The 144,179-nt window shown below is 37.3% G+C and overlaps 1 protein-coding gene across 2 annotated transcripts; it reads left to right on the forward strand.

Annotated features, from left to right (window-relative positions):
• Positions 1 to 11,164: 11,164 nt before the first annotated feature.
• LOC128222754 (neuronal calcium sensor 1-like) lies at positions 11,165 to 83,228 on the forward strand. 2 transcript variants are annotated; one of them, XM_052931866.1, is made up of 8 exons: positions 11,165 to 11,335; positions 70,943 to 70,967; positions 73,269 to 73,317; positions 73,951 to 74,040; positions 76,448 to 76,526; positions 80,140 to 80,228; positions 81,317 to 81,394; positions 82,280 to 83,228. In XM_052931866.1, the coding sequence occupies exons 1-8, from the start codon at positions 11,272 to 11,274 to the stop codon at positions 82,385 to 82,387; spliced, it is 582 nt and encodes a 193-aa protein (XP_052787826.1). In that variant the 5' UTR covers positions 11,165 to 11,271; the 3' UTR covers positions 82,388 to 83,228. The 2 variants fall into 2 exon arrangements, with proteins under 2 accessions (XP_052787826.1, XP_052787825.1); XM_052931865.1 differs by lacking the exon at positions 11,165 to 11,335 and adding an exon at positions 52,697 to 53,087.
• The last annotated feature ends 60,951 nt before the right edge of the window (positions 83,229 to 144,179 follow it).

Here is a 144,179-nt window from a genome sequence, read left to right on the forward strand (position 1 = left end):
AGAGGGGCGGGAATTGAATTAACCATTGCGGTGCATTTTAATTTCATACATGAAGTAATAATTTAAAGATAATCTCATTTCTTTTAATAACTATGCGTTTACGTCCCTGGTTTAATTATATAATTTATGTGTGTCTCACAAGACGACTTTGGTTCGATTATATGTGTGTCTCACACGGCTTTCTGGGTTCGATTATATGTGAGTCTCACACGGCGTCCTGGGTTCGATTATATGTGTGTCTAACATGGCGTCCTGTGTTCGATTATATGTGAGTCTCACACGGCGACTTTGGTTCGATTATATGTGTGTCTCACACAGCTTTCTGGGTTCGATTATATGTGATTCTCACACGGCGTCCTGGGTTCGATTATATGTGTGTTTCACATGGCGTCCTGTGTTCGATTATATGTGAGTCTCACACGACGTCCTGGGTTCGATTATATGTGTGTCTCACACGGCGTCCTGTGGTTGATTATATGTGAGTCTCACACGGCGTCCTGGGTTCGATTATATGTGTGTCTCACACGGCGTCCTCGGTTCGATTATATGTGAGTCTCACACGGCGACTTTGGTTCGATTATATGTGTGTCTCACACGGCTTTCTGAGTTCGATTATATGTGAGTCTCACACGGCGTCCTGGGTTCGATTATATGTGTGTCTAACATGGCGTCCTATGTTCGATTATATGTGAGTCTCACACGGCGACTTTGGTTCGATTATATGTGAGTCTCACACAGCTTTCTGGGTTCGATTATATGTGATTCTCACACGGCGTCCTGGGTTCGATTATGTGTGTGTTTCACATGGCATCCTGTGTTCGATTATATGTGAGTCTCACACGGCGTCCTGGGTTCGATTATATGTGTGTCTCACACGGCGTCCTGTGGTTGTTTATATGTGAGTCTCACATGGCGTCCTGGGTTCGATTATATGTGTGTCTCACACGGCGTCCTGGGTTCGATTATATGTGAGTTTCACACGGCGACTTTGGTTCGATTATATGTGTGTCTCACACGGCGACTTTGGTTCGATTATATGTGTGTCTCACACTGGGTTCGATTATATGTGTTTCACACGGCGTGCTGGGTTCAATTATATGTGTGTCTAACATGGCGTCCTGTGTTCGATTATATGTGTGTCTCACACGGCGTCCTGTGTTCGATTATATGTGAGTCTCACACGGCGTCCTGTGGTTGATTATATGTGAGTCTCACACGTCGTCCTGGGTTCGATTAAATGTGTGTCTCACACGGCGTCCTGGGTTCGATTATATGTGAGTCTCACACGGCGTCCTGGGTTCGAATATATGTGTGTCTCACACGGCGTCCTGGGTTCTAATATATGTGTGTCTCACACGGCGTCCTGTGTTTGATTATATGTGAGTCTCACACGGCGTCCTGGGTTCGATTATATGTGTGCCTCACACGGCGTACTGTGTTTGATTATATGTGAGTCTCACACGGCTTCCTGGGTTCGATTATAATTTAATGTGTGTCTCACACGGTGTCTTTGGTTCTCGGTCTCACACGGCGTCTGGTTCGATTATATATGTGACTAATACGGCGTCCTGGGTTCGATTTTATATGTGACTAATACGGCGTAATGGGTTCGATTATATATGTAACTCATACGGCGTAATGGGTTCCATTATATATGTGACTAATACGGCGTCTTGGGTTCGATTATATATGTAACTTATACGACGTAATGGGTTCGATTTTATACGATACGATTATATATATATATATATATATATATATATATATATATATATACACATGTATATATATATATATATATATATATATATATATATATATATATATATATATATATATATATATATATATATATATATATATATATATATATATATATATATATATATATATATATATATATATATATATATATATGTGACTCACAAGGCGTCCTGGGTTCGATAATATATGTGACTCACACGGCGTCCTGGGTTCGATTATATATGTGACTCACACGGCTTCCTTGTTTCGATTATATATGTGACTCACACAACTTTCTGGGTTCTATTATATATGTGACTCACAAGGCGTCCTGGGTTCTATTATATATGTGACTCACACTTTGTCCTGGGTTCGATTATATATGTGACTCACACGGCTTCCTGGGTTCGATTATATATGTGACTCACACGGCTTCCTGGGTTCGATTATATATGTGACTCACACGGCTTCCTGGGTTCGATTATATATGTGACTCACACGGCTTCCTGGGTTCTATTATATATGTGACTCACACGGCTTTCTGGGTTCTATTAAATATGTGACTCACACTTTGTCCTGGGTTCGATTATATATGTGACTCACACGGCTTCCTGGGTTCTATTATATATGTGACTCACACGGCTTCCTGGGTTCGATTATATATGTGACTCACACGGCTTCCTGGGTTCGATTATATATGTGACTCACACGGCTTCCTGGGTTCGATTATATATGTGACTCACACGGCTTCCTGGGTTCGATAATATATGTTATTCTCACACGGCTTCCTGGGTTCTATTATATGTGAGTCTCACACGGCATCCTGGGTTCTATTATATTTGTGTCTCACACGGCTACCTGGGTTCGATTATATGTGTGTTTCACACGGCTTCCTGGGTTCTATTATATGTGAGTCTCACACGGCTTCCTGGGTTCGATTATATTTGTGTTTCACACGGCGTCCTGGGTTCGACTATATGCACTTGTCTCTCAATGTATGGGTTTAATTATAAGTCTATGTCTCACAAGGCGCCCTGGGTTCGATATAATAAATGTGCGTGTCTCAAATACGTCAAGGGTTCTTTGATATGTGCGTGCCTCACGCGACGTCTTGGGTTCGATTTCATATGTGTGTTTCACGAGGCGTTCTAGGTTCAATTTTTGTGTGGGTCTCGGAATGCATCCGGGGTTCGACTATATAATTTTATTAAGTGAATCTCGCCGCGTCTTGAGTTCATTTATATTTGTGTGACATTTGTTTGACTCACAATGAATAGATTTTTTCGAGACAACAATGCGTACTCCCCATATCCGAGAATATAACAATGAGCATCGAAACTGAGTTGTTACGCAGGCAAATCTATGATATGATTGATATATTCTATGTGTGTTTGAAAGCAGGAAAAGCCAGTGTTATTTTAGATGGACAATTAATGACGAAATTGTTGAAGTGGTGGATAACTTTTGTTACTTAGGTATTAACTTTTCTTATACTGGGAATATGAATAATGCTGTAAAAATGCTGAATGAACAGGCTTTAAAGGCATACAACCATCTACTATCTGTCTTTAGTAGATTAACAGTAGATATTAAAACTAAACTATCGTTGTTTGATGCTCTAATTGTACCAATTATTTTATATGGATCGGAGATTTGGGGAGCATATGATCATAGCGAGCTAGATAAACTCCATTTAAAGTTTTGCAAACATATTCTTGGTGTTAAACAACAAACATCTAATGCCGCCGTTTTAGGCGAGCTAGGACGGTTTCCATTGTCAGTTATATGTAAAGAAAGGGCATTAAAATATTGGATAAAAATTGATATGAATCCGAATTCATTAATGCACCATGTGTTAACAAAACAATCCAATATTTATCATTATAATAACATACGTCCTGCTAGTAAAAATATATGGCACTCAGCTATGTCTGATTTGTTAAACAGAATGGGTTATGGTAACTTGTTAGTTGATTTTAATACAGATTGCAATTATTCTCCTTTGTTCACCCAAAGATTACGGGATCAATATATTCTAAAGTGGTATGATAACTTAACATCCCAACCAAAAATGGAATACTATTGTAGATTTAAAAAAAAATAAAAAATATTTGAAGAATATTTAACGTGTGTCAAAAATGATAAACACCGAAAAGAATAATCAAGATTTAGACTGTCATCTCATTCACTGGAAATAGAGACTGGTCGATATACAAATATTAACAGAGAAAACAGAAAATGTAAACTCTGTTCACATGACACTGTGGAGTCTGAATACCATTTTCTACTTTGTTGTACAGCCTATTCAGATCTTAGAAAAAAAATATCATATTAAATTAATTGGCCAAATATGGCTAAATTTTAAATATTTGATGTCAGTAAAGAGGGATTTATTTTTACAAAACTTAGATAAGTTTATATATAGTGCTTTGAAATTAAGACAAGAAAAGCTAGAAGTTTAGCTGCTTCTATTGGTTATATTTTCGTATATATTATTAGGATATTGCTTTTGTGAATATATATGTAATGTTATCACATAATTGCTTTATAAATCAATATACTTTTGTGTCTTGGCCATAATTAGATAGTTTGTAAATGGCCAAAGGCAAACATGCCGATTCGCCAATGAACTCTTGAAACTCTTGATATATTCTATAACAATATAACATCCTAGCTGTCTTGGGAAGCAGAGGTTATTACAAATCAATGTTACATGACATTGAATGGTGCAAACCGATTAACGAAGCTCACAGAGAATTCTAGGAATATTAACGTATCATTTATTGCATTGTGTAGGGGTTTAATGCTTTAGAAATCGGTGCTAAATCAACGTTATTCACAGCGATTACAGACATTAAAGTAGCATTTATTTCTTCTTGTGTTTTTTGTTAATTGATGTATTTTGCACTGTGTGAAAATGTCTTATCAAGTTTAGGTTTCGGCTTCAGTTTCACGAAATCCAAATGCTGTTGATGCTTCATTATCAGTGTTCTTCATTCCAAATTCCAAATGTGTGTCTATTAACTGTAACCCGAATGCTGAATTAAATGGGTTAACCATTCTAGATGTGTATCGATTAACTGTATCCCGAATGATTAGTGTTAACAATTCCAGATGTCTGTCAATGAGCTGTATCCCGAATGTTTCATGCAAACGGTTAACCATTCAAGATGTGTGCTAATTTGCTGTAACCCAGCTGCTTCACTTTAACGGTTAACTTATTCCAGATGCGTGCCAATTAAATCTAACCCGAATCATTCATTAATATGGTTACCTTTATCAGACGTGTGTCAATTTACATCAACTCGAATGCTTCATTAAAAACCATTTCAGATGGGTGTCGATTAACTGTAACCCGAATGCTTCATAAAAGGGTTAACCATTCCGGGTGCGTGTAAATTAACAGAAACCCGGATGCTTCATTAAAAGGGTCAACCATTTCACGTGTGTTTATTAACTTTAACCCGAATAGTTCATAAAAAGGATTAACCACTCCGGATGCGTGTCAATTAACTGTTACACGAATGCTTCATTAAAAGGGTTAACCATTCCAGATGTGTGTCAATTAACTGTTACCCGAATGCTTCATTAAAATGGTTAACCATTCCAGATGGGTGCCAATTAATTGTAACCCGAATGTTTCATTAAATTGCATTGAAAGATGCAGGCTTTGGTATAAGTTCATGAAGTTGGGAATCGACGTTAAAATGTTGTCCCTTGTTAGATCTTGTATAGCGAGGTGAAACTTTGTGTAAAACACTTGATAACATTGTCAGATTTTTTCAACAGTAACTTTGGCTTATTAAAAGGGGAGATAACTTCTCCGAGATTTTTCACTTTTCTTGAACGATATTGAAATGCATTTGAAAGATAATATTAATGTCGGTATTGACGATGCTGTTATTGTTTCAGAGACAAAGGATGGTTTGCAGAACTCTTTAAATAGTGTATATTCATATTGTCGTAAATGGAACCTCACGGTAAACATTGATAAAACTAAGGTCAGCGTGTTTAACAAAGTCTGGGTAATAATGAAAAATGGTTTTATAATAATCAGGAAGTAGAAATTGTTGGTTCTTTTAATTTTCTAGGTGTTTTATTTACCAGTGGCGGTTCATTTATTCAAGCTGCAAAAACCCTTGCAGGAAAGGGGTTGAGATCACTGCGCTCACTTATGGGGCTGGTTCGTAATATTAAAGTTCCAATTTATATCATGTTTAATCTCTTCGACTCCTATGTGTTATCTGATGTGTGGGGTTTTATGAATACGGAAGTCTCAGAGAGAGAGTGCAAATTTTGTAAATGGGTTTTAAATGTTAAACAATCCACTTACACTTTGGCCTTGTATGGAGAGTTGGGTAGATTCCCATTGTACATTGAACGCCATATTAGAATGGTGAAATACTGTTTAAAGCTACATTCCGTAAATGCTATATTACTTGATCAAATTTATAATGTAGATAACAACGTGTCCACCAAGATCTGAGTGTCAAGAGTTCGTGAGATCCTTCAATCATCTGGTCTCAATGAAGTATGGCTGTATCCTGGTTCTGTGAAAATTGAAAGTGTTTGTGCCTGTTCTATGGAGTAGACTTCGAGATATATATTTCTCCCACCTCAGATAAGAAGATCCAATAATCTAACCATGCTAGATATTCTTATCTGGCCCACGGGCGAAGATAAAATGCCCGTATGGAACTCCTTTTTAACGGTCACCACATTATAATAACCTCCCGTGTTAAAGACTGTCGTCAGTAGCATTAAGGAAACCTTGTCTTATGGTAATATTTAGAACGCTAGTTAATTATTTCTCGCTTCAAATGTCACCATAAAACAGTTTTCACGCACCATTCAAGAAATAATGCTTCGTTTTCCTTAGAACTATTTAAAAAGACCGATTTGACTATTAACATTAACTGGATCACTGCGCGCGTATCCATGACAACCACGTGCTATCGCATATCCATACGCAATTATTTTCACTAAGCACAAAATAGTTCCAGCAAAAAATACATTTTTAATTAATTTTGTTTAACTGAGGTGGGAGAAAAAGCATCTACCATAACCGCTCGTGTCAGATAGTTTCATCCCGACCCTCGCGCAGGGTGTTTTGTGGAAACTCGGTAAAGCTCGTTTCCGCAAAACACCCTACGCTCGGGTCGGAATGAACCTATCTTACACTCTCGGCCATGGAAGATACTTATAATCAGTAATTGGAGATCTTGGTCAGATATATCCTATACTCTAGATGTATTCAGTGAAATTAAAAAAAATAGTTTTGAACAATCAGCGTATCTCAGTCTGGTAGTTAATACAAAATATAGAAATGTTCTGTCTAAATTACGTTTGTCTACGCATAAATTAAATATAGAGATAGGTCGACATAATAAAATTCCTAGACATGAAAGAAAATGTACATTGTGTATTTTAAATGATATTGAGGACGAATTCCATTTTGTTCTAAATGCCATGTGTATGCAGACCTTAGACGCCTGTATATTCCTAAGTACTTTTATACTCACATTAGTTTGATGAAATATATTTTATTGATGCAAAGTAGTAATAAAATACTCATTAGAAAACTATATCTGATATAATTTACATGTCATGGATGTTTTCTATCTTATTTTGACAGGGTAGAAACTCATATTTTGTTGATTGTATGTTTTGTTATTTTTGTTCATGTTTGCATCATTTTCCTTGTCCTTACATGTATTCTAATGCACTTTTATTACCCATTATACTCAGTCATATGTGGTTACACACGTAACCAATACATGTTAACTGTTTGATCAATCTGAAATAACCTACGATTGTATGTAATATTCAATTAAAAATAACCTGGTTGGATGACGCATTGAATTAGGTCGTCATATTTTTGAGAATTTGTCGAACTTGTGGTTTCAACTAATGTCACGGGAAAAAACAACAGAAGACTGAAGCCAGATGACGTCGAAGATTTGAAGAATCGTTCACATTGTAAGTTAAGTACGGCGGATGATGACGTGCCTGTAGATGCAATAGGCTGTTAAGTCGTTTCTGTTCTTATATGTTCATATTTACCGGGGATTTAAATAATCAGTAAATAATGGGACGTATCGTTCGACTTAGCTCTCTATTTGATGTTTCAGCTAAGTTGGAATATCTATTTCGAAACTCATAGCTGTATCGGTCCGTGTATGCAAGGTTTACTGGATCTTGCAAGAAAAACTTCTGATTCGCATCATATTTAACATTCTATATTCGTTTCTTTTTGTTTATCTAAATGAAATATTGATACCAGACGGAAACACATGAAATGTTATTTCTGACTAGTGATAGCGCGATTATCGAATTTAATCAAATAATCGCCGACGGGCGCCAAACTTTGGGGACAATCGATTGTGATGATCCATAATCGATGTTCATCGAACTGCTGTATTTCACTTGAAAACATAATCTGCATAATATATTTTCAAGTTGGTAGTATGAATGTAGAAAAGAAGACAACGATTGTTTAGTTCATTCTTCTGTTTAAAAAAATATTCTGGGCAATTTATTATTTCATTCATTAGTCATTAAAGAAAATGTTGAACAACAATGATAGTTTTATACCAATATTAAATGTTCAATTCAGAAATACACTTTCATTTTTCTGTGATTCGATGTTCGATTATAGTATATTCCATTTCTATTCGAATTTGAAATGTGATTATCCAACACAACTGGTAACAGTAATATTATAATATACTACACAGTTGGTCACTAAAATAGATGTTAATTGACTTTTATACCCCCAAATGTACCGACTATGGATGTACAAGGTTTAACCAGTGTAATAGAATCAAATCATGCAATGCTTTGTCATGCAATGGTTAGAACGTTCAGAGAAATATATCACATGATAGGCACGACACATTCCATGTCTGGAAACACACATTCTTGGCACTAGAAGCTGTCGGTTCCGCCTGCTGTGTGTTTGCCATCACTCAGTGTGCACCCGTGCAATGCTGGGATTGTATGCTGTAGACAGTTGATCTGGTTAATGGAGGTGGCGGAGGGCAGACGTTCATGTTCTATAATCTGTGTACTTCATGTCGTTAAAAATTGTTGTCAGAGTTTTATGTCTCCCAAGATAAATCGGCGTCACACAATAATGTTTATTTTTAGAATCTACATAATTATTAAGTTAATCATGTAATTGTGAATATTTCAATTTAAATTCAACTTACTAATAGTGTAAATGTTTACGACATTTTTTTATCAAGAAACATGAAGAACTACCAATACTTACAACTGCAACAACAACAACAACAACAACAACAACAACAACAACAACAACAACAACAACAAAAACAACAACAACACCACCACCACCACCACCAACACCACCACCACCACCACCACCACCAACAACAACAACACAGCAACAACAATTACAACAACAAAAACAACAACAACATCAGCAGCAACAATAGCAACAACAACATTTTGACTTCCACGGAACATATCTGGATGTAATTATTGTTGGAAAGCCCTTACATTGTATGTACACACTTGAATGTTTTGTAATATACGGAAACAAAGGATTTAACGTCATTGCTGGCACTCCACGACAAAAACTGCCTTATAGCAGACGTTACTCCCCATTTGTTTATTGGTGCTTACAAAAAACACTTGTTGATGGTGACGTCGTCGCTATACGTTCAAAGCATGTTCCTGGGTTTGTTAACAGGTACAGTCCGTCAGGTCTGAAATTCCAAAACAAAACGCATCGCTGTGACGAAGCTTCCGAGTTCTGTTAAAACATTTTTAAGTGAACTCGTTTATCTTAAGTGCACGGAATGTGTTTTCGGTACACGTTGCGATACCAAAATACTTAGAACTTGACTTTAACCAGCCAAATTGCGTTCATATTCCCGCTAATGACATAAATCCCGCAATTTATCACTTATATTTACACAAATAGCGCATTAATTCATTCAAGAATTGTTAAAAAAATACTTTATTTCATTAAAGAAAATCTTTCAGTAATCCTTTCTTACCCATTCTGTAAATAGAATGACCCGACTGAAACCGGAAACGTTTTATCAAATGACGTCACAATAACGCGGGAAACGATCAATCACTTGAAATCACTTTTTAACGTAAAATTGAAACACTTATGGCAACGATACTTTTAACATATCATAATTTAACACTTCCTAAAATGTTTATTTATATTTTACGGCACCTGCTGACACAATACAAACAATAACAAGATGAAAAAAAATGTTCATGTATATTGTTATGCGATGAATTGCGATCCGAACATCTCCGAAGATGTTGCGTTCATCGAATGATAAACGCAATTGCCGAAAGGAAGTTCATTTAAGGAATGGAAGTTGAGGTGTAAATATTTAAGGAATGAATTGCGGGGTTGATGTCATTATCGGGGTATGAACGCAATTGGGCTGGTCTAAGTGTGTTGAGTCCGAAGGACTCCACGCGTACTTTGACCAGCCCAATTGCGTTCATATCCCCGATGATGACATCAATCCCTCAATTCATTCCTTATATTTACACCAATAGTTCATTATTTTTATTCAAGAAACGTTAAAAAATACTTCATTTAATTTCGGATTACCTTTCGGTAATCCTTTCTTACCCATTCTGTAAATAGGACGACCCGACTGTTACCGGAAACTTTTTTTCAAATGACGTCACAATAACGCGGGAAAAGATCAACCACTTGAAATCACTTTTAAAAGTAAAATTGAAACACTTTTGGCAACAAAGCGTTTAAAATATAATAACATAGCACTTTCTAAAATGTTGATTCATATTTAACCTGCTGACACAATACAAACAATAACAAGATCAATAGTTTTCATGTATATTGTTATGCGATGAATTGCGATCCGAACATCTCCGAAGATGTTGCGTTCATCGAACGCAATTGCCGAAATGAAGTTCATTTAAGGAATGGAAGTTGAGGTGTAAATATATGAATATGAACGTTTGGTTTACAGATACATGTATGATATATTCACATTTATTCTTATCTGTGCGTTGTTTCGAACGTTGTTAGATAACAATAGTGAATGATGGTATTCGAAATGAAAATTAGTTATTAAAGCAGCAAACTTGCATTATGTTGTAAGAAGTATTTCAGCGCCAACATACAGTCAATCACGTCAGCATGCGAATGTAACCAGTATCAGCACTACTGTGTGCAGGCACTGACATTTGCTGCAGAATTACAATAGCAAACCTCTTGCTGAACATTACTAAGCGTCTCCTAATACGCAGAGGCAGTTAACAGGAATGGTAGGATAAGCTATTTTTATTGATTCACATTGGAACACGTTTCGATACTAATTGCTTTAATATATCTGACTTTCGTACGCACATGCGTGGTGGTTTTATTCAGAACATTCTAGTCACTAAGCATATTTCACAGCAGAACGATGTCAGACAACTTGCTTATATAGACTCCCACGCTTCTGTAAATGTTAGAGCACAGTGGTTGGATTACAAGTTTTTAACTTTGCGAGTAATTCTGTTGACATGGGAAAACGGAACAGTAAGCTGAAAGCAGATGACGTCAAGGGTTTGAAGAATTCTACGTATTGTAAGTACAGGTAGTGGTGTGGTTTGTTTATGTCTCAAGTTATTTGCAATATTTCATTGAAACCACAGGGACAAGAAGATTTCAGCCCAACAGCGAGCTTTGTTAGAGTTAGGGTCATGTCATGTTTTTAATAAAATCGCCGGACATATTCACATCTTATCATTTAGAGGAGCTCTAACAACCAAAATAAATTTAGAAGATTACAAAACTGCCAACATTGCATTTAGTACGAAAATACCTGTTAGTTTTTTTTTAAATTAGTCATTGGAGTCATTAAGACGCTCGCGCATGCGCATACGCAAGTATCTGTAGCCGATTATAAAAAAACGTGGTTACAATTTTGGTTTGGTCAAAGTTAGCCAAAACTGTTATTGATTGGTCAATATGTATTCAATACTTACTTCTATTAATTTAAATGTGCAAACTAACCGAGATATAACATATAATTATATATAACTTAACCAGGTTTTATAAAAATAGTTGCTGAACACTAAGACAACATTTATTTTTGGTTTAGAAAAACGAAATAAGCACTTTAACTATCAAAAGAAATTTGATCGGTGAGTTATACTTGTCAATTGTACTATTTGAGGAAATTTCTTAAAGGCCTAGTTTAAGGAATGTTTGGCATGATAATTCCCTGCTGTGCATCTCTTGCTAATTGCATTGGTGTCACAGTAGGGGCCATTTCCCTGTGTATTCGTTTATTGGCTCAGGGCCATTTAGGGTCCAATTTTATAATAAAACATCCCAAACTGCACAACAGGATACTCAGATTGGAGATCTGATAAGACAATTAGGCAATAAGATTATGATTAATGGGTTCAAATGGAATCAAAGAGGTTGTGTACAAATACACGTTTTTTGGCGTGTGTGTGTGTGTGTGTGTGTGTTTTTTTGTTGTTGTTGTTGTTTTTTTTTTTTTTTTTTTTTGGGGGGGGGGCACTTATAGAAGGCTTAAAATAGGCCATATAAAGGTTTCTGCAAATAATATCTATCTTATTCAACTGTCACAGATAGCTACAGCGAGGGCATTTGAAGTCCTAGCGCTGTATTTCTATAGTATGTAACGTATTTCAAAGTCGGGTAGACAAAATATCAAACGCACAACCAGTAAATAATCCCTAAACTATTGGTATACCATTGAACGGGGAGATGTGCGTCTTACATTTGAAAATAAAAATAAAGATAAACGGATAAAGCTCTAATTCAGTTTGCAGGCGGTGTTTAATTGCAATGCTATTTCGAATTGTAATAAATTGGATGAACACTGTCTACATATCTGCTGAGATTTAACGATGTGCAGTGGGTGATATGTCCCATTATGTGGTAGGTTTTTAGTGTTCGTTATTATATACATGGGTCGATGCATATATTCTGTCTCGTATCAAGGTAAAAAAAAATACCTTAAATAAAAATAACATTTTTCTTCAATATTAGTACCATAAGCAGTTCGTTCTACAAGTTGAAAAGTATCATATTCATTCGCAAATAATTTTTTGTTGAGCCTTAATTTTCACAAACCGTATTATATGTCATATGTGTGATATATTCAAAAGTTTCCTATCTGTGAAAATTTCGGCCGTTCATATCACAAAAATAACGCAAATTTCCCAGCATATGTGACACACTCGTTCAATTAAGTTTTTTAAGGACAACCGCATTCATTGTAGTTTGTGTGTGCTGCTTTGCCCAATATAAAGGATAAAGGTATAGGGTCAGGGTTCATCCTGGTGCTTCGGGCGCGCGGTGCTAGTTGTTAATTTCTACTTATGCGTTTGTTTGTTTGTTCGTTCGTCCATCAATTAACAGAAACGCTGGTACCCTCAGGTTGTCAGGAGTCCTCGAACTTGCTACTCAACATGGCAGTTGAGGAAATAGCCGAGGATGGCCAAATGTGTATAAAATTAACCGTATTCAACCTACTCCAAAGTGCACGCGTAGCCCAATTGCATGGCTGTATCTTTAGCCATTTGTGCATGTTAATAGTTATCCACCACGAACCTGAAGCACCACTAGTTCGCAAAGCCCACATGGGTTAGAGTATAGAGAATATAGAGTTAGAGTACAACATATTCCATACCCTCAACCTTCGGACTTATGGGCATTCAGACCTGCAAGCCTTTGAACTCGCGAGCTATACAATGGAAATCCCAATCCACATTATGATTTAAAGAACACATGCACAACATGAACTTCGAAGTCAAGAATTAGGTGATGCTGCACGCCAAAATGAAGGCTCTGTAACTGATGGTTACCCGAGAAGCTACGCAGTGTGCCCGAGGGTCGGATTTTTATTTTTAACATGAATAATATTTCTTGCAAACCTATTATTATTATTAAGATATAGAAAAATGTAGAAAATGCATATTTGTACATTTCAACAAAATAGTGTGCGACGTTGTTGACTGACGTCATCAAGCGTAGTAAATTTTAATCCAGTGTTGACGTTAATTATTTATTTTCAATTGTAAATGATTAAAAGTCTTACATACTTATACATGTAGTTGCAATTTATTAAAATGACTTAATGAACTGTTTATAAATAAAACACATAAGAAGTGGCGCGTTGTCGCACGTGACACATCTGGCACTGCCAGGTGGAATTTTCTCCAGTACGGCTAAATTCACCGGAAATGTCTATCCGGTGTGCAAGAAAAACGTTTCATTTTTTAACCCAACACAGTGACCAAAGGGAATACGTCACTTTTCAAAATGAGACAGATACGTACAAATAATTCACACCAGTGTGACGTATACGATTTGTGAACAATAAGGCTCACCATGGATACATATATTCACAACAGCAAGGGAGAACGACCCAAGAACCCGGTGACAAAGTCAGTAAAGAGATTTTCTTACATTCGCATCGCAAATGTTCAAGCAATTAATATCGTCTCTTCCAGATGTATCTTACAGTATATTTCAATATCTTCTCTAACCAAGCTCATCTTCTTCGTAATTGTTTTAATATTTGTAATGATCCATTACACGTTTTATTACCAATTACACTAATTTTCCTTTAATTGACTCTCGTTTACTTGAACCCAGTACTAGTAATCTATGAAAACTTCAGTAAAATGTACTTTTTTTTTTTTTCACATACTTGAGTTGTTGAAATTAGATAACCTAGCTGACTCGATTCGAACCGATAATAGGACTCGTTGTAGTAGTTAATTTAGTTTTAATTTAACCTAACAATGTAAAGAAATGTGTGCGAGGATCGATCCCCATTAGGAGACTTAATCAAGCCATCTTAACAAACACGTGAGTACAAGTTTTTACCTAGAAACGGACTCGATAATGATTTATATCGGCTCCCAGCTGTATTCACAATCGACCAGGCCGAAATGTTCTAAAGCGGGCTAGCTGTCAGCTCGACATTTATGAAACAAAACAAAACATTGTCATCATGCCACTTGGGTTAATTAAACGCAAATTTTCTGTATATGTTGTAAAATATTTTGCGTGCCAGGTATACACTTTTATGTAAATGTACTGTGTGTTATAAGATATTTTGCGTGCCAGGTATACACTTTTATGTAAATGTACTGTGTGTTATAAGATATTGTGCGTGCCAGGTATACACTTTTATGTAAATGTACTGTGTGTTATAAGATATTGTGCGTGCCAGGTATACACTTTTATGTAAATGTACTGTGTGTTATAAGATATTTTGCGTGCCAGGTATACACTTTTATGTAAATGTACTGTGTGTTATAAGATATTTTGCGTGCCAGATATACACGTTTATGTAAATGTACTGTGTGTTATAAGATATTATGCGTGCCAGGTATACACTTTTATGTAAATGTACTGTGTGTTATAAGATATTTTGCGTGCCAGGTATACACTTTTATGTAAATGTACTGTGTGTTATAAGATATTTTGCGTGCCAGGTATACACGTTTATGTAAATGTACTGTGTGTTATAAGATATTGTGCGTGCCAGGTATACACGTTTATGTAAATGTACTGTGTGTTATAAGATATTATGCATGCCAGGTATACACGTTTATGTAAATGCACTGTGTTTTACAAGATATTATGCGTGCCAGGTATACACGTTTATGTAAATGTACTGTGTGTTATAAGATATTGTGCCAGGTATACAATTCTACGTACACACACTTTGTGTTGTAAGGTATTTCGTGTTCCAGGTATTCAATTGTATGTACATGTACTGGGTGTATTAAGATATTTCGGGTGTCAGGTGTACAATTTTATGTATATATGCAATGTGTAAAGTGATATACTTTGCGTGTCAGATATACGAATAACGTATATGTACTGTGTATGGTAAGATATTTGGCGTATTAGGTATACGAATAACTTTAATGTACTTTATATTTGGTATGTATTCTGTGAATGGTAAGATAGTTCACGTGTTAGGTATACGATTTAAGTATGCATTCTATGAATGGTAAGATATTTCGCGTGCTAGGTATACGATTTAGGTATGCATTCTGTGAATGGTAAGATATTTCGCGTGCTAGGTATACGATTTAGGTATGCATTCTGTGAATGGTAAGATATTTCGCGTGTTAGGTATACGATTTAGGTATGTTTTCTGTGAATGGTAAGATATTTCGCGTGCTAGGTATACGATTTAGGTATGTTTTCTGTGAATGGTAAGATATTTCGCGTGCTAGGTATACGATTTAGGTATGCATTCTGTGAATGGTAAGATATTTCGCGAGTTAGGTATCCGATTTAGGTATGCATTCTGTGAATGGTAAGATATTTCGCGTGTTAGGTATACGATTTAGGTATGCATTCTGTGAATGGTAAGATATTTCGCGTGCTAGGTATACGATTTAGGTATGTGCTATGTGAATGGTATGATATTTCGCGTGTTAGGTATACGATTTAGGTATGTTTTCTGTGAATGGTAAGATATTTCGCGTGTTAGGTATACGATTTAGGTATGTTTTCTGTGAATGGTAAGATATTTTGCGTGTTAGGTATACGATTTAGGTATGTGTTCTATGAATGGTAAGATATTTCGCGTGCTAGGTATACGATTTAGGTATGTTTTCTGTGAATGGTAAGATATTTCGCGTGTTAGGTATACGATTTAGGTATGTTTTCTGTGAATGGTAAGATATTTCGCGTGTTAGGTATACGATTTAGGTATGTGTTCTATGAATGGTAAGATATTTCGCGTGTTAGGTATACGATTTAGGTATGTTTTCTGTGAATGGTAAGATATTTCGCGTGTTAGGTATACGATTTAGGTATGTTTTCTGTGAATGGTAAGGTATTTCACCTGCTAGGTATACGATTTAGGTATGTTTTCTGTGAATGGTAAGATATTTCGCGTGCTAGGTATACGAATTAGGTATGTATTCTATGAATGGTAAGATATTTCGCGTGCTAGGTATACGAATTAGGTATGTATTCTATGAATGGTAAGATATTTCGCGTGCTAGGTATACGATTTAGGTATGTATTCGGTGAATGGTAAGATATTTCGCGTGCTAAGTATACGATTTAGGTATGTTTTCTGTGAATGGTAAGGTATTTCGCGTGCTATGTATACGATTTATGTATGTGCTATGTGAATGGTAAGGTATTTTGCGAGTTAGGTATACGATTGAGGTATGTATTCTGTGAATGGTAAGGTATTTCGCGTGCTAGGTATACGATTTAGGTATGTGCTATGTGAATGGTAAGGTATTTCGCGAGTTAGGTATACGATTGAGGTATGTATTCTGTGAATGGTAAGGTATTTTGCGTGCTAGGTATACGATTTAGGTATGTGCTATGTGAATGGTAAGATATTTCGCGTGTTAGGTATACGATTTAGGTATGTGCTATGTGAATGGTAAGGTATTTCGCGTGTTAGGTAAACGATTTAGGTATGTGCTATGTGAATGGTAAGGTATTTCGCGTGTTAGGTATACGATTTAGGTATGTGCTATGTGAATGGTAAGGTATTTCGCGTGTTAGGTATACGATTTAGGTATGTGCTATGTGAATGGTAAGGTATTTCGCGTGTTAGGTATACGATTTAGGTATGTGCTATGTGAATGGTAAGGTATTTCGCGTGCTAGGTATACCAATAGCGTATGTATTCTGTGAATGGTAAGCTATTTCGCGTGTAAGGTATACGATATAGGTATGTATTCTGTGAATGGTAAGCTATTTCGCGTGTTAGGTATACGATTTAGGTATGTGCTATGTGAATGGTGAGGTATTTCGCGTGTTAGGTCTACGATTTAGGTATGTGCTACGTGAATGGTGAGGTATTTCGCGTGCTAGGTATACGATTTAGGTATGTGTTCTGTGAATGGTAAGATATTTCGCGTGCTAGGTACACGATTTAGGTATGTGCTATGTGAATGGTAAGATATTTCGCGAGTTAGGTATACGATTTAGGTATGTGTTCTGTGAATAGTAAGATATTTCACGTGCTAGGTATACGATTTAGGTATGTTTTCTGTGAATGGTAAGATATTCCGCGTGCTAGGTATACGATTTAGGTATGTGTTCTGTGAATGGTAAGATATTTCGCGTGTTAGGTGTACGATTTAGGTATGTGTTCTGTGAATGGTAAGATATTCCGCGTGCTAGGTATACGATTTAGGTATGTTTTCTGTGAATGGTAAGATATTTCACCTGCTAGGTATACGATTTAGGTATGTGTTCTGTAAATGGTAAGATATTTCGCGTGTTAGGTATACGATTTAGGTATGTGTTCTGTGAATGGTAAGATATTTCGCGTGCTAGGTATACGATTTAGGTATGTGCTATGTGAATGGTAAGGTATTTCGCGTGCTAGGTATACGATTTAGGTATGTGCTATGTGAATGGTAAGGTATTTCGCGTGTTAGGTATACGATTTAAGTATGTTTTCTGTGAATGGTAAGATATTTTGCGTGCTAGGTATATTATTTAGGTATGTTTTCTGTGAATGGTAGGATATTTCGCGAGTTAGGTATACGATTTAGGTATGTTTTCTGTGAATGGTAGGATATTTCGCAAGTTAGGTATACGATTTAGTTATGTTTTCTGTGAATGGTAAGATATTTCGCGTGCTAGGTATACGATTCGGGTATGTGTTCGGTGTAAAGTCAGATATTTTGCGTGTTAGGTATACGATTTGGGTATGTGTTCGGTGTAAAGTCAGATATTTTGCGTGTTAGGTATACGATTTGGGTATGTGTTCGGTGTAAAGTCAGATATTTCGCGTACTAGGTATACGATTTGGGTATGTGTTCGGTGTAAAGTCAGATATTTTGCGTGTTAGGTATACGATTTACGTATATGTACTTTATAAAGTAAGATATTTCGTTTTCCTGATGTATTAAAGGTAAATAAATATTTTTAGTTGATACATTTTCAACACTTGCTAATAGGAACAGTTGATTTCCTTTCCTTCTTATGAAATATACAATTATTGTTGAAAATAAAAACAAAAACATATCATAAAACTAAACTATTCGGTACAAGTTCGTTGTAGATAAAACATCGGAACGAGATCTCTTCCTTTAGTAATGTTGCAACATCATGGTTATTGTAATAAACTATTAATTGTTTTACTCACTCACTACTTATATCATCACTTCTTCTCATATTCATAACCCATCAGAAACGCGAGACTGCATATCGTTTTTTTTTTCGACTGTACTAAGTCAACAGCAAAATAAAATATTTCGTCTTTTCCTACCAAAATGACATTGATTATTGCCTTGATGATAGTAAGCGGTTATAGTTAGTCCCAAGAAAGTACAGAAATCCTATAGTTTATATTCCAGAAGTATATTACACGTGTAGAAGTAAATCATATTAAAATGTAATTATTTTCGCTTTGCCGCAAAGGCGATTTTTGTTTTTTGTTTTGTTACTGGTACCTAAACTTTCATATTGTCAGCTGGAAGGGGAAAACATAATGAAACACTTTTTTGTTCGAATTTGTGCCAGTTAACATTTCGATTGTAGGTGAAATGTGAAAGTGTTTTTGTATATTAACATCAATCGGGAAACAATCTTCGGTCTGTATTTTAATGTTCTTCAATAAGTCCCCACTTACCGTAAAATGTTATTGAAAAAGCTGATTTTCATCGATAACGATTCTGTCTAGATCTAAGTTTCAGCTAAAGCTTTAATTCATAATAGCGAGCTGCAAATCGTGTCTGTGGGTTCGAGTAACTTATCAGATATTGCTATATTATTGTTCCCTAACATGGAAGTCATGTTGGTGAATTTGAACCGAAATGGTAGATTCATCAACATTGGATGCAGTACCATGTAATATTCTCTGGTTTTATTGTTTGCCACAGGAAAATGTGAATTGTTTTGTAATTATGGTAGCATATACATGTAGTGCTATATTCCTGAATACTGTGTGTAACTCTGAATATGCACACTGACTGATGTATCAACTCTTGCTAATTCGACATTACTCCTATAATATATGGAGAAAGGTGTCACGATATGCTTGCAAAACAATAACGTAGCACTGGCAATGCTGGTCTACTAGGTATATATATTTATATATATATATGCTTTAGCAACATCAGCAGGAGCTTGAAGCTGGTCATGTAGTTGCATATATGTATAAGTTTATTACTTAAGTATATGATATACGCAACATTCACTTGTGGTAGGTAAAAGTGACACGTTCTAACCGGATCTTAAACATGTTTTGTTCGGAAGGGCTCATATTCATTCAAGGCTTCCACCACTTACATTCTACCCAACTGATTAATCACTGGGCGTCGTTGTTAATGATGCAGAGTGACAGCTAGTGCACTGAAGACAAGTCTTCTAGACAGGTTATGTTAGATGAATACATCCACTGGTGTGCAAGGAAATGACGTCATATATATTCTTGAGCATGGCACGGTAATAAGTAAATGATGAATCATGAGTCTCAAATAAACAAAAGGAATACACGCGGCGGGTATCAAGGCTCATCTGTCTTTCGTTTATAAAAATGCGGCATAGCTGAATATTTTTTGCCGTAGTAATGAGACTACCCAGTAGACTCGTTTTCCAAGTCAACCCATGTTCGACTGACCTAAATGGTTATCCTATCGTTAGTCGGTTAAGCTATATTGATGCGCGTGTGGTCTGTTAGTGGTGTTTGTGTTTGTGTCTCTAGCTCATTGTCGCTTTGGAACTTCTATTGTGCTACTTAACACGGACTATTTATGAATTTTCGACTACTGTCCCTGAAGTTTTCATGTATTAGTGGTATTAGTGGTTAATATATGCGTATTGTCATTGTGAACAGCATAGCAGCCACAATGCTACAATGATCTCCAAAGATTATATCATTCTGTTATATTGAACAGTTTTCAAGACAATGACGTTATTGGAGACAACAACAATAACACTAATATACTATCCAGACATTTTCGAGCTTAAATACAGTTTGAAAATAAGTCAAAATGAAAGGCCACAAACCCAATGGCTAACAATAGAACACAAACCAAGTGGCCAACCATAAAACGCAAGCCGAGCGGCCAACCATAGAACGCAGGCCGAATGGCCAACCATAGAACACAAGCCCAATGGCCAAACTTAGAACACAACCAAGGGGCCAACTATAGAACGCAAGCCCAAATGGCCAACCATATAACACAAACCGAATGGTCAAACATATAACACAACCAAATCGCCAACCATATGACACAAACTAATTGGCCAACCATATAACACAACCCGATGCCCAACCATATGACACAATCAAATGGCCAGCCATATGACACAACCAAATGGCCAACTAATAACACGACTAAATGGCCAACCATATGACACAAACCCAATAGCCAACCATATAACACAACCAAATGGTCAACCATACAGCACAACACAATGGCCAAACATATAACTAGACTAAATGGCCAACCATATAACACGACTAAATGGCCAACCATATGACACAAACCCAATGACCAACCATATAACACGACCAAATGGACAACAATATAACACAACCTAATGGTCAAACATATAACACAACCAAATGGCCAACCATATGACAAAAACTAAATGGCCAACCATATTACACAACCCAATGGCCAACTAATAACACGACTAAATGGCCAACCGTATGACACAAACCCAATAGCCAACCATATAACACAACCAAATGGACAACCATATAACACAAAACAATGGCCAAACATATAACTAGACTAAATGGCCAACCATATAACACAAAACAATGGCCAAGCATATAACTAGACTAAATGGCCAACCATATAACACAACCAAATGGCCAACCTTATAACACAACCATATGGCCAACCATATAACTCAACCAAATGGATGCCATGAGACGTCGAAAGCCATGGGACGGCATAAGCCATTGGACAGCGAAAGCCATGGGACAGCGAAAGCCATGGGACGGCATAAGCCATTGGACGGCGAAAGCCATGGGACGGCATAAGCCATTGGACGGCGAAAACCATGGGACAGCGGAAGCCATAGGACGGCGAAAGCCATGGGACGGCGAAAGCCATGGGATGGCGGAAGCCATGGGACGGCGAAAGCCATGGGACGGTGGAAGCCATCGACGGCGGAAGCCATGGGACGGGAAAAGCCATGGGACGGCGAAAGCCAAGGGACGATGGACACAAATGACATATGACACAAACCCAATGGCCAACCATATCACACGACTAAATGGCCAACCATATAACACGACTAAATGGCCAACCATATGACACAAACCCAATGACCAACCATATAACACGACCAAATGGACAACAATATAACACAACCTAATGGTCAAACATATAACACAACCAAATGGCCAACCATATGACAAAAACTAAATGGCCAACCATATTACACAACCCAATGGCCAACTAATAACACGACTAAATGGCCAACCGTATGACACAAACCCAATAGCCAACCATATAACACAACCAAATGGACAACCATATAACACAAAACAATGGCCAAACATATAACTAGACTAAATGGCCAACCATATAACACAAAACAATGGCCAAGCATATAACTAGACTAAATGGCCAACCATATAACACAACCAAATGGCCAACCTTATAACACAACCATATGGCCAACCATATAACTCAACCAAATGGATGCCATGAGACGTCGAAAGCCATGGGACGGCATAAGCCATTGGACAGCGAAAGCCATGGGACAGCGAAAGCCATGGGACGGCATAAGCCATTGGACGGCGAAAGCCATGGGACGGCATAAGCCATTGGACGGCGAAAACCATGGGACAGCGGAAGCCATAGGACGGCGAAAGCCATGGGACGGCGAAAGCCATGGGATGGCGGAAGCCATGGGACGGCGAAAGCCATGGGACGGTGGAAGCCATCGACGGCGGAAGCCATGGGACGGGAAAAGCCATGGGACGGCGAAAGCCAAGGGACGATGGACACAAATGACATATGACACAAACCCAATGGCCAACCATATCACACGACTAAATGGCCAACCATATAACACGACTAAATGGCCAACCATATGACACAAACCCAATGACCAACCATATAACACGACCAAATGGACAACAATATAACACAACCTAATGGTCAAACATATAACACAACCAAATGGCCAACCATATGACAAAAACTAAATGGCCAACCATATTACACAACCCAATGGCCAACTAATAACACGACTAAATGGCCAACCGTATGACACAAACCCAATAGCCAACCATATAACACAACCAAATGGACAACCATATAACACAAAACAATGGCCAAACATATAACTAGACTAAATGGCCAACCATATAACACAAAACAATGGCCAAGCATATAACTAGACTAAATGGCCAACCATATAACACAACCAAATGGCCAACCTTATAACACAACCATATGGCCAACCATATAACTCAACCAAATGGATGCCATGAGACGTCGAAAGCCATGTGACGGCATAAGCCATTGGACAGCGAAAGCCATGGGACAGCGAAAGCCATGGGACGGCATAAGCCATTGGACGGCGAAAGCCATGGGACGGCATAAGCCATTGGACGGCGAAAACCATGGGACAGCGGAAGCCATAGGACGGCGAAAGCCATGGGACGGCGAAAGCCATGGGATAGCGGAAGCCATGGGACGGCGAAAGCCATGGGACGGTGGAAGCCATCGACGGCGGAAGCCATGGGACGGGAAAAGCCATGGGACGGCGAAAGCCAAGGGACGATGGACACAAATGACATATGACACAAACCCAATGGCCAACCATATCACACGACTAAATGGCCAACCATATAACACGACTAAATGGCCAATCATATGAGTCAAACCCAATGGCCAACCATATAACACGACCAAATGGCCAACAATATAACACAACCGAATGGTCAAACATATAACACAACCAAATGGCCAACCATATGACACAAACTAAATGGCCAAACATATTTCACAACCCAATGGCCAACTAATAACAAGACTAAATGGCCAACCGTATGACACAAACCCAATAGCCAACCATATAACACAACCAAATGGTCAACCATATAACACAAAACAATGGCCAAACATATAACTAGACTAAATGGCCAACCATATGACACAAACCCAATGGCCAACCATATGACAGAGCCAAATGACCAACCATATAGCATAACCCAATGGCCAAACATATAACACAACCCAATGGTCAAACATATAACATCACCCAATGTTCAAACATATAACACAACCCAATGGTCAAACATATAACACGACTAAATGGCCAACCATATGACACAAACCCAATAGCCAACCATATAACACGACCAAATGGCCAACAATATAACACAACCGAATGGTCAAACAAATAACACAACCAAATGGCCAACCATATGACACAAACTAAATGGCCAAACATATTTCACAACCCAATGGCCAACCATATAACAAGACTAAATGGCCAACCGTATGACACAAACCCAATAGCCAACCATATAACACAACCAAATGGTCAACCATATAACAAAAAAACAATGGCCAAACATATAACTAGACAAAATGGCCAACCGTATGACATAAACCCAATGGCCAACCATATGACACAGCCAAATGACCAACCATATAGCATAACCCAATGGCCAAACATATAACACAACCCAATGGTCAAACATATAACATCACCCAATGTTCAAACATATAACACAACCCAATGGTCAAACATAAAACACGACCAATGTTCATACATATACCACAACCCAATGGTCAAACATATAACACAACCCAATGGTCAAACATATAACACGACCCAATGGTCAACCATGTAACACGACCAAATGGCAAACCGTATGACACAAACCCAATGGCTTACCATATGACACAACCAAATGGCTAATTGTATGACACAAACCCAATGAATAACCTTCCATATAACACGACCAAATGGTCATCCATACAACACGACCAAAATGCCAACCATATAGCACAACCAAATGGCCAACCATATAACACGACCAAATGGCCAACCATATAACACAACCAAATGGCCAACCATATAACACAAACCCAGTTGCCAACCATATAACATAATCAAATGGCCAACCATATAACACGACCAAATGTTCAACCATATAACACAACCCAATGGCCAACCATATAACACAACAAAATGGCCAACCATAATTATAACACAACCCAATGGCCAACCATATAACACAACAAAATGGCCAACCATAATTATAACACAACCCAATGGCCAACCATATAACTCAATGGGACAATGGAAGCCATGGGACGATGGAAGCCATGGGACGGTGGAAGCCATGGGACGATGGAAGCCATGGGACAGTGGAAGCCATGGGTCGGTGGAAGCAATGGGACGGTGGAAGCCATGGGACGGTGGAAGCCATGTGAAGATGGAAGCCATGGGACGGTGGAAGCCATGGAACGATGGAAACCATGGGACGGTGTAAGCCATGGGACGATGGAAGCCATGGGACGGTGGAAGCCATGGTACGGTGGAAGCAATGGGACGGTGGAAGCCATGGGACTGTGGAAGCCATGTGAAGATGGAAGACATGGGACGGTGGAAGCCATGGGACGATGGAAACCATGGGACGGTGGAAGCCATGTGACGGTGGAAGCCATGGGACGATGGAAGCCATGGGACGGTGGAAGCCATGGGACGATGGAAGCCATGGGACGGCGGAAGCCATGGGACGATGGAAGCCATGGGACGGTGGAAACCATGGGAAGATGGAAGCCATGGGACGATGGAATACATTAGAGGATGGAAGCCATGGGACGGTGGAAGCCATGGGACGATGGAAGCAATGGGACAGTGGAAGCCATGGGACGGTGGAAGCCATGGGAAGATGGAAGCCATGGGACGGTGGAAGCCATGGGACGACGAGAGAAGCCATAAGACAGTGGAAGCCATGGGACGGTTGAAGCCATGGGGCGATGAAAGCCTTGGGACAGTTGAAGCCATGGGACGATGGAAACATGGGACGATTGAAGCCATGGGACAAGGGGTGGAAGCCATGGGACGATTGAAGCCGTGGGACGAGGGAAGCCATGGGACGAGGGAAGACATGGGACAATGGAAGTCATTGGAAGGCGGAAGCCATGTGACGAGGGAAACCATTGGACGAGGGAAGCCATGGGACGACGAGGGAAGCCATTGGACAGTGGAAGCCATGGGACGGTTGACGCCATGGGGCGATGGAAGCCATGGGACAGTTGAAGCCATGGGAAGATGGAACCATGGGACGATTGAAGCCATGGGACAAGGGGTGGAAGCCATGGGACGATGAAAGCCATGGGACAATGGAAGCCATTGGACGGTGGAAGCCATGCGGCAATGGAAGTCATGGGACGATGAAAGTAATGGGACGATGGAAGCCATGGGACGATGGAAGCCATGGGACGGTGGAAGCCATGGGACGGTGGAAGCCATGGGACGATGGAAGCCATGGGACTGTGGAAGCCATGGGACGATGGAAGCCATGGGACGATGGAAGCCATGGGACTGTGGAAGCCATGGGACGATGGAAGCCATGGGACGATGGAAGCCATGGGACGGTGGACTCCATGGGACGATGGAAGTCATGAGACGATGGAAGCCATGGGACGGTGGAAGCCATGGGACGATGGAAACCATGGGACGATGGAAGCTATGGGACGGTGGAAGCCATTGGGCGATGGAAGCCATGTGAAAATAGAAGCCATGGGACGGAGAAGCCGTGGGACGAGGGAAGCCATGGGACAGTGGAAGCCATGGGACGTTGAAGCCATTGGGCGATTAAAGCCATGTGACGAGGGAAGCCATTGGACGAGGGAAGCCATGGACAGTGAAAGCCATGGGACGGTGGAAGCCATTGGGCGGTGGAAGCCATGGGACGATGGAAGCCATGGGACGATGGAAGCCATGGGACTGTGGAAGCCACGGGACAATGGAAGCCATGGGACTGTGGAAGCCATGGGACGATGAAAACCATGGGACGGTGGAAGCCATTGGGCGATGGAAGCCATGTGATTAGAGAAGCCACTGGGCGATGGAAGCCATGAGGCAAGGGAAGCCATGGGACGGTGGAAGCCATGGGACAGTGGAAGCCAGGAGTCGAGGGATGGAAGCCATGGGACAGTGGAAGCCATGAGTCGAGGGGTGGAAACTATGGGGCGGTGGAAGCCATGGGACGGTGGAAGCCATGGGACGATGGAAGCCATGGGACGGTGGAAGCCATGGGACGGTGGAAACCATGGGAAGATGGAAGCCATGGGACGATGGACTGCATTAGAGGATGGAAGCCATGGGACGGTGGAAGCCATGGGACGATGGAAGCAATGGGACGGTGGAAGCCATGGGACGGTGGAAGCCATGGGAAGATGGAAGCCATGGGACGGTGGAAGCCATGGGACGACGAGGGAAGCCATAATACAGTGAAAGCCATGGGACGGTTGAAGCCATGGGGCGATGAAAGCCTTGGGACAGTTGAAGCCATGGGACGATGGAACCATGGGACGATTGAAGCCATGGGACAAGGGGTGGAAGCCATGGGACGATTGAAGCCGTGGGACAGTAGAAGCCATGGGACGAGGGAAGACATGGGACAATGGAAGTCATTGGATGGTGGAAGACATGTGACGAGGGAAGCCATTGGACGAGGGAAGCCATGGGACGACGAAGGAAGCCATGGGACAGTGGAAGCCATGGGACGGTTGACGCCATGGGGCGATGGAAGCAATGGGACAGTTGAAGCCATGGGACGATTGAACCATGGGACGATTGAAGCCATGGGACGAGGGGTGGAAGCCATGGGACGATGAAAGCCATGGGACAATGGAAGCCATTGGACGGTGGAAGCCATGCGGCAATGGAAGCCATGGGACGATGGAAGTCATGGGACGATGGAAGTCATGGGACGATGGAAGCCATTGGACGGTGGAAGCCATGAGAAGATGGAAGCCATGGGACGGTGGAAGCCATGGGACGATGGAAACCATGGGACGGTGGAAGCCATGGGACGATGGAAACCATGGGACGGTGGAAGCCATGAGAAGATGGAAGCCATGGGACGGTGGAAGCCATGGGACGATGGAAACCATGGGACAGTGGCAGCTATGGGACGGTGGAAGCCATGGGACGATGGAAGCCATGAGAAGATGGAAGCCATGGGACGGTGGAAGCCATTAGACGATGGAATCCATGGGACAGTGGCAGCTATGGGACGGTGGAAGCCATGGGACGATGGAAGCCATGAGAAGATGGAAGCCATGGGACGGTGGAAGCCATGGGACGATGGAAACCATGGGACGGTGGAAGCCATGGGACGATAGAAACCATGGGACGATGGAAGCCATGGGACAGTGGAAGCTATGGGACGGTGGAAGCCATGGGACAGTGGAAGCTATGGGACGGTGGAAGCCATGGGACGATGGAAGCCATGGGACGATGGAAGCCATGGGACAGTGGAAGCTATGGGACGGTGGAAGCCATGGGACAGTGGAAGCTATGGGACGGTGGAAGCCATGTGAAAATAGAAGCCATGGGACGGAGAAGCCGTGGGACGAGGGAAGCCATGGGCCAATGGAAGCCATGGGACGGTGGAAGCCATTGGGCGATTGAAGACATGTGACGAGGGAAGCCATTGGACGAGAGAAGCCATGGGACAGTGGAAGCCATGGGACGGTGCAAGCCATTAGGCGGTGGAAGCCATGGGACGGTGGAAGCCATGGGACGATGGAAGCCATGAGGCAAGGGAAGCCATGAGACAGTGGAAGCCATGAGTCGAGGGATGGAAGCCATGAGACAGTGGAAGCCATGAGTCGAGGGTTGGAAACCATGGGGCGATGGAAGCAAAGGGACGGTTGAAGCCATGAGTCGAAGCCATGGGACGATGGAAGCCAAAGGACGATGAAAGCCATTAGACGGTGAAGGCAAATGATACATTGGAATCCATGGGACAGTGGAAGCCATGAGTCGAGGGTTGGAAGCCATGGGACGGTGCAGCCATGAGACGGTGGAAGCCATGGGACGGTGGAAGCCATGGAACAGTGGAAGCCATGAGTCGAGGGTGGAAGCCATGGGACAATGGAAGCCATGGGATGATGAAAGCCATTAGACGGTGAAGGCAAATGACACATTGGAAACCATGGGACGGTGGAAGCCATGAGACGGTGGAAGCCATTGGACGGACGAAGCCATGGGACGGTGAAAGCCATGGGACGGTGGAAGCCATGAGACGATAGAAGCCATGGGATGGTGAAAGCCATCAGACGATGGAAGCCATGGGACGGTAGAAGCCATGGGACGGTGAAAGCCATGGGACGGTGGAAGCCATGAAATGGTGGAAGCCATGAGACGATGGAAGCCATGGGATGGTGGAAGCCATGAGACGATGGAAGCCATGGGATGGTGGAAGCCATGGGACGGTAAAATCCATGGGATGGTGGAAGCCATGAGACGATGGAAACCATGGGATGGTCAAAGTCATGAGACGATGGAAGCCATGGGTCGTAGGAAGCCATGAGATGGTGGAAGCCATGGGGTGGTGGAAGCTATGAGACGGTTGAAGCCATAAGACGGTGGAAGCCATGGTATGGTGGAAGCCATTAGACAATGGAAGCCATGGGACGGTGGAAGCCATGAAATTGTGGAAGCCATGAGACGATGGAAGCCATGGGATTGTGGAAGCCATGAGACGGTGGAAGCCATGGGACGGTGGAAGCCATGAGACGGTGGAAGCCGTTAGACAATGGAAGCCATGGGATGGTGGAAGCCATGAGACAGTGGAAGCCATTAGACAATGGAAGCCATGAGACGGTGGAAGCCTTGAGACGGTGGAAGCCATTAGACATTGGAAGCCATGGGATGGTGGAATCCATGAGACGGTGGAAGCCATGAGGCGATGGAAGCCATGGGATGGTTGAAGCCATGGGACGATGAAAGCCATGGGACGATGGAAGCCATGGGATGATGGAAGCCATTAGACAGTGAATGCAAATGACACATTGGAAGCCATGGGACGGTGGAAGCCATGAGACGATGGAAGCCATGGGATGGTGAAAGCCATGAGACGATGGAAGCCATGGGATGGTGGAAGCCATGAGACGGTGGAAGCCATTAGACAATGGAAGCCATGGGATGGTGGAAGCCATGGGATGGTTGAAGCCATGAGACGATTGAAGCCATGGGATGATGGAAGCCATGGGACGGTGGAAGTCATTAGACAATGGAAGCCATGGGATGGTGGAAGCCATGGTACGGTGGAAGCCATTAGACAATGGAAGCCATGGGATGGTGGAAGCCATGAGACGGTGGAAGCCATGAGGCGATGGAAGCCATGGGATGGTGGAAGCCATGGGACGGTGGAAGCCATGAGACGGTGGAAGCCATGAGACGGTGGAAGCCATCTGGCGGTTAGCGAAACAAGTTTATACTTGAGACATTTCCGGCACCAAGTATGTTTGACCACACCATTATACTGCATTACATGGCAATTAAATCATCAAAAATAAACCGCTGCTGACAATACAATTAGAATATTGAAATAGTGGGATGTTCAATTGTCTTTATACCCAAAATAAATCTATAACTTGAACTCTAACAATTCTTGACAACAAATTCGTTCATATACTGAACGTATAATTGAAAAAAAATCACAATAATAGGCACGACACATTCCATCTTAAGATACAAATTCTTTGGCACAGCTTTATAATTTGGTTAACTATGTTCTGTAGATGCAATTCCCCCTCACATTTAGAAACGACGTGAAGGGAATGTTTTGTATAGGTTTTTTTACTTCATAAAACACAGGATTGTAGCGCGTGTAAGTTGTCAGTCAAGTGTCACTTATACTATATCTAATATCAAAGATATGTACAGTCACTGAAGTATTAATACATTGTGTATTATGCAGTTGCACACTTATACGTAGTGCAACAGCAGTAACAACAACACCAGCGACTTGGTAAATGACACATCTTATAACCCTTTATTGAAGGGATCGACTTCTCCAGAACATTATGTAAAACTATCCCCATGGTCTTGTTAGATCACAGAATTGTCATTTCAGTCTCCTCTGTCTTCCACTATATGGCACATATGAGGCAAATCTGTTTAATATTGTACGTATTGGTACACTTTTGGGTAGGTTGCTATCAGGGGCTCGTTAACTGGTTCAAACCAGAGTGATTACCAACTTTGTGTCCCCTGAACATGCCCTAGTCCCCCCTGACCATACCCTATTTTCCTCTGACCATACCCTAGTTTCCGCTGAGCATACCCTAGGTTCCCACCTAGTTTATCCTGACCATACCCTAGTTTCCCCTAACCATACCCTGCTTTCCCCCTAGTTCCGCCTGACCATACCTTGTTTCCCCCCCCCCTAGTTTTGCCTGACCATACCCTAGTTTCCCCTGACCATACCAAGGCGGTTATCCCTATATTACTCATAACGATAGTTTGATGTTTGTGTGGTGCGTTTGTAGACTAAAGACGCTGTGCATATCTCGTGTTGGTTTGACCTCGATCATTATTACTTTTAACAGGATCATTGGGCAGTGCAAGGCTCCCCTGGTTATTCCTTTGTTCCGTTACAAGACACTCCCTTTCGCTCCAATATTATCGCAATTTTCAGTTTAATTATTCTTTGACTCCTACGGAACATTTACACGTATGTGTTATACTTTCATGAAAATACCTCAAATACTCTCCTAGTATGTATTTGACTTGACGACAAGCTCACCACGTCTTTGCTGACAATAGTTGTTGAATAATCTCTTTTAACAGACAGGTATATCTTCGTATAATCTTCGCTTCCGACAATACTATCTAGACAGTAACAAATTCCCCATTACGTGCAAAGTATTCAACAATCTGTGTTTACATGACCATTCTGTCAAGTCAGACATTTCAAACAAATTCCATTTCAGTGACGAAGATTCCATTTGTATAACTGTGACGACTTCTCTGTTTTGAGTGTGCTGGAAGTGTGTGTTTGGTGCACGCTGTGCCATACAAATCTTTAATTGTTTGATCGATAGCTTTTTTGACAGAAATTGTTGGGATGGAGACATTCTTTTCTCCTACCTCAGATAAGTATAGATCCTAAAATTTGGCCATGCTGGAAATCCTTATTTTGCCCAAGGGCAAAGATAAACTTATTTCTCGCTTCATATGGCATAAAAAAAGTTCTCACGCTCCATTCAAGAAATAATGCTGCACTCTCCTCAGAACTATTTAAAGACTGATTTGACTATCAACATTGTCTGAATTACTGTGCGCATATAAATGACAACCACGAATTATCACATATCTATAACCGCAAAACACCCTACGCTCGGGTCGGGATGAACCTACTTTACACTCTCGGCCATGGAAGATACTTATAATCTTGCGTTTTTTAACGTCATCATTGTCCAAATAAATATCAAGATTGAGAATTGTCCAAATAACATGATCTCCTTGGCTATGTTTAGAAAATCATTTTAGTTGTAATAATAATAGTTAACTTTATGTAATGATCGTAATTACAAAAACCTTATACATCTTAAGTATTGAGTGTGTTGGCAATGAAACCTTGACTAGTCGCCAGTTACCAACAGCATCATCAACAACAACAACTTTTTCTGCATAGACGAATATAAATCGTAATAGCAAACACGAGTTTCTATCAATAATAACTATCACACAAGGGGTTGAACAAACAAACATCCCTTACAACTCCTTCATAATATTGTAAAAAATGAAGCACATAATTTCTTTCGTGCTTTTCGATGAAATATGGAGTTGTATCAGTGGAATAACAACAGAGAGAATTATTATACGCAAACTGAGTAACTATTTCCAAAAATAATAAGTTGATGTTGAAAAAGGTTGCATTATGTCTAAATAAATAATTAATAAAGATAACTTTTTAAAACGTTTTTTTTCAAACTTGAAGCTGAATGTTCCAACATTTGCTTTTCGAACAAAACAAATTAAAGACAAAAATCACTGCTCGAACATAAATTCAATGTTATTTCACAAACTTCCCGGAAAATTAACACAACAATTAACTAACTTTTATTACCTTTTATTTAATGTCAGCAACCAAAAGTATTGTTTCATTGTCTATCTGGAAAACGACCCGTCGTCAAGCGAACCAGAATGATCTCTGACAATGAATGGTGATATTGAATACCCATGTATCATGAAGCAAACACTAAAACGATTTAAATCCAATATGAATTCCCATTGTTTTCCTGACGCTTCTGACCTTTCCCATTTTCATTCAGTAAAGGGCGACCGATGTTTTTTTTGGTCATCTATTCATGCCCTGTTCAATTTAGAAATACATTCGTGCATTATATGTTATAGTTTCGAACATTGATACATTAATAAAAGTTCAATGATGAATGTTCAAAAAAATGTTTGCAATAAAAAACAGGTAATAATAAAATAAAAAAAAATCCGTTTTGAAATAAAAATGACAGCTACGTCATCAGACGTTAAAACTTTGCGTGAGGGGCGTCGCACAGAAGGCGGCGTAACAAACAGTCTTTTCAAAGAAGGGGGTATTTAGAAATACCAATAAAGCTCCGAAAATAAGCATAAACATAACTTTGTTGATTTCAGTGTAAGATCGTATTTAATTTCATTCGTTATCATAGAAAAACAATAGTATTATCTCTCTCCTTAAATCCAGCTTGGTTTTGTTGCACTGTTTTGTGTTGATGACTCAACTTACATGATGTTTATCTAATGAGATTTACGAAAATACCCTCGGGGGAAAATAAACGCAATAAACGGGCTAATATGTACATATAAACGCAAATACCCATGGGGGCAAACATGTGCATATAAACGCAAAAAACCCTCTGGGACTAATATGTACATAAAAACGCAAATAAATACCCACAGGGGCAAATATGGGCATATAAAGTAAATACCCACGGGGAAAATATGTGCATATAGACGGAAAAACCCTCGGGGAAAATATGTGCATACAAACACAAATACCCACGGGGGCAGATATATGCATATAAACGTAAATACCCTCTGGGGCTAATATGAACATAAAAACGCAAATACCCACGGGGGGAAATATGTGCATATAAACGTAAATACCCTAGGGGGGCTCATATGTACATATAAACGCAAATACCAACGGGGGCAAATCTGTGTATATAAACGCAATACACACGGGGGCAAATATGTGCATATATACGCAAAAACCATCAGGGTAAAAAATGTGCATATCAACGCAAATACTCTTGAGGGCAAACATGTGCATTTTTTAACCACAAATACCAACGGGGACGAATATGCACAATTTAAACGCAAACGCTTTCGAGGGCAATTATGTGCATATGAACGCAAATACCTTGGGGAGGGGGAAATTTACCGCTATATTGGAGGTGCCAGTGGATATTCCATGTCATAGAAACGCATCAATTGATACTATTATGTATAAATATATCAAGTTTTTTTTCCAATCGAGCCTTCAATTTGAACACAAGAGAGAAACATTCTTATATAAATTCTTATTATACCCGAAAACTTGCAAAAAATCTTGTTTATGCCAAATTAACAGGAAAAAGTGTTATGTATTGACAGGTCCAAACATTTTATGTATGTTATTATTAATATTATATCATTGTTTTGCAATGAAGTAACTGTGACATTCTTATATCTCATTTCAACATTTACTATTGTTATAAATCTCGAACTTCAAAATAAATACATGTTTGACTTATGTCAATATGCATCTTTAATATGAATTATTGTGAAGTGGTGACCCATAGGGCCGGGTGTAATCTGTTTGATTCTTTATATGTTGGGGTTATCTGATCTGAACTTGTCACAACAATTACCTATTGCTTACTTACTTTGATCATTCTTATTATGTTTTTAGATTGGAACCGTGAAACATGTGTTTTGACACTCCTATAATAATTGGTTTCAAAAGCACACCTATTGTTTTATTATTGTCTCGAAATTACTGCAACGTACTATCGCTTAGTGAGTGGTATTAAATACGTATATTTCTATTATATTGGTGCAGTCACACTATAGCGTATGGCATTAACGTATGTGAGCGTACGATAAAAATTGCTCATACGCTCGCATACGCAGATATACGTTAGGAGTATGTTAGGCATAAGTCGTTAACGTTCCAAGCACGCTGACATACGTCAGTGTGCGTTCTTACACGCAGAGGCCAATGTTTTTTTTTGAACATGTTCAAAAGATTTCAGCGTATGCGAGCGTATAGCATATACGTTACGCATATGCTCATCATACGCTAGACATAAGCTTGATGGTGGAACGCGATTATGATTTTTTTTTCGAGCTACTGTCTGAAAATTGGTATACGAATAGAAGAGCATATGCCCAATTATGGACTGTTTTTACTTTTTCAATATTCGGAACAGAGTTGAAACTATGACTCCTCAAAATATACCACTGACGTCAATTTCGAGACGTCTCTCATATTTTTGCGTTCCAGCTACAATAACCGATAGTTTCACCAATTCTTCGTTTACAGCTATGAAATTTAAACGTCAAGTACGTCTTGTGAAAACGTTCACGCTCATTTATTTTTCTTTCTCTTGTTGAACGTTATTGTTTCTAAATTCGTCTATAACGTCATTTTTCGCGGGAAAAGTGGCGTCGTGTTTCGCTGAAAAAAGTGTGCCTTTCTTTAATTCTTGAAAAAACTGCTCGTTTAATTTTTGATTTTATTAAATATATGTATTCAATGTTTTATTACAAATCGCCTGATATCAAGAAAAGGGTACCTAACCGACTTCGTTTTTGCGCAGTATCAAATAATCTAACCCCTATACCTGTTTCTTTTTCAATACGTAATGTATTTAAACGTTAGCATGGCCTTAATCGAATTCTTTTTGTTTATTAAATGGAAAGATTAGAAATCTTAGAGTGTCTGATCAGTTTTATGTTAGGGATATTTGTTATTGCTGTTGTAAAAAAATATCTAATTCCACTCAAGACGGGCGCTGAATAACCAGCTTTATAAATCAATGACTTAAATCTGGCGGCTATTTTAATATGAGGCTTTCTTAATTATTAAGCAATCTCATTTGCCAAATTATAATATTTGGATAATACACATCAATAATCGTTCAAGTCACTATGCTATGAGCTGTGACTATGCTGATAAGTGCTTTGTTTTTTATATAAACATCTACATCTATAACACAACAATAAACTGTTCTACTACTTTATTAGTTACCAATTTCTTTAATAAGTATCAGTAGAGATCTGCAGTTATAAGGCTCTAAACTAAGCAAAAACATAGTAAATCCAGTGTGTGACACTCATTTCTACACGAAATATAACTAACAAACCAAAAAATGATAATCGACAGAAATCTGCATTGTAATAAGCACAAACGGATCCCGGAAGTAGAACATTCCGCACTAAATGTCCCTGCCGTGCGTACAGTGGCTGTGCACGCGCGCGCGTGTGTGTGTGTGTGCGTGCGTGCGTGCGTGCGTGCGTGCGTGCGTGTGTGTGTGTGCGAGAGGGCGAGCGCGTGCATATATGCATGCGTGTGCACGCGTGCTTGAGTGTGGGATGGTGTGTGTGTGGTGCGTTTTTGCGCGTGCTTGCGTACGTGACTTTATTGTACGTTTTGTGCGTGTGTTTGTATGTAAGCTATAACAACCCTTAACAAAATGAGCTTATATTAACTATTTAAAGATGCACACTTACTCGCCCATCTCAACTCAACTCAATATCTGAATTTGCCCCATGGCTGGACATATTCATTTTATATCCAAATATTGATAGACATAGAACATAAATAATATTATACACAATAATAGTACAGTTTAAAATTATAGCATATTGGTGTCAAAATATTTATATAGGTAGGATATAGCTATATAAATGTATAAGTATAAATAAAAAGCTTATATTCTACATGCAAATAAAATAAGTCTATTTGACTTCCATGATAGTAAGGTCGTGTGTGATCTGACGCTTGGATGCAGAAATCTTGTCGAAAACAAAGGCTCTTATGAGAAATACCGAGTTGATTTGAAAGAAATGAGCATAAAACATGGTATTTTTACATTATGAGATTAGAGTAGACCACAGTAAATATTTTAGCATTCACCAATAATTTAATGTTTTTGTGCATTCTGTTATTAATCGCGCGGTTAAAATCTGGTAACCAGTAATTAATATGTTACATAAATGCATAATTGAGTAAGAAGTTAAAGTTTTATTAGACAAAATTGATCTTGTTATACATGTTTATGCATGGATTTTGGATAAGCATGTCACTTTAACTATAGTTCATTTATAATTTGCTTTAATGATTTAATAATGTTAACTAGTCGGAATTCAACAGAAAAAACAATTTTGAAATATCAATTTAACTAAAATTAACAACAACTGTTATATGTTATTATATAGTGGTCCTTCGGACTCCACACACATTGACCAACCCAATTGCGTTCATACCCCGATAATGACATCAACCCCGCAATTCATTCCTTATATTTACACCAATAGTCCATTATTTTTTTAAGAAACGTTAAAAAATACTTCATTTCATTTAAGAAAACCTTTCAGTAATCCGTTCTTACCCATTCTGTTAATAGAACGACCCGACTATAACCGGAAACATTTTTTTCAAATGACGTCACAATAACGCGGGAAAAGATCAACCACTTGAAATTACTTTAAAACGTAAAATTGAAACACTTCTGGTACCAATATATTTAAAATATAATAAACTAACACTTTTAAAAATGTTGATCTATATTTTACGGGACCTGCAGACACAATACAACCAATAACAAGATCAATCGCTTTCAGGTATATTGTTATGCAATGAATTACGATCCGAACATATCCGAAGATGTTGCGTTCATCGATTGATGAACGCAATTGCCGAAAGGCAGCTCATTTAAAGAATGGAAGTTGAGGTGTAAATATTTAAGGAATGAATTGCGGGGTTGATGTCATTATCGGGGTATGAACGCAGTTGGGTTGGTCAATGTGTGTGGAGTCCGAAGGACTCCACGCGTACTTTGACCAACCCAATTGCGTTCATATCCCCGATAATGACATCAACCCCGCAATTCATTCCTTATATTTACACCAATAGTTCATTATTTCATTCAAGAATTGTTAAAAAAATACTTCATTTCATTTAAGAAAACCTTTCAGTAATCCGTTCTTACCCATTCTGTAAATAGAACGACCCGACTATAACCGGAAACATTTTTTTCAAATGACGTCACAATAACGCGGGAAAAGATCAACCACTTGAAATCACTTTAAAACGTAAAATTAAAACAATTCTGGTACCAATATATTTAAAATATGATAAACTTACACTTTTAAAAATGTTGATCTATATTTTACGGGACCTGCAGACACAATACAACCAATAACAAGATCAATAGCTTTCATGTATATTGTTATGCAATGCATTACGATCCGAACATATCCGAAGATGTTGCGTTCATCGATTGATGAACGCAATTGCCGAAAGGCAGTTCATTTAAGGAACGGAAGTTGAGGTGTAAATATTCAAAAATAAACTCTTATTAGCGTAAATAATAGTTCGATTAACGTCATGCTAAACGTTTTATAACAATAAGTAATGAAAAAGAACAGGTATAGGGGTTAGATTATTTGATACTGCGCAAAAACGAACTCGGTGAGGTACCCTTTTTTGGTATCAGGCGATTTGTAATAAAACATTGAATACATGTATTTAAAAAAATCAAAAATTAAACGAGCACTTGTTTCAGCGAAACACGACGCCGTTTTTCCCGCGAAAAAGACGAATTTTAAATAAATAACGTAAAACAAGAGAAAGAAATATATATGTGCGTAAACGTTTTCACAATACGCACTTGAGGTTTAAATTTCTTAGCGATAAACGAAGAATTGGTGAAACTATCGGTTATTGTAGCTGGAACGCAAAAATATTAGAGACGTCTCAAAATTGACGTCAGTGGTATATTTTGAGGAGTCATAGTATCATAACTGTTCCGAATATTGAAAATGTAAAAACAGTTCCTAATTGGGCATATGCTTTTCTATTCGTTTACCAATTTTCAGACAGTAACTCGAAAAGAAATTCATAGTCGCGTTCCACCTTACTCAGATGTCAAGTACGCATCTCATACGATGGCATGAAAATGGTCAGTTGAGCTGTAAATATATATAGGGTCCCATTTCCTCATCTTCGTCAGTTGTAAATCGACAGAGAGACGATGGAGGTAGCTCTTCTTCAACACCATTACGAACTTATAAATTTATTATGCTCAACGAAATAGAAGACAAGGAAGAAGATGAAGGAGGAGGAGAATAAGACGCCAAATCTGGGTGAGACCATGGATTGGACGACGACGTCAGTTTGGCCTGTATGACCAGCTTATGGTTGAACTCAGAAATGAGGACCAAAGATCGTTCAGAAACTTCTTGCGTATGCCCCCTGAGATGTATGATGAGCTGCTACAGAGGGTGGGGTTCAAGGATCACCAAACAGCATACTAGGTACAGGCCTTCCCTGGAGCCAGTTATAAATGCGTTATACAAACGCTGTTCCTACGCTATTTATACGTTTGCAAAGGACTGTCGTCGATAGCTCGGGTTTAAACGCTCGAAAGCTGTGCGTAAAAGTATTTTTTCTAAAATTTTCACACGCAATACATACGTTTCTATCATACGCTAGAGTGTGACTACACCATAAGTAGTAATAGCTTCATCATGCTGCTTAGGACAAACTATGGACATTGTATTCCAACTGTTCATGTTTCTCAATTACCATATAAACGCGCCAAAAACACACTAAAACTAACCATAGTGGCCTGTCATGTATAAAATGGTGCACACGAGCTGTATTGATTCGCTGTATTTAATCTGGTTTATCATGTACCTAGTTCTTGGGTTGTGAGATCGAGCTGATATATACATGACCATGACGGGTTTCACGCATTTAAAGACTGTACCCCCTACCCCACATTGCATCAACACAATATTTTCAATAATTTTGCACAGGAGGGAACAATGCTTTTTTATAACAAAAAAAACACATTTATTACATACATTGAAACATATTTGTAGGTTGTGAAAAGATTAAGTCGTTCCATTTATTTGTAGAATTTTCAGTATTAAATCATACGTAGAATAGTTGGTTTATTTAACAAATGCATTTAAAGCGTAAAATTGTGAAGATTTTTTTTCATATTTATGACAGGGAAATTAATAAAACATGTTTTAAAAAGATATCATCCAACATATTTCAACCAAATATTTCCATCATGTGAAACTCTATTAATATTTAAGTTCGCTTTGCTAAGAGGAACAATGACACTGGTCATTATTTATGTCACATGCGGAGGATCAATGTCACTGAACATTATTGATGCCACATGCGGTGGATCAGATCATTATTGATGTCACACGCGGTGGAACAATGTCACTGGTCATTATTGATGTCACACGCGGTGGATCAGATCATTATTGATGTCACACGCGGTGGAACAATGTCACTGGTCAGTATTGATGTCACACGCGGTGGAACAATGTCACTGATCATTATTGATGCCACACGCGGTGGAACAATGCCACTGAACATTGTTGATGTCACACGCGGTGGATCAATGTCACTGATCAATATTGATGCCACACGCGGTGGATCTATTGATGTCACATGCGGTGGAATTATGTCACTGATCAATATTGATGTCACATGCGGTTGAACAATGTCACTGATCAGAATTGATGTCAATTACTGAAAACCGTTCCAGTTATCATTATTGATGTCACATGTATTAGAAACCATGTTTCTAATTATTAATGATGTCAAATATAGTAGTGACATGTACAACCAATTTAGAAGTGTTAAAACTACTGTGTTTGCGCAGTGAAATTTATATATGACCAGGAATGATATTAAAATACAAGAAGCAGAAGCAGAAAAGCCAATCCCACGTTATATCATATGGTTTAAACATTAATCTAATTCACAAATGCGGTGAGAAATAAATGATAATCTATTGTTTTACATCGGAATACGTCTTAATATTAATTGGTACGATTTAGTTGATCTATCTGCACATGTGGGTGTTGGTTTTATTCAGGAACCAGTTAAAACGGCAAAAAGATATCATTTTGGAATAAAACCACTCGTTTGTAAAAGTTTAAAACCGTGGTTGGATTATTATTTCTGTAAGTGTGCACTTGGAAGTGAGTAATAATATTGTAAGAAACATCGTTGTAATTTTATTGCCAAGTTTTAGCGTAGTAATACCGCTTTGACCGGTGAAGTTCACATTTTTACTGCACAGTTCGGGCTTAATTTTTAACCATAAATCCCTTCTGAAGTTTCGCAATTTTCTCCAAATAGAAAATAGTCGGTACTCCAATTAACATTTTCTTAAAGATTTATGTGTTCATTATTCTGCTTTAGAAAATTCATTTAAGATTTTTATCTTTTATAAAGCAATAGTTTTCTATTCTATAAGACGTGTGCCACTTTCAAAAAGCTAAGACAGTAACTGTGTTATGCTAAAAAAAAGAAGAGAAAAAATATTTATAAAAAAGAACCCCACAATAATTCAAATAAGCAAAACGTAGTTTACTGTTCCTTCGATAATAGTCGCTCTCAGATTTAAATTCTACTTCAAAATATATTTACATGTATGTAGCAAACAACGATTTTTTCACAGCAGCTTGTAAAACCATGATAAAGACAGCGTCTATTCTGCAAAGAAAACAGCATTGGATAAACATCAACATACCCTAGGCAAATGTTAATGCAATTAACTATCGTCTGTTTCTGTTCCTAGAATCGACCTCAATGTGTTCTCCAATCAAGCCAACTTCCTTCGTAATTGTTTTCCCATTTTTCCCATTTGTAATTATATTCCGAGGACAAAAGTTCCGCACGGTTTGTTTCAATTCAATATACCTTATAGTAACACCAGAGTATGCCAATAAAAGTAATAGTGTTTCTGTGGAACGGCTCCAAACGAACCACTTCTTAGAGTTTACTGACAATACCTAAAATGTTAAAAATCTAAATAAGAGCCATAGTTTAAAATCGTCACTTTTTTACGGATATATCCGCTGTTTTGAACATGTGTACATTAAAATGTTTCCGACATGCATATGCATTACTGTCATAGACATGTATGTTGTGATTGTGAAAGCTCTCACTTTCCCTTAGAATTCTCATATTGCCTGCACACAGAATGTCTACGCATGATCCGGGAACAATATGTCTACACATGATCCGTGAACAATATGTCTACACATGATCCGTGAACATTATGTCTTCACATGTTACTTAAACAATATGTCTTCACATGATTCGTGAACAATATGTCTACACATGATCCGTGAACATAATGTCTTTACATGCTACGTAAACAATATGTCTTCACATGCTACGTGAACAATATGTCTTTACATGCTACGTAAACAATATGTCCACACATAAATCCGTGAACAATATGTCAACACATGAATCCGTGAAAAAACATGTCTACACATGAATAGTTGAAAAACATGTCTATATATGAATCCGTGAAACAATATGTCTACACATGAATCCGTGAACAATATGTCTACACATGAATCCGTGAAACAATATGTCTACACATGAATCCGTGAAACAATATGTCTACACATGAATCCGTGAAACAATATGTCTACACATGAATCCGTGAACAATATGTCTACACATGAATCCGTGAACAATATGTCTACATATGAATCCGTGAATAATATGTCTACACATGAATTCGTGAAGCAATATGTCTATATATGATCCGTGCACAATATGTCTACACATGAATCCGTGAAACAATATGTATACACATAATCCGTGAACAATATGTCTACACATTAATCTGTGAAACAATATGTATACACATGGATATGTGAACAATATGTCTACACATGAATCTGTGAACAATATATTTACACATGAATCCGTGAAACAATATGTCTACACATAAGTCTGTGAACAATATGTCTACAAATGAATCCGTGAACAATATGTCTACACATGATTGCGTGAACAATATGTCTACAAATGAATCCGTGAAACAATATGTCTACACATGATTGCGTGAATAATATGTCTACACATGAATCCGTGAAACAATATGTCTACACATGATTGCGTGAACAATATGTCTACACATGAATCCGTGAAACAATATGTCTACACATGAATCCTTGAACAATATATGTACTCATGAATCAGCAAACACATAAATCTATTAAAGTGTATACAGTTGTAAAATATAAATCTCCTGGAGAGGGTTATAGACAAATTGAGGGTGCCCGTTGTTTAAAAATGGAATGATTCAAAAGAGTATTTTGTACAAACATAAATTAGATTATAATTCATGTTCGGATGTCCTTTTGAAACAAAAAATATAAACGCGTGCAAAACTTTTGTCTATTAGTATACTTACTTTGGACCAGATTGATTACATAAAGCTGTGTGAAGTTAGCTAAACATACGACATTGGACATTGGACATTGGACATTTAAGATCGAATGTTGTGCTGGCACGATATTGGATATTGGACATTCAAAATCGAATGTTGTGCTGGCACGACATTGGACATTGGACATTTAAAATTGAAAGTCGTGCTGGCACGACATTGGACATTCAAAAATGAATGTCGTGCCAGCACGACATTGGACATTGGACATTGGGATTTCTAAAATGAATGTCGTGCTGGCACGACATTGGATATTCAAAATCGAATGTTGTGCTGGCACGACATTGGACATTCAAAATCGAATGTTGTGCTGGCACGACATTGGACATTCAACATCGAATGTTGTGCTGGCACGAAATTAGACATTGGACATTCAAAATCGAATGTTGTGCTGGCACGACATTGGGCATTGGACATTCAAAAGTGAAAGTCGTGCTAGCACGACATTGGACATTCAAAAATGAATGTCGTGCCAGCTAGCACGATATTGGACATTAAACATTCAAAAATGAATGTCGTGCCAGCACGACATTGGACATTGGACATTGGAATTTCAAAAATGAATGTCGTGCTAGCACGACATTGGACATTGGACATTCAAGATCGAATGTTGTGCTGGCACGACATTGGACATTGGACATTGGAATTTTAAAAATGAATGTCGTGCTAGCACGACATTGGACATTGGACATTCAAAAATGAATGTCGTGCCAGCACGACATTGGACATTGGACATTGGGATTTCTAAAATGAATGTCGTGCTGGCACGACATTGGACATTGGACATTCAAAATCGAATGTTGTGCTGGCACGACATTGGACATTGGACATTCAAAATCGAATGTTGTGCTGGCACGACATTGGACATTGGACATTCAACATCGAATGTTGTGCTGGCACGATATTGGACATTGGACATTCAAAATCGAATGTTGTGCTGGCACGACATTGGACATTAGACATTCAAAAGTGAAAGTCGTGCTAGCACGACATTGGACATTGGGCATTCAAAAATGAATGTCGTGACAGCACGACATTGGACATTGGACATTGTAATTTCAAAAATAAATGTCGTGCTGGCACGACATTGGACATTGGTCATTGAAGATCGAATGTTGTGCTGGCACGACATTAAACATTGGACATTGGTATTTCAAAAATGAATGTCGTGCTAGCACGACATTGGACATTGGACATTCAACATCGAATGTTGTGCTGGCACGACATTGGACATTGGACATTCAAAATCGAATGTTGTGCTGGCACGACATTGGACATTGGTATTTCAAAAATGAATGTCGTGCTAGCACGTCATTGGACATTGGACATTTAACATCGAATGTTGTGCTGTCACGACATTGGACATTCAAAAGTGAAAGTCGTGCTAGCACGACATTGGACATTGGACATTGGAATTTCAAAAATGAATGTCGTGCTAGCACGACATTGGACATTGGACATTCAAAATCGAATGTTGTGCTGGCACGACATTGGACATTGGTATTTCAAAAATGAATGTCGTGCTAGCACGACATTGGACATTCAAAAATGAATGTCGTGCTAGCACGACATTGGACATTGGACATTTAACATCGAATGTTGTGCTGTCACGACATTGGACATTCAAAAGTGAAAGTCGTGCTAGCACGACATTGGACATTGGACATTGGAATTTCAAAAATGAATGTCGTGCTAGCACGACATTGGACATTGGACATTCAAAATCGAATGTTGTGCTGGCACGACATTGGACATTGGTATTTCAAAAATGAATGTCGTGCTAGCACGACATTGGACATTCAAAAGTGAAAGTCGTGCTAGCACGACATTGGACATTGGACATTCAAAATCGAATGTTGTGCTGGCACGACATTGGACATTGGACATTCAAAAATGAATGTCGTGCCAGCACGACATTGGACATTGGACATTGGAATTTCAAAAATGAATGTCTTGCTAGCACGACATTGGACATTGGACATTCAAAATCGAATGTTGTGCTGGCACGACATTGGACATTTAAAAGTGAATGTTGTGCTGGCACGACATTGGACATTGGACATTCAAAATCGAATGTTGTGACTAATTGAGTCGATAAAAAATAAGTCGACAGGCAGTAATAGGTTACTTAATCGGCTCATTGACAATATTTCGTGTTATAATACGTAAACCCGGATAAAGTAGATGTAGGAACGATTAGATTTATATTTTTGGAATCATCAATACATGTGTATATTTTCCATATGTCATCATATACTGTGAAAATAATTATCTTCACTTCGTTTATAAATGGTACTGGATGTGTAGCAGTGGTGTGTAAACAATTAAGCTTATCAAAAGTATGCCATTTCGAAAGCATTATCACTGTTTGTCTACATATAATCCACGACCATTCATAAGTATATTCATTTGAATCTTTCTCTGCATATGCGACATCATGTCTATCTGAATCATGCTTAAAGTTCAAATATTGCGATGGAATCGTAATGACAATGCTCTATTGGTGTTTATAAATTTATAATTAGTCATTGCTTTTGTGATCTCTAACCCTTTTCAAATAATTTTAAGACAATATCTCAAAAAAATTAATTCCGAAAATTGCATGCCATCCGAATTAATTTGAAGTCGGTAGAAAAAATTCATTCATAAAACATGTCATACATTAATTTGAATGTGCCAGCACGACTTTCATTTTTGAATATCCAATGTCGTGCTGGCACGACATTCATTTATGACTGTCGAATGTCCAATGTCGTGCTAGCACGACATTCATTTTTGAATGTCCAATGTCCAATGTCGTGCCAGCACGACTTTCACTTTTGAATGTCCAATGTCGTGCCAGCACAACATTCGATTTTGAATGTCCAATGTCCAATGTCGTGCCAGCACAACATTCGATTTTGAATGTCCAATGTCGTGCCAACCCAACATTCGATTTTAAATGTCCAATGTCGTGCCAGCACAACATTCGATTTTGAATGTCCAATGTCCAATGTCGTGCCAGCACGACTTTCAATTTTGAATGTCCAATGTCGTGCCAGCACAACATTCGATTTTGAATGTCCAATGTCCAATGTCGTGCCAGCACAACATTCGATCTTAAATGTCCAATGTCCAACGTCGTATGTTTAGTTTACTTCACACAGCTGCCAGAGCACAACATTCATTTTTGAATGTCCAATGTCCAATGTCGTGCTAGCACGACATTCATTTTTGAAATCCCAATGTCCAATGTCCAATGTCGTGCTGGCACGACATTCATTTTTGAATGTCCAATGTCCAATGTCGTGCCAGCACGACTTTCAACTTTGAATGTCCAATGTCTAATGTCGTGCCAGTACAACATTCGATCTTGAATGTCCAATGTCCAATGTCGTATGTTTAGCCAACTTCACACAGCTATTACAGAATGTAATTCTTTTTCAATTGTTTTCCTTACTGTTACACATATCAATCAATACACCAGGAAAACTTGTAACTTGTAATTTTTCGATTAATTTACAAAAGTGATATTGGATACAAAAACATGATTTGTTGTTATGTTTTACTTCAGTTTTGAAACGCTGATTGGATCAATATTCTTTCATATTAGTTGGTTTATTACGCACTTGAAGCAATGCGATTGTTGTGTTAAACAATCACGCTAATAACAACAGCATGCATTTAATTGCGTTCTTACACGATCTAGAGATATAAGTATATTCCTGGTTATAATCGTATGGACGGTTAAAGCTTACTTGGGACTTGGATAATATGCTTCCTGACCAGTGCAGTGTATCATGTATTTAGCGCGCATTGTAGCTGTTCCTGCCATGTGACTTTGTTCTCTGTCCGGAATGCTGATAACAGGTGGAAAATGTGGGTTTTCTATTAGTGGCTGTTTTATGTGTCATACACATATATGTTGGCATGTGTTCAGTTGTTATTCTGGTTCCGTATAATTAACCATTCTCATTTTTTATTTTGGCTTTTTTTGTTTTTCATTATCGATATTTTAGGACAATTTTTCAATCCAATTAATGATATCATAGGGAACATCCACTGAATCAAGGTGAATGCATTATAATCCAGGATGTATAACCTGCAAACTAAGTTTAGGAGCGCATCAAGAAAATAATATACCTGAAATGGTTTATGAAATTTATTCGTTACATTTGAGTAAATTGAGCGCATACAGTGCTTTTCATAGCATTAGCAAACGGTTGCAATACAGGAACATGATACTGAGCCCATAGACCAGCCAGTTGTTCAATTTAGACTGTATTGACATATTGGAAATTTGCCTTGAGACAATTACAAATACAAAGTGAAATAACATGGTTAAGACATACATGTTATACATGACAAATATGTTGTGTATCAACTCAAGAACAGCAAGAGTTTGAATACATACAATGGACATTTCTACGTCATTTATGTTTTCCTGAAGATTATTTTGATATATTTGTAAAATGTTATACAAAACATCGATATTAACATTATTGCTATTTATTGACCGTTTCTAATTATATTTCTGCCTACTCAGTATACTTTGAAAACTTCATTGGATTATTTTTACTGGATTCTTTGTTGGTATAATATTTACGTCTAGCGTTAACGGTAAAGCTGCACAATCTGTTTCTTGATTCTAGAAATAGCATTTTATTGTCATCATCGGGCGTTTCCTTGTATGCTTGCTTTATATTATAAAGATGATTTTCACATTGTTTACGATCATTTTCAAACAAAGGAGAACTTTTAACCTTTTCCATAGTCTGTCAAGGAGTTTGCGCTTGAAACTGTTCAAGTAAATCCATTCGATTAATCAAAGACCAATCAAAATCGTAAAAAAATAGGAAAATAATATAAACATGTAACCAGTATGACTTACTCGAGTAGGAATACGCCCATTGCACATCAACTGTAATGTCTCAATGTTAAATTAAGGTGAAAGGCGCCCATTCCTCAACAAGAACAAATACACAGCCAGTGCGTGTACATAAGTACATGATGTGTCGCTGTAGTGATTCCTTGAGCGTGCCCGTACATGTTGCTGTCGGCACAGAGGGCGTGACATTTCACATGATGCACGTCCACGATGATTTTGAAAAACAAATGTTGTTAATTGCTTTAGAGCGATAATTTGTGCATAAACACAGTATGTTACATACTTTGAAATAGCTGACTGCTTGATCGACTTTTTTTAAGAAAAAAGGTTGATAATAGCTTCAGAGTAATAATTTGTGCATAAAAACAGTTTAATATATCATTGTGTTAAAATAAAAGGCATGTATAAATGCTTTGAAATAGGATACCATTTTAGGCTGCCAGACTGCTAGGCCGCTAACTTCACGCCGCTAGGCCGCCAGCCGCAGAACTGATTGGTCGACTACTCGGAAAAAAATGTTTAAGATTGATAATTTGTGCATTAAAACAGTTAATTTATCATTGTTTTAGAAGAAAACGCATATAAAAATGCTCTGAATAGAAAACAATTTAAGGCCGCTATGTTAATGTATGAATAAAAAGCATTGATTTATCATTGTTTTCCAAGAAAACGCATGCACACTTGCTTTGAAATAGAGAAAAATATATGCCGCTAGGCCGCTAACTTCACGTACATTACTTCCAGACTTTTCTACTTAGAAGTACACTTGTAGTAGTTAACAATTCACCGGCATAAATCAAACATAGTAAGTTTCCTTTGAACACCATTTGTTTGTCTTCTTACCGTACATTCTTACAAATATTTGTACTTCAATACTTCATCTACGTCACTGTTATGACGTTTAACGATAGCGTCACGTTTTCTGAAAGAGCGGTTTGTATTGAAATTCAATAGAAACATGTCACTCGGAAAATAAAAGACGTTATTTATAGTTTATGTCGCAAAGAATGCATCACTTTCCTGCAATGACTACGTTTGATACAATGATACATCTAGTCTTCGTCGCCTGCACAGTTGCATGATGGATATATCCCCAGCAGTGACGTTTACTGCTGTGAATGCACTTACACGAACAGTTGCCATGTTTATAACCAAACCAGTTGTGGCCACTGTAAACAGGAAGAAACTGCAATTGTTTCTTTTCGTGACAATCGTACTGATAGCCATTGATTTGGTAATTACTGTCCGCCATATGGACCAATGTCCTAGGTATTTGTTCACCAATTAACAAAAAAAACAACAACCAAAAAACAAGACGAAGACACAAATCCCCTTAACTTACAGTTTCGACTTTTTTTGATGTAGAAGCGATTGCCAAAATTATAATTACTATATAACGATCACAGAAAACAAATGTCTTCTTAGCCTAGCGTTCGTCATCACATATCAAAGATGTAGTCTCGTGTTAAACGTTTTCGACCGTGCGCATATTCAACGTCTTGCTAGCAGCACGTCAGAGAAACTCTTAAACTATGAAAAGTCTAAAAACACTCACATCTTTAGCTGCTTGTTTAAACTTGGGCGTGTTTTTATTGGTCCCAAGCCAGACCTGGGCGTGTTTTTATTGGTCCCAAGTCGGACCTGGGCGTGTTTTTATTGGTCCCAAAGCCAGACCCGAGAGTGTTTTTATTGGTCCAAATTTAGACATGGTAGTTGTTCTAGAGGTCCAAGACTAGACCTGGGAGTGTTTAATTGGCCACAGTCTAGACTATTATTCCGTTGAGAGCATATACCATACAGCCAAACTGTATGTAGATAGCGGCCACGTGCTGGTTAATGCTGAACAGTGAAACAATAGTCATATTACCAATACGTTGGAGTATCAAAACATTATTCATATTGGGTGTTCCTACTTCTTTCATGAATTAATAGCCACTTTAGATGATCGAAATTAGAAATTAGTACGAATTGTGCTATAATACTAAGGATCACAATAGTAAGATGCCTTAAACGCGGAAAAATAAAGATGACTTGTTTAAGAGACCGATCCCCATATAACAAACAGCCGAATGGCCATAGTAACAATAATTAAAAAGATTAGATAAAATTGATAACAGATGAGTCCGTGATAAACAGCGAGCTGTAACATTTAGACAGTTGGTCCTGCGATCTGCGGGCTGTTTCTGTATTTCCATTGCATTTGTACACATTGGTCAAATTCAGGGGCAATATTTCGTTTTTCAAAGTTGTCCTTAAAACTCTAAAATCAATATTGTCAGAGACAAACTGTCCTTGGATATTTCAGCATTTATAAAATCCTAAATTTTACAGCTGACATTTTCTTTTCAATATATACACAGTTATGGTGCTATTTTCTATGGTGGCATACTACTGCTGTAAGATTACCTGATAACGTTTGCGAATTGTTTTGTTTAAATCACTTACTTTTCGCGATATTAATCTAACTCTCTAGTTAATATTCGCGATATTTTTTGATAAGATAAATATCATAACACTAAAACCAAGCTTAAAAGTGCACAGAACGGCCATCTATTACCCTTTTTGGCTATACAACACTAACAGGTTAACTAGTTATGATTGTGCCCCCCAGAACTCGTCGTGTGTACATGCTTATGCGGATGTTTTACTGACCCAGGCAATTTCGGTTTAACTTGTTAACAGTTGCTTTATGTCAATGTTAGATACATTCAAATGTCTACACTGTTATGAATAACCCATTTGAGTCGATATTGTCCACATTTATTGGCATACCAGTTGCACTTGGCTATTTGGAACAACCGACTTTCACTATTACAAAACAAAAATCAACATCATAACCGCAGCATGACTGACACCATCACATCCACATGTGTCAATAAAAACAAAACAACAATAGCAGCCATTACTGCACTTACCAGTTGAAGGGTGTTTATAATATAGTGGTAAAGTGTTCGCCACTTCCAAACCTTGTCCCGATTGATAACTAGAGCACACTAAGGTCGATTGTGATCAAACTTAGAACAGAGGTCGGTGGGGAGGTAAGTCATGGCCTTCAGATATCCCTTATTTTTCATGCAACAGGTCAAAATTCAGTGTCATAGTGACTTTGAGCTCAAAAACCTTGACCTGATAATATAAAAAGAATAATTGGAGCTATGGTCCTCAAAATTAGTGGAAAGGTTGGTAATGAGGTTAATTACCCCAGACTGACATTGGAGGGGCATTGCCATCTCTTGTGCTCTAAAATGGCTCTCCGCTTTTGTCACGTGACTGTGACAGCTCTTGTTTGAAGTTTGAATTAAAGCCATTAACAGCAATATGATTTATGAGATATAAATTTGTTTCATTTCAATATAGAGTTCAAAAACAGTTCAATATTCATGAATCAAAATCAAGATCAACTATTTTATGTCCGGAGGAATCTGCAACTGAAGAAATTCCAATCGGACAATTGGAATGCTTTGGGATTTTTAGGGCCAAACTGTGGCGTAGCGCGGCAAAACGTTCATCTACTCGATTGGGGAAGTTGCGGGACTACATGTCTTCCTCAAATTGAACAGGGGTACGTGTCCTCCCCGGAGAAAAAGGAAGTTTTAAAACTCCCATCGAAAAAGTGAAAACAATAATATTTGAAATAGGTTTTATTGTACATAATTAATATATTAACAACTTCAAAAAATAACAAGCAAAGCGATATCCGGATGCTATTATTCGACGTTATCACCAGCGACATTTACTCTTGCATATGTATTGTTTGTGTTCGACTTTTCACACTAACCGAAATCGAATAAGAAAAACTGATGAATCCAACTGCGCTCATGGATTTAACCAGAATTAGAAGTATGAGTATGCACTCAGTGTTTTATATACTGTTATAGAATGTTTCATTTATTTATTTATTCATTAAAAGGATACACTTCCCACGTTCCATCTAAACTCAAGAATTCTGTTTGAGTGAAACGTAGACAACAGTTTCGTTTCTTGACTTTTCTCAGTGTTAGTTTATAAATATACTGGATGTTTATAGAAGCTATTTTTCAAATTGTATTGGGTAATTAGCATCTTGGCCATTTGCAAAAGAAACAGCAATATAATTACATTACTGTGGAGACAGTTGTAATTTCTAATCTGATTACATCAACCAGATTCATTCTTAACCATACACAATAGTTCACTATATTTGAAGTTAAGTACATCTCAGAAAATTGTCTACTATAAATGTATTGCTAGTTTTTCCTCCCCTCTCGACCACTCTATTTCACCCCCTTTTAAAAAAAATAATGATAATCTAGAAATGAATTTCTAATGGCCTTAGCGATGCTTTTCCTTGCATCCACTTATCCACTTATTGAAACTCAATATGGAAGATCGTTAGTTTTTGTACTACAATTGTGTAAATTGCGTGGATGCGATTTCTACCCGGAGCAATATCTACTTGTGGAAATATATTAAACAACAACTTTAAATTTCCACCTGAGCTTTCTAGCGCCAACATCAAGACTGCTTTAATGACAATAAGTTGTTTACATGCTGATAACAGCAAAAACCTGTCCCAGACAGTCAAACCTATGCGCCATGCAAGACCACGAGTACAATAGCGATAAGTGAAGTTCTCTAGCGTTATAGAAGCTTCTCTCTTAGGAGCCGATACAATGAAACATTCTCATAGTGTATAGAAACTTTGGGTAACACCGTATGATATATTGTTTTGCTGGGAAATACGTCTTAATAATAACTGATATAAACTATTATATATATAATACCTTAACAAAACTGGCTGTTCCTTTATAAAAAGGTTCTTACTGTCGTGGAAAGAATGTGAAGTGAAATATTAAATATTGTGTTAGTGTTATAGAACAATTGTTGGATTATATTTTCATCATTTTGAACTGTGCGGATTATTATGTTAACATGGGGAAACGTAACAGTAAACTGAAACCAGATGACGTCGAGGGTCTGAAGAATTCTACACATTGTAAGTACTTGACGTCTTGTACTGCTGATATATTTACTAATTTTATGTGTATTACATAATAAAACAAATTTGTATGGTGAGGTGTACTTTTTCTAGTTACGCTGTTTCGGCTTATTGCATTACCATGAAGACATCGGATCTTATTCAACCAACATGTCAAACAAATGATTTAGTTGGTGGACAGCCTAAATGTCAACTGGTTAAGTGATTTAACCGCCAAAATGCCAAATGCGTATATGGTTAAACAGCCATAATGTCAAATAATTGATTAACTGGGTAGATGACTGAAATGTCAAATGATTAAGTGGTTGGACAGTCAAAATGATTTATGATTAAAATGATAGACAAATAAAATGTTAAACAAATAATGGTAACGTGGGCACGTAGACAGCCATGATATAAAATGAGTAAGTGGTTAGACAGTCAAAATGATAAATGATGACGTGGGTAGACAGCCATGTTTTCAAATGATTAAATGATTAGACAGCCAAAATGTCAAATGATTGTGTGGGTAGACAGTCAAAATGTCAAATGATTGAGTGGGTAGACAGTCAAAATGTCAAATGATTTAGTGGGTAGACAGCCAAAATGTCAAATGATTGAGTGGGTAGACAGCCAAAATGCCAAATGATTAAGGAGGTAGACAGCCAAAATGTCAAATGATTTAGTGGGTAGACAGCCAAAATGTCAAATGATTGAGTGGGTAGACAGCCAAAATGCCAAATGATTAAGGAGGTAGACAGCCAAAATGTCAAATGATTTAGTGGGTAGACAGCCAAAATGTCAAATGATTGAGTGGGTAGACAGTCAAAATGTCAAATGATTGTGTGGGTAGACAGCCAAAATGCCAAATGATTTAGTGGGTAGACAGCCAAAATGCCAAATGCGTTAGTGGGTAGACAGCCAAAATGTCAAATGATTGAGTGGGTAGACAGCCAAAATGTCAAATGATTTAGTGGGTAGACAGCCAAAATGTCAAATGATTGTGTGGATAGACAGCCAAAATGTCAAATGATTGAGTGGGTAGACAGCCAAAATGTCAAATGATTGAGTGGGTAGACAGCCAAAATGTCAAATGATTTAGTGGGTAGACAGCCAAAATGTCAAATGATTGAGTGGGTAGACAGCCAAAATGTCAAATGATTAAGGAGGTAGACAGCCAAAATGTCAAATGATTTAGTGGGTAGACAGTCAAAATGTCAAATGATTGTGTGGGTAGACAGCCAAAATGCCAAATGATTAAGTGGGTAGACAGCCAAAATGCCAAATGATTTAGTGGGTAGACAGCCAAAATGTCAAATGATTGAGTGGGTAGACAGCCAAAATGTCAAATGATTTAGTGGGTAGACAGCCAAAATGTCAAATGATTGTGTGGATAGACAGCCAAAATGATTTAGTGGGTAGACAGCCAAAATGTCAAATGATTTAGTGGGTAGACAATCAAAATGTCAAATGATTGAGTGGTTAGACAGCCCAAAATGTCAAATGACTAAGTGAGTATATAGCTAAAATGTCAAATGATTAAACGATTGGACAACAAAATCACAAACAAATTATTAAATGGTTAGACAGCCAAAATGCCAAATGAGTAAGTGATTAGACTGCCAAAATATCAAACAAGTGATTAAGCAGCTAAACAACCAAAAGGTCAAACAAATAATGATAACTTGGACAGGAAGACAGCCATGATGTTAAAGGAGTAAGTGGTTAGCCAGCCAAAATGTCAAATGATTGAGTGGGTACCAGACGCCCAAAATATAAAAGGGCGATAAAATTCTAGTCAACCAAAACGTCAAACAAATTAATTAGTGAAGTGGGTAGGTAACACATCACCAACATGTTAAACTCATGAGAAAGTGGGTAGTTTACCAAAATGTCAAACACAATAGGCAGTGGGTAGTTTACCAAAATGCCAACCACAATAGGAAGTGGGTAGTTTACCAAAATGCCAAACACAATAGGAAGTGGGTAGTTTACCAAAATGCGAAACACAATAGGAAGTGGGTAGTTTACCAAAATGCCAAACACAATAGGAAGTGGGTTGTTTACCAAAATGTCAAACACAATAGGAAGTGGGTAGTTTACCAAAATGTCAAACACAATAGGAAGTGGGTAGTTTACCAAATTGCCAAACACAATAGGAAGTGGGTAGTTTACCAATATGCCAAACACAATAGGAAGTGGGTAGTTTACCAATATGCCAAACACAATAGGTAGTGGGTGGTTTACCAAAATGCGAAACACAATAGGTAGTGGGTGGTTTACCAATATGCCAAACACAATAGGTAGTGGGTGGTTTACCAAAATGCCAAACACAATAGGTAGTGGGTGGTTTACCAATATGCCAAACACAATAGGTAGTGGGTGGTTTACCAATATGCCAAACACAATAGGTAGTGGGTGGTTTACCAATATGCCAAACACAATAGGTAGTGGGTGGTTTACCAAAATGCCAAACACATAAAGAAGTGGGTAGTTTTTAAAATGCCAAACACAATTCGAAGTGGGTGGTTTACCAATATACCAAACACAATAGGTAGTGGGTAGTTTACCAAAATGCTATTTTATAAAATTTAACACGATGCAGTCGGTATTTCGCTCTTTGCTCAAAGTGGTCGCATTGGCTCTGTGTGGCACTTTCTAAGTAAGTTGAAAACAGCATTCAACAATGATTTTATTCGTAAGCAATACACTATAAAGGAGAGCCAGGCAGTAAGCTATTAACCAAATGGGCTATTTTAAGCCCCCCCCCACCCTGGCGTATAAATAAGATTTCAATAAAGATTTTATAACAGTTGAACACCATCCACATATATCCCATGAAATTAATAATTAAGTTATGTTACTTTTAGGAGTAGATTGTATATGTTCACGTGTTAAATAACCTGTTAATGCACTGTCCTCTCGCTACCGCATTCTTTCTAACACTACTGCAATACTATTTACTTATTTATATATATATATATCAATATCTGATCGGTAATATTTTTAATGCTTTTCTGTTATGTGTAATATTGTGATTTTGTTTTGACTTCTTGTCCACGTGTGAATGTATTATTGTAATATATGTTTACTCATGAATCTCGGTGAGGTTTAAGTGTGTTGTAAATAAACTATATGAACTATCCGTAAGAATAGCGATATGAGAGCACTAAACAGGTTAGAAAAAACATACTATACAGAACACAATTAATACACAACCAAGTGAGCGTCTATGTTGCAAGGAGAATCCCTAGATTGGCATCAAAATTCCTAAGACAAATGTTTAAGTAATTAACTAGCGTCTTTCCTAGTTATATCTAAGAAAAGACATCACTGTGTTTACTAATCAAGCTCTTTGCGAATGTTTTCCCATCTGTAATTGTACATTCAACTTCATAAGAATTTGGGCCAGATACATCTTGCTTCGAATTCTCTTATTTCATTGTTACCATTCCATTCCATACTTTTATTGCATAAGACAATACAATGTTTACAGCAAAAAAACAACAACAACAACAGTAACGGTGCGATCGATTTTCGCACCATTGTGTGAACAAATAAGTTATTGAAATGAGTTCGTTCGAAGAAAATAGGTGAAACATACCAAGTGTGAAATTCTAAGTTTGTATTGCCTGCATGACTGTCAATGCTATAGATCAATTGTGAAAAAAAACCGACGTTGTTCTTATTGGTACATGTTCTATGCTGGTAAATTGATTTATAATGTTTGATTTCTGTTTATACTGTAGTCTTTGGGCCTTGGATGAAACTACCCGTATTTTGCAGTTTCGTAGTTTGCCAGTGTATCAAATGTATATGGTAATTTAATTTAAGTCTCGTAAACCAAGCATTTTTATATGAGAAGAAATCCAGTTATTGGATAACAATCAATAAAAAAGCAATTTACAGCAGACAACTGTGTTTCAACTGCTATTTTTATTTCTTAATAAGTTATCATTGCCCTAAGTTGTTGAAAATGAATTGGTGTTCACCTTTTGTTATGACAGAATGATGTATTGTTCGATGTTTTGTTGTTTTGTTCCGCGATGGCTCTTGTTTGGGGTCTGTTTGACATTTATCCAACAGAGTCCTGGTTTAATAAGACGTTACTGGTCTTGTTTCGGTAGATGCCATTTGTTTTTTGATAAATGATTGATTGAAGAAGCTTCATTTCGTCCTGAAAACCCGACGCAAAGAGAACAAAGCACAACTCCACAGTATGACACAGACCAAGTCTCGATTACATTTCGGCAGAGCAATAGAACCTATCTGTTCCGCCTGTTCTATATGTGCCGTCAGCCTGCCCATTTATAATGGTGTGTTTTATATTTTGCATAGACAAACTGAAAAGTGGGGAAAGTATTTTTTTTCATATTTCAGCGTGAACTAAATCATGGAAATCTGTACATTTTTTCCACCATTTTGCTATTGAAATCTGTCGATCTCGGGTCTCGCTGGAAATAGAAATGACGTTGGTCAAATGACGCTGGAGTGTAATTGTTTGAATGTGTTTAATTCACTAAGTAAATGTGAGTGACATTGTTACAATCTTGTTGTCGTTGTATCAACGTCGCGTATTTTTTTTAGCTTTAACCCCAACACCGTGTCATATAAGCTGCGATAAGATTTAGTCAATTTAGGGTTTTGGAGCATAACGCACAGACAGAGTGTAATTCTAGTTAGAGCTACTAGTTAGAGCTACCCTGGTTCTTTATCGTGCACCAGTGTATAGCACTCTCATACGGGACCCCCATTTAACGTCCCTCTCGGAAGACGATTACAATGTTTTAGTGGAGCGGCAAACTACTCTGAATTTGATAATTGACGTGTAATGCCCCTTTATCGCTTACATAAACAAAAACAGTCGGGCATTGGTGTTCACTTCACGGCGCTCTTGTTAGGTTTGAGATTATCACGGGCGTTTTCAATTTATTGTTGCCACTTGAATGCAATAACGTTTTGCGTAAAAAATGTTTTAGCTCTTAGACCTATTTCGGATCTTTAAGTAAAAGTTTTGAAACATTTCCCTTCATTTATATGTTAGGTTTATTGATTTTCGCGTTGAATAAGGAACAGAACACTGTATTGGATTGATTTCTTATTCTTATACATGTAGTAACAAAGTAAAACGGGATTGGCGCTTACTGTATACATACCTGGATAACACACATTTATAGCATTATGTTTGGTATTTGATACGGTTTTGAATATAAATAAACGGACGAACGAACGAATGGACTAATGAACGAACGAACGAAAGAACAAATGAACTAATGAATGTACGAACGAGCGAACGAACAAACGAACGAACAAATGAGTAAACGAATGAGTGATATAAATAAATAAATAAATAAATGAATGAATGAATGAATGAATGAATGAATGAATGAATGAATGAATGAATGAATGAATGAATGAATGAATGAATGAATGAATGAATGAATGAATGAATGAATAAATAAATAAATAAATAAATAAATAAATAAATAAATAAATAAATAAATAAATAAATAAATAAAAAAATAATAAAATAAATAAATGAATGGATAAATAAATAAATAAATAAATAAATAAATAACCAATGAACGAATGGACGAACGAAAGAACGAACGATTGAACGAAAGAAAGAACGGAAGAACGGACGAACAAACGAGAGAACGAATGAGTGAATGAATAAATAAATATATTTTGCATGGTGTAGTGATCAGAAAAACAGCGTTGGACAGAGAGCGGATGATCTGATATTAATGACGTACCTTTAAGGGTTGGGATGTTTACAGCGATAAACAAACATATATATATTGTCTGCGATGACTTGTTCATATAAAGACTTATACATTCACAGAAATGAAAATATTTAAGCATTAGGATGAGCATTCAGCACCGGTATTTAAGCATTAGGATGAGCATTCAGCACCGGTATTTAAGCATTAGGATGAGCATTCAGCACCGGTATTTAAGCATTGGCATGAGCATTCAGCACCGGTAATTAAACATTAGGATGAGCATTCAGCACCAGTATTTAAGCATTAGGGTGAGCATTCAGCACCCGTATTTAAGCATTAGGATGAACACTTAGCACCGGTATTTAAGGATTAGGATCAGCATTCAGCACCGGTATTTAAGAATTAGGATGAACACTCAGCACCCGTATCTAAGCATTAGGATGAACACTCATCACCGGTATTTAAGCATTAGGATCAGCATTCAGCACCGGTATTTAAGCATAAGGATGAGCACTCAGCACCGGTATTTAAGGATTAGGATGAACACTCAGTACCTGTGTAAGATAAGTTAGGATACCTGTAAATACCGGTACTGAGTGCTCATCCGAATGCTTCAATACCGGTGCTGAGTTACTGCGTGATCCTGGTGCTCCTGGCAAAGTGCTGAGTGCTCATCCTTATGCTTATATATTTAATGACCTGCCAAAGGAAAGTGACCTAAACAGTATACAAGAATTGTTTCCTGAGAACAAAAGATAACGAGATGTGTCTTCCCGTTAATTAATGGTTATTGTGTTTTGGTCCCAGATGTCACACAAACACCATGATTAATATTTCAAGGAGCTTATTACGAACTATCCAGTCGCAATAATGATCGTTTTGAGAATTCATCATTTTGCATCAAATATGGTCGGCGCACTTAAAACGTCAACTCCCAGTAGGAAATAGGTGGACAGTAGACAGTTGCATTTGGTGCAGATCTACACAATTGTATATTAACTAAAACGACAGCCAAGTCAAAAACATCAGAGTATATTTCTGAAACGTGCATAGTACCGAAATGTTTTACTTTTATATTATTCCTAAAATGGTTTACATTCATATCAATGGGAAATGGCCCGTTCGAATAGTTTTCTACTAGAATGTCTCTGTCAACAATTTTCCACCAACATTCTTCTCCAGATTAAAACAGAATACAACCAACACAATCTGTTCAGTCTTTCGCCTGTGATTTCCATTAACGTTGATGTCCTCACATCTCACATCACACATTGTAAGTTGACAACTAGACTTACTGTAAACCCCTGCTCATATGTCGTTTACTTTTTGCTGAGCGTTTCAATGTTGCTATTTATTTCAGCGGCGTTTCTCCCTGACAGTTGTAATTCGTTAATGCATACATCTTTATAGAGAAAAGGCGTGAAGTAGGAGATAATACTCCCTGTTTAGCAAAATTGTGTTTAATTAAATGTATAATTTCCCAAGAAGCACAGATTTGGGGTACTTAAGTTCTCTGCTTTCTTCTTAAACTATACTGGTATAGGATCAGGGTAAATTCTTACACTTGTTTTTAAGTTGTTGTGTACTCCAGTGTCACTACTAGAAATGTGTCAGACAGGGTATATGTTCTACTCATTGCCAAAGACAACTAAGAAATCACATATTGATATAATGTTTTACCATGTCTTGCAGTATTTCATCCATAGTGGGGTTAATCAGTTTCTGGCCCTTCAGGATAGGGGCATTTTATTTTTATTTAGTGAACTTTAAAAACTAGATTTCCGCTGTAAATAGCCGGTTACATTTGTGATCGTAACTGTCAAATCTGAAAATTATATTTAGTGTAATTTAATATTCGATCGCGTTTCCGTAATGTACTCCAAATGCAACATAAACGCTCAACAACATTATAACCGTTATAGATTTGATGGAGAAAATTACTCAGTTTTTGAAAGATGAAATATTCTAAGGGAGATGCGCCATCTCATGTGGTTGATTCTCATTGGTACTTTATCAAAACCCGTATTTTAGTGATTTCACGTTGTGTTACACAGACATGTATCTAACTGTATAAGAATCTATTCCCGTATTTCTCACACACTTACTCTCAAAATAACGATTAAAAGTTCAATCATTCTGTATACCTACTGCAGCACTGAAGTGTTCTCTTCGCCGTCTAGAATCTTGCTGTTTACATTATTGCATCTGCTGCTGTTTGAGTGGCTCATAAAACTCCCTCTTTTCTCATTATCCATATTCTTAACGTTAAGGTTGGAAACATTTATATGTCAACACTGTTATCCATTACCTTTGACTATGTTATGCCAAGTAGATATATATTGGCTATAACGCTTGCCAGATATGTTGCACCTGAAAAAGGTTGAAAAATATAGAACTGTTACCACAACAACAACTATTTCCATTTCCACTAAAATCAGCACATCTTACTCGACCCTCACCACCTCCTCCACCATACTCAGTGTGTGTATACCACGTGATAAATTGCGTCATAAATGCTACGTCGGAAGGCAATTATTTGCTTCGAACGAAGACTTTAAACACAGATTATTTCTTCACCATTTTAAATGAAACGAAGCGCAGTCTACGCCGCTTAGGGGCCCCGCCTGCGGTCTTTTATTAGAGGTTGATTGAGAGTTAAGTTTCTTAAGAACCTTCGACAAACCTTTTCACAAAACGGCCGTCTGACATAGCACTGTCAAAACATTATTTTGGAAACAAGTTTGTCGTAGTGTTTGATGTAACTAATCACCTTATCAAAGTTAGGTAATGAAACGAAGGCGTGGCTCTTTAAGCGGCATAGACTGTCCTTTGTTTTATTGAAGATTGTGTAGTCAAACAAAAGTATCTATGATTTTAGTCTTTATTTTAAGCAAAATATTGCCTTCCGACGTAGCATATATGAAGTAATTTATCACGTTGTAAACACACACTGATACAACCATTTTCATTGTCTTCAAAAAGAAGAATTAATGAAAGTTTAAAAATACAATTTCCACAGCTCGCACTTCAGTAAATACTTTATAATTGTTTCAACACAGTTTTTTTCATCAACACTTCTAACGGAAGTAAAAGTAACTGCCCAGTAGCAGAAGTAGTAACTCTTTTACTAATACATACTACTATAGTATAGTATTTAGCATTAAAATTGTTGCAAAGGGTTCTTTTTTATCATTTAAATCAAGACATAAGCATTCTTTGTTTTGCAATTTTGTCCACTCTAACCATACAGTGGAAACCAGTGGGACAAGCTTTTATCAAACACCGTGTTGAGAAAAGAAGAAAACAAGAAGAATATTCTTCTATGACACAGATGGAAAAGCTTTGTCCCCAGATAGGTTTACAAATTTATGGTAGCAGACAGTGCCCAGGGTATATATCCATCCATGTGTACGGAAATGTAATTGATTTAGATTCAAAACGTATTAATTGCGCTGATTGGACAAGTTAATTCCAGTAAAACGCTTAAAGAGTTTCCAAAGAGTCAAAAAAACGGCTATGATTTTCATTTTTTGAATTAAAACACAACATTATTCGTTAATTTGTTAAATGCATTATTTGCTATTTTAGATTCTGATAAGTAATTAATTGTTGGGATGTTTTATAATTGCTTGAAACATTATCAACTTACCTTACTAGATATATTGACAAATGTCGTATCTTATATGCTAGATATGCTGACGAGTGTTGTAGCTGTACTTACTAGATATGCTGACGATTATTGCAGCTGTACTTACTAGATATGCTGACGAGTATTGCAGCTGTACTTACTAGATATGCTGACGAGTATTGCAGCTGTACTTACTAGATATGCTGACGAGTATTGCAACTGTACTTACTAGATATGCTGAAGAGTATTGTAGCTGTACTTACTAGATATGCTGACGAGTATTGCAGCTGTACTTACTAGATATGGTGACGAGTATTGCAGCTGTACTTACTAGATATGATGACGAGTATTGCAGCTGTACTTACTAGATATGATGACGAGTATTGCAGCTGTATTTACTAGATATGGTGACGAGTATTGCAGCTGTACTTACTAGATATGATGACGAGTATTGCAGCTGTACTTACTAGATATGATGACGAGTATTGCAGCTGTATTTACTAGATATGCTGACGAGTATGGCGAGTGGTGTAGCTGTACTAACTATATATGCTGATGATAGCAATAACAACGTAATAAAATAATTTAATGCGGTATATTAAAGTGATGAGTATTGTAGCTGTACTTACTAGATATGCTGATGAGTATTGTAGATGTACTATCCAGATATGGTGACGAGAATAGTAGCTGTACTTACTAGATATGCTGACGAGTATAGTAGCTGTACTTACTAGATATGGTGACGAGTATTGTAGCTGTACTTACTAGATATGCGAACGATTATAGTAGCTGGTCTTACTAGATATGATGACGAGTATAGTAGCTGTACTTACTAGATATGCTGACGAGTAAAGCGGCTGTACTTACTAGATATGCTGACGAGTATAGTAGCTGTACTTACTAGATATGCTAATGAGTATAGTAGCTATACTCACTAGATATGCTGATGAGTATAGTAGCTGTACTTACTAGATTGGCTTACGAGTAAAGCGGCTGTACTTACTAGATATGCTGACAAGTATAGTAGCTGTACTTACTAGATATGATGACGAGTATAGTAGCTGTACTTACTAGATATGCTGACGAGTATTGTTGCTGTACTTACTAGATATGCTGACGAGTATTGTTGCTGTACTTACTAGATATGGTGACGAGTATTGTAGCTGTACTTACTAGATATGCTGACGAGTATTGTAGCTGTACTTACTAGATATGCTAACGAATAAAGCAGCTGTACTTACTAGATATGCTGACGAGTATAGTAGCTGTTCTTACTAGATATGCTGACGGTTGCTGTAGCTGTATTTTTGACCAGATTGTTACGTCTACTTGAATTTATTTTCAGGCTGTTTATTTTTTGAGGTCTTTGATAATAAATTACCCAATTTATTTGTTCTACTGCGAAAATACTTGGCATGGGAAATCAAGGAAAAAACCTTACATTATCTTGTAACTTCTTGGAAAAGTATCCCCCTTTTTGTTTTTTCATATAATTACATTGTCTTGTTTAATATAACTGAAAAACAGTTTGTCAATTACGACAGGAGACGGTGCATCATTAGCTTTGCTCGAGATTATGATTATTGTTGGTAGAAAGAAAACGCGGATGTAAAGAAAATGCCTCATAAAAAGTACTACAGATACATTGCACATTGTATGTTACGTGCTAATTTGTGTTTGGTAACTAGTAGGTACAAAGGGTGATAAGCGTAATTATCTCGCTTTTTCAAGACTGGAATTTGGCTTTCTTTCATTAACCTCGTTATGATGAGAGTATTAATGCACATACAAGTCCATACAAGTCTGACTGGTAGGTACAATATTGCCAACGACTCCTCCTGGTCCTTACCAAGGTTTCCAGTCTTGGCCCTGAATCCTGTACTGTATTATTGTTTGTTCGGAAACGTTTGTATTTTTTTCAGATATTTCTTAATTTGAATATAAGGACAGTTTTTGACCTGATAATTCATCATTATATGAATCCGACCAAGATAGCTATCAGTATTGACAAACATGGTGCTTGCTCCTTGGAAATCAATGCATATGAATAGGCCAAACCCGACCGACCCTATTTTTCTTCGCCGACCCTAATCTTTTTGTAGACATAAAAGTAAAAAAATTTTTTTTTTAATTCTATCCTAAAAATATATATATTTCTTTAAATATATCGTTATTATTTTCGTTGTTTGTCTTTCAATGTCCCCGGAGAATATACTTTCATTCATGATTATGTATTACCGAGACGGGAAAACAAAATGGCGGAGGGCGGCGAACCCTGTCCGATATCTTAAAATCGGCAAACGCATGTTTACGGTCCAAACACGTGGTTGATGCCCGGAGACATATTTTGCTGTCTTTATAATGAAAATATTTTGAATTATAGTTCGCGGTGTTATTTTAATATCCATATTCATGTCCAAAATAAAACTTACTTTTTTACGATTATGCTTTGCGAATATATCATGCAGGCTTCTTACGATTAGGCTTTGCTAATTGATGCAGGCTAACTGCCAGTTCCAATACACATTTCATTAATCGTTATATTAATTTATCCGCAATTATCAAATGGTTATTTAATTCGCCTTATTTAAGTCCCATCAACTGAAATCCAAACAAAAACCTGCGAAAGATAATAACACTTTTACCTTTATTGAATGTGTCGGCTGCAGATCAAACGGTACAATTTGTGACGTCAGAGCACGAGCGGTGATAAGATCAAAGGCGCGTGGCTATGGTTTGTATCTAATTCGGTAAGTCGGATACCGTATGATCCCATTTGTTTGCCTGGATTTTGCTTAGGCTGGTACGAAAATACCATACGATCGAAAAAACAATAATCAATGATCGTCGTCTGGGAATCTTAAAACAATGACCGAAATGTTTGAATTTACTATAAATATGAATGAAACTTTGATTGTAGTAATGTACGAAAATAAGATACGTAAAATAAATCCATATCCGCGTTTACTTGTTCTTTTATTAACCTACCTCAACTTGAAGGCCTAGTTTAAGGAGCTGACAGTTGAGAAGAAAATTTAGTTGATAATTGACTGTTTGGCTAGAAGATTATCGCAGTTTTGTTGCAATTGAAGTGCTGGATTTTCCTAAAAACCGATAACGACTTATAAACGAGTATTGTATACAAAAAACACCGGATTTCATGGGCAAAATACGGTAGTCGAAGGTAAGGAAATGATTTTAGACAATAAACAATGCTGTTTTATCAGACTTTTTGTAAATAAGGAAACGCGTAGCTATAACATAATTGATCTGATGCAACAGAAAATTGCATGATATGGAAAGTGTAAAAAAAAAAATCCCGACCTACCGACCCTATTTTTTTTCGCCATGTTACCGGAAACACAGGTATTTTTTGTTTGGCCTTACGTTATACGTTACAATATAATAATGCTAAAGCCGGTGCTTTGGGATGTTCAAAGTATGAGCGTATGGGTCTTTCATTGTCATTGCCAACTTTGAAGCTTATCGGGGTAACGACGGTCTCTATCGTTTCTCCTCTCAGTGCAATAGTAGCGTTAAGATACGCTAGTTTAGCACTAATTTATCTACCGGACGCAGTGTAAGATTAGGCAGATAAGAAATACAGAATTTATGAGGGTCATAAAGTTGACCCGTCCTTTTATTATAAGTTGCGATAGAAATTTTTTGGACGATTTTAGATTTAGCCATAATTAGGTAGAGCTGTTCTATAGGGGGAACGTTAGTTGATAAAGTACTGAAATCTCAAATCATCTCTGATAAACTTACTTCTTTTACATATTATATTCCGTGTCTTTTTGTTGAAATCTATAATTGATCGTTTATCAAGACATTTAATTGGGGCCATTTCCACACCTTTATTTTAACAGTTTGGTAATTTTTGTAATAGCAGTGTAACACAAAATTGGGTGTGAAATTTCGAATAGGAACAGCTAAAATGATATATTAACTGTAGTTGCTATCATTTAGTACCGGTCTTTAACGATACAAGTCAAGTAAAATGTCATTAATGTTGTATTGACAATAAGACAGGTATACCCTTTTATTCCATAACAACACGTTGATTTAATGGCATTCTGACGTTATGAAATCCTAGTGCACTCGTTACTAAAGATATGCTGAAAAAATCCATGTAAGACATTTCTTGCCTAATTAAAATAATTATATTTACGCTAAATTTATAAACATGTTTAGTTGAGTGCAAAATGGTAGACCAAAATGTTTACCATTAAGAATGAGAACTTAAGCAATACTAATGAACATGTTGACTCGATGTAGATATGTAAATTATTGTCTTTGAATACCCTTATTTATTATATTTCATAGCCCATATGTATTTCCAAAATTGCCAATGAAACTTGAAACATTAATATTTTATAAGAAAAGTGTTACGTTTTAACTGTCTGTAATAGTGATTGCTATTAAAAATGGGAATAATTTTTGCTAAATATATGACTTTCTTTTTTACACAAAAACAGTATATGACATTTCTTAACTACTAATGTAAATGAATAATCGAGTATCATATATAATTTCAACTAAATAATAATGATAAAAGGGAAAAAAATCAGAAATAGTTATGGAATAATTTTATTGCTATAAATAACAAACTTGCACATGTCATACCCAGTGTCATAACCTTGCCGATGGATTATTTCTATCCTGCTGTGAATACGCCGCGGGGTGGGCCATACAACCATTATCGTACAGTTGAATACACAATATCTGGGCATCGATTTTCTACAAATTTTACATAAATGTTCAAAAAGGACCAAACGATATTTAAAAAATCATTATTTCAAAAAGTGCCTTTGAAAGAGAAAAAAATCTGCATCGTAATCCGCTGGAAGCTAAGCGATCGGATGTCTATAATAACTTTAAATAGCAAAACAATTTTTAGCTCCTTCTTATTTCAATGTAACTTTTAATGACCAACAAAACCCTTAAAAAGGACCAAAATGTAAAAATCATACAATTAATACAAAACCATCATCTTGAAGGGCAAGAATTATCCTAACATATATGTAGGAAGTAAGTTGATCTGTTGAAAGACTAAGTCGTGAGAACTGTTTAACCATATGTTCCCTATATAACTCTATACGCCCTTTCGATTCAGCGGATTTCTCCAAGGTTGGCAATGCTGAATTAAACCCTACGATTGTATAATTGTACTTCTTAAATTGCTATCAGTTTTGCATCTAACGTTTTGATCTTGTTCTTCGCTGACAGACAGTCACATTATTCTATAATAAATTTACAAATTGCCTTCTAATTCACCGTTGTGAGGAGAATAACGTTCCTTTATTTTCACTGATTTGCGAACGAATGTCGTTATTCATTTATGATCAATACAGCATGACAGCTCTGGTTAGGGAAGAAGCAATAGCTGCAAACACTGAATTGTCTTTTATATTTATATCTGCAAAATGTTCAAAAAGTATGGGGAAATGAGAAATACAATAGAACCATGACAATTCAGCAAATACCATGACAAGATTGTCTCCTTAATTAATATATTTAAGGACATATTACTAATATAAAATGTATAATAAACATTTAACTGTGTGGCGATGGGGTAGTTTTTCTCTAAATATTAAGTACGTATATATCGCTGCACAAATTTATAACCAACAAAACCAAATCATCATTCAAAAGAATTACATTCTTATAAACCTTCCCGCATTTATTTTCAATGGCAGTAATTTATTCCACAGCTATACCTGCATGTATGTACAGGAAGTAACCTCAATATAAACAGGGGGTAGCCTCAGTATGTACAGGAAGTAACCTCAATATAAACAGGGGGTAGCCTCAGTATGTACAGGAAGTAACCTCAATATAAACAGGGGGTAGCCTCAGTTTGTACAGGAAGTAACCTCAGTTTAAACAGGAAGTAGCATCAGAGTAAACATGAAGTAACCTCAGTATAAACACGAAGAAGCCTTAGTGTTAACAGGAAGTAGCCTCAGTATAAACAGGAAGTAGCCTCAGTATGAACAGAAGGTAGCCTCAGTATAAACAGGGAGTAGCCTCAGTGTAAACAGAAGGTAGCCTCAGTATGAACAGAAAGTAGCCTCAGTGTAAACAGAAAGTAGCCTTAGTATGTACAGGAAGTAGCCTTAGTTTGTACAGGAAGTAGCCACAGTTTATACCGGTAGAAGCCTCATTATAAACAGTAAGTAGCCTCAGTATGCACATGAAGTAGCCTCTATATATACAAAAAGTGGCCTCAGTTTGAACAGGAAATAGCCTCAGTATAAACAGGAAGTAGTCTCAGTGTAAACAGAAAGTAACCTCAGTATTAACAGGGAGTAGCCCCAGTGTAAACAGGCAGTAGCCTCAGTATAAACAGGGAGTAGCCTCAGCATATACAGGAAGTAGCCTCAGTATGTACAGAAAGTAGCCTCAGTATGTACAGGAAGTAGCCTCAGTTTGTATAGGAAGTAGCCTCAGTATAAACAGGAAGTAGCCTCAGTATACACAGGAAGTAGCCTTAATATATACAGGAAGTAGCCTCAGTATGTGCATGAAGAAGCCTCCTCAGTTTGTACAGGAAGTAGCCTCAGTATGCACAGGAAGTAGCCTCAGTATAAACAGGAAGTAGCCTCCTCAGTTTGTACCGGAAGTAGCATCAGTATATACAGGAAGTAGCCTCAGTATGAACATTAAGAAGTCTCCTCAGTTTGTACAGGAAGTAGCCTCAGTATGTACAGGAAGTAGCCTCAGTATAAACAGGAAGTAGCCTCAGTTATACAAGAAATATCCTTAGTATGTACATGTTAAGCCTAAGTATGAACACTTTTGAATATTGCACCTTTGTTTCATCATAGCACGTAATAAAAACGTTAACATCTGAAAGAAAAGCCCGACCAACTTCCCCTATATTCTCTGAAAGGAAACGTGCAAGAAAATTACAGACAAACTCAATTACGAGAGCATTCTCATTATTTCGCCTTATGTCTCCGGCAAGTGAAAATTATGCAGAGAAGAAAACTGATTGTACTTATATTTACATGCTGGTAAAACGCACTAAATATGATTCATCAAGTTGTGGATTTAAAGTGTCAAGTTTCACGTCAATTGTTTAGACACCTGATTTGCTTATTTCAGACACGAACCAAATACTTTATGTGGGAAAAAGCCATTTCTGTAAAAGCTTTTGAAATGAGAACTTGAGCAAAATGCTTAACTATTTTATTTTTTAAATCTTCTTTTCAATAAATATTGGAGTCACTTTACCAATGTCATGTAACGTCTGACGGCCGAGCTCAGCCCGGCGCCGACTAATCCTTTAGACGACCACAAATATATGCTCACTTGGTTATAGGTTAGCGCACTCGCTTCCTATCTCGGCGACCGAGTTTGAATCCCGGCCTTGGCGCATGTAGGTTAAGTTTTTGGTCACAACACGGGATATGTTGGTTTCCTGCGGGCACTCCGTCCCCCCCCCCACACCCCTACAGCACAAGGCAACAATCTCGCGTAACATCGTGCCGACGAGAGTGATCAATATCATATTGTACTAACTTGTTTCACAAGATTTGTAAAATAAATAAGTTAAAAATAAACTAGCTAAATAGTAACGTTGTAAGTGTTCGGTGCTAATTAAATGACACCCGAATACCTTGAACTCAGAGTGTGGGCAGGCATGAGCTTCTAAACAACTCACTTGATAAAACAATCAGTGAATATATTGTAATAAGACGGTTGTTTTCGTTAGTAAATGAAGATCTGGCGGTTTTGTAATCTACTTAATGAATTGTGGTTGTCAGGGCTCTTCCAAATGATGAACTGTGAATCTGTGGTACAGGCATGGGATAAGTCTAAACACTTTATTATGGCAAACACGTTCGGTGGTGTCTTTCCGAAAGTAACTGAAAACAAATTAGGTTTATCATTTTGTTTCTCTAGGGTGATAAATATTCTTCTCAGCCAAATATCCATCACAAAACTTTTAGATAATATCCTTGGAATTATCAGCGGGATTTGTAATATTGTTATCACTGTTAACATCACCACACGGATCTGTTAAGATTTGTGCATTCGGCAATTAGTGTTGTCCTTGTATTACCCATGAGACTAAAATATGTGTGGAAATACTTTTGCAAGAATACCAGTACATTATTTCGGATTGTTTCTGCCACCTTGCCGGATAATTACCTGACTCTAGGAAAATACTAAACCATGCCAATCAAATGAATATTATGCAAAAGAAATGTGATCAATGGCACTCCATAGATTGTACTGTGTTAGCGATTGACTTTCATAGATCTTTCTTTAAAAGAAACACGCTGTTTATATCCATGGTAATTGTGTACGGCATTTTATCATTTTGGAAATAAACCCATTTTTTACAGCGGAACACAGCGTGCTAGATTTATTAAAATTCACCAATATTAAATGTATGCGAGTCGGCTCAAGTATGTTTGGAAAACGAATAACAGATTGAACATTATGAGTATTTGATACAATGTTTAATGTGTAAATATCAACTACAATTTATTTTCTTTCTTTTTCAGTTTCTGAAGTCGAAATACAACAGTGGTATGTAACCCTTGGCCACAAACACGTTTACAAATATCTTTTTCTTGTAGTTATGGTTTATGTGCTTAAATTTTTAGTTTCTGCATGTCATCTATAAGTCGCATCCTAGTTATTACTAGTAAATTATGTTAGATTATACTTTTATATGGCAAAATGTTTGAATAAAGACGTTTTGGAAAAAAAACCATAACGTACCGTTTTTAACGGAATTGGTTATCCATTTAAAAAAAAAAAGCTGAATGCCCGAACAATGCTTTTGTACAAAGCATAAGTCTAATGAAAATACGAAAACTAATGTTTTAACATAAATTCGATGTTATAATATTTTTATCATCAAATTAATGACTATTCAAACTCTCTGATTTTGTAACCACGATGTTCCCGGAAAATAAACACCGTAATAAACTGATAAACTGAAATTCCCCACCACACGTCAAATGCTAACAACGAAGTGTAGTCTTCACTCCATCTTGGAAACGTTCCATCTGGACACGGCCCACAACTCCAGTTCACCACTTTATTATGAATTTGCAAAATAGATTTCAGCTATGACATTATTGTACCAAAATTATGAACACTGTCTGTTCATTAAACACCAGGAAGGCATATCAAGATAGTTTACGGTTTTTCTGCCATGATCATTGCTTTACAGTCACTATCTATAACGGCCATTTGCCACAGTCATGGCCGCATCTCTTGGGCAATCTCTGAATCCATCGACCCAAGAAAGATGTCCAACAAAATATCATTCAAAACCACATAATTATCTTCAAATATTATATAAATCATGTGTAAAGCTACCTGAATGGAGAGATACATTTTTTAAGAACTACTTGAAGGGGTATTACGACCCGGAAGCATTTCGTTGTGGGCCGACACCATCTACAAGTGAATCAGACTGATCTCTGACAGTGAGGCTGATTGAAAAGCCCCATGTATCATGAAACTCTACAAATTAAGTTTTATTCAATGCTAATCCTCATTTGTTGTCTTTACTCGTTCGACATTTCAAGTATGTACTCAGTTAATGGCGACCAGTGTGATTTGGTCAATGTCTTGTTCAATGTAAAAGAAATCGTCAATCAATTCTTATTATTAGGGAAAAAAATATTAATAAAAGTTTATTGATGAATGTTTATATAATGTTTGCACTGAAACACCAGAGAAGCATATACTTGAAAAAAAAATCATGTAGAACTATTTTTCCACATGCCGGCGTAGGAACGACAGTCTTACGCCATCGGTGATCAAAACTGCGTGACGGGCGTCCCACGAGTGACCGTGTAGCAAAGGGGTTTCCAAAAATGGATTATTTACAGAAATTAATTAATATACCAATAAAACTCCGAAAATATGCCTAAAAGAAACAGACAATAGGTTGATTTCAGTGTGAGATCGTATAAAAGCACGAGAAGGTATTGAAGGGATTATCCGCCAGTTCACTCATTATGCTTTATGCCATTCTAACCTGCAATTCATTTTATATAATGTATTTTAGAATTTCATTTTTCCTCTATGCCAGCTGTGTTATTGATTGATATGCTGCTATAAATTCATTGTACTTAATGACGTAGTTTAAGCTCTTAATGAAAATGGGAACATTCAAATTACACTTCAGTTCGAAGGCTTCATGAACACGTAAACATGCACAAATATAATAAGATGTTGCATTTGCTAGCTATTAATTCGTCTTTCCTTTATTTAAATGTTTCCTAGAATTAATTTTATATACATTTTATTCTTACAGTATTTTGATATTTTTATTTGCTTCCTACTACCAACTTCATGGTAATTTCAGTCGTATGCGACTTGAACATTAGATTGGATGCAAAGAATTTTCTTTCATTTTTTAGTTTGTTATCTGTTCATTCGTGTCTACAAACGTTTTTGCTTGTTTTGTTTATTCGTTGCTTAAAGGACCTGTCTTTACCACAACATAAACACTTAAAACTTTACGTTAGTAACTGGCGTCATATGGCGTCACATAATGTTGACATCGTCACCGTCGTTTGTTTTGTCGACTTTCTTTTAACTTTGCCATAACCCAAAATCCGTTAAATATATGTGTATGAACATTTAAACAAATGCTTCTTGTGACAATATACACATATGTTACAAGGCCCAAGACTTTATGAATTGTCGGATAATGCCTTTGCACGGTAGAAAAAGTAGAACAAAAATAACCATAAAATTATACATTTTCAATATGTTCATGATGAAATTTGAACACATAACAATATGCACATTTTCTATCTCAAGCATGACCCCAATAACTAACATGTATTTGATACTTATTCAAAGGTACAAAGGCTTCATGAAGGATTGTCCTGATGGGAAACTCACTTTAGAGGTAGGTTAACATTACGCATAGTTAATACATTCAACTAGTGTTCGCTAGATAGTATCAGTAAGATACTGTATACTATCAAGCATGTCACTTTCATTTAGAAAGGTATCTGATGAAAAGATTGACTAACGTAAACATTGTATTTTGTGTGTATTCACCTTTGAAAGAGGCAGTTACCAGATAGACTGAAAGTTATGTTTATTTTGCTCATTAGAAATACATATACGAGAGTCGTCCAAAATGGCGTATACATATAATGCTAAAAGACTGATGAAAGGACTAGAGAAGCATTGAATATAATCCCTATACATTTCTGCAATCAGACTTTCTATAGACATTTGTAGGACATGCATTTTTTGTAAAAGAAAATACGAACAATTGAAACATAATTATTTGTTTGTGTGGGTCGGTAAGCTAGACCTACTTTCACTTTCAAATTTTAACATAGTAATCGTAGATAACTATCAGAAAATGGCCCGGAGATCGCAAATATAAATGTGTATTAACTTTGGGAAGTTTTATGCTTATATTTGCTGCAAAATGATCCCATTTATGTGCTATCTTGGAACAACCCTTCTACATAGCGTGGACATTGACTCTAAATCAAATTCGAAATTCTACTCAACCATATTTCAGGGCTTTACCAAAATATACAAACAGTTCTTCCCGTTTGGTGATCCTAGTCGGTTCGCCACGTTCGTGTTCAATGTGTTCGACAAAAATAAGGTAAGCTGCATCCGCAGGTGCCCCCTTTTAAAGGGACTGTTTTACCGGTTATAGAATAAGTCATTCGAAACTTTAGTTTTACGTGTGTTATGTAAAAAATTACTACTAACAATAGTCAGTTATTGTAAGGAATCTATGTATGAGGACCAATCAAAAATACGCGGACTAGCTGCATGAAATACGCGGACTAGCTGCGTGAAATACGCGGACTAGCTGCATGAAATACGCGGACTAGCTGCATGAAATACGCGGACTAGCTGCGTGAAATACGCGGACTAGCTGCGTGAAATACGCGGACTAGCTGCATGAAATACGCGGACTAGCTGCGTGAAATACGCGGACTAGCTGCGTGAAATACGCGGACTAGCTGCATGAAATACGCGGACTAGCTGCGTGAAATACGCGGACTAGCTGCGTGAAATACGCGGACTAGCTGCGTGAAATACGCGGACTAGCTGCGTGAAATACGCGGACTAGCTGCGTGAAATACGCGGACTAGCTGCGTGAAATACGCGGACTAGCTGCATGAAATACGCGGACTAGCTGCGTGAAATACGCGGACTAACTGCGTGAAATACGCGGACTAGCTGCATGAAATACGCGGACTAGCTGCATGAAATACGCGGACTAGCTGCGTGAAATATGCAGTTTAGATAATATTAAGTACTTAAAAAATGAGATCTCATGGACAGCGCAACCAAACCATGCGACTTGACGTTCTGTCCATGAGCGCAAACTCAGCTTTATTTACATGATTGTTATAATTATTATTCAAATAGTTTAGGCTACAATTTGAAATATGTTTTACCATCATTACCATTGCCAAATTGACTATTCATACAGTTCGAGTATTTTAAAATGTGCGTATTTGCATATTACTCAAAGCGCGTTTAGTGGACGCCGTAATTTGATGTTTTTCCACGTGCATGTGAGGGTGTCTAATTGACGATGGATCAAATCAGGTTTGTTCAATAATAACTCAATAATTGACGAGTGGCATAGCTACATTCGCGTGTAATTGGAACCCGAATATCGACGAAAGTAGAAGTTAATGAAAATAATCCTGCTCTGTAAATATTTTTGACGTCATTCCCTTTGATGCTCGCCTATGCGAACAATATGGATAGCTAGAGTCGGCGTGGGCGTCACATTATGTAGTCTATTGGTTAAGGTTTGCATGTAACGACATTTAAGTCAACTATCAAACATACATAATCAATCAAGTGAGATTACTCCATTGGCATATAATGCAACTAATGACCCTTTATTAGTGACTCAGAAATTCTGGTTAAGGTTTGCATGTAAGCACACTTCTGTAATATCTCCGCAACTACGTGATGTTATACATTTAAACCTTAAACACCGGTTCACAAATATCCAATCTACTTAATTAAGTGAGATTCTAGTAACTCTTTTTGCCTAAATGGCAAATCATGGCCAATAATTAATCGACTTATATATTCTGATTACAGTATTTGCATGTAACCACATTTAAGTCAATATATCAGCTAATATTAGCACAGTAGATTGCATTGAAACTTTACCAGTGATTCCCAACTACCTAACCGACTCAATTAATAAAGGTTGATAATTCTGTTTCGCATTTAATGCTAATTATGTCCCTTTATTTTTCGACTTTAATCATTAATCAAGTCCGATAATTACCTTGCATGTAATGCAAATTGTGGTCCCATATTATTCGATAGTTTTAGTTTAATTTAGTTTAAATAGTTTCCGACGAAGATATTGTCTCTGTGACAACTCTTGTTTATTAAGAACTTAAAATTATACAGTGACATACTTTGTATCATCATGCGCATATTGTTTGTAAAATAAAGAAAATGTGAATATCTCAGCAGTATTATATTTCTTTATCAAATATGAATAAACGTTGCATCTTATTCGTTTTATTGCATGCTTATAAAACTAAGACCTTATATAATATAGCTATAATACTCAAAGTGCAAAATTATGTTTTGTTTCAGTAATTAAGAATGTTCAAGTATTTTTGATCCCCATAGGAAATGTCAAAACTTTCGGAAATAGTGGCAGAACAGGTTGATTTAGATTTAATTTACCAAAACAGAACCTGTATCTGTCTGTGTTGGTATATCTTTCAAATGAGTTAATGAAGTTTGATAGTGAAAAAAGTGTTGCCAGGATATAGTCTTTCAGCGATTCCCTTCAATTCTAATATCCGAGCTTCGGAAATAGATTTCTCTGAAGAGACCATTGCCATCATTCAATCACGAAAGGAGGAAACCTATTACTTTTTCCGTTCTGTTGAATTAACAAAAATCTTTGACAGTAGTCCGTTTAACTCGAAACAGCACAGTTTATTCTTTTCAGCTTGTATAGGTGTTGAATGTTTACCTATATGTGTCTGCATATAATTTTACTATTTTAGGATGGTTACATCGAGTTCCACGAGTTTTTACAAGCTCTTTCAGTGACTTCGAGAGGAAACGTAGAGGAGAAATTACAATGTAAGGGTCTAGTTTTATCATTTGTTTGTTTATAGAATAATGTTTGTCCGACTTAAACAGTACGTTAATACATACAAACATAACTCTATAACATTTACAATAGCTTCGTATTTCGATAAACTCATTAGATGCATTTAAAAGAAAAGATGCTAGAATTACCTGGTATTAATTTTGGATGTGGATTTTCCAAATATAAAATTATTCTACCAGTTTTTAGTTTAGAAAATTGGTAATTCCTTCTTTATAAATGTATATATGAGTCAAAATATACTAATACGTACACCCTAGTTCCTACTGAAAAAAACAAACTGTATTACAAAATTTGCAGCAGTGACAAACCCATTTAATATTATAAACTTAACTATTGCAGTTTGACACTGTGATAACGAACAGATAATTATATTTAAATATGATTTTTGATATATATAAATAAATATTGTCTCTGTTTTGTTTATAATTGTCTATTTGAACATTAGTTACTTTTGAAGGAGTTTTTTTAGTCGGACCACAACCTTCGTGTTACTAAAAGCATGTTTGACTTATAATGTTGTTTTGTTTTTATTTTTGGAATCTTAGTTATTTTTAGTTGTCAGTAGGTCTAAGATGGTAACACTTAGAGCACAATCAATTCTAAATACTGTTTTGTGTCTCTATATCTGGATTATATATTACTCACCTTGGCAGAAGTTGTGTTTAGTTCGACTGAACAGTGAAACAAAAACAAAATGTATTTACGCAATCCTGAGCTAAAATAGCTTTCTGAATGTACCCCGGATCTGTTAGCATGACACGCCTTATGTAAAACTATGATACACGTGTCACTCATAGCTAATTGTTGCATTGCTTTGATCATAACGCTATTAGATAATTGTTATTTCCAGCATAATCTTTGCTGCAATTAAACTGTTAATAAAAATGAGTGTTCCAAAAGTGCCATGAAACTGTAAATGCTTGTGTTTTAGAAAAGCGCACTAGGCCCGTACTTAAGTCAACAGATGAGTTATAAATTTGCTGCTTCTCCTTCGGGATTTTCTAATATAAACTTTGTTGAATGTTGGGACAAGTGTCAGTTCTTATGAAGTTTAGACTAATCGTGCTATGGCGGTGAAATAACGATATTTTGAGCATGGACTGTTTGTCGCCTTGTTGTGTTGTGTTTCTTGTTTGTTGTCTTGTAGTGTTGTGTTTCTTGTTTGTTGTCTTGTAGTGTTGTGTTTTTGTTTGTTGTCATGTAGTTTTGTGTCTCTTGTTTGTTGTCATGTAGGGTTGTGTTTTTGTTTGTTGTCATGTAGTGTTGTGTTTCTTGTTTGTTGTCATGTAGTGTTGTGTCTCTTGTTTGTTGCCATGTAGGGTTGTGTTTTTGTTTGTTGTCATGTAGTGTTGTGTTTTTGTTTGTTGTCATGTAGTTTTGTGTCTCTTGTTTGTTGTCATGTAGGGTTGTGTTTTTGTTTGTTGTCATGAAGTGTTGTGTTTCTTGTTTGTTGCCATGTAGTGTTGTGTTTCTTGTTTGTTGTCATTTAGTGTTGTGTTTGTTGTTTGTTGTCATGTAGTGTTGTGTTTCTTGTTTGTTGTCATGTAGGGTTGTGTTTCTTGTTTGTTGTCATGTAGTGTTGTGTTTCTTGTTTGTTGTCATGTAGGGTTGTGTTTTTGTTTGTTGTCATGTAGGGTTGTGTTTCTGTTTGTTGTCATGTAGGGTTGTGTCTCTTGTTTGTTGTCTTGTAGGGTTGTGTCTCTTGTTTGTTGTCATGTAGGGTTGTGTTTTTGTTTGTTGTCATGTAGTGTTGTGTCTCTTGTTTGTTGCCATGTAGTGTTGTGTTTCTTGTTTGTTGTCATGTAGTGTTGTGTTTGTTGTTTGTTGTCATGTAGGGTTGTGTTTCTTGTTTGTTGTCATGTAGGGTTGTGTTTCTTGTTTGTTGTCATGTAGTGTTGTGTCTCTTGTTTGTTGCCATGTAGGGTTGTGTCTCTTGCTTGTTGTCATGAAGTGTTGTGTCTCTTGTTTGTTGCCATGTAGTGTTGTGTTTCTTGTTTTTTGTCTTGTAGTGTTTGGTATCTTGTTTGTTGTCATGTAGTTTTGGATCTCCTGTGTTGTCTTGTAATGTTTTGTCACTTGTTTGTTGTCATGTAGTGTTGTGTCTCTTGTTTGTTGTCATGTAGTTTTGGATCTCCTGTGTTGTCTTGTAATGTTTTGTCACTTGTTTGTTGTCATGTAGCGTTGTGTCTCTTGTTTGTTGTCATGTAGCGTTGTGTCTCTTGTTTGTTGTCTTGTAGGGTTGTGTTTTTGTTTGTTGTCTTGTAGTGTTGTGTCTCTTGTTTGTTGTCATGTAGTTTTGGATCTCCTATTGTCTTGTAATGTTTTGTCTCTTGTTTGTTGTCTTGTAATGTTTTGTCACTTGTTTGTTGTCATGTAGTGTTGTGTCTCTTGTTTGTTGTCTTGAAGTGTTTTTCTCTTGTTTGTTGTCATGAAGTGTTTTGTCTCTTGTTTGTTGTCATGTAGTGTTGTGTCTCTTGTTTGTTGTCTTGTAGTGTTGTGTCACTTGTTTGTTGTCATGTGGTGTTGTGTCTCTTGTTTGTGGTCATATCGTGTTGTGTCTCTTGTTTGTTAATATAGGGTGTTGTGTCTCTTGTTTGTTGTCATGTGGTGTTTTGTCTCTTGTTTGTTGTCAGGTGGTGTTTTGTCTCTTGTTTGTTGTCATATGGTGTTTTGTCTCTTGTTTGTTGTCATAAGGTGTTGTCTCTCTTGTTTGTTGTCATGTGGTGTTGTGTTTCTTGTTTGTTGTCTTGTAGTGTTGTGTTTCTTGTTTGTTGTCATGTGGTGTTGTGTTTCTTGTTTGTTAATATAGGGTGTTGTGTCTCTTGTTTGTTGTCATGTAGTGTTGTGTCTCTTGTTTGTTGTCATGTGGTGTTTTGTCTATTGTTTGTTGTCAGGTGGTGTTTTGTCTCTTGTTTGTTGTCATATGGTGTTTTGTCTCTTGTTTGTTGTCATAAGGTGTTGTCTCTCTTGTTTGTTGTCATGTGGTGTTGTGTTTCTTGTTTGTTGTCTTGTAGTGTTGTTTTTCTTGTTTGTTGTCTTGTAGTGTTGTGTTTCTTGTTTGTTGTCATGTGGTGTTGTGTCTCTTGTTTGTTGTCTTGTAGTGTTGTGTTTCTTGTTTGTTGTCATGTGGTGTTTTGTCTCTTGTTTGTTGTCATGTGGTGTTGTGTCTCTTGTTTGTTGTCATGTGGTGTTGTGTCTCTTGTTTGTTGTCATGTGGTGTTGTGTCTCTTGTTTGCTGTCATGTGGTGTTTTGTCTCTTGTTTGTTGTCATGTGGTGTTGTGTCTCTTGTTTGTTGTCATGTGGTGTTGTGTCTCTTGTTTGTTGTCATGTGGTGTTGTGTCTCTTGTTTGTTGTCATGTGGTGTATGTGTCTCTTGTTTGTTGTCATGTGGTGTTGTGTCTCTTGTTTGTTGTCATGTGGTGTTGTGTCTCTTGATTGTTGTCATGTAGTGTTGTGTCCCGTGTTTGGTGTTTTGGTCTACCTGTAATTCTTTTTGTTTTAGAAAGGACATCTCGTCCAGTATTTGTCTCTGTCTGTATTTCATACAATGATAATAATGCTGTTTTGTTTTAATATTTCAGGGGCATTCCGGCTATATGATCTCGACAGCGATGGATTCATTACGCGAGACGAACTCCGAGACATAGTAGATTCCATATACAAAATGGTGGTGAGAAATGATTGGATTTTTTAAATACTTTTCATTCATATTTGAATTTTGCAACACACGTTTCGGTAAAATAGGATTTTTCTTATTGGTTACAAAACATATCTGATGAAATAATAATGACGCAGCAAATATCAAGCCTGAATGTGTAACACACTGGTGCGTGACATGCTGCTATTGTTAAAATCATTCAAGAATTAGTAACAATAAAACGATAACTCCCTAAACCAAAACTGGAAGGTTTTTAAGAAATAAAAACATTTCCAACAAAATTAAGTACAACTATAGCAAGGTGCTGATGTTAGATGATTTTGATTTGGAAACGAAAGCAATTGACAATGTTTTGCAGTTTTGTTTTATTTTTAATTTGCAGTTATATTTAGATTTTAACAGAATCTCGTTACAAGCTATGCCAATAAAACATGAAATAAAACCCTCAAAAATAAAGGGAATTATATCTAAGAAGGTTAGAAAGCTTCTAAAATATTGTTTAATGGAAAGTTTTATAGAGCTGACATCCATTAATACAAATTTTAGGTATTATTGTTGTTCTATTGTCAATTGAAAAAGGTTGTTATTTAATAAGGTTTAATGGGAAAACGAAACGTTTTTAGATCACTTCCAGTGCATGAATATTAAAACAGTTCACTTTTTATGGTAAACAATGCATTATTAGATAACAGACCTATTTGGTATCAATCAATCTTAACGTTTGTTATAGAAATGGCACGCCATTTTTCATATTACGTTCGAAGTATGTATAACTGATAAGAATGTGAGATAAAATGATTAACATTGACTTCGAGGTTAAAATACTATGGTAACGCTTACGAGCCGCAGTAAAAGTTTATGGTTTAACCTCTTGCGCATGGAAGTGAGCAAGAACTAAGGTTTATAGGTCCGTGCAATATATACAACGTCAAGGATTTGAAAGCACCGTGCTGACATTTTTAAGCGTAACTGTTTATATGTAACCTAAGGAATAAGTCATCACTGAAAACATATTATGCGTTCAGTTTTGAATATATAAAACAACATTTGTCACGTACTTCAGTCGGCATGTCTGATCAAATAATGTGCCTTGATTACAGGGCAACACTGTAAAACTGCCGGAGGAGGAAAACACCCCAGACAAGAGGGTGAACAAGATCTTTGATGTTATGGATAAGGTCAGACTTACATATTGCTGTAATTAATATGTATGCATGGTGTCAGACGGTCATATAGCTGTAATAGATATTTATGGATGATTTCTGACAATGACGTATTGTTAGGATATATGTTTTCACATCAGACACATTTGTAAAATAAATTACGAAGAAGAGCTATTGATATGAACTGTGTTCTGATTTAATGGATTTGAGAACTGTGTTCTGATTTAATTGATTTTAGAACTGTGATATGATTAATTGATTTTAGAACATGTTCAGATTTAATTGATTTAAGAACTGTGTTCTGATCATTTGAGAAAAGTGTTCTGATTTCACTGATTTACAAAACTGTGTTCTGATTTAATTGATTTTAGAACTGTGATCTGATTAATTGATTTTAGAAGATGTTCTGATTTAATTGATTTAAGAACTGTGTTCTGATTTAATTTATTTGAGAAAAGTGTTCTGATTTCACTGATTTGAGAAGTGTGTTCTGATTAACTTGATTTGAAAATTGTTCTGATTTACTTGATTTAAGAAGTGTGTTTTGATTTAACTGATTTAAGAACATGTTCTGATTTAATTGATTTGAAACTGTGTTCTGATTTAATTGATTTGAGAAGTCTGTTCTGATTTAATTGATTTGAGAAGTGTGTTCTGATTGAATTGATTTGAGAAATGTGTTCTGACGGATTCCTATCTTACACTCTTTACACGTTCATAATCATTTAGCTAGTTTGTTTTCATTCGGGTTTATTGAATATTGCCTTAAATTATTACGGAGATAGAAACTTCAAAAATGTATTTGCGTTTTACTTGATAAACCCTTTGATTTACGGACAAGTTTTTTCAACTTAGTATTAGTATACTAAAATGTTTGATAAATTAATTATTCTTTTGCAGAACCACGACGATAAACTATCTTTTGAGGAATTTCTCGACGGCTCCAAAAAGGATCCAACAATTATCCAAGCACTTACACTGTATGACGGTTCACATGCTACCACCTGACATTCATGGCGCGCTTAAAATGACTTCGTTTATTTGAAACGGCGGGCGAGCTCCTAAGGGTACTACTTTTCATTTGTAACGACGAGCGAGCTCCGAGGGACTACTTTTTATTTGGTTTAAATGATAACGCTGTGCACACGAAGTGCAAACGGGTCGCCAAGACCTTCCAGCACGCGGGTTTAACTGTTTGTGTGACCGATGTTTTGCCTGTGGTCTTTGGCCGGCAACCCAACATTGTAAGCAGCTTGTGATTATTGAACCCCGACACCTACACTTTTGCTTAATTACCTGAAAGTTTAAATCTATCCGAACTAGGTAGCAGTGCATATACATGAAATAAAAAAGCGTTTCGAACTTTTCTGAGTATAACATAGCATCGCTACAATGAAACATTTCGAAAAAGTGCGCAAATATTTGTAAATTACTCTTATTATATATGGAATTTTATAGTATTGTATTTATTTTCAAAATTGTTCATATATGTTTATTTTATTGCACATTTTTGTAAACAATCAACTAAGTTGGTATGTCTATTAACGAATCAGTCCGAGGATGTGTTTATTAAATATATCCATGTTTATTGTTATTTTTGTATAAATAACAAGGACTTTTTTGACAGACAAATGCCAACGAATCTTATGAGATCTATTTGAAGATTACAATGTACAATCACGTTTACAAGACAAGTCTATATATTTTACCTATTACAAATTGTGTGTTCATATTAGCCATTTGAATCATCTGTACTTTTTAAAAAGCATGATATTTTTTCTTTTTATGTATGCCAAGTACACTGTAATGTTTTTTGTTATTTACTTTATTAAACATGCACAGAAAGGAAGTGTTTCAACTTTAAATAAAATGACGTCATTTTTCGTATAAACATATATTATAAACTGACGTTTTGGATAGAAGTTAAACAAGCTAACAGTCTTCAAGTGTTTTTAGAGGTCTATACTATATTATAAACATTTAACTACCAAATACTGGGCCAGCCACTGTTTATATCTACCGCTTATCCTAATAACGATGAATATATATATATATATATATATATATATATATATATATATATATATATATAAACCATCGGAGAGCATAAAATATTCAATGAAAAATCTAGAACATCAGATGTATTGAATCTAGCATACCACATTCTTTGAATCTAGCATATCAGATATACTGAATCTAGCATATCAGATATATTGAATCTAACATATCAGATGTATTGAATCTAGCATATCTGATATATTGAATCTAGCATATCTGACGTATTGACTCTAGCATATATATATATTGAATAATAGCATATATATTGAATCTAACATATCAGATATATTGAATCTAGTATATATATTGAATCTAACATATCAGATATATTGAATCTAGTATATATATTGAATCTAGCATATCAGATATATTGAATCTAGTATACATATTGAATCTAGCATATCAGATATATTGAATCTAACATATCAGATGTATTGAATCTAGCATATCTGATATATTGAATCTAGCATATCTGATGTATTGACTCTAGCATATATATATTGAATAATAGCATATATATTGAATCTAACATATCAGATATATTGAATCTAGTATATATATTGAATCTAACATATCAGATATATTGAATCTAGTATATATATTGAATCTAGCATATCATATACATTTAACCAGCATACCTTATATATTGAATCTAGTATACCATATTTATTGAATCTAGTAAACCGTATATATTGAATCAAGCATACCATATATATTGAATCTAACATACCATATATCATGAATCTAACATACCATATATATTGAATATAAAATACCTTATATATTGAATATAGCATGACATATATATTGAATCTAGCATACCTTATATATTGAATCTAGCATACCTTATATTTTGAAACTAGCATTTCATATATATTGAATCTAGCATACCATATAATTGAATCTAGCATACCATATAATTGAATCAACTAAGCCAAAGAAAAATGTGTCAGTTATAGTTATCGTTCATATTTTGAATTTAATAAAATATATATCACATTCGAGCGCAGCGAGTGCCATGTTATGTTACATAGAATTCAAAATATGAAAGATACATCTTAACATATTTCCTCATGTACGCAATTGACTTTGATCATAAAGACCGCATACAAGAAAAATAGATAACTCACTTATTTTCCCCATATCAAAGCGTCTGGGCATATTATGAAAAAATGTCTTTTTCAATTTTAAAACGCAATACAGCGATTTAATTGGCCAATAAACAAGGGCAAGTGAGACTAATTGACAAGCTATTCTTCTAAAAACAGGCCCTAATAGTTTTCCGCAGGAATGACATTACGTGAATATCGTGCGAATTTCTAAACTGTCTGTACCATTTTACTTTACTATATGTTGAAAAATTAGATCATGCCAACATTACAAATACATATTTTATATAAATGAATGTTAGGGACGCAACCAATAAGGCTGCTACAGGATACCAAGAAAGAAATACAATTCTGATTGACATGGCACTAAGGGATCGTGGTCCTTAAATCTTAGAAAAGGGACCGTGCGACTTGGCAAAACATGGGCTCCTACAGTGTTTATACTTTGTATTCAAAAGCGGATCCTAAGATCCTAATGCAATCGCCCAAGTTTATTTTTTTAATTTTAATATAAGAGATAAAGAGTAAAGAAATACTCCCAAAATGCGACATTTTAGAAATTGTTAAAATTTTCTTGGGGGTGTACCCCCAACCCATATTAACACTTAAAATCAAACTAATTTGGGTTCTGAGCGCGGGTGCAAGTCAAATGGTAACGCCCCTCTAACATTAAATCCTGGAATCGCCCCTGGTATTTACCCTTCTGGATAGATGTTGTTTCAACCTCATTGAATGCTTGAACACGGCTTGAACCCCGATCCGGGCGATAATAACAGGACACAATGCAGCTTACTCGGGTTCATAAGACGTGCACATTCGTTCTGGCATTACGACAACAATCCATTCGTGTTAGAGTATAAAAATGCACCTTATTGTTAGTGCAGGAGAAAATGTATTGTGACGGCAGACTAAAATAACTTTACTTTTGGCGGTAGGTTATTGCGTCTTTGCTAATGACGCTAAGGCAAGCTCACCCTGGTGGTGACTGAAACTAGGAAAAGTGCATGTAAATTGTAACAATAAGAAAAGTTCTCCACTTTTTCTGCGGATGACAGGAAAGGAACAGTTTAAGGAGAGTATGAGTGTGTTCCTTGCGTGTGAATTGACATTAAAACCGCCCAGACGGTGCGGGCTTGATTTATTGTTCACAAATGGACCGTATGTGTCCGTATAAAACACGGCTGCAGTCATATTCTGGTTAATAACTTTGCTCTTAGTGTATGGCAGCTTTATGCAAAGATGTTTTCATCAGTTTTATCAGGAGCACATTTTATAAGCAGCACCAGATAGCGATTTAAAAGATGTACAATCAGGCTCCGTCGGTCAGAACATACAGTAATGATGAACAATTTGCCGAAAAAACAAAACTATGAAATTAATCCTGCATTTTGATGTAAGAAATTATATTATTGGTCAACATCTTTTTCAGTTTCTAATTATATTAGTTCACGTAATGGAAACTTACAGGACAAGCCCGGTACTCAGACATTTAACGCAAGCCCGGTAGTCAGACTTTTTACACAAGCCCGGAAGTCAGACATTTAACGCAAGCCCGGTACTCAAACATTTAACGCAAGCCCGGTAGTCAGACTTTTTACACAAGCCCGGAAGTCAGACTTTTTACACAAGCCCGGTAGTCAGACATTTAACGCAAGCCCGGTAGTCAGACTTTTTACACAAGCCCGGTAGTCAGACATTTAACACAAGCCCATTAGTCAGACTTTTTACACAAGCCCGGAAGTCAGACTTTTTACACAAGCCCGGTAGTCAGACATTTAACACAAGCCCATTAGTCAGACTTTTTACACAAGCCCGGAAGTCAGACATATAACGCAAACCCGGTTGTCAGACATTTAACGCAAGCCCGGTAGTCAGACATTTAACGCAAGCCCGGTAGTCAGACATTAAACGCAAGCCCGGTAGTCAGACATTAAACGCAATCCCATTAGTCAGACATTTAACGCAAGCCCATTAGTCAGACATATAACGCAAGCCCGGTAGTCAGACATTAAACGCAAGCCCGGTAGTCAGACATATAACGCAAGTCCGGTAGTCAGACATATAACGCAAGCCCGGTAGTCAGACATTAAACGCAAGCCCGGTAGTCAGACATTTAACGCAAGCCCATTAGTCAGACATTTAACGCAAGCCCGGTAGTCAGACATTAAACGCAAGCCCGGTAGTCAGACATTTAACGCAAGCCCGGTAGTCAGACATTTAACGCAAGCCCGGTAGTCAGACATTTAACGCAAGCCCGGTAGTCAGACATATAACGCAAGCCCGGTAGTCAGACATTAAACGCAAGCCCGGTAGTCAGACATTTAACGCAAGCCCATTAGTCAGACATTTAACGCAAGCCCGGTAGTCAGACATTAAACGCAAGCCCGGTAGTCAGACATTAAACACAAGCCCATTAGTCAGACATTTAACGCAAGCCCGGTAGTCAGACATTAAACGCAAGCCCGGTAGTCAGACATTTAACGCAAGCCCGGTAGTCAGACATTTAACGCAAGCCCATTAGTCAGACATTTAACGCAAGCCCGGTAGTCAGACATTAAACGCAAGCCCGGTAGTCAGACATTTAACGCAAGCCCATTAGTCAGACATTTAACGCAAGCCCGGTAGTCAGACATTAAACGCAAGCCCGGTAGTCAGACATTTAACGCAAGCCCGGTAGTCAGACATTTAACGCAAGCCCGGTAGTCAGACATATAACGCAAGCCCGGTTTTCAGACATATAACGCAAGCCAGGTTGTCAGACATTTAACGCAAACCCGGTTTTCAGACATATAACGCAAGCCCGGTTGTCAGACATATAAGGCAAGCCCGGTAGTCAGACATTTAACGCAAGCCCGGGAGTCAGACATATAAGGCAAGCCCGGTAGTCAGACATTTAACGCAAACCCGGTTTTCAGACATATAACGCAAGCCCGGTTGTCAGACATATAAGGCAAGCCCGGTAGTCAGACATTTAACGCAAACCCGGGAGTCAGACATATAAGGCAAGCCCGGTAGTCAGACATATAACGCAAGCCCGGTTGTCAGACATATAAGGCAAGCCCGGTAGTCAGACATTTAACGCAAACCCGGGAGTCAGACATATAAGGCAAGCCCGGTAGTCAGACATTTAACGCAAGCCCGGGAGTCAGACATATAAGGCAAGCCCGGTAGTCAGACATTTAATAAAGAACCCATTCATAGGCACATGGTTATGGCCGAACAGACCTTAATGAGAGACACATTACTTCATTAAAGTACCCTGATTTAACATGCATCTTCATAGATAAAACAGTCTGCAAAACAGAAAATAAATTGCGATTTAAACTAGTTCATGGCCACACTCACTCGAATCTCTGTATGTGAAAATAACACTGAAGACAATCGACGTACAGCCCAGAAGCTCCCAAATACCCCACAAGGAATCAATCTCTCTTTCCTCTCTGGAAAGCAATCTTAATTGTGGTCTGTCATATTAGCTAAGCCAGTAAATATCCCTCTTACATAACTGATTGCCACTTCTTGTGACTGTCAAAGCTCTTTGCACGTCATAAGTTTCTCTCAATATTTCAATCAAAGCGATGTTATAGACATTGATTGCAATATTGTTTTGATATTTGGTATGTCCTCTTGGCAATGCTCAAATGTTTTTTTTTAAATATCTTAATTGCAAAACAGTTAAGAGCAATGTATATTATGTTAAAAGATTAATTTGTCCTACTAATATAGGGTCGAGTGTTAAGACAGATATAAGCTGAATTGGAAAAGGATTGCATTCCTTACGGTTAAAAGCAATATTGGTCGGTGTTTTTTTAATCTCTAAACCCTTTAATAATGCATATACCTTTTTGAGTATTCGATTCCAAGTTTACTGGATTTATCAATCTACCTGAACCAGCCGAACTCTATTTTAAAGCTGCACTCTCACAGATTTACCATTTTTACAACTTTTTTATTTTTTGTCTTTGAATGAGCAATTTTGTTTGCGTAAATATCTGCAAACCAATGATATAAGATTGCTGACAAAAGATCAGATCGCAGATTTTCATATTTCCTCACGGTTTTAAGAAAAATGCATATACCATCAATTTTGGAACCTAAATATAAAAATCTTATTTCTTGTCAGCAGTCTTATATAACTGATTTCCATGGATTGTCGCAAAAATTGGCTCGTTCCAAGACAAAAAAATAAAAAAAAGTTGTCAAAACGTTCAATCTGTGGGAGTGCAGCTTTAATGGCTGATACAGTTCGAACTTGGACCTTAATTGATATTAAAATGAACATAAAGGTAGTTACATCGTCATTCCTGTTCTTCTTATAGCTGAAAACGATGTTCTCCTATTTCAATTCTGTTCTTATGTTCAAGGAAATTCTTTACGTATAAATAAAGCACTGTTTTGTAAGCTATGAGATGATTGTAATTGAATTTGTATTTACATAAAAAAAGATCTAAAAGCGTCCGTAGCATAACCAAATTCAGCACATTTGACAATATATGTGTGCCCTACGCGAATTCAGCACATGTGATAATATATGTGTGCCCTACGCGAATTAGTGAAAACATAATAAGTAATTCTGATCCTTCATTTGATTAACGATACCATAGAGCGTAATAACATGTATCCAGGAGGATCCCAGCTATGGGCGTTACAGTAAATGGTGGAAATATCAGTTTTTGGCTAAATATCAAATTTGTTTCACTCAAATATGAAATGGAATTATCATTAAGAGCATCCACGAACTTAACAAACATCACAGCAAGGGAGTTGCAGTTCTTGAGAGGAAAGAAAAACAGATTTTTTTTGCTTTTCAGGGTTCATTTTAATTGCTTTCTCTTATAAAGAAATTCATGCGGTTTTCTGACAGATTAAAAAGAATCCTTCAGACGGTTCTTTCCTTTCCACGTTAAAACTGATATTTTGTGTCTCTCGGCTTATTAAGAAGAGTTTCATTAATTTCGTGGATTTCTAGAAGACAAACTCCTGCGAGTCGCGGTTTATTTTTATACTCCCGTTAATACTGCCCCTTTAATAAATTTTGAAGCATACGTCCAATCATCACCGAATTCGCTCTGAATATGAATGGGCAAATTACACTGGTAAGTTTTAATAACAAGCCATATCACCTCAGTTACTCTAGAGTTATGACCCATAAGTTGGCAAACATGTACATATATTGTCCGCTCTCTACATGTACATATATTGTCCGCTCTCTACATGTACATATATTGTCCGCTCTCTACATGTACATATATTGTCCGCTCTCTACATGTACATATATTGTCCGCTCTCTACATTCGACTACGTTTTGGTCAACGTGTACTCACACATCTTTGAGCCCTTAAAGTGGGACGGGCGCCAGTTGTATGCTCTTGTTATCGCTTTCTCTTATGAAGAAATACGATTTGAAAGCGTATCATCAATACCTTGAGATTCAGAGAGGAAACAATTATTGGCTAGACATAAAGGAAAACGGTACTGTTAAAACTACGACGGTGTCAGAAATGATCAACATGTATTTGGAAACTGAGTTGGTAGGTATATTTAATACTTTCCATAAATTAGTCCTGTGTCGGTACACAATGTTAATGTCGGAGATTGAAGCGTGAGGATTTATATGACTGCCTTTGTCGTTTTACAACGTTTGATACTCCATGCAGAATCTTTATGAGATATACTGAAAATCAATATAATATCAATATACTGAAAATCAATGAAAACGCACCATGCACACAGTTTTATGTTCATAAATTGTCTAAATAAAATAGAATGACGAACGAATCAGGACCGTCAATCGTTTCTGTCGCATTTTTGTCAATGAATCAAATACAGCAACACATAAAACACATACACACATGTTAAGGCATGGAAAATACATGTTCTGTGTTCCGCTAACGTAGATTATTTGCAAGTTGTGTGTTGAATGTGAATTAGACAATGAAGTTATTTAGTTGTGATATCATTATTAATGATAATATAAGATAGTTTTTGTCAATATACAGTGAAGTTACACATTCAACATTGGCATTGGATTGTTGGAATTCCATATTGCTAGGCAATAATTATACAAATCGTAAAATCGACGGAATAATTCTTACGTGATGTGCAAGATTTTTTACGTTTATAATAAGCTATTATCGTATGTCTTTGGCGATGTGGTGTACACCACCAGTACCATTCACTTTTTCACTATGCGTTGACTATATTCAGACATATTTTTAAGTATTAAGTCAATCTCAAATCACAACAAAGTAGCACCGGGTAAAATTATGGTGAGTTTTCTTTGAATGACAGTATATATCAAAACTACTAGCAGTGTATTATGTGAAATTGGAAAACTACTAGCAGTGTATTATGTGAAATTGGAAAACTACTAGCAGTGTATTATGTGAAATTGGAAAACTACTAGCAGTGTATTATGTGAAATTGGAAAACTACTAGCAGTGTATTATGTGAAATTGGAAAACTACTAGCAGTGTATTATGTGAAATTGGAAAACTACTAGCAGTGTATTATGTGAAATTGGTAAACGAAGTTACAATATCACCTTGTATCCGACATTTTTTAACCTTTTGCACAGAAGTATTTTTGGTTGCACACTTATTGATTGTCATATCCCCAAATATGTAGTGCACAACTTTGTGGAAGTGAACATTGCCATTCTGGATTTAAAGACGTTTTCTATTTTCACATAATACACAAGTAACTTCATCAGATCAGTCACACACGTGTATACAAATCATATTGACAACTTATATGTTGTATTCGTGCAAACTGGTTTAGAACGCATTGTAACGCCGCATAACAGCATCGCCGCATAAACGAAATCGACCACGTTTGTGCGGTGATTTTCAACGCATAAACAGGACTTTCTTATGTGGCAAAAAGGCAAACTTTTGCCGCATATAAACAAAATTAAAACACATACTATTACAATAGTGGTTGATAAAGTTATATCAAGTTCGGAGTTTTTTGTGTGCACTTAACCAAGCTTTGAACTAGACTTTTTGGGATGTAAACAACATCGTCATTTGGGACAATCAGAAAATTGAGTCGTCGTATGACGTAACATATATTCTCACCTTTTTGTCAGACTAAAAGCATGTACCCTTGACAATGCGCACTTTCAACGTCACTTCAAACGTTTCTAGAAAGGTCAATTGTTAACGACGGACAAACAACAGCAATTTAACAATCCTCACAGCTCCACATGTGCTCTTTATGCTCAGATGAGCTAATAATTATTTCAATGTCAAGAACCACTAGCTGGTAATTGTGCGATTGTGAAATTTATTCCCGTCTAGGTCATCAGCGCATATCTCTGGTTACCAGGCAACGAAAGGAATACTTTTGAAAATGATATTGTTTCCAAAAATGTCAACACAACATTAGTTTTGGGCACTTGACCAAGATGACTCAGATGACTGATATAAAGTCATCATGGACATCTTTCTTTCATTGATTGTGTTTTTATGTACTAGTCATTTGCAAACAAAACAATGTAGATGTGAACACTCCAAGGGGAGAAATAATTTATTTGAACTTTCAATTTTGGCTCAACTTTAAAACATTACCTTCAGTTTGACCAATTTCTCTGCCTTTTTTCCCCGTATTTTCTTCAAAATGACAGTAATATGCTACGCCCTAATCTTAATCAACATCATCACAACCACCATCATTAACACCACAATCACAACCACCACACCATCATCATCCCCACAACCATCATCCCCACAACCATCATCGTCATCATCATCATCATTATCATCATCATCATCAGCAGCAGCAGCAGCAGCAGCAGCAGCAGCAGCAGCAGCAACAGCAGCAGCAGCAGAACTGGCTCGTGGGAGTCGGGTGGTCAACATGGAGTCCCGCTGAGCCAGTTTATTGTGTGTGGATGACTGGCTCGTGGGAGTCGGGTTGTCAACATGGAGTCCCACTGAGCCAGTTTATTGTGTGTGGATGACTGGCTCGTGGGAGTCGGGTGGTCAACATGGAGTCCCGCTGAGCCAGTTTATTGTGTGTGGATGGCTGGCTCGTGGGAGTCGGGTGGTCAACATGGAGTCCCACTGAGCCAGTTTATTGTGTGTGGATGGCTGGCTCGTGGGAGTCGGGTGGTCAACATGGAGTCCCGCTGAGCCAGTTTATTGTGTGTGGATGACTGGCTCGTGGGAGTCGGGTGGTCAACAGGGAGTTCCGTTGAGCCAGTTTATTGTGTTCAGTTCACTTCATCATTGATATCTGAGAATTACTAAAATATACTGAAGAGCTACCTAAAACGCTAATAGATTTAAAGTAAATATATTAAGTTCACAGTCGAATGAAAAGTTAAAAAAAATATTTAAAAAATGTATTAAAATACATTTTCATTTTAATCTTGAGCTAAGTTTTAGAAAATTGTGTATTACAATTAGAACCAAACTACTGTTAAGAACGCATGCGCTGAGTAAGTTGTAGCGAGTTGTCGACATTTTACTTAACATGTTTATGAGAATACATAATAAGCACAAGGAACAGAAATACGAAATAATAGCAGTATTATTATTATTATTTAAACGGATTTTATTCGTTTAGAGTGTTTCTTGTATGCAAAGATATGGTGTTAAAAAAAATTACAAAGTTGAAAGTTAATAAGGATATAGAACAAGCAAGAACTTCTCAGAACTACTAAGCACTATTAGGAACGCTTTGACAAGAGCTACTAAGAACGCATTTACCATAGCTACTAATAACACTATTACAAAAGCTCAGTACGAACACGATCTATTCCAAGAACTGTTCCAAGTACACTTTTGCAAGAGCACTTCAAAGAACACTATTAAAAGAGAGCTACTAAAACTACTAAAAATGATTAAACAAGAGATACTAGAACTTCTCAGAACGATTACAGGAGCTGCGAAGCTATTCAAAGAGCTACTTAGAACTATTACTTAATAGCCATTTAACTGTTAGCAGAACAGAACAGAACAGACAGTTTATTCGACTTATACATGTGTACATCGTCGTAATACATATAGTTATACATATAAACATGTCACGTATCTAAACTTACAAACATAATATAATAAAATAAAATATAAGCAAAAATATTATGTAAATTGGATACCAAATAATTATTATGTTAACTTTGGCAGTGAGAGAATGTTTCATAACTACTATATCAAGTTAAATTATTTATAAGTGAGTTGCGTATAATAAATGATTCTTTAATATATTTACAAACATTCATAACTTCCTTTTTATCACATGATACCAATAATTGATGGAATTTGAACACAGATGGATTAACATAATAGCATCGTTTTATATAAGTTACACGTAACTGACGATAGCATGGACAAATACATATGAGGTGATATTCATCCTCTATGTCCCTACTATTACAACATAAACAATATCTTTCGTTACGAGGTATATTGTAACGTGCATAACGTCCTGTTTGTATTCCTAAAGGGTGTGCAGAAACTCTCAATCTAACAAAGTATAAACGTAAATTCTTTGGAACTAAATCTAAATATATTTCATAATCAAAGGAAGTTTTGAAAATTCTATACATATCCAAAACAGAACTGTTACTAATATTACCATACCATTCTTGTTTAAATGTATCTATAATTCTACATTTAAATTCGTTTATAAATACATAAATATGCGCAATATTTGGGTTATCAAATACGTATGCAAAACCATAATCATTTAACAGTTTTTTTACCTTAGAAACCCAGTTTATATAACCCTTATTACAGTCATCAATGGCCTGTTTATACACGGACTTTATTATAATGTTATTACTGTTGCAAATCTTAAACCAGTAACTAATAATTCTTACATATCGATTAATGTATAAAGGGTATCTACCTAGTTCTCCATACACTGTAGCATTACATGTGTTTATTTTAACGTGTAACAATCGCTTACAAAATTTTAAATGTATACGTTCTATTTCTTTTGACTTACTAAAACCCCATATTTCACAGGCATAATTCAATATTGAGCCAACAAAAGAATCAAATAGTTGACAAAATATTTTAGGTTTAAGGTCGTATTCTTTGCATTTACATAATAAAGTATTCATGGCCTTAAGAGCTTTTCCAACCAAATGCTCTTGATTCAATGTAAAACTTCCAGTGTAGTTTATCACAGTACCTAAATAATTAAAGTTATCAACAACATCGATAGTATGGCCATTATATGTCCAATGCTCATTACGACGTATTCCACCCCGTTTACGGAAAACCATTATGTTTGTCTTTGATGTATTTACATTTAACCCCCATGCTTTGCAATACGAGTAAAGAGTGTTTAAATGGTTTTGGACTTCCTCGGGCGATTTCCCTAAAATGGCCATATCGTCAGCAAATAGCAACATAATTAAAACAATGTCATCAATACTTAAACCGGAAGTGATGCTATCTTGCATATATAGTTCTAAGTCCTCTACAAACAGGGAAAAAAGAATCGGGGACATACCCCCCCCCCCCCCCCCCCCTGGCGCAGGACATGATTTCACACAGGATTTTACATTTTCATACATATCTTTCACTATTCTAAGTAATTTACCTTTTATACCAGATTTATACAACTTAAGCCACAGAGCATTGCGATAAATACTATCAAAACACTTCAACATGTCGACATAAATAACATATAATCTTTTATTATCATTGATATATTTTTGCACAATAGACATTAAAATATAAATTGCGTCAACTGTTGAGCAACCTTTTCGAAATCCGAATTGTGCATTCGAAATAGTGGCATTAGCCTCACAAAATGACTCGATGCGCTTATTTAGAATTGTTGTAAATACTTTTGAAAAACAACTAACAAGTGTAATTCCTCTATTATTATTGACATCATTAACAGAACCTTTTTTATGGAGTGGAATGATGACACCTTCTGTCCACTTTTCTGGAAAAAAAACCAGACGCTAAAATGCTATTAAATACATCACAAAAGTGGCTTGTTAATATGTCAGCGCATTCAATAAAGTACTCATTTAATATACAGTCGTTACCAGCCGATTTATTTCGTTTTAAATGCTTTATTGCGTTACGTACTTCAATAATAGAAATAGGTTGGTCTAACTCTGGAAATGTAGAGTTATCTTCATCAAAATCATTACTTGAACAAAACTGTTCAGCCTCGTCGTTATTGCAATCAAACGTATTGTTGCTAAGATTTTTAAAAAATGTTTTAAAATCTTCCAAAAGGATATTACAATTATTAACTTTATTTTTTGATTTAAAAAATTTCCAAAATTCTCTAGGTTTATTTTTTCTTAAATTCTCAATATCCTTCATTTTTTGACGATAAGCAAAGTTTTTCTTTTTACGAAGTAAATCCTTATAAGACTTCTTTTGTGCACAGAGACTAGCTCTATTAATATCGGTTTTAATCGAATTAAAAATATGTAAAGCTTCTTGGTATAATCGCCGTGCATTAACACATTCATTATCAAACCAATCTGCATTTTTCGTACAACTATCAATATCAAACAATGGTTTGTTACTGTAAGTACAACGTTTAGAAAATAACGGGTCCGCGACACTGCGGATTGTAGCCGTAAATCTATCTAAAACATCATTAATTGACAATCTATTTGAACAGTTTATACAATCAACAATATCATCGAACACAGGTAATTTTGTAATAATCCCAGTGCGAAATTGTTCACGTAGAGTATTATCCCATTTAAATTTAACATCAGTGTATGTATCGTAACTATTCGAAAAATTATTACAATATAATGAAAACTGTATAGGAGCGTGGTCGCCCCATTCATTGAAATCGCCAATAGTAAAGTTGGATATCAATGAAAAGTTACATTCATGGGTCAATAAGTAATCAATTACGGAAGATCCGTTATGAGAATAAAAAGTATGTTTACAACTGTCACCAATTCTACCGTTTAAAATGCGAATACAAGTTGATTTACAAAGATCTAGCAATTTAATCCCATGACTATTATGTACATTTTCAACAGAGGCCCTAAAAGAGGCATAATCAGGGACATAGTCTAGGTCGTCAAAAAAAGTATTAACATTATCATGTGTAATAAAATCGCATTTGTTGCCTACACGGCTATTAAAATCACCAGATAAAAATATTTTACCAAATTCAGAAAAATATGTTAGCATTTGACCAGTTTCACCTTACCCACTCCTCGTCATATATGTACTGGCAAGAAGGGACAAATCTCGAATTATGACCTTTTATTGTCATTGCTTTCCGTATTTCCGGTCATTTTCCCGTTCTGATCAATGTTGTACTGTTCAGATATGACCCTAAACCAATATTTGTGTTTTCGTCTCTTTAACACATCGTATATAAACCAATGTTGAAATGTGTTTTTCTTATCCTTATTATCGATATAGTCGTGGTTCTCGTCAGAGGGAGGATAAAACAGGGGTAAGATGATAGAGGAGGGCGCAGAAGAGATAAGAATGTTGGAGAAAGAGGAAGCAGAGAAGGAGGAAGGATATAGGAGAAAAGAAAGGATGGAAAAAGAGGGGAAGCATATGGGAGGAAGGAGTGTGTAGGACTGTGAAGGGGTGATAGAAGAGGAGAAAAAAGTTGAGTGGGTGTAGAAAAGGGGAATAAGCGAGAATAAAACTGGGGTAAGAGGACAGAGGAGGGCGAAAGAAGGATACAATAAGGGGGAATAGGGAGGGGAAAAGATAAGATAGGGGAAGAATTTATGATAGAAGATGAGAAGGATGTGGGTGAGGGGTGTGTAGAATAGGGAAGATAGGATGATATAAGAGGGAGAGAAGGGAGGAAAGTAGAGGATAGATAGGAGAAGAGGGAGATAAAGATAATACAGAGTTAAGTGGATGAGTGAGAAAATGATGATGAGAAAAGGTAGGAGTGAGGGTGAAATGTAAGGAGAAAAGGACTCAGGAATAAGATCAGAGTAGTGCTAATTGGAATAAAGAAAGCCGATTGGATAGTTTTCGTAGCATGCGCGACCACATACGCATGTACGATGGTGACTCTGAGAGTCATTGGAAAGACAGAAGAGAAGACAGATCTCGTACCATGCACGACCACACGTACGAGTGGTGGCTCTTAGAGCCGGGTTCGAGAACCAGCACCGCTAGTTCCCGTACACAAATGTCCAAGATTTGAAACCCTGGGAGATTGTGTCATATATAAAATTTGGAGGTTTATATGGCAGATTTCTATTTCCTTTTCCATGGAAATGTTATATGTATAAATGTTAACAGTGGTGCACAGAAAACATACACATTATAATATCATATTTTTATAGCTTTATTCTGGATGAATAATTCTTCAAAATTGAAGTTGTTGTCAAATTTTTACTATTTAGTAGAATTTTTATGCCTTCCGGTTTTTTTTTCAGTCTATATATACGATTAATAAACTTAATAGATACTCTATAAATAAATGTATTATTATAATAACAAAACATTAGCGAGTTTGGCCATTACAATAAAAGGTGCGAAACATGTCCATGCATGAAAAAAGGTTTGAGTCGTAAGCTGCATTTGATCGTACATGTAACACTGATGAACTTCTACAAGAAAAAGTATAAATTGTGAAATATGACGAATGCTTGTTTGTTTTTTAAAACTGTGTACGTCACAAAATTTGTATTCAACTCGACGACATGATTTTGTTTTGTGTGGGATTTTTTTCTAATTAATCTGGTATATTTTTTGCATTGTTTACAACAGCGGTTCGTGGAACTCTTGAATAATACGATTGGATAACAGACGCCCATCAGTTTTTCTTAATCTGGGTGTCTGTAACGCGGAGTAATATGATTCGGTTTTGATGGTGGGGGGGGGGGGGTCAATACACAGTATGGTGAGTCGAGCATTTGTAACGACTTATACCATGATACAAAGTTAAATTCCCCATTGTTTTACCATTTATTACAATAATACGTTCCAGTAGCATATGAACATAAAATGCATACAAGGGACCAAGTCGTTTATACATGTTTGTTAATATATTTAACATAAAAAATCATACTCTCATGTCGTGTTTGTCTTGCAACCTTGGCGAGATCCTATTTTTCGTCACGGCTTCAGGGAGGTGACGTCATAATAACGCGTGCGGGAATTGTGAGTATTCGTGTCGATTTTAAAATGACTGTGTGATTTTAATTGGAATGCATTAGGCTCATTATTTTTTGCCCTCTTTATTCCATTTAGATTTGCCACAATAATGCGCGTTTAAGGAACTTTCTGAACATTTGGATATTCATTTTGTTCCCTTAACGCCACAAGTCGACTGATTCATACCAATGTGAAATGTATTTTGCAACTGTTACTCATCAATATTTAACACTGTATTGTTTAATATAAACATTAAAGTTACACATAAATCATTTTTAACAAATACCTTTCTATTATTACACTTAAGTGTTTCATGAAACACTAAATCAGATCGACTTTTGTCAACAAACCATCGCTATTTTAAACCTATCCGCTCAATATACTTAGCGCTGGGATCTGTAATTCTTGGCTAGGAAAACAACAAGTGGGATATCGACACGGTACCGTCGGCAAAACAAAAATCGTTAAAGACCCTGAAGCGGCCTTTTATATGGAATATAAATATATATTTATATATATATTTTATATATATATATATATATATATATATATATATATATATATATATATATATATATATATATATATATATATATATAGAGAGAGAGAGAGAGAGAGAGAGAGAGAGAGAGAGAGAGAGAGAGAGAGAGAGAGTTTATCTCATATATATCTAGATATGAGATAAACTAACGCATGCGTAGCAGACAGTTGAAGTTACCGTGGATTATTATTTATGAAATGATGCGTTACGAGTATTATTTGGTAAAAATAGAACCTAACTATTCCGTACTCTTCCGTACCGAATGCCCGACTAAATACCGCGAAGTTCAGTTCTGATCTCCACAGTCACAACCACCACCATCATCTCCACAGTCACAACCACCACCATCATCTCCACAGTCACAACCCCCACCATCATCTCCACAGTCACAAACACCACCATCATCTCCACAATCACAACCACCACCATCATCTCCACAGTCACAACCACCACCATCATCTCCACAATCACAACCACCACCATCATCTCAAGAATCACAACCACCACCATCATCTCCACAGTCACAACCACCACCATCATCTCCACAGTCACAACCACCACCATCATCTCCACAATCACAACCACCACCATCATCTCCACAGTCACAATCACCACCATCATCTCCACAGTCACAACCACCACCATCATCTCCACAATCACAACCACCACCACCATCATCTCCACAATCACAACCACCACCATCATCTCCGCAATCACAACCACCACCATCATCTCCACAATCACAACCACCACCATCATCTCCACAATCACAACCACCACCATCATCTCCACAGTCACAACCATCATGATGCATACACCAATGAATAAAAGTAATTGACTATGGAGACTCCCATGTCACAAGATTTCGGGACGGACGGACGGATATCATCATCATCATCATCATCATCATCATCATCATCATCATCATTATCATCATCATCAACAACAACAACAACAACAACAACAACAACGTCATCACCATCGTTTTTGTTGAAATATTAGAATTATTATTTAGCTTTATAATGGTTTAGTTAGCCCTTTATGTGGCAAAAAGGCACAGTTGCGCCCCATATAAGCAATTTCTGCTTTATGCGTTGAGCGTCGCCCCATTAACGTTGTCGCCCTGTTTATGCGTTGAAAATCACCGCATAAACGGAAAAAAACGTTTATGCGGCGATGCTGCTATGCGGCGTTACAACGCATCGGTAATGAACTTTAAATTTTCACGATTTAACTCCAAGCTTCACTTGAAAAAGTGGCTACATGTAAAAGCAATATTGAGGATACACGTTTATCACTTCTAGTTTCTTCAGATCGTTTGCCGTACCAAAGATCGTAAGACAAACTAAAAAAAAAACAACACAAAAAACAACAACAGTATTTTCAATTTGGTACACATTTACTCATATGTATTCGAACACATTTATTATTCATACACAACGTTCGCAAGATCTCCTTTCTATATAAACTGCCCAACTTCAGACCCTGTCACACTGTCACGACTTGGATCCGCGAGTTACCACGAGTGCTGGGGAATTATAACTCGCCAAAAATGCCACGAGATGACCGCGGATTCTGATGCTAGGTACATCAGTTCGAAACCTGCTCGAGTTATCTTCCATGTGAATACGAGAGCAGTACGAGATTCTTCTGTTAAACTCGAGTTTAAGCAACATCGGTACGACACTCTTTCGACAACCACATAGATTTCTTCGAGTTCTGCCGAAATGTGCACGACATCATGACGAGTTATTTAGAGTGAGCTATGAGAGTGTACGAGAAAGAACGACACATGGCGAACTGGGTATACATACAGATGGTGCTGCACATCAGGACCAAATCCCAGATGATCAGCGTAGGTGACGCTTCGTAGCAATGGCAGATAGACTTAAAAACCTCGAACTTCTTGCCCAGATGGAAGAAGGTGATGCAGAAGATGATCTTGCGATTGCTCAGCTTTTACAGTACAGCCAAAACAGAAGAAGGAGAGCCCGCAGAAGATCTTGGATGAGGCCATATGTTATATGACTAAGCATGACTAGTCATGTCTCATAACTAGTCATGACATGAATAGTCGAACAATGGTTTATCTCTTGTAAAATAGTGATTTTTAGTGGTTAAAATCGTCAGGAAAAATGATGCAGTGCTTTTTATTGACATGATCACTCATATAAATGAACTCGCCGGAAATCGCAACAGTCTCGAGAAATTGTCGAAGGGGTACGTACGTACAAACTCACAACAACACGAACGAATCTCCATCAGAGAGCATAATAATGTCCTCCTGAGTCGTAGATTGTCGAGCGACTTTTTGACGCGGCGAGAAGCGGCGACAAGTGAAGACAAGTATACCACAAGTGTTCGAGTTTGTTCGACACCCTACCACATGTCTTCGATATGTGTACGAGACGAAAATTCGTACGACAATTTTAAACCATTTAAAGTTCTCGCCACTGCTTGCCGAGTGCTTTCTTTATGAGAAGACATGTCTCCGATATGTAACAAGGCTTCGAGTCCAACATGACACCTGAAGTCGTAGCCGTAACTGGCTACAGTGTGACACCTGAAGTCGTAGCCGTAACTGGCTACAGTGTGACACCTGAAGTCGTAGCCGTAAACCTGAAGTCGTAGCCGTAACTGGCTACAGTGTGACACCTGAAGTCGTAGCCGTAACTGGCTACAGTGTGACACCTGAAGTCGTAGCCGTAACTGGCTACAGTGTGACAGGGGATTTAAAATGATATGTTTAGTTGCATGCCTTGTGATTTTAATATGGAACACGTTTTGTTTGGACAGCAACAATGCCACGCGGAACAAATATGTCCATCCGAGAAATAAATCATGAATACGCAAAATCATTACTGATAATCACAATTTCAGAAAGATGAAACTATTCTTCGGGACACTCATCCATCGCATTGGCTTTATTTTCATAAGTGCTTTTATTATATAAAAACCTATCATTTACTGATTTCATGTTTTATTACACAAACACCGATTTTACTATAAATTTAAAGTTTAAATGTTTTTCGTTATTTTCACAATCAAAAGAACGATAAAAATGCAAATTTTATGTGTACCTATTGCAGCACTAGAGTGTAATAGATATCTTGCTTTTAACTTCTTGCACCTGCTGCTGTTTAAGTTGCTCATGAAAATTCCTCACTCCGCACAGCGCGCTCACAAGGTATGTTACACCAGGGAAATGGCCATAGCGCTAATCAGGTACGTTACACCAGGGAAATAGCCATAGCGCTGACCAGGTACGTTACACCAGGGAAATGGCCATAGCGCTGACCAGGTATGTTAACCAAGGAAATGGCCATAGCGCTTACCAGGTACGTTACACCAGGGAAATGGCCATAGTGCTTACCAGTTATGTTACACCAGGGAAATGGCCATAGCGCTTACCAGTTATGTTACACCAGGGAAATGGCCATAGTGCTTACCAGTTATGTTACACCAGGGAAATGGCCATAGTGCTTACCAGGTACGTTACACCAGGGAAATGGCCATAGTGCTTACCAGGTACGTTACACCAAGGAAATGGCCATAGCGCTGACCACGTACGTTACACCAGGGAAATGTCCATAGCGCTGACCAGGTACGTTACACCAGGGAAATGGCCATAGCGATTACGAGGTAGGTTACACCAAATATATGGCCATACTGCTAACCAGGTATGTTACACCATGGAAATGACCACAGCGCGCTAACAAGGTATGTTACACCAGAGAAATGGCCATTGCGCGCTTACCAGATAGTTAACATCAGGGAAATAGCCATAGTGCTCACCAGGAAAGTTACACCAGGGAAATGGCCATAGTGCTTACCAGGTACGTTACACCAGGAAAATGGCCATGGTGCTTACCAGGTATGTTACACCAGGGAAATGGCTATAGTGCTTACCAGTTATGTTACACCAGGGAAAAGGCCATAGAGCTTACCAGGTATGTTACACCAGGGAAATGGCCATAGTGCTTACCAGTTATGTTACACCAGGGAAATGGCCATAGAGCTTACCAGGTATGTTACACCAGGGAAATGGCCATAGTGCTTACCAGTTATGTTACACCAGGGAAATGGCCATAGTGCTTATCAGGTATGTTACACCAGGGAAATGGCCATTATGTGCGGACAAGGTATGTTACACCAGGGAAATGGCCATAATGTGCTGACCAGTTACGTTACACCAGGAAAATGGCCATAATGTTGTGACCAAGTACGTTACACCAGGAAAATGGCCATATTGTGCTGACCAGGTACGTTACACCAGGAAAATGGCCATAATGTTGTGACCAAGTACGTTACACCAGGAAAATGGCCATACTGTTGTGACCGGGTATGTTACACCAGGGAAATGGCCATTATGTGCTGACCAAGTACGTTACACCAGGGAAATGGCCATAATGTGCTGACAAGGTACGTTACACCAGGGAAATGGCCATAATGTGCTGACCAGGTACGTTACACCAGGGAAATGGCCATAATGTGCTGACCAGGTACGTTACACCAGGGAAAAGGCCATAGTGCTTACCAGGTATGTTTACCAGGGAAATGACCATAGCGCGCTTACCAGGTATGTTATCCCAGAGAAATGGCCGTTACGTGCTGACCAGGTATGTTATCCCTTGGAAATGGTCATACTGCTTACCAGGTATGTTATGCCATGGAAATAGCCAGAATGCTTACTAGGTATGTTGCACCAGGAAAGTGGCCATAGCGCGCTTACTATGTATGTTACCCAAGAAAAATTGTCAAAGCGCTGACCAGGTATGTCACACCATGGAAATGGCCATAGTGCTTACCAGGTATTTAACACCAGGGAAATGTCCATAGCGCTTACCAGGTACGTTACACCAGGGAAATAACCATAGCGCTTACCAGGTACGTAACACCAGGGAAATAACCATAGCGCTTACCAGGTACGTAACACCAGGGAAATAGCCATAGCGCTGACCAGGTACGTTACACCAGGGAAATAGCCATAGCGCTGACCAGGTACGTTACACCAGGGAAATGGCATTAACGCTGACCTGGTACGTTACACCACGGAAATGGCCATAGCGCTTACCAGGTACGTAACACCAGGGAAATAACCATAGCGCTTACCAGGTACGTAACACCAGGGAAATGGCCATAGCGCTTACCAGGTACGTTACACCAGGGAAATGGCCATAGCGCTTACCAGGTACGTAACACCAGGGAAATAACCATAGCGCTTACCAGGTACGTTACACCAGGGAAATGGCCATAGTGCTTACCAAGTACGTTACACCAGGGATATTGCCATAGTGCTTAAACAGGAATTTTATCCAAGTGAAATGGCCATAACGTGCTGACCAGGTATGTTATCCCAGATAAATTGTTATAATGTGCTGACCAGGTATGTTATCTGATGGAAATTGCAATAGTGCTTACAAGGTATGTTATCCCAGGGAAATGAGAATAGTGCTTACCATGTATGTTATCCAAGGGAAATGGCCATAGTATTTAACAAGTACAGTACACCAGGGATATGGCCATAATGTGCTGACCAGGAACGTTACACCAGGGAAAATACTGCTTACTAGGTATGTTACCCCAGGGAAATGGCCATAATGTGCTGACCAGGCACGTTACAGCAGGCAAAAGGTCATAGTGCTTACCAGGTAAGTTACACCAGGGAAATGGCAATTATGTTCTGACCAAGTACGTAACACCAGGGAAATGGCCATAATGTGCTGACCAGGTATGTTACACCAGGGAAAAGGGCATAATGTGCTGACCAGGTACGTAAAACCAGGGAAATTGCCATAAAGTGCTGACCAGGTACGTAACACCAGGGAAATGGCCATAATGTGCTGACCAGGTACGTAACACCAGGGAAATGGCCATAATGTGCTGACCAGGTACGTAACACCAGGGAAATGGCCATTATTTGCTGACCAGGTACGTAACACCAGGGAAATGGCCATAATGTGCTGACCAGGTACGTTACACCAGGGAAATGGCCATAATGTGCTTACCAAATACGTTACACCAGGGAAATGGCCATAATGTGCTGACCAAGTACGTTACACCAGGGAAATGGCCATAATGTGCTGACCAGGTACGTTACACCAGGGAAAAGGCCATAGTGCTTACCAGGTATGTTTCACCAGGGATATGGCCATAATGTGCTGACCAGGTACGTTACACCAGGGAAATGGCCATAGTGCTTACCAAGGTATGTTACACCATGGAAATGGCCATAGTGCTTACCAGGTACGTTACACCAGGGAAATGGCCATAGTGCTTACCAGGTACGTTAAACCATGGAAATGGCCATAGTGCTTAACAGGTACGTTACACCATGGAAATGGCCATAGTGCTTAAAAAGGTACGTTACACCTGGGAAATGGCCATAGTGCTTACCAGGTACGTTACACCATGGAATTGGCCATAGTGCTTAACAGGTACGTTACACCATGGAAATGACCATAGTGCTTACCAGGTACGTTACACAAGTGATATGGCCATACTGTGATGACCAGGTACGTAATACAAGGGAAATGGCCATTGCGCTTACCAGGTATGTTACACCAGGGAATAGCCATAGTGCTTATCAAGTACGTTACACAAGGGAAATGGCCATAGTGCTTACCAGTTATGTTAACCAGGGAAATGGCCATAGTGCTTACCAGGTATGTTACACCAGGGAAATGGCCATAGTGCTTACCAGGTATGTTACACCAGGGAAATGGCCATAGTGCTTACCAGTTATGTTACACCAGGGAAATGGCCATAGCGCTTACCAGGTACGTTACACCAGGGAAATGGCCATAGCGCTTACCAGGTACGTTACACCAGGGAAATGGCCATAGTGCTTACCAGGTACGTTACACCAGGGAAATGGTCATAGCGCTTACCAGGTACGTTGCTCCAGGGAAATGGTCATAGTGCTTACCAGGTACGTTTTCCTAGGGAATGGCCATAGTGCTTACCAGGTACGTTATCCCAGGGAAATGGCCATAGTGCTTACCAGGTACGTTATCCCAGGGAAATGGCCATAGTGCTTACCAGGTACGTTATCCCAGGGAAATGGCCATAGTGCTTACCAGGTACGTTATCCCAGGGAAAGGCCATAGTGCTTACCAGGTACGTTATCCCAGGGAAAGGCCATAGTGCTTACCAGGTACGTTATCCCAGGAAAAGGCCATAGTGCTTACCAGGTTCATACACTAAAGATATGTCCATAGTGCTTACCAGGTACGTTACACCAGGGAAATGGCCATAGTGCTTACCAGGTACGTTATCCCAGGGAAATGGCCATAGTGCTTACCAGGTACGTTATCCCAGGGAAATGGCCATAGTGCTTACCAGGTACGTTATCCCAGGGAAATGGCCATAGTGCTTACCAGGTACGTTATCCCAGGGAAATGGCCATAGTGCTTACCAGGTACGTTATCCCAGGGAAATGGCCATAGTGCTTACCAGGTACGTTACACCAGGGAAATGGCCATAGTGCTTACCAGGTACGTTACATCAAGCAAATGGCAATAGTGCTAACCAGGTTTGTTGCACCAGGGAAATTACCAAAGCGCGCTTAGCCAGGTATTTTATCCCAGGGAAATTGCCATATTGCTTACCAAGTATGTTATCCCAGAGAAATGGCCATACTGCTTACCAAGTATGTTATCCCAGGGAAATAGCCATACTGCTTACCAGGTATGTTGCACCAGTGAAGTGGCCATAGCGCGCTTCCTATGTATGTTACACAAGGACAATTGTCAAAGCGCTGACCAGTTATGTCACACCAGGGAAATGGCTATAGTGCTTACCAGGTATGTTACACCAGGGATATGGCCATAGCGCTTACCAGATATGTTACACCAGGGAAATGGCCATAGGAAGTACCAGGTGCGTTACACCAGGGAAATGGCCATAGGAAGTACCAGGTGCGTTACACCAGGGAAATGGACATAGGCGTACCAGGTACGTTACACCAGGGATATGACCATAATGTGCCTACGAGGTATGTTATCCCAGGGAAATAGCCATACTGCTTACCAGGTATGTTGCACCAGGAAAGTGGCCATAGCGCACTTACTATGTATGCTACACAAGGAAAATTGTCAAAGCGCTGACCATGTATGTCATACCAGGGAAATGGCCATAGTGCTTACCAGGTACGTTAAACCAGGGATATTACCATAGTGCTTATACAGGAATTTTATCCAAGTGAAATGGCCATAACGTGCTGACCAGGTAGGTTACACCCGGGAAATGGCCATAATGTGCTGACAAGGTACGTTACACCAGGGAAATGGCCATAATGTGCTGACCAGGTATATTTTCCAAGGGAAATGGCCATAACGTGCTGACCAGGTATGTTATCCGAGGGAAATGGCCATAGTGCTTACCAGTCATGTTACATCAAGCAAATAGCCATGGTGCTTACCAGGTATGTTATCCCATGGAAATGACCATAGTGATTACCAGGTATGTTAACCCAGGGAAATTGACATAATGCTTACCAGGTATGTTATCTCAGGGAAATGGCAATTACGTTCTGACCAGGTTCATTACACCAGGGAAATGGCCATAGTGCTGACCAGGTATGTTACACCAGATATATGGCCAAAGTGTTTACCAGGAACTTTGGACCAGGGAAATGGCCATAATACTTACCAGGTATGTTATCCCAGGGAAATGGCCACAGTGTTTAACGTACGTTACACCACGGATATGGCAATAATGTGCTGACCAGGTACGTTACACCAGGGAAAAGGCCATAGTGCTTACCAGGTACGTTACACCAGGGAAATGGCCATAGTGCTTACCAGGTACGTTACACCAGGGAAAATGCCATAGTGCTTACCAGGTACGTTACACCAGGGAAATGGCCATAGTGCTTACCAGTTATGTTACACCAGGGAAATGGCCATAGTGCTTACCAGGTACGTTACACCAGGGAAATGGCCATAGTGCTTACCAGGTACGTTACACCAGGGAAATGGCCATAGTGCTTACCAGGTACGTTACACCAGGGAAATGGCCATAGTGCTTACCAGGAACGTTACACCAGGGAAATGGCCATAGTGCTTACCAGGAACGTTACACCAGGGAAAATGCCATAGTGCTTACCAGGTACGTTACACCAGGGAAATGGCCATAGTGCTTACCAGGTACGTTACACCAGGGAAATGGCCATAGCGCTTACCAAGTATTTTACACAAGGGAAATGGCCATAGCGCTTACCAGGTACGTTACACCAGGGAAATGGCCATAGCGCTTACCAGGTACGTAACACCAGGGAAATGGCCATAGTGCTTACCAGGTTCGTTACACCAGGGAAATGGCCATAGCGCTTACCAGGGACGTTACACAAGGGAAATGGCCGTAGTGCCTACCAGGTACGTTACACCAGGGAAATGGCGGTAGTGCTTAACAGGAACGTTACTGCAGGGAAATGGTCATAGTGCTTACCAGGTACGTTACACCAGGGAAATGGCCATAGTGCTTACCAGGTACGTTACACCAGGGAAACGGCCATAGTGCTTACCAGGTACGTTACACCAGGGAAATGGCCATAGTGCTTACCAGGTACGTTACATCAAGCAAATGGCAATAGTGCTAACCAGGTATGTTGCACCAGGGAAATGACCAAAGCGCGCTTAGCCAGGTATTTTATCCCAGGGAAACGACCACAGCGCTTACCAGGTACGTTACACCAGGGAAATGACCATAGCGCTTTCCAGGTACGTTACACCAGGGAAATGGCCATAGCGCTTACCAGGTATGTTACACCAGGGAAATGGCCATAGGGCGTACCAGGTACGTTACACCATGGAAATGGCCATACTGCTTACCAGGTATGTTGCACCAAGAAAGTGGCCATAGCGCGCTTACTATTTATGTTACACAAGGAAAATTGTCAAAGCGCTGACCATGTATGTCATACCAGGGAAATGGCCATAGTGCTTACCAGGTACGTTAAACCAGGGATATTACCATAGTGCTTAAACAGGAATTTTATCCAAGTGAAATGGCCATAACGTGCTGACCAGGTATGTTTTCCAAGGGAAATGGCCATAACGTGCTGACCAGGTATGTTATCCGAGGGAAAAGGCCATAGTGCTTACCAGTCATGTTACATCAAGCAAATAGCCATGGTGCTTACCAGGTATGTTATCCCATGGAAATGACCATAGTGATTACCAGGTATGTTAACCCAGGGAAATTGACATAATGCTTACCAGGTATGTTATCTCAGGGAAATGGCAATTACGTTCTGACCAGGTTCATTACACCAGGGAAATGACCATAGTGCTGACCAGGTATGTTACACCAGATATATGGCCAAAGTGTTTACCAGGAACTTTGGACCAGGGAAATGGCCATAATACTTACCAGGTATGTTATCCCAGGGAAATGGCCACAGTGTCTAACGTACGTTACACCACGGATATGGCAATAATGTGCTGACCAGGTACGTTACACCAGGGAAAATGCCATAGTGCTTACCAGGTACGTTACACCAGGGAAATGGCCATAGTGCTTACCAGGTACGTTACACCAGGGAAATGGCCATAGTGCTTACCAGGTACGTTACACCAGGGAAATGGCCATAGCGCTTACCAGGTACGTTACACCAGGGAAATGGCCATAGCGCTTACCAAGTACGTAACACCAGGGAAATGACCATAGTGCTTACCAGGTTCGTTACACCAGGGAAATGGCCATAGCGCTTACCAGGGACGTTACACCAGGGAAATGGCCGTAGTGCATACCAGGTACGTTACACCAGGGAAATGGCCATAGTGCTTAACAGGAACGTTACAGCAAGGAATGGTCATAGTGCTTACCAGGTACGTTACACCAGGAAAATGGCCATAGTGCTTACCAGGTACGTTACACCAGGGAAACGGCCATAGTGCTTACCAGGTACGTTACACCAGGGAAATGGCCATAGTGCTTACCAGGTACGTTACGTCAAGCAAATGGCAATAGTGCTAACCAGGTATGTTGCACCAGGGAAATGACCAAAGCGCGCTTAGCCAGGTATTTTATCCCAGGGAAATGACCACAGCGCTTACCAGGTACGTTACACCAGGGAAATGACCATAGCGCTTACCAGGTACGTTACACCAGGGAAATGACCATAGCGCTTACCAGGTACGTTAAACCAGGGAAATGACCATAGTGCTTACCAGGTACGTTACACCAGGGAAATGACCATAGTGCTTACCAGGTACGTTACACCAGGGAAATGGCCATAGTGGTGACCAGGTATGTTACACCAGATATATGGCCAAAGTGTTTACCAGGAACTTTGGACCAGGGAAATGGCCATAATACTTACCAGGTATGTTATCCCAGGGAAATGGCCACAGTGTTTAACGTACGTTACACCACGGATATGGCAATAATGTGCTGACCAGGTACGTTACACCAGGGAAAATGCCATAGTGCTTACCAGGTACGTTACACCAGGGAAATGGCCATAGCGCTTACCAAGTATTTTACACAAGGGAAATGGCCATAGCGCTTACCAGGTACGTTACACCAGGGAAATGGCCATAGTGCTTACCAGGAACGTTACACCAGGGAAATGGCCATAGCGCTTACCGAGTATTTTACACAAGGGAAATGGCGATAGCGCTTACCAGGTACGTTACACCAGGGAAATGGCCATAGCGCTTACCAAGTACGTAACACCAGGGAAATGACCATAGTGCTTACCAGGTTCGTTACACCAGGGAAATGGCCATAGCGCTGACCAGGGACGTTACACCAGGGAAATGGCCGTAGTGCCTACCAGGTACGTTACACCAGGGAAATGGCGGTAGTGCTTAACAGGAACGTTACTGCAGGGAAATGGTCATAGTGCTTACCAGGTACGTTACACCAGGGAAACGGCCATAGTGCTTACCAGGTTCGTTACACCAGGGAAATGGTCATAGTGCTTACCAGGTACGTTACACCAGGGAAATGGCCATAGTGCTTACCAGTTATGTTACACCAGGGAAAAGGCCATAGAGCTTACCAGGTATGTTACACCAGGGAAATGGCTATAGTGCTTACCAGTTATGTTACACCAGGGAAATGGTCATAGTGCTTACCAGGTACGTTACACCAGGGAAATGGCCATAGTGCTTACCAGGTACGTTACACCAGGGAAATGGCCATAGTGCTTACCAGGTACGTTACACCAGGGAAATGGCCATAGTGCTTACCAGGTACGTTACACCAGGGTAATGGCCATAGTGCTTACCAGGTACGTTACAGCAAGGAATGGTCATAGTGCTTACCAGGTACGTTACAGCAGGGAAATAGCCATAGTGCTTACCAGGTACGCTACACCAGGGAAATGACCATAGTGCTTACCAGGTATGTTACACCAGGGAAATGGCGATAGTGCTTACCAGGAATGTTACACCAGGGAAATGGTCATAGTGCTTACCAGGTATGTTATCCAATGGAAATGGCAAAAGTGCTTACCAGGAATGTTACACTAGGGAAATGACCATAGTGCTTACCAGGTACATTACACCAGGACAATAGCCATACTGCTTTACAGATACGATACACCAGGGAAATGGTCATAGTGCTTACCAGGTACGTTACCCCAGGGAATTGAACATAGTGCTTACCAGGTACGTTACAGCAGGTAAATGGCGATTGTGATTACCAGGTATTTTACACCAGTGATATGGCCATACTTTTTACCAGGTATGTTATCCCAGGGAAATGGCCATGGTGCTTACCAGGTATGTACAACAAGGATATGGCCATAGTGCTTACCAGGTATGTTATCTTAGGTAAATAGCTATAACGTGCTGACCAGGTATGTTATCCCAGAGAAATAACCATAACGTGCTGACCAGTTATTTTATCCGTGGGAAATGGCCATAGTGCTTACCAGGTATGTTACACCAGGGCAGTGGCCATAGCGCGCTTACTATGTATGCTACAGCAGGGAAATAGCCATAGTGCTTGCCAGGTATGTTGCACCAGGGAAGTTGCCATAGCGCGCTTACTATGTATGTTACACCAGGGGAATTGTGAAAGCACTTACCAGGTTTGTTATTTCAGGCAAATGGCCGAAGCGCTGACCAGGTCTGTTTCACCAGGTAAATGAAACACGTGTTTACTTTGTCACATGCGAGACACAGATGAAAATGTTTTGCTATTTGTAATTTATTTGTTAACATGTCTACCATTGTTGTATATTCCTGCCGTTTATAAACAGTTCTAACCGAAATGTAATTGTTTAAAATTTGGAAAAATCTTTATATTGTGATCATCGAAAGATTAATTTCCATTAAGACGCTAGAAACTGTTCCAAAGTGTTTTTTTTACACAATGGGTTTAGTACACACATTTTGTATTTGCCTTTTCCCCTTGATGGCTCAAGACCACAGTTAGCTGCCCCCCCCCCCCCCACCCGTTGACCAAGATCCGGATGTTAATACAGAAAAAAGAGTGCTTGTTTTCAAGTGTCAATAAATTATTTTATTAAAATTGAATGAAACAGAAGCAAAAAAATGTTCTTTTTGCAGAGAACTTGATTGAATTTGACACTCTATTGCAGAAATTGATAGTTTTCAGTGTAAATATTGGAAAAACCATAGCTTGTGGAAGTCCGAAATTAGTTGTTTGTAGCCGATTGACTCCTTGGCGGAAGGGTTTTGTATTTCTACTCAATTTTGACAGCCGGGTCAATATGGTCAACGTGGTGTTTTCATGTGATTATATTTTGTGTTTTGAATTGTTCTAGAGATGCCATGTCCTTTTTTCTCAATTGGGATGTGTATAAAGTCAAAAGCCATGTTAGTGTCTATATGAAACATATAGTAAAATAACTGTAGTCTCACGCCTGATGTCTTAATCACAAATACGAATACTGAAAGTGGCACATACAAATGAGTCTGTTTGTCAAGATTTTTTTTCCCAAAAATAATGATTTATTATGATCTGATCAAATCGTTTGGATTTGATGCTCTGCGGTAAACTGAACACGGTTATTAAAACGTTAAGTAACTGCTGGAAATTCTAGAAATTCTTACAAACTGACGTGTACAGTAGATTCACGTTCTTCATTATTTTTCTGTTTTTGTCTGGAAATTGGATAACTTATTACTTAATGCGTTTGTTGAAGATTGGAATTATTTGGCAATGCAAGAACAAATATTTGAGAATTTCCTTAAGCCTTTGAAAAATGTGCCCTACTCAATACACTCTTCTGGTCGACTGTCGCATGAGAATCGATCAATTTCGACAGGAGACAATGCATCATAATTGAAGCTTTAGATTGTGATTATTGTTGGAACAAAGCAAGAGCGGATACAAGATACAGAAGATACCTCATAATAATTGTATTGCTGGCTCATTCTATACTTCGTGGTTTGTGCTAATTTTGTTTGGTAAAATTATAGGTGCAGCGTGTGAATTGCTTAATTACCTGTCATTTTAGGAATGCAGAATGTCGTTTTTCGTTGTTAATGTTGATAACATCATTAATTTTGTAAGTCTGTTTAATTTCAAGAAAGTTCTGAAAATATAATAAAATAATGGAAAACAATACAAAATACAATTCGACGTGTAACGAAATCTAATTTCCAGAACATCTTTTAACGGTAATGTGATCCAGAAAAGTTGTACAATGCAAACATAATTAAATTGGTGTAGACGAATAGTAACACATGAAAATGTACACACACAATAAAATTATGAACATTAACTTCACCGTCAACTGACCGTAGTGGTAACTATCAACTGACCGCTGTCAACTGACCGTAGTGGTAGGTGCAATACTGTCAACTGACCGCAGTGGTTGGTGCAATACTGACAACTGACCGCAGTGATTGGTGCAATACTGTCAACTGACCGTAGTGGTAGTTGCAATACTGTCAGCTGACCGCAGTGGTAGTTGCAATACTGTCAACTGACCGCAGTGGTAGTTGCAATACTGTCAGCTGACCGCAGTGGTAGTTGCAATACTGTCAGCTGACCGCAGTGGAAGTTGCAATACTGTCAGCTGACCGCAGTGGTTGGTGCAATACTGTCAGCTGACCGCAGTGGTAGGTGCAATACTGTCAGCTGACCGCAGTGGTAGGTGCAATACTGTCAGCTGACCGCAGTGGTTGGTGCAATACTGTCAGCTGACCGCAGTGGTAGTTGCAATACTGTCAGCTGACCGCAGTGGTAGGTACAATACTGTCAGCTGCCGCAGTGGTAGTTGCAATACTGTCAGCTGACCGCAGTGGTAGGTGCAATACTGTCAGCTGACCGCAGTGGTTGGTGCAATACTGTCAGCTGACCGCAGTGGTAGGTACAATACTGTCAGCTGACCGCAGTGGTAGGTGCAATACTGTCAACTGACCGTAGTGGTAGGTACAATACTGTCAGCTGACCGCAGTGGTAGGTACAATACTGTCAGCTGACCGCAGTGGTAGGTGCAATGCTGTCAACTGACAGTTGTGGTAGGTACAATACTGTCAGCTGACCGCAGTGGTAGGTACAATACTGTCAGCTGACCGCAGTGGTGGGTGAAATACTGTCAACTGACCGTAGTGGTAGGTACAATACTGTCAGCTGACCGCAGTGGTAGTTGCAATACTGTCAGCTGACCGCAGTGGAAGTTGCAATACTGTCAGCTGACCGCAGTGGTAGGTACAATACTGTCAGCTGACCGCAGTGGAAGTTGCAATACTGTCAGCTGACCGCAGTGGTAGGGACAATACTGTCAGCTGACCGCAGTGGAAGTTGCAATACTGTCAACTGACCGCAGTGGTAGGTGCAATACTGTCAACTGACCGCAGTGGTAGTTGCAATACTGTCAGTTGACCGCAGTGGAAGTTGCAATACTGTCAGCTGACCGTAGTGGTAGGTACAATACGGTCAACTGACCACAGTGGTAGGTGTAATACTGTCAACTGACCGCAGTGGTAGGTGCAATACTGTCAAATGACTGCAGTGGTAAGTGCAATACGGTCAAATGACCGCAGTGGTAGGTGCAATGCTGTCAAATGACCGCAGTGGTGGGTGCAATTCTGTCAAATGACCGCAGTGGTAGGTGCAATACTGTCAACTGACCGCAGTGGTAGGTGCAATACTGTCAAATGACCGCAGTGGTAGGTGCAATACTGTCAAATGACTGCAGTGGTAGTTGCAATACTGTCAACTGACCGCAGTGGTAGGTGCAATACTGTCAAATGACCGCAGTGGTGGGTGCAATTCTGTCAAATGACCGCAGTGTCTCCTGCTCTCCTAATTTATCTAGCTTCTTCGTTCTTCGGCATCTCAGATAGAACTTGACCATCCTCTTCTTACTACTGCGATCCAAACAAAGTAGTAGATGGAATTTTCCGAAAATGTTCCGATCGGATACTTTCAAGCTCCTGCAATAAAAGTTCTTTAAACTTGATTAATTGAGACGTTATGGAATACATTTATTTTTGAACAAATACATTTACACTACTTTAGGTAATTCTATGTATTTCCAATAGAAAAAAAAGATAATGACTTTTTATCTCTTAAAACTTTGCAAGTATAAACAAATGAACCAAACACCATGAATAATTAATCAATAATATTGTGTTTTTATCTGAGTTATCTTCCTCATTTACTTCGCGATTATCGGTACATCGACCCTAGAACCACCATGCCATTTAACGTGTATGTATGTATTTTCTCATTGTTGTGTAAATGGAAAACATGCATAATTTAACATTTATAATGCACATTAGTACCAATTAGATATGTTTATATACATTATGTTTTCCATATATGGAGGTAATAAAAGACCCATTTAATCCGTTGTAAAGCAAATCATTAAACGATATGCGAAAAAAAAAACATAATAAAAAGGATATTGTCGGGGCCGAACCCAGTGTCTGGTTTTCAAATACATCGCTCGCCTAATTGAGTTCGCCTTGCAATGATAATGATACTTAAAGAGACATAATTTGCACTGTTTTCAATCGATGCCACATCTTCTATCAAACATTTTGTTTTAATTTCATTTCTTCATAATGTGTATGCATTTTTTCGTAATTTCGTTTGCATGCCCCGTCCCCTCCCCCCCCCCTCCCCCCCCTCCTGCCTCGGCGTCCACGAGTCCAGCCCGGCCATAGGAGCCAACCATCAGCCCGGTCATAGGAACGCGAGCAGATGCAGTTGTAGATCGGATTGGGATGTCCATGGTATTTCATTTAAGCTCAACGATTCCGTTTTAATTAATTTTATAATAACTATGACATTTTGATTTTTGTTATCAAATATTGATATTGATAATTTGTTCTTGTTAGTTCATGTTATATTGCACCAGAAGGATATTAAAATAGAAATTCCCAACAATATATCAACTCAAGAACAGGAGATAAACCGGATTTAATCCAGAGCAATAATTTCAATCGTTATATTGATATGGAAAATTACCCAAACGATCGTCTTTGATACGCAATCTGATGGCTTTGGTAATAAACTATTAAGTATCTGCAAAGAGAATAGCATATTTATTGTGAACGGCCGACTTTGTAATGGAAAAGAAGTTTGTTATGATTTAATACATAACAGATTAGCGGGAAGTGGCGTCTCTTATGTCATCTCAAATTATAATTTGTATTCACGCTTAGGTGAATTTAATGTGCTTGTTATGAACGAATTTTCTGACCGTTTTCCGTTAGATTTTTCATTGAATATGAATATAGTAGTAACCAAGTATTCTTTGAGAGGATCGCTTGGGAATCGAATAATGAACTACTATATGCAAAACTTCATGATAATAAACATACGTTTTATAGCATCGTTAACAATATGATGATTCGTTAGATATAGATGTTAGTACGGACAATCTTTCTAACCTTGTGTATGCTATATCTTGGCAAAACCGTGCATAAAACAAATACAAAGAAAAGAACCCCAAAATAACCATGGTTTAACGAGAGTTGTAAACAATCAAAATATGTTTTCAATCAAGCGACACGTCTACTTAAAAGTAACCATTGTGATGTTAATCGCATGTTTTTAAACGCTAGACAAGATTTTGTTCTTGTCTAAGGCTAAAGCTAAACGAACTTTTTATACCAAAGAGAAGGTTACTCCTTCTTCATTAAGTAAAATAAATTTCACAAAAGTTTGTAGTATATTAATCAATTTAAGGGCTCCTCAAAAGGAAACCCTAATGATATTGGAGTTGACGACTTTGTTAACTATTTTAGAAATATGTTTAACACTCCACACTCCAGTACTTTCAATGCAGACGACTTTAACAATGTCACGACAGATGAGGTTGTTAATATGATGATATATTTACAAAATTGATTTTGTAAATATTGTAGCTAGTGGTGATATATTTATATTTCCCATAACTATTTTCGTAAATAGCAACACCGCTAAAAGGTGTTCTGGCGGGGTGGCTAATTATTATGAAGAATCACCTAAACTGGAGCATTAGTATCATACAAAATCACTATGATAGTGTTATATGGTTGAAACGTGATTTTTTTTTTCAATCTGGATTCTGATGTTTATCCATGTGCTGTTTATGTATGAAATAACAAATGTTGACATTTTCGATTTGATACAAAACGATATTAATGAGTTCGATCGATTAGGAACTGTCTATTTAGTCGGTGATTGGAATAGTCGGGTTGGAATTAGATACGAGTTTATAGTATATGACAGATTTATTAATGATACTTATATGTCTGATTATGTTCCAGACGTACCCATGTCTCGGACCTCTCTCGACAAAAACTGTAATGCCTTTGGTATTCGGCTTCTTGGTCTTTGTAAATCCACGGGATTTCGTGTCTGTAACGGCCGACAAGGCAGCGGTTTCAATTGTGGTTCATGTACTTATGTGGCGAGAAATGGGTCGTCTGTTATTGGATACCTATCGTGCAAAGGAATCAATTTTAATGATATTATTTGATTTCGTATTTGTCCATTTAATGTATGGAGTGACCATTGCCCAATATCGTTTGCACTGAAAATCAATTATGCACTTAGCGTCAAACCTAATGATGTTGTTAAACAAGTATGGTGTGATAATTTAAAGGATCAGTCTAGATCGGGCATTATATCTTAATTACCTGGGTTAACATAACATAACATAACATTTATTCAGCATTAAACGTTTACACATTCATAGCCAACATGAATTATATCACTTTGTCGTAAAAAGCAAAGACATGGTCAATAAAGAGATGTTATATAATTTCTTACATATTCGTAACAATGGTTTTAGTTATCACATCATGTTAATTTCGTGATCTTAATATAAATGCAAAGTACAAAAATTTGCTAATATTTCGTAATGTTTTTCTTGAATCTGATGACATCAATGTGGTAAACTTTTGTTTTGTAGGCCAATGGCAAAAATAAGGTTTAAAGTATTCTCTCCTAAGATTATTATAATATGGACAAACTAGAAGAAAATGATATTCGTTTTCAATGACATTCATGTTGCAATAAGTACAAATGCTCGAAACCAACTTCTATTTCATCAAAAAAGTCAAATTGGTTATTTCTTATAACTTTCGAATTAATTGGAGGAATATATGTGTTACAGATGTATACATCCTCGTTAAAATTAAACAATTTTTTTGATAACTTAATCCAAAATATACCATGCTGATTTTTCTCAACGATTTTAAATTGTTTGCTTAATGATTGGCGATAATAGATCGATAAACCATCGCTATATCGGCCTTTCTTGGTGTTATGAGACTTACTACCGTTTATATGTTCACAAAGATAATCATTAATGTCTAGGTTTAAACAAGTATGCTTGGAAATCCATGTTTCTGATAGAAAAATAATATCATATTGCTTAATAATATCAATAAAGTCAGTATCTTGGATTTTTCTGGAAAGACCATATATATTCCAGGATAAGAGTCTTAAGTGCGATCTCTCTAGACTGTCCTAGGCACTGTTATTAACTGGGTCACAAAGTTTACCGTTAACAAACTTTTTTGTAAGAGTTCTGTCTATGTACAGTTTTTTCCCTATGACTCTGGTCGTCTTTCCTCGATCCTCGGCTTCTTTGAGAGGGTAGAACGCTTTCCGGGCGTCGCGATATTCCTGTGGTGATTGGATTCCGATCCCACGGCCTTGGTTTTTGAGAGCTGTTTTTACGTCCGACTCTAACGACTTCAATCGCACTGCCTCCCTTGAGGTGTAGTTATGAAACTTAACAACAATGGGGCGGGTTTCCCGGTCGCTTTAGCTCCCAGTCGGTGCGCACGGTCGAAGGACATGTCGTCTGTGTTCAGCTGTAAGTGTAGCTTAATCAGGTCTTTAACTAGTTCGTTACAGTTTTCAGATGGATTTTCTGGTATGCCATAGAAAAGGAGATTATCTCTCATTGAACGAGCTTTTATGTCCAAGAGTTCATCTTTTTTGTGCTTCTTGTTGATACGATTTTATTGATGTTTCCGCGTTCTTGCAAATTGTATCTAAATGTTTTACTTGTTGTTGTAGTGCCTTAAATTCTGTCTTTCGCGTGTCGTTTTCGTCGCTGATGAAGACGCATGATTTCTCAATGTCATTAACTTTTGTCTCCACTGCACCCATTCTAGTGTCAAATTCTGTTAATTTTAAATGTATTGTACTAAGGGATTTTTCCATTTGGTCGATTTTTGGGATTACAGATTTGATGCATTTAATGTCAGAGATTATTTCAACAGCCCATGGGGGTGGTATATTGCCCGGTGGTCCCATAACCGGCGTGGACGCTGCAAAGCTAACTGGTGTTTGCGGGTTGTATCCATACGGAACTTGTTGGCCAAAATTCATAATGGGCGAGGTGTTTGGATTCATAACACTTGATACATAAGAATATACACTATTGTAAAAATCCTTGTCGAAGCTTGTGTTTGTATTAGTCACGCTCTCTGGTTTTGAACACGCTGTGTCGATATTTGAAGTATGGCGGTCACTCGGTGTGATTTCTAATGATGAACTTGCCTTTCGTTTTTCTACCTTTTTACGTCTTTTAAGTTCCTTTTTAGATTCCTTATTGTTATCCGACATGTATATGCTTTCTAAATAATCACTTTATTCCAATTTTTAAGTCCAGTATATATGTGAAAACTAAATAAATCCTGGAGAGAAACTTCCTTTACGAACGATAACTCATTACTAAATACGCTAACAGAGAACATAAATATACAAAATAGATCCGATATTGATAATTTAATAAATAACTTGACCGTTGCTAAACACTACATTTTAAATAAGAAAAATGGTTTTGTAAATGATAGTTTTCGTACTATATCATTAAGGTTGTATCACAACAGGATTGTTATTTAATTACCACACACAGTAATTTGTTAAATCATGAAATGTAAAGTAAGAAATAGTATCGAGAGGGTGGACTTTACAAAGTACAGCGAACCTATATAAATATATATATATATATATATATATATATATATATATATATATATATATATATATATATATATATATATATATATATATATATATATATTTATATAGGTTCGCTGTACTTTGTAAAGTCCACCCTCTCGATACTATTATATATATATATATATATATATATATATATATACAATATATACAAACTATAGAAATGAAAAATGACAACACAATTAACAATTATAAATAGATTTAATTGACAATATTCTTACGTATAATAAATGCTTTAAATATATATTTACACAATCTAAGCTGACCTTTCTTATTATTTGACTGTAACAAAACAAATTTTATCATACTAGGTCTTGCATAGATTTTTTTTAATATTTAAGGCGCAAATTAATATAATCACTACAAACACAAACACAGTGGAACTCGTCCTCAATATCGCCTGAGTTACAAATTAAACAATATCTTTGACTATGGGCTACACGGTTATTTCCGTAACGACCAGATTCAATTCTTAATGTGATGCGATGACAATCTAAGTTTGGTGAAACTTATACGGTATTTGAATGGTATACAATCAAGGTAAGTTGCATATTCAAAATTATTTTTACCAACTTAAACAAGGATAAATATGGGCTAGCTTGGACATGATTATACCAGGTTTGTTTGAATTCGTCGATTATTCGTTCTTTTAATACAATGTGGAAATTCATTAAGTCTAGACATAATGGGTTTAACCAAACATTTGCATATCCAGCATTTTCTAACATTTTTTTAACATTTGTAGTCCAGTTGTTTTTTCCCTTGTCTGTTTCAGATATTAATGCCTTATACAATGTATTTACAATTATGTTATTGCTATTTACAATATAACACCAATATTTCATATTAATGACATGTCATGTAAATCCCCGTAAACAGCAACTGTTGAATTAGACTGCTTAATATGCGGTAATGATTTGCAAAATTTGAGATGGATTCTCTCCAACTCTTTGTTTTTACCAAAACCCCACACTTCACAAGCATAATTAAGGATTGAAGTAACAAAAGCATCAAAAAGCTGGCATATTGTATATAGGTTTTAAATACAAATATTTTATGCTACATCTAAGCACATTGAGCGCTTTTAAGCCTTTTCCAACTATTGTAGCATGATTTAAAACAGAACTACCTGTATAGTTGAACACCGTTCCCAAATAATTGAAATTATCAACAGTATTGAGTGGAACATTATATTGAAAAACCACGTTTCATCATTACGTATGGGTCCGCGTTTACGAAAAACAACAATTTTACTTTTAGCTGGATTGACCTCGAGTCCCCATGCTCTACAATAGTCACACAATAAGTCTAAACTATTTTGCAAATCTGCAGACGAATTACTCATTATAACCATGTTATCAGCAAATAACATCAATATAAAACATATTTCTTCTAAACTTACGCCTGAACTAACAGTATCCATCAGGTACAATTCTAAATCATCTGAAAATAATGAAAATAATATCGGGGACATAACTTCACCTTGTTTCAAACCAATGGAACATTAAAAAACAACAACAGAAAAAGAGTTACAACCTCTGATTTGTGCTCGCACTCTACTTTTTCCCACACAATATTTAAGACCTTGCCACGAATTCCCATATTATATAACTTAAGCCATAGCCCATTTCTATATATACAAATGCCTTTTTAAAATAAATGAATGCACATGCTAGACGTTTATTTTCATTTAGAATTTTGCTTACAATAGCATTCAGTACAAATATACCATCAACTGTTGATCTACCTTTTCTAAAGCCATATTGTGCATCACTTAGAATGTTGTTTTGTTCAATCCAATAAGATATACGGTTATAAATAATTCCAGTGAATATTTTAGAAAAACAGCTTACAAAGGTTATACCTCTATAGTTATTTACATCGGTAGGATCATCCTTTTTAAATAAATGTGCTATAAGACCATCCATCCATTGATCGGGAAAGAAACCAGCATTGAATGTGCCATTAAATATAGCAACCAAATGTGAAGAAAGAATATCAAAAGTCGCAATAAAATATTCATTAAACAGTTTATATCCAGCATAAGACTTTCTCGATTTCTCTCGCAATAATTGGATAGTCTAATTCCACAAATATACAGTCATCAGCATTAAAGTCATGACTACGGCAGAATTCCTCAGCATCATTATTATCAGCGGTCCAGATACGTTGTTTAACGAATATTTTATAGAATATATCGACATTTTGTCGTCACATCTATGTGATATTTTTAATGCTATTTTAAGTAGTGTCTATTTCCCTAAGAATTTGACTAAGAGGATAATATTACCTTTACATAAAAAGGGAGATAAAAATGATGTTAATAACTCTGAGGAATAACTCTAGTGAGTTGTATGTCAAAACTGTTCACATCCATACTTAATATTTAATAATAAAATAAAATAATAATAAAATAATTATTTCGTTTTGTGAGTAATCAAATGTATGTCGGATGCGCAGTTTGGATTTCGGAAGGGAAGCTCGACAATTGATGCCCAGTTTGCTAAATCTTATACACAAGTATCTAAATGAAAATAAACGTCTTTATTGTGTATTTGTAGATTTTAAAAAGGCATTTGATTGTGTGTATAGAAATGCACTGTGGCTTAAAATGTACAGATGTGGTATCCAGGGTAGAGTTTTAAGGACAGTTAAAGATATGTATGAAAACATAAAATAAGCTGTTTAAGTGTTAAATCATTACTCTGATTTCTTTGAATATTGGTTTGAGACAAGGAGAAGTTATGTCCCCTGTTTTGTTTTCTCTATTTTTAGAGAATTTAGAATTGTTTTTACAAACAGACATGAATTCTGGACTTAGTATAAACGATCTTATTGTTATTTTATTGCTATTTGCAGATGGCATGATTATTCTAGGTAACACACCTGAAGATGTTAATTAGTCGTTATCTTTGCTGGAAACATACTGTGTTAAGTGGAGTCTTGATGTCAACATAAGTAAGAACAGAACAGAACAGAACAGAACAGACAGTTTATTCGACTTATACAAGAGTACATCGTCGTAATACATATAGTTATATATAAAAAAATGTCTCGTATCTAAACTTACAAACATAATATTATAAACTAGAATATAAGCAAAAATATTATGTAAATTGAATACAAAATTATTATTATGTTAACTTTGGCAGTGAGGGAAAGTTTCATAATTACTATATTAAGTTAAATTATTTATAAGTAAGTTGCGTATAACAATAGCTTCTTAAATATATTTACAAACATTTATAACTTCCTTTTTATCACATGATACCAATAATTGATGGAATTTGAATACAGGTGGATTAACATAATATCATCGTTTTATATAAGTTACTCGTAACTGACGATAACATGGACAAATACATATAAGGTGATATTTATCCTCTATGTCCCTACTACATGTACTACAACATAAACAATATCGTTCGTTACGAGGTATATTATTACGTGCATAACGTCCTGTTTGTATTCTTAACGGGTGTGCAGAAACTCTAAATCTGAAAAAGTATAAACGCAAATTCTTTGGAACTAAATCTAGATATATTTCATAATCAAAGGAAGTTTTAAAAATTCTATACACATCCAAAACTGTTACTAATATTACCACACCATTCTTGTTTAAATGTATCTATAATTCTACATTTAAATTCGTTTATAAATACATTAACATGCGCACTATTTGGGTTATTATATACATATGCAAAACCATAATCATTTAACAGTTTTTTAACCTTAGAAACCCAGTTAAAACAACCCTTAATGCAGTCATCAATGGCCTGTTTATACACGGTCTTTATTATAATGTTATTACTGTTGCAAATCTGAAGCCAGTATCTAATAATTCTAAAATATATATTAATGTATAGAGAATATCTACCTAATTCTCAATACACTGTAGCATTACATGTGTTCATTTTAACATGTAATAATCGCTTACAAAATTTTAAATGTATGCGTTCTATTTCTTTTGACTTACTAAAACCCCAAATTTCACAGGCATAATTCAATATTGAGCCAACAAAAGAATCAAATAATTGACAAACTATTTTATGTTTAAGGTCATATCATTTGCATTATATAATAAGACAAAGGCTATGGTATTTCGCAAAAGAGGTGGCCTGTTAAGAAACGAAACATTTACATACAAATTTAATGACTTCAATTATTTGGCTACTGTTTTTAATTACACAGGTAAATTGGCGCTTAAAGTGTTATTATCTAATTGTAGCAAATATAATATTACGCCTAGCATTTTATGTCAATTATTTGATGCTTTTGTAAAATCAACTTTGAGTTATGGGTCTGAGATTTGGGAATTTGAAAATCTAAAGAAATTGAAATAATTCATTTAAAATTTTCATTCTAAATGTACGTATAAATACATGTAACAGTGCAGTATATGGAGAATTAGGACGGTATCCATTGTTTGTATCACATTAAATTAGAACTATAAAATATTGGTATAAAAGTCGCAAGTACTGACAATGTTATACTTAAGGTAGTACATGACATGTCTGTTAAAGGCCTAGTTTAAGGAATGTTTGGCATGATAGTCCCCTACTGTGCATCTCCTGCTAATCGCACTGGTGTCACAGTAGGGGTCAATTTCCTGTGTATTGGTTTATTGGCTCAGGCCCATTTAGGGGCCATTTTTGTAATAAAACATCGAAAACTGCATCACAGGATACTCAGATTGGAGATCTGATAAGCCAATTAGGCAATTAGATTAAGATCAATTATCAGAGGTTGTGTACTAATACACATTTTTTTTTTACGTTTTTTTGTTTGTTTTGTTTTTTATAGAAGGCTTAAACTACGCCTTTAATGATTGCGAGAATGAAAAGTGCATTTGGGTTGCTGCTGATGTTAAAGATCTGCTTAGTAAACATGATTATACATACGTTTTCAATAATCCATCGTTATACGATGTTAACACATTTGTAATTATATTTAAACACACATTGATTGATACTTTTAAGCAAACATGGTGTAATGACAAATAACAAGTGGTGTGTTAAAAGTGTATGATAATATTAACGATACATTAGGCTACGAGCAATACGTAAATATTCTTTCACATGATTTACGATTCTATGTGAGTAGACTAAGAGTTTCGGCGCATTCTCTAAGAATCCATACTGGTAGATATGCAACTAATTATATTCTCAGAAATTAACGTTACTGTATTTTACTCGTGACATAGAATATGAACATCACTATGTATTAATTAGTCCTTGTTATATTGACTTTAGAAGAAAGTATATTAGGAAATATTGTTTATATTATACCAAGCATGTATAAGTTTATAAAATTGTTAAAATCTGAACATAAAAATACAATATGTGAACAGTCAAAATATAAAGAATCTGTGAAACATAGAATTTCTCTTACTTATGATAATTAGTATAATATACACATCCTCACGTTATGTATGTATGTGCATGTATTTGCATTTGCTCATTACTACTTGTTTATTTCTATTTGTTTTCAACCTACATCGGTCCTGTATTATGTGACTTGTTGAATTCATATTTGTAAATGTGTTTTATATTATATGACTACGTACTGTGATGGTACACGTCTAAAATAATGTTGTTCTGTTCTGTTAATATCGAGGAACTTGACTGGCAGTTTACTTCTGAAGAAATATGCGAAACTATTTTAATATATATGCAAAAAGTTACAAAAACAAGCTCAGTTGCAAAAAAGTTTAAACATAAACCCGGTTTAATTGCACTGGGTAAACGCCAAAGACATAAACGACATAAACACTGCGACATTTCTAACAATGTTGCGGATTTCTTTATTGACTCCAGAGAGTTTGTTGCTCCTGATCTCACCCAGATTTTCATATATGATTCTAACATCTACCCGGATATATGGTGTTGGCGCTCACTCGAACAATGTAGACTAGATTCACGACTTGAAATGTTTTACAAAATATACAATCATTATGTTGCTTTTACTTTGCAATCCTATTTTCAAACACCAATGCGATTAACTAAACTAATGCACCCACTATTTTAAGACAAATTCAAGTAAATACTGACTAATTTTTTACCAGTTCATCAATCACCTTTTATCATATTACGTAAGCTGAGTTTTCTTTTTATACTCCGATTCTAACTTTTCTGATGTTGATTCGCTTCATCAGTGTTTTATTTGTTCACTTAACAATGGATGGATGGATGGATGGATGGATGGATGGATGGATGGGTTGGGTTGGGTTGGGTTGGGTTGGGTTGGGTTGGGTTGGGTTGGGATTGGGATGGATGGATGGATGGATGGATGGATGGATGGATGGATGGATGGGTTGGGTTGGGTTGGGTTGGGTTGGGTTGGGTTGGGTTGGGTTGGGATTGGGATGGATGGATGGATGGATGGATGGATGGATGGATGGATGGATGGGTTGGGTTGGGTTGGGTTGGGTTGGGTTGGGTTGGGATTGGGATGGATGGATGGACGGACGGACGGACGGACGGACGGACGGACGGATGGATGGATGGGCGGCTCTAAAATAATTAATATGATATTGTCAGTTTACAGAAATGTTAAAGCTGGTATTAAGGACTTTAGCAGTAAGTCATTTTCAGATTATTTTGATTTTACACATGGTGTTAAACAATATGAACTTATGTCTCCATTGTTATTTATCCTGTTTATAAATGATGCAAAATAGTCACTTATTCGTACAAACATGACTGAGACTGACCTAAATCTTTTGTCAATCTTTATGTTGTTATTCGCTGATGATATAGCTCTTTTTACAACAAGCCCTGCTAGCTAACAACGTCAACTAGATGCTGTCTATCAGTATTCTTAAAAATGAGGACTGACAATTGTCATGAATAAAACCAAAATATGCATATTTGAAAAATGTAAACAAATATTTACATATTCAAATGAGTTATAAACATGGAAGAAGTTCAGGTTGTTGATAAGTTTTTTTTATTTGGGAATTAAATTTACTTTCACCGATATTATGCGTAATGCTGTCAAAATTTTAAGTGAAGGCTTTAAAGGTTTATAACCGTCTACTATCTATGTTTAGTAAGCGAGCATAGCGTTAGATATGAAAACAAAATTGGCTTTGTTTGATTCTCTTGTGGTACCAATATTGTTATATGGTTCTGAATAATGGAGTATTTACGACTTAAAAGAGATTGACCAATTGCATGTGCAATTCTGTAAGAAGGTGTTGGCGTTAAGCCTCAGACATCTAATGTTGCAGTGTTGGGCGAACTTGGAAGGTTACCACTGTTATGAAAAAAGAGAGAAAAGAACGAGCAGTTATTATTAGTACTGGCTAAAAGTCATAATAAAACCAGACTCGCTTAAGTATTAAGTCCTTGTTAAACGTATATATATATATGTTTATAACACCCGAAATAATAACGCATGACATATTTCCTTAGTTAGTTTTTTTTTTTTTTAAATAGTATTGGTCTGGGTAAATTGTCAATATTTTAACTCGGATAATAGTGCTTACTATCGGCATAATTATGTTAAAGCAGAGAGACCAGTGCAAACATGGCATGATGCTTTATCAAATCAAACAATTAAAACATTAAATTACAACTGTATGATTAAAACTGACTTTAAATTTGAAACTTATCTGACTGATGTTCAGAGTGATAAGCATAGAAAGGAATTGACTGGATTTAGATTCTCATCTCATTGTTTAGAGATAGAAACGGGTCGACACACTAACACCATTAGGGAAAACAGAACCTGCAAGCTATGTACACATAATACGGTAGAATCTGAATATCATAGTTGTAAAATGATATTCTATTAATTAACAAAAATATGTTGTGTATGATTTTGTATAACTTCATTCAGTATACTGACAAATGAATGTTAGGATTATTGTTTTAACCAAAATATCACTGATTAAAATAATTTTAGTTTAAAAAATGACATACACAAAATAAATGAAAAACCTCTAATTGCTTGTTCATTATTTTCTAGATTTTTTTTGTTAAGAGTAAAATATTTCAACGGCAACCTCCAAATCTTCTATACTGGATTTCAGGTAAATACTCTGACGTCATTTCACCCAGGTTTTTTCCGATGACGCACTCTATGTCATTACGGCAATTCATTGTGACTATTTCTCCCTGTAACCTTTCCGCATTGAAAACTTCTTGTATTTCTGACATACAGTTACAGTATTACACTTTTATGAGGAAGATAACGTTCCCATATGTTCTTTGGTTTGCAAACGAAACACGTCATACTTTATTCTTTGTTCAAATTAGTTGAAGTGCCCGTGTACCTTGTTGGTAATTATTATGTACAATAATTATCCGTGGAAAATGGTTAGAAACATACCTGTCATGTGTCACGGTTTCCCCGTGAGTCTCACGATTTTGGCAACATAATCACGGTCTCGCGCTGACTATTTAATTTCTCACGCATTTCAATTATATAAAAAATCAAGAAAATAAATACAATAGTTTTTAAAAATAAATCGGTTAAAATATTGGTTCGTGTATAAGTTGTGTCTAACCTAATGTTAGCCACCGGAACCGATGTTAGTAAACAATAGACTAACACATAACAGTCGAAGATATATGGTGGTACAGCCTTATATAAAAGCAAGTCTGATGCTAAATGGTCCCAGAAATATCCCGTTATCTCATCTTTAGTAGTTAGACAGGTTTAATGTCATTTAATTCAATTATATGAAGCAATAAGGCTTCTTTTCGATTTATTGATTATTAATAGGGTGTTTTTTGGTAAACAAATAATTCGCTTACATCACAGAGTTGCTTCAGATGAATTATTGTAAATGTATTGAAAATATTGAAGAAAGACACCCCAGAACCCACCACAGATGGGAATCAATTTTTCGGGGGGGGGGGGGGACATGCCCCCGAAAGCCCCTAGATATTTGTTTCTCACTCCAAGTGTCAGCTATGTAGAAAGTACTGTAAAAGGATAACTACATTAGTGCCATGGCAGATTATCTTGGATCAATACACAACTGTCTCCTTTATATGAGTAATCTGATATATTACTAATAGAAAACATTTCATGCATATTTCACTGAATGCTGCTTGGTTAAGCCCCCCCCCCCCCTGAAATGTTCTAAATAATGAGTATTCTTAATTGCAAAAACTTCACACAAACAAAAGCAAATTTACGTTTTAAGATTGAACATTCTAATAAATTATTGCTACACTTATTTTGCCACTTATCAAGCAGTAAGTAAAGTGAAGTAAGTGAAAATTATGCTGAGAAGAAAACTGATTGCGTTCTACTGATATTGACATGCTGGTATGAAAACCTCACTAAGTAGTATCCCACGCGTTTAAAACACAAAGTTTTAAAGTTCAAAACACATTGCAAGAAAACACTGGACTTGAACGTCAAATTAGACAAGTTATTACAATGTTCCCTGTTATTTTTCTTATCCATCGTTCAAAAAGCAGAAACGAATCATTTTCGGGATGACCCCATAAAACTATAAAAGGACTTGTTTAATATTCGTTACCTTAATTATTATTTAAAACCCTTATCAGAAAGATGGCCTACATAATTTCTTCATAGCCTCAAGTAGCTAATATACATATATTCCCGGTTGATACAATAACAAACGGAAGGGCTGTTTGGTTTTTAAGACAATGGCTCATTTCTTATTCATAAGATGTTCTTACGGCAATGCAGGGTGCAAATGAGCGACACAGAAAGTACGAGTTCTTTTATGCTTTCTTTTACAAGATGATTACAGAAACGTCGCTGAAAATTGAGACTTATGGTCGATTTACGGTCGATTTATTGATGAAAATGTTTTTATTGCCATGTCTATAGAATGCCGAGAGACTGCATAAATGTTAGCAAAAACCAAATCAAATGAATGTTTCCTTGCGCATTAAATGCATGTACTGATATACTGAACGAACAGCCAAATTATACCACAGTGTGTTTGGACTGAGCTTGAATTAAAAAACAAGAGCAAATAGCAGAAAGTATATTTTGGCAAAGATGGGTTGGCTCGTTTTAATTCCACGCGGAACTCCTCGGCCATTCTCCATCGAAAACAACCTCGGATGTATATGGACGGTTTACAATATCAAAAATCTTTATATTTTAGCTACGCTGCAAATAGATTGCGCAATTGTTTTATTTTAGCAGATAAACCCTGAGTCAATGACTTTGCTCTCGGGAATATTAATTAATTAGGCAATAATACACTTTACTTGAAATCAATCTAAACTTAGATATAATAAATACACGTTAAAACACTGAAATTAATTAATACTATTATTCAATTGTTAACGAACTACTTCTACTGATGCACCGGCATATGTGATAAGTTGTTTTCGAAGAAAATGGTCAAGGTGTTTCAAATGCGAATAATCGTTGAGTTAATCTAAAGTTATCAAAATTGATATGCATTACTTCTCGTACTAGTATGCATTTAACGCATCCGCTTTACTTCCAACGGTATCGATATAAACATTATCCCGTACATATTTCATGTTAAGGGGTTTCTCCCAATATGATATCTTTACAACTTTACTCCTAATTATTCCTAGTGTAATTATACTCATTATCTAAAACTGTTCTGATTTTTAAAGCTGCACTCTCACTCTTCACAACTTTTTTTTGTCTTGGAACGAGCCAATTTTCGCGAAAATGCATGGAAACCAGTTATGTTAGACTGCTGAAAAAAAGATTCAGATTCCATTTTTAAGTTCAAAAATTGGTGTTTAATGCATTTTTTCTTAAACCGTTAGTAACGATTTAAGCCATGAAAAAATATTGTGATCTGATCTTTTGTCAGCAATATTTTTTTGCATTGGTTTGCAGATATTTACGCAAAACTTTGCTCTTTCCTAGACAGAAAATAAAAAAAAAGTTAATGGTATATCCGTGAGAGTGCAGCTTTAACTGCCGTTAGGCGGGAATTAGTACTATATGTATGGGAAGTTATATATGTTTGGTAAAACAACTCGTGGTGGAACAATCTGTACAATATTAAGTCTAATTAAAATCAAATGGTCAGTAAAAGACCAAAGGAACATAACTGCCACATTACCATAAGTATCTGCTAAAAACTAGCACGAAATTAATACATTATGCGATCAAAACATATATACGTTGCTTGTAAATTCGGATAGTGAATATCTAATGCGCTCTCTCTTCCATACAAACTTCATCACTGCGTTCAATCTTCCGGATGAAACTTTCAAGATATTTCTTAACAAAACATGCAGTTTGTTCGCGAAACTATCAGTCTGTACAATTGCAATACAAGTGCGTAAATACGATAACATATGGTTTGCATTTTGTCGCATAAGTACCCTAACATACATCTTAAACCTGCCACTAAATGCTTTGTTTTCGATAAGCTCTTAGTTATATGACGGGTAAATAAATATAGAGTATGCATGCTTGTATATATTGAAAGCAAAAATTTGAAAATTTGATTCAATCATTTTAATAAATAATTTGTAATAATCATACACCTTAACTCAACTCAACTCAACTCAACTCAACTCAATATCTGTATTTGCCCCATGGCTAGAGATATACATGATATATACAATCATTGTTAGACATTGAACATGTATAATATAAATACAATAATAATACAGTTCAAAATTATAGCATATTGGTGTCAAAATATTTATACAAGTATTGTAGGATATAGCTTCATATCTAAGTATAAATAAAAAGCTTATATTCGACATGCAAATAAAATTAGTCTATTTGATTTCCATGATAGTAAGGTCGTATGTGATTCGCCGCTTGGATGCAGAAATTTTGTCGAAACGAAATACAAGAGATTTACAGCAGCGAGTTATGGCATATATACTAGTATTTATGTTAGAAAGATAACATTAACATGGATTAATTGATACGTATAATCCATAAATTGCTTAGCAGTTTTATATGAAATATGTCACCATGTTGCATATAATATGTTAAATCACTGAGAAGTGGATTAAAAGAGAATAAAGGTAATATCATTGGAGCTATCGGAGGGAATTGTAATTGTGTTACATTTTCTTAACCACCAGTTGGATCTTTTCAGAATTTTGTATTTAGTACTGTATTACTCATGAGGCTAACAATTTCAATATATAATAGCACGCCGGGTAATCATTGGAGCCATAACATTTTGTTATGTGTTGAAAATGCTCCAACGCAGCTTCCGTTATAGTGCCAATGAGTGGAATATGGATGTAAACAATGAGTATGGTTTCTTATTTTTCATTTTTAGAGGTTATACAAAATGTTATGGCTCCAATGATTACCCGCCGTGAGTAGGGATATAACACGATTGGTAATGTTTAGAAACCGTATTGCATTTGTTATAGATATAGTATTAGATTGCATTGGTGCCAGCATCGACCAATAATTATGTGCGTCAAAGCATAGTGAACATGGTAATTTCATAATAACGGAGCAAACAATTTTTTTATACTGTTTAATTGCGAAACAGCCTTTTATAAATCTGTTTTTCAAAAATACTGAAAGTATCTGGGATATACTAGCATTTGTTGGAAAATGGATACCTTTAACAGGGGAAACAACATGTAAAGCAGAGTCTTTTAACCAAAATTGTATTTAATGCAGTGTGAACATTGCATCTCCATTTATCTGTCGCGTTTAATCAAAGTAGGATTTTAATATAATGTGAACATTGCATCTCCATTTATCTGTCGCGTTTAATTAAAGTGTGATTTTAATATAGTGTGAACATTGCATGATCATTTATCTGTCGCGTTTAATTAAAGTGTGATTTTAATATAGTGTGAACATTGCATCGCCATCTATCAGTTGCGTATAGTTTAAGTGTGAATTTAATATAGTGTGAACATTGCATCTCCATCTATCCGTCGCGTATAGTTTAAGTGTGAATTTAATACAGTGTGAACATTGCATCTCCATCTATCCGTCGCGTATAGTTTAAGTGTGAATTTAATATAGTGTGAACATTGCATCTCCATCTATCCGTCGCGTATAGTTGAAGTGTGAATTTAATATAGTGTGAACATTGCATCTCCATCTATATGTCGTGTCCAGTTTAAGTGTGAATTTAATATAGTGTGAACATTTCATCTCCATCTATCCGTCGCGTATAGTTGAAGTGTGAATTTAATATAGTGTGAACATTGCATCTCCATCTATCTGTCGTGTCCAGTTTAAGTGTGAATTTAACACAGTGTGAACATTGCATCTCCATCTATCTGTCGTGTCCAGTTTAAGTGTGAATTTAACACAGTGTGAACGTTGCATCTCCATCTGTCAGTCGCGTATAGTTTAAGTGGGAAATTAACACAGTGTGAACATTGTATCTCCATCTATCTGTCGCGTATAGTTTAAGTGTGAATTTATTACAGTGTGTGAACATGGCATCTCCATTTAACTGTCGAGTTAAGTTAAATTGGGAATTTAACACAGTGTGAACATGGCATCTTCATCTATCAGTCGCGTCTAGTTTAGGTGGGAATATAACAGTGTCTATTCTCAGATCAAATTAAACCAATGTTGAATATTACCCCTGACCAATGAAAACCGTGATATATGAAATCAAGGGAATTCAAACGTAACGGATGATTCGGTATTTTACGTATATTCGCTTTTAAAATAAACTGCAAAAAATCTCCTCCATTTTTAACACTAAAATACTTCTTCCAAACTGCTTCATATGGTAATGGCGATTCGGTAGTAACAGCAACTAAATTTGATTTATGTAATTGTAAGATGTTTTAGTTTTTAATTATTTCAGTGATAACTTTAGAATTGCCAACTTGTGTAATGAGTGGACAATATATGTACTGAGGCCGCAGACCGTTGAAAAACCTGGGACTACAATCCGCACGTTAAACGCGAATAACGCGAAATTTTAAATTGACGAGTATGATGCATTTAAAAAAAACTCACAGTAACATATATCTTTAAATTTCTTTCTCTCAGTTTCATTGAGATGACAACGTCTCAAATTCGCTCTGGACTTTTAACATAGTTTTAAGTATTTTCATAATTATTCAGTGGAGTAAGGTGATCTATTTTGGGAAAATGAGTTTGTTGGAGCTGAGGTTAGTGAACTATGAAAAACTCCGACAGAATTAAAGACTTAAAGTGTCGAAACGTAAAAGAGGTAGCAGTGCCGATGAAGAACTTCTAAATTTGAGTCAAGTGTTCAAAATCGGAGGACCGGTAGAGAATAACGAGGGGCAAATCTCAGTAAGTGAAATTTTGAACCAAACAAACTCTGTACTCTTTGATGAATGCTGTATTCAACAACAGTAATTGTGAAAGTTTACGCGTATTCAATAAAAACCTCAAATATGCTTCTTCATCCTTGTCTGAAAGTCAATTAATTTATGTGTTTACCTTTTTTGTTGTTACGTCAAGACGTTTGTAGCCATTACGTTGCTTAATTTATTCAAAAAATGGTATGGAAACTATCAATATGATGTTTTGAATGAATTATATTTGTACACGCACAGTTACAACATGCACAGACATGTCATATTTGCAAGAAAAAACAAACATTGTGGAAGAATTCAATACATTTGACAACAATTTCCTCTAAAGTGCATTTGTCTCTGAACTAAGTAAAATGATCTCAAAGGGCAGTAGTCTCTGAACTAAGTATAATGATCTCAAGGGGCAGTAGTCTCTGAACTAAGTACAATGATCTCAAGGGGCAGTAGTTTCTGAACTAAGTACAATGATCTCAAAGGGCAGTAGTCTCTGAACTAAGTACAATGATCTCAAAGGGCAGTAGTCTCTGAACTAAGTACAATGATCTCAAGGGGCAGTAGTCTCTGACCTAAGTACAATGATCTCAAGGGGCAGTAGTTTCTGAACTAAGTACAATGATCTCAAGGGCCAGTAGTTTCTGAACTAAGTACAATGATCTCAAGGGGCAGTAGTCTCTGAACTAAGTACAATGATCTCAAGGGGCAGTAGTTTCTGAACAAAGTACAATGATCTCAAGGGGCAGTAGTTTCTGAACTAAGTACAATGATCTCAAGGGGCAGTAGTTTCTGAACTAAGTACAATGATCTCAAGGGGCAGTAGTTTCTGAACTAAGTACAATGATCTCAAGGGGCAGTAATTTCTGAACTAAGTACAATGATCTCAAGGGGCAGTAGTCTCTGAACTAAGTACAATGATCTCAAGGGGCAGTAGTCTCTGAACTAAGTACAATGATCTCAAGGGGCGGTAGTCTCTGAACTAAGTACAATGATCTCAAGGGGCAGTAGTCTCTGAACTAAGTACAATGATCTCAAGGGGCAGTAGTCTCTGAACTAAGTACAATGATCTCAAGGGGCGGTAGTCTCTGAACTAAGTACAATGACCTCAAGGGTAGTAGTCTCTGAACTAAGTACAATGATCTCAAGGGGCAGTAGTCTCTGAACTAAGTACAATGATCTCAAGGGGCAGTAGTCTCTGAACTAAGTACAATGACCTCAAAGGGCGGTAATCTCTGACCTTAGTACAATGATCTCAAGGGGCAGTAATCTCTGACCTAAGTACAATGACCTCAACGGGCGGTAGTCTCTGAACTAAGTACAATGATCTCAAGGGGCGGTAATCTCTGACCTAAGTACAATGACCTCAAAGGGCGGTAGTCTCTGAACTAAGTACAATGATCTCAAGGGGCGGTAGTCTCTGAACTAAGTACAATGACCTCAAAGGGCGGTAGTCTCTGAACTAAGTACAATGATCTCAAGGGGCAGTAGTTTCTGAACTAAGTACAATGATCTCCAGGGGCGGTAATCTCTGACCTAAGTACAATGATCTCAAGGGGCGGTAATCTCTGACCTAAGTACAATGATCTCAAGGGGCGGTAATCTCTGACCTAAGTACAATGATCTCAAGGGGCGGTAATCTCTGACCTAAGTACAATGATCTCAAGGGGCGGTAATCTCTGACCTAAGTACAATGATCTCAAGGGGCGGTAATCTCTGACCTAAGTACAATGATCTCAAAGGGCAGTAGTCTCTGAACTAAGTACAATGATCTCAAGGGGCAGTAGTCTCTGAACTAAGTACAATGATCTCAAGGGGCAGTAGTCTCTGAACTAAGTACAATGATCTCAAGGGGCGGTAGTCTCTGAACTAAGTACAATGATCTCAAGGGGCGGTAATCTCTGACCTAAGTACAATGATCTCAAGGGGCGGTAATCTCTGAACTAAGTACAATGATCTCAAGGGGCGGTAATCTCTGAACCTAAGTACAATGATCTCAAGGGGCGGTAATCTCTGAACTAAGTACAATGATCTCAAGGGGAGGTAGTCTCTGAACTAAGTACAATGATCTCAAAGGGCAGTAGTCTCTGAACTAAGTACAATGATCTCAAGGGGCGGTTATCTCTGACCTAAGTACAATGATCTCAAAGGGCGGTAGTCTCTGAACTAAGTACAATGATCTCAAGGGGCAGTAGTCTCTGAACTAAGTACAATGATCTCAAGGGGCGGTAGTCTCTGAACTAAGTACAATGATCTCAAGGGGCAGTAATCTCTGACCTAAGTACAATGATCTCAAGGGGCGGTAATCTCTGACCTAAGTACAATGATCTCAAGGGGCAGTAGTCTCTGAACTAAGTACAATGATCTCAAGGGGCAGTAGTCTCTGACCTAAGTACAATGATCTCAAGGGGCGGTAATCTCTGACCTAAGTACAATGATCTCAAAGGGCAGTAGTCTCTGAACTAAGTACAATGATCTCAAGGGGCAGTAGTCTCTGAACTAAGTACAATGATCTCAAGGGGCGGTAGTCTCTGAACTAAGTACAATGACCTCAAAGGGCGGTAGTCTCTGAACTAAGTACAATGATCTCAAAGGGCAGTAGTCTCTGAACTAAGTATAATGACCTCAAGGGGCAGTAGTCTCTGAACTAAGTACAATGATCTCAAGAGGCAGTAGTCTCTGAACTAAGTACAATGATCTCAAAGGGCAGTAGTGTCTGAACTAAGTACAATGATCTCAAGGGGCAGTAGTGTCTGAACTAAGTACAATGATCTCAAGGGGCAGTAGTCTCTGAACTAAGTACAATGATCTCAAGGGGCAGTAGTCTCTGAACTAAGTACAATGATCTCAAGGGGCAGTAGTCTCTGAACTAAGTACAATGATCTCAAGGGGCAGTAGTCTCTGAACTAAGTACAATGATCTCAAGGGGCAGTAGTCTCTGAACTAAGTACAATGATCTCAAGGGGCAGTAGTCTCTGAACTAAGTACAATGATCTCAAGGGGCAGTAGTCTCTGAACTAAGTACAATGATCTCAAGGGGCAGTAGTCTCTGAACTAAGTACAATGATCTCAAGGGGCAGTAGTCTCTGACCTAAGTACAATGATCTCAAGGGGCGGTAATCTCTGACCTAAGTACAATGATCACAAAGGGCAGTAGTGTCTGAACTAAGTACAATGATCTTAAGGGGCCGTAGTCTCTGAACTAAGTACAATGATCTCAAGGGGCGGTAGTCTCTGAACTAAGTACAATGATCTCAAGGGGCAGTAGTCTCTGAACTAAGTACAATGATCTCAAGGGGCGGTAGTCTCTGAACTAAGTACAATGATCTCAAAGGGCAGTAGTCTCTGAACTAAGTACAATGATCTCAAGGGGAAGTAGTCTCTGAACTAAGTACAATGATCTCAAGGGGCAGTAGTCTCTGAACTAAGTACAATGATCTCAAGGGGCGGTAGTCTCTGAACTAAGTACAATGATCTCAAAGGGCGGTAGTCTCTGAACTAAGTACAATGATCTCAAGGGGCAGTAGTCTCTGAACTAAGTACAATGATCTCAAGGGGCAGTAGTCTCTGAACTAAGTACAATGATCTCAAGGGGCAGTAGTCTCTGAACTAAGTACAATGATCTCAAGGGGCAGTAGTCTCTGAACTAAGTTCAATAGACTCAAGGGGCAGTAGTGTCTGAACTAAGTACAATGACCTCAAAGGGCGGTAGTCTCTGAACTAAGTACAATGATCTCAAGGGGCAGTAGTCTCTGAACTAAGTACAATGATCTCAAGGGGCGGTAGTCTCTGAACTAAGTACAATGATCTCAAGGGGCAGTAGATTCTGAACTAAGTACAATGATCTCAAGGGGCAGTAGTCTCTGAACTAAGTACAATGATCTCAAGGGGCAGTAGATTCTGAACTAAGTACAATGATCTCAAGGGGCAGTAGTCTCTGAACTAAGTACAATGATCTCAAGGGGCAGTAGATTCTGAACTAAGTACAATGATCTCAAGGGGCAGTAGTCTCTGAACTAAGTACAATGATCTCAAGGGGCAGTAGATTCTGAACTAAGTACAATGATCTCAAGAGGCAGTAGTGTCTGAACTAAGTACAATGATCTCAAGGGGCGGTAGTCTCTGAACTAAGTACAATGACCTCAAAGGGCAGTAGTGTCTGAACTAAGTACAATGATCTCAAAGGGCAGTAGATTCTGAACTAAGTACAATGATCTTAAGGGGCATTTGTGTCTGAACTATGTACAATGATCTCAAAGGGCGGTAGTCTCTGAACTAAGTACAATGATCTTAAGGGACATTGTCTCTGAACTAAGTACAATGATCTTAAGGGATATTTGTCTCTGAACTAAGTACACTGATCTTAAGGGATATTTGTCTCTGAACTAAGTACAATGATCTTAAGGGACATTGTCTCTGAACAAAGAACATACATCTTTGGATGCTGTATGACAGTGTCATATTGCTATAACATACATCTTTGGATGGTGTATGACAGTGTCATATTGCTATAACATACATCTTTGGATGGTGTATGACAGTGTCATATTGCTATAACATACATCTTTGGATGGTGTATGACAGTGTCATATCGCTATAACATACATCTTTGGATGGGTAATGACAGTGTCATATCGCTATAACATATATCTTTGGATGGTGTATGACAGTGTCATATCGCTATAACATACATGTTAGGATTGTGTATGACAGTGTCATATCGCTATAACATACATCTTTGGATGGTGTAAGACAGTATCATATCGCTATAAAATACATCTTTGGATAATGTAAGACAGTGTCATATTGCTATAACATACATCTTTGGATGGGGGTAAGACAGTGTCATATTGCTATAACATACATCTTTGGATGGTGTAAGACAGTGTCATATTGCTATAACATACATGCATGTTTGGATGGTGTATGACAGTGTCATATTGCTATAACATACATCTTTTGATGGTGTATGACAGTGTCATATTGCTATAACATACATCTATGGATGGTGTTTGACAGTGTCATATTGCTATAACATAAATCTTTGGATGGTGTAAGACAGTGTCATTTTGCTATAACATACATCTTTGGATGGTGTAAGACAGTGTCATATTTCTATAACATAAATTTTTGGATGGTGAATGACAGTGTCATATTGCTATAACATACATGTATAGATGGTGTATGACAGTGTCATATTGCTATAACATACATCTTTGGATGGTGTAAGACAGTGTCATATTGCTATAACATACATCTTTGGATGGTGCATGACAGTGTCATATTGCTATAACATACATCTTTGGATGGTGCATGACAGTGTCATATTGCTATAACATACATCTTTGGATTGTGCATGACAGTGTCATATTGCTATAACATACATCTTTGGATAGTGTATGAAGGTGCCATATTGCTATAACATATATCTATAGATGGTGCATGACAGATGGTGTATGACAGTGTCATATTGCTATAACATACATGTTTGGATGGTGTATGACAGTGTCATATTGCTATAACATACATCTTTGGATGGTGTTTGACAGTGTCATATTGCTATAACATACATCTTTGGATGGTGTATGACAGTGTCATATTGCTATAACATACATCTTTGGAGTGTGTAAGACAGTGTCATATTGCTATAATATACATCTTTGGATGGTGTATGACAGTGTCATATTGCTATAACATACATCTTTGGATGGTGTATGACAGTGTCATATTGCTATAACATACATCTTTGGATGGTGTCTGACAGTGTCATATTGCTATAACATACATGTTTGGATGGTGTAAGACAGTGTCATATTGCTACAACATACATCTTTTGATGGTGTATGACAGTGTCTTATTGCTATTACATACATGTTTGGATGGTGTATGACAGTGTCATATTGCTATAACATACATGTTTGGATGGTGTAAGACAGTGTCATATTGATATAACATACATCTTTTGATGGTGTATGACAGTGTCTTATTGCTATTACATACATCTTTGGATGGTTTAAGACAGTGTCATATTGCTACAACATACATCTTTTGATGGTGTATGACAGTGTCTTATTGCTATGACATACATGTTTGGATGGTGCATGACAGTGTCATATTGCTATTACATACATCTTTGGATGTTGCATGACAGTGTCATATTGCTATAACATACATCTATGGATGGTGCATGACAGTATCAAATTGCTATAACATACATCTTTTGATGGTGTATGACAAGGTCATATTGCTATAACATACATATTTTGATGGTGTATGACAGTGTCATATTGCTATAACATACATGTTTGGATGGTGTATGACAGTGTCATATTGCTAAAACATGCATGTTTGGATGGTGCATGACAGTGTCATATTGCTAAAACATGCAGGTTTGGATGGTGTAAGACAGTGTCATATTGCTATAACATACATCTATGGATGGTGTATGACAGTGTCATATTGCTAAAACATACATGTTTGGATGGTGTATGACAATGTCATATTGCTAAAACATACATGTTTGGATGGTGTAAGACAGTGTCATATTGCTAAAACATACAGGTTTGGATGGTGTAAGACAATGTCATATTGCTATAACATTCATGTTTGGATTATGTAAGACAGTGTCATATTGCTAAAACATACATGTTTGGATGGTGTAAGACAGTGTCATATTGCTAAAACATACAGGTTTGGATAGTGTATGACAGTGTCATATTGCTAAAACATACATGTTTGGATGGTGTAAGACAGTGTCATATTGCTATAACATACATGTTTGGATGGTGTATGACAATGTCATATTGCTAAAACATACATGTTTGGATGGTGTAAGACAGTGTCATATTGCTAAAACATACAGGCTTGGATGGTGTAAGACAATATCATATTGCTATAACATTCATGTTTGGATAATGTAAGACAGTGTCATATTGCTATAACATACATGTTTGGATGGTGTAAGACAGTGTCATATTGCTAAAACATACAGGTTTGGATGGTGTATGACAGTGTCATATTGCTATAACATAGATCTATGGATGGTGCATGACAGTATCATATTGCTATAACATACATCTTTTGATGGTGCATGACAATGTCATATTGCTATAACATACATATTTTGATGGTGTATGACAGTGTCATATTGCTATAACATACATCTTTGGATGATGTATGACAGTGTCATATTGCTTAAAACATACATGTTTGGATGGTGTATGACAATGTCATATTGCTATAACATACATGTTTGGATGGTGTAAGACAGTGTCATATTGCTATAACATACAGGTTTGGATGGTGTATGACAGTGTCATATTGCTATAACATACATGTTTGGATCTTGTTTGACAGTGTTATATTGTTATAACATACATGCATGTTTGGATGGTGTATGACAGTGTCATATTGCTATAACAAACATGTTTGGATGGTGTATGACAATGTCATATTGCTGTAACATACATGTTTGGATGGTGTCTGACAGTGTCATATTGCTATAACATACATGTTTGGATGGTGTATGACAGTGTCATATTGCTATAACATACATCTTTGGATGGTGTATTACAGTGTCATATTGCTATAACATACATCTTTGGATGGTGTAAGACAGTGTCGTATTGCTATAGCATACAATTGGATGGTGTATGACAGTGTCATATTGCTATAACATACATCTTTGGATGGTGTATGACAGTGTCATATTGCTATAACATACATCTTTGGATGGTGTATGACAGTGTCATATCGCTATAACATACATCTTTGGATGGGTAATGACAGTGTCATATCGCTATAACATATATCTTTGGATGGTGTATGACAGTGTCATATCGCTATAACATACATGTTAGGATGGTGTATGACAGTGTCATATCGCTATAACATACATCTTTGGATGGTGTAAGACAGTATCATATCGCTATAAAATACATCTTTGGATAATGTAAGACAGTGTCATATTGCTATAACATACATCTTTGGATGGGGGTAAGACAGTGTCATATTGCTATAACATACATCTTTGGATGGTGTAAGACAGTGTCATATTGCTATAACATACATCTATGGATGGTGTATGACAGTGTCATATTGCTATAACATACATCTTTTGATGGTGTATGACAGTGTCATATTGCTATAACATACATCTATGGATGGTGTTTGACAGTGTCATATTGCTATAACATAAATCTTTGGATGGTGTAAGACAGTGTCATTTTGCTATAACATACATCTTTGGATGGTGTAAGACAGTGTCATATTTCTATAACATAAATTTTTGGATGGTGTAAGACAGTGTCATATTGCTATAACATACATGTATAGATGGTGTATGACAGTGTCATATTGCTATAACATACATCTTTGGATGGTGTAAGACAGTGTCATTTTGCTATAACATACATCTTTGGATGGTGTAAGACAGTGTCATATTTCTATAACATACATTTTTGGATGGTGAATGACAGTGTCATATTGCTATAACATACATCTTTGGATGGTGCATGACAGTGTCATATTGCTATAACATACATCTTTGGATAGTGTATGAAGGTGCCATATTGCTATAACATATATCTATAGATGGTGCATGACAGATGGTGTATGACAGTGTCATATTGCTATAACATACATGTTTGGATGGTGTATGACAGTGTCATATTGCTATAACATACATCTTTGGATGGTGTATGACAGTGTCATATTGCTATAACATACATCTTTGGATGGTGTATGACAGTGTCATATTGCTATAACATACATCTTTGGATGGTGTAAGACAGTGTCATATTGCTATAACATACATCTTTGGATGGTGTATGACAGTGTCATATTGCTATAACATACATCTTTGGATGGTGTATGACAGTGTCATATTGCTATAACATACATCTTTGGATGGTGTATGACAGTGTCATATTGCTATAACATACATGTTTGGATGGTGTAAGACAGTGTCATATTGCTACAACATACATCTTTTGATGGTGTATGACAGTGTCTTATTGCTATTACATACATGTTTGGATGGTGTATGACAGTGTCATATTGCTATAACATACATGTTTGGATGGTGTAAGACAGTGTCATATTGATATAACATACATCTTTTGATGGTGTATGACAGTGTCTTATTGCTATTACATACATCTTTGGATGGTTTAAGACAGTGTCATATTGCTACAACATACATCTTTTGATGGTGTATGACAGTGTCTTATTGCTATGACATACATGTTTGGATGGTGCATGACAGTGTCATATTGCTATTACATACATCTTTGGATGTTGCATGACAGTGTCATATTGCTATAACATACATCTATGGATGGTGCATGACAGTATCAAATTGCTATAACATACATCTTT

The sequence above is a fragment of the Mya arenaria genome, chromosome 17 (assembly GCF_026914265.1).
Source record: "Mya arenaria isolate MELC-2E11 chromosome 17, ASM2691426v1".
Taxonomy (NCBI): domain Eukaryota; kingdom Metazoa; phylum Mollusca; class Bivalvia; order Myida; family Myidae; genus Mya; species Mya arenaria.

Excerpts from the sequence above, each read along its gene's own strand:
- LOC128222754 (XM_052931866.1), top strand. The coding sequence starts at position 11,272 with ATGGGAAAACGGAACAGTAAGCTGAAAGCAGATGACGTCAAGGGTTTG. Across the intron at positions 11,336-70,942 it reads TTTGAAGAATTCTACGTATT|TTTCTGAAGTCGAAATACAA; the intron begins GTAAGTACAGGT and ends TTTCTTTTTCAG. Across the intron at positions 80,229-81,316 it reads ATTCCATATACAAAATGGTG|GGCAACACTGTAAAACTGCC; the intron begins GTGAGAAATGAT and ends CCTTGATTACAG.